Source organism: Carcharhinus amblyrhynchos, chromosome 9 (assembly GCF_965287045.1).
Source record: "Carcharhinus amblyrhynchos chromosome 9, sCarAmb.v2.hapA, whole genome shotgun sequence".
NCBI classification, from domain to species: Eukaryota; Metazoa; Chordata; class Chondrichthyes; order Carcharhiniformes; family Carcharhinidae; genus Carcharhinus; species Carcharhinus amblyrhynchos.
Window position 1 is genome coordinate 11,759,492 of NC_137332.1, and position 144,179 is coordinate 11,903,670.

At 44.6% G+C, this 144,179-nt stretch overlaps 1 protein-coding gene and 1 pseudogene across 2 annotated transcripts; both read right to left on the reverse strand.

Annotated features, from left to right (window-relative positions):
• Positions 1–21,241: 21,241 nt before the first annotated feature.
• Positions 21,242–119,908, reverse strand: LOC145347587 (calcium-activated chloride channel regulator 3A-1-like; annotated as a pseudogene). Its single transcript, XR_013887833.1, has 14 exons — positions 119,613–119,908; positions 119,276–119,419; positions 111,119–111,269; positions 109,603–109,708; positions 106,161–106,326; positions 103,409–103,630; positions 100,793–101,017; positions 100,524–100,701; positions 99,118–99,224; positions 73,500–73,721; positions 37,903–38,164; positions 34,970–35,137; positions 24,759–24,986; positions 21,242–23,006 (listed from the first exon to the last, which is right to left on the reverse strand). The product of XR_013887833.1 is annotated as a calcium-activated chloride channel regulator 3A-1-like (transcript).
• LOC145348215 (calcium-activated chloride channel regulator 3A-1-like) lies at positions 42,481–53,132 on the reverse strand. The gene is made up of 5 exons (XM_080196423.1): positions 53,123–53,132; positions 52,780–52,886; positions 52,470–52,691; positions 45,509–45,770; positions 42,481–42,809 (listed from the first exon to the last, which is right to left on the reverse strand). The coding sequence occupies exons 1-5, from the start codon at positions 53,130–53,132 to the stop codon at positions 42,481–42,483; spliced, it is 930 nt and encodes a 309-aa protein (XP_080052549.1).
• Positions 119,909–144,179: the final 24,271 nt, after the last annotated feature.

Here is a 144,179-nt window from a genome sequence, read left to right on the forward strand (position 1 = left end):
ACTCCCCACCCCACTTTGTTGTAAAAAATCAACAAAGAGGATCTATCTGCCTGATAAGAAATGGAACCATACTGGTTGGCCGTAGCTACTGCATTCGGCAGTTTAATATTACCTATCCCAGTCAGAAAGAAAAAAAGATTTCTTGTTCCACTACACAAACTGGGATGTTCATACAGAACACCTTCCTCTTATCAAAGGAATAGAACATAGAACACTACAGCACAAACAGGCCCTTTGGCCCACAAGTTGCACTGATCGTATCCCTACCTACCAGGCCTATCTATAACCCTCAATCCCATTAAATCCCATGTACTCATCCAGAAGTCTCTTAAAAGACCCCAACGAGTTTTAAAAGACTTCTGGATGAGTACATGGGATCTAATGGGATTGGAAGTTACAGATAGTTCTATGGCTTGGTAGGTATGGATGTGATCGGCGCAACTTGTGGGCCGAAGGGCCTGTTTGCGCTGTAGTGTTCTACGTTCTGTGTTAACTTGTGCTGATATCAGCACATTTTCCCTATTCTGAACTGTCACCCTGGCCTTGTAAATAACAAACTCTTGCTCGAGTAAACCGGGCTAGACGGTATTCGGCTGATGCAGTCCTTGTTTGAAAGAGATAACATTCACTTTATGGGCAAGGCAGCGTCCCAAGACATATAGGAACGGTTGCTATCTCACACTCGAACAATGATAGACGTGTAGTTTTGATGGTAACCAAGTTGGGTTTCGATATACTTGTAGTTTTACTCACATACTGTCTCTGTATTTACTTCTGCTGTTGCTAAGCACGTGGTCTGGGTGAAGTTATACTGTGTGTACGTGACTAACTCATTTCTGCAAAAAAGAGAATAAAAGAAGGGACTGCCCCCCCCGTTCGGGGAGTATCACTCGGTGAAGTTCAGCACACTGTGCTGAGTTAGTAAAGCGATCTTCTAGAAGCTTATACTTGCATGAAAATAAAGGATTAGGGTTTCTTATTCAGATCAGTATCTTGCTCTTGCATCAAGTACGTAAGGGTCTCTGAAAAACAAACCTGACGGGAAGGGGGATCTAAAACAAGGGTCACAGTCTCAGGCCATTTGGGACAGAGATGGGAAGTCATTTCTTCACTCAGAGGATAGTGAAACTTTGAAATTATCTACCTCGGAAGGCTGTAGAGGCCAAATCACTGAATATATTTGAGAAGTATTTAGATGACTACTTGAATCACTCAGCGTACAAAGTTATGGACCAAGTGCTGGAAAATTAGGATAGAAAGGTTTTTGATGGCTAATACAAACATGATGGGCTGAAGGGTCTCTTTCTTTGAGGTAAAACTTGAGCCCTTGTGTTAATGTTTGGGAACTCAGCACTTCTACACTATGTATGTGGAATAAACAATAGTGCCCGTATTTTTTTTACATGAAAAGAAGGGTGTTTGGATAAATACTTTTGTACCCTGTGGCTTGACATATTCATGTGACCTCTGATGCCTTGTTGGGTAATTGCAGGCATTTGGGCAGTAGCCATTTGTCACACCACATGGAACTTTGCTCAAAAATCCATCCTGTATTTAAATAATACAATTTCCAGCGCTAACCGCTTCCCACAAATGTACTGTTGGACTCCGAGAGAGGTTGAACTTGGAACTATTGCTCAATATTTGCCAGTTTCAACATGAAAATCCATTTGAACTCGAACTACCATGAATTATAAACAAATGTTCCTGGAATAATTCCACCCAAGAGACAAGGAGTGGTCTTTTCAAGACAATTGAGTCAACTGTTTCTTTCTATCCCCATCAGAGTTAATGCCCTGACCAATAAGATTTATACACAATAGACAGTGATTACCAGAACAGTGTCAGCTAAAAATTATTCTTCTCTCTTCACAGACTGCATTGGACATTTGAAAGAAAGATGTGGGGTGGGATTCTCCGTGGCCGCTCCACTGAAAGTAAGAATGGGGAATTTGATATTGCAACTAAAACTCTATTTACATTCAGCAACACTGGAGAATCGCAGCTACAAACAAGGATGCATATTTTCGGCAGTGCATTTATATGATGCTTCTCACAACCACCAGACGTCTCAAAGTATTTTACAGCTAAGTATTTACTTTTGGAAGTGGAATCACACTGGTAGCGGGAGGCACATGGCACATCTGTGCACACTCCCATCAACAACAATGTGATAATAGCTACTTAACCTGTACATTTTATGATGTTGATTAAGGGATAAAAAGTGACCGTGACGCCAGGGTTAACGTTCCGATCCTCCGTCAAAACAGTGACAGGAATTGTTTACATTCACACAAGCAAACAGACAGAGACTCGGCTTAAGACACACAAACACACATAATCGTACATAAACTCAAACACACACAAGCACACAGAGACATAAACACACACAAACTTACACAAACACACATAAACACACATGAACACATACATAAATACACGCAAACACACATAAACACATAAACATACACAAACACACATAAACACCCATGAACACATACATAAACACACACACACAAACACACATAAACATACACAAACACACATGAACACATACATAAACACACACACAAACAAGCATAAATACACACAAACATCCGCAAACACACATCTACACACACAAACATGCACAAACACGCACAAACATACAAACACGCACACACGCACACACACTCAGGATCTTCCTCCCCCAGCTCATCCATCAATACCCCAATCACACCCCCCTCATGCTCTCCTGCAAGAAGTCCCCTAATCTCCCATCTCTGGGAACCTAAAATTGACTTGGACTTTATGTCCCGACACTTCATCCCAGGCATGTTGCTGCAGTGCCTCTTCCAGCCACTGCAGCGCTGTGCCTGGATGGGCTGGATGACATTAAGTCAATCAGATTGGCCGGCAGCTTTACAAAGTGGGATTTCTATCCATTTGAGGATGGATTTTGATTTTTTGATTTGATTTATTATTGCCACATGTATTAACATACAGTGAAAAGTATTGTTTCTTGCGTGCTTTATAGACAAAACATACTGATCATAGAGAAGGAAATGAGAGAGTGCAGAATGTAGTGTTACCGTCATAGCTTGGGTGTAGAGAAAGATCAATTGAATGCAAGGTCAATCCATTCAGAAATCTGACAGCAGCAGGGAAGAAGATGTTCTTGAATTAGTTGGTACATGACCTCAGATTTTTGTAAATTTTTCCCAAAGGAAGAAGATGGAAGAGAGAATGTCCAGGGTGCGTGGGATCCTTAATTATGCTGGCTGCTTTGCCGAGGCAGCTGGAAATGTAGACAGAGTCAATGGATAGGAGGCTGGTTTGCGTGATGGATTAGGCAATATTCACGACCTTTATTAGTTCCTTGTGGTCTTGGGCAGAGCAGGAGCCATACCAAGGTGTGATACAACCAGAAAGAATACTTTATATGGTCCATCTGTAAAAGTTAGTGAGTGTCGTAGCTGACATGCCAAATTTCCTTAGTCTTCTGAAAAAGTAGAGGCGTTAATGGGCTTTCTTAACGATATGTCAATATGGGGGGTGCCAGGACAGGATGTTGGTGGTCTGGACACCTAAAAACCTGAAGCTCTCAACCCTTTCTACTTCATCCCCATTGATGTAAACAGGTGCATGTTCTCTTCTATGCTTCCTGAAGTCAATGACAATCTCCTTCATTTTGTTGACATTGAGGGAGAGATTATTATTGCCACACCAGTTCATCAGTTTCTCTATCTCATTCCTATACTCTATCTTGTCATTGTTTGAGATCCGACCCACTACAGTGGTGTCGTCAACAAACTTGAAAATCTAATTGGAGAGGAATTTGACTGCACAGTCACAGGTGTACAACGACTATAGTAGGGGGCTGAGAACACAGCCTTGTGGGGCACCGGTATTGAGGATTATTGTGGAGGAGGTGTTGTTGCCTATCCTTACTGATTGTGATCTGTGAGTTAGGACGCTCAGGATCCAGTCACAGAGGGAGTCATACCTGTGGCCAATCAACACTCAAACATCATAAAATGTCAGCGGGCTTATTGGAGTCCCCAACATGCAAAAAATTCAAGCCAATATTGATGGAAAAAGAAAAGATGATGGAGTCCTCGAAATGGCATCTGGATTGATGTCTCAGCACTGATCTGTTACACAATTGATGACTCTTGTGCTGCTTTTCATGTAGACGGGAGGAATATCTGCATGGTCGCTTGTTGCTTAAGATTAAATCTCATGGGATCCAGGATGAGGTATCTAAATGGATACAAAATTGGCTTCTTGACAGAAGCCAGAGGGTGGTTGCAGAGGGTTGTTTTTCAAACTGGAGACATGTGACCAGCGGTGTGCCTCAGGGATCGGTTCTGGGTCCACTGTTACTTGTCATTTCTATTAATGATTTGGATGAGAATATAGGAGGCATGGTTAGAAAGTTTTCAGATGACACCAAGATTGGGGGCATAGTGGACATTGAAGAAAGTTATCTCGGATTGCAACAGGACCTTGATCAATTGGACCAGTGGGCTGATGAATAGCAGATGGGGTTTAATTTAGATAAATGAGAGATGGTAGATTTGCTAGATTGAACCAGGGGACTTACTCAGTTAATGACAGGGTGTTGGGGAGATTTACAGAACAAAGAGATCTAGGAGTACATGTTCATAGCTCCTTGAAAGTGGAGTCACAGGTGGGCAGAATGGTGAAGAAGGTGAGTGAGTGGTGAGTGGTGAACATGCTTCGTTTCATTGGTCTGAACATTGAATACAGGAGTTGGGACGTCATGTTGAAATTGTACAAGACATTGGTAAGACCACACTTGGAATACTGAGTACAGTTCTGATCACCCTATTGTAGAAAGGATATTATTAAACTAGAAAGAGTGCAGAAAAGAGTTACTAGGATGCTACCAGGACTTGATCATTTGAGTTATAAGGAGAGGCTGGATAGACTGGGACTTTTTTCTCTGAAGTATAGAAGGCTGAGGGGTGAACTCATAGAGGTCTATAAAATAATGAATGGCAGAGATCAGCTGAATAGTTAATTTATTTTCCCAAAGGTGGGGGAACCTAAAACTAGAAGGCATAGGTTTAAAGTGAGAGGGGAGAGATACAAAACAAGCTGCCAGAGGTAGTAGTAGAGGCAAGTACAATTTTGTCTTTTAGAAAGCATTTAGACAATTATATAGGTAAGATGGGTATACAAGGATATGGGCCAAATGTGGGCGATTGGGATTAGCTTAGGGATTTGAAAATAAAGCACAGCATGGACAAGTTGGGCCAAAGATCCTGTTTCCATGCTGTAAACCTCTATGACTCTAACTTTTCTCTCCAAGCTCATAGCAACTTTGGAGCAGTTTGGATTCAGTTCTGTCTCTGGACTGCAAGGAGGCTGCTGTCTTCTTTTCACAGGGCAGCTGGTCCTTCTCTTCCCAAAGTGAAACCAAAACCAACCTGTAAACACCATTTCTCCAAGCATGCCCTTTCCAGAGCCATGAACCACCATGGGACCTCCTTTAGTCCATCAAGGTCAAGAGGTTTCCAGCCTCTTAAAAACTATTTAATGACCTTTTCCTTTGAATGGGTATCAAAAGCAATCGGAGTTCTTGCATTAACCCTTTGAGGAAACAAAGGACAAAGGAAGTTACAGCATAGAAACAGGCCCACCAGTCCTCCAAGCCTGCACCAACCATGTTGCCCGACTGAACTAAAACCCCCTATCCTTCTGGAGACCATATCCCTCTATTCCCATCTTACTCATGTACTTGTCCAGACACCCCTTAAAACTCAGTATCGTGTCTGCTTCCACTACCCCCTCCAGCAGCACGTTCCAGGCGCCCTCCACTCTCTGTGTAAAATACCTGCCTCGTACATCTCATTTAAACCTTTTCCCTCACACCTTAAACCTGTGCCCCCTAGTAATTGACTTTTCCACCCTGGGAAAAAGCTTTTGACTATTCACTCTGTCCATGTCCCTCATAATCTTGTAGACTTCTATCAGGTCTCCCCTCAACCTCCCTCATTCCAGTGAGAACAAACCAAGCTTCTCCAACCTCTCCTCATAGCTAATGCCCTCCATACCAGGCAACATCCTGGTAAATCTTTTCTGTACCCTCTCTAAAACCTCCACATCCTTCTGGTAGTGTGGTGACTAGAATTGAACACTATACTCCAAGTGTGGTCTAACTAAGGTTCTATAAAGCTGCAACATGACTTGCCAATTTTTAAACTCAATGCCCCAGCCGATGAAGGCAAGCATGCCGTATGCCTTCTTTTCTACCTTCTCCATCTGCTTTGCCACTTTCAGTGACGTGTACCTGTACACCCAGATCCCTCTGCCTATCAATACTCTTAAGGGTTCTGCCATTTACTGTATATTTCCTATCTTTATTCGACTTCACATTTGTCCGGAAACAGGCACCAAATCTTTTAGCCCTGTTGTAGCCCTGGGATTGGTGGTAATTTAGGTACTTGGATCAGGAATTGGTTAGCAGATAGGAGACAGAGGGTGGTGGTTGATGGTAATTATTCATCATGGAGTTCGGTTACGAGTGGTGTGCCTCAGGGATCTGTTTTGGGGCCACTGCTGTTCGTAATCTTTATTAATGATCTGGATGAGGGTATAGTTGGGTGGATTAGTAAGTTTGCTGATGACACCAAAGTCGGAGGTGTGGTAGATTGTGAGGAAGGGTGTCGAAGTTTGCAGGGTGACTTGGACAGGTTGCAGAGCTGGGCCGCGAGGTGGCGGATGGAGTTTAATGCGGAGAAGTGTGAGGTAATCCATTTCGGTAGGAATAACAGATGTGTTGAGTATAGGGCTAACGGGAGGACTTTGAATAGAGTGGAGGAGCAGAGGGATCTAGGTGTATGTGTACATAGATCCCTGAAAGTTGGGAATCAAGTAGATAAGGTTGTTAAGAAGGCATACGGTGTCTTGGCGTTTATTGGTAGGGGGATTGAATTTAGGAGTCGCAGCGTCATGTTGCAACTGTACACAACTCTGGTGCGGCCGCACTTGGAGTACTGTGTGCAGTTCTGGTCCCCACATTACAGGAAGGATGTGGAGGCTTTGGAGAGGGTGCAGAGGAGGTTTACCAGGATGTTGCCTGGTATGCAGGGGAGGTCCTATGAGGAGAGACTGAGGGATTTGGGGTTGTTTTCACTGGAAAGAAGGCAGCTAAGAGGGGATCTTATAGAAACATATAAGATGATTAGAGGTTTAGATAGGGTGGATGGTGATAGCCTGTTTCCTCGGATGGAGAAATCTAGCACGAGGGGGCATGGCTTTAAATTAAGGGGGGGTAGTTATAGGACGGATGTCAGGGGTAGGTTCTTTACCCAGAGGGTGGTGAGGGACTGGAATGCCCTGCCTGCTGCAGTTGTAAATGCGCCTAGTTTGGGGGCGTTTAAGAGATTGGTGGATAGGTTTATGGACGAAAAAGGAGTGGTTTAGATTAGTGGGTCAATGTTTTTTTTTAAAAATAAGACTGGTCGGCGCAACATTGTGGGCCGAAGGGCCTGTTCCGCGCTGTAATGTTCTATGTTCTATGTTCTATGTTGCGGTAGGTTTTCCCGTGGCAGATGTGGCAATCCATTCAAATTATCATAGAATCATAGAATCCCGACAGTGCAGAAGGTCATTCAGCCCATCAAGTCTGCACCAACCACAATCCCACTCAGGCCCTATTCCCAGGCCCTATTACCCTTCTAATCCCCCAACACTAGGGTAAATGTAGCACGGCCAATCAACCTAACTCGCATATCTTTGGAGTGTGGGAGTAAACCGGAGCACCTGGAGGTAGCCCACGCAGACACAGGGAGAATGTGCAAACTCAACACAGACAGCGCCCAAGCCCCGAATCGAACTTGATTCTCCGGTTCTAACCATTGTGCCACCGTGCCACCCCGTTGACTTCTGGACTGACAAATCCTGCCGGTGGGAGGGTCAGAATATCTCACCCAGTGTTTTTGAAGATATTAATCCTTCCAGAATGTTCTTTGTCCTTGAACATGACCTATTTTCTGTGATGGACACTTCCAACAGCAAATAGGGAGGGGGAAGTGTTGCAGTTGGGTGGGGTTGGGGTGCCACCAGGTGGCACGGCAGCACAGTGGTTAGCACTGCTGCCTCACAGTGCCAGGGACCTGGGTTTAATTCCTGGCTTGGGTAACTGTCTGTGCGGAGCCTGCACATATACTCCTTGTCTGTATGGGTTTTCTCCGGGTGTTCCGGTTTCCTCCCACAGTTGGGAAGGCGTGCTGGTTAGGTGCATTGGCCCGAAGAGGAAACAAAGTGTGACGGAAAGGGGAATTTCAGAATAACTTTATTGCAGTGTTAATGTAAACCTACTTGTGACTAATAATAAATAAACTAAAATATGGGGGATGGGGGAGGGGTTGGTGGCGAGTGCAGGGTGGACAATGGTGGTGTGATGTTCATGGCATTAGGGTGGTATCCTCTAAAGTCCAGAGGAAAGTGAGTTCAAATCCAGCCCAGCCTCTGGGGCATGGAAATGGCATGAATGACTCTGGGATTGCAAGCTGAAATGCCAATTCTCAGGGTAAAAAGTAAATTCTGCAATAACTACAAGAGAAAACAAAAAACAAAACAAAAGTGAATACATTTGGGCAACATCCTAATGAAAAGAAGCTTTATTTATTTCATCACATTTTTATGTTAAAACATGTTCTGTTAGGATAAACCCAATTAACTGCTGACCATTTGGATTTTCATTTTATCTGAGACACGCCATTATATCCGTGGGAGTTTTTAGTGAATTCTTTGTATTATTACCTTAAATCCATGGATTAAATTCCGCCTGTGCAAGTGTCTGCCTCGTTTCCCTGAAATTAATCATTTAATGATATTCCGGGCAAGTGTTTGCACTGACCTGAAAACTGAGATCCAGATTTGAACTCCTTTACTCCGACGAATAAAGTCAAACAACAAAAAAGGATGTTCTTTTTGGCACTCCTTTGGCGCTAACCACCTTAGCCAAAGAGCTTTGGCAAAGGGTCATCTGGACTCGAAATGTCAGCTCATTTCTGTCCTTACAGGTGATGCTTCACCTGCTCAGGTTTTCCAGTGTTTTCTATTTTTGTTTCGGATTCCAGCATCCGCAGTAATTTGCTTTTATAAGGATCAGAATGGAGTTAGCAGCAGAGTACTGACAATTTAACATTAAAAATGGGGGTTGATAGCTATTGCAAATTATTTGCTTAATCTTGTTTTTAAATTGGTCTCACTAAAACCAGAAGATCTTCAAATTTGACAGGGAATTCTGCATGGATTTGTTGTAATGCACAATGTCATTTGTTATCATTATCACAGAGTCAATAGAGGGTTAGGGTTAGGATTGCAGCACTGTGGGTGGCACTGTGGCACAGTGGTTAGCACTGCTGCCTCACAGCGCCAAGGATCTGTGTTCAATTCCAGCTTTGGGTCACTGTCTGTGTAGAATTTGCACGTTCTCCCCATGTCTGTGCGGGTTTCCTCTGCGTGCTCCAGGTTCTGGTTGTCTGAAATGATTTGATTAAATCAAGAAGCTGAATTTACACATTGGAGCTGGACTGCGGAAGCCAGGACAGTATCCAAATCACCCAAGTGAGAAACGGGCACTAATTTAGCTGACATGGTGACAATTATGGGCTTCTTCCAGCTTGAGAGAGCAGCATGATGCAGTGAAGGGTAAGTAAGCGAGAGGGCATTTCAAAAATTGAAATTAAAACCAGAAAAAACACCAGACCGCTCAGGGGAAAGATTTCCTCTATAGTGTCTTTTGGCTGCATCCACACCCAGAGAGGGGCTGTGGTCTTTCCTGGAGCACTATGGGCTCTTCTCCAGGGAGTTGAACTGCTCTTTATCCCAGCTGGCCATGTGTTAAAACTCATAATAACAGAGGCAATGATGCTGTGGTATTCTTGCTGGAATAATAATCCAGTGACGTCAGGGCAAGTTCTGGGGACCCGGGTTCGAATCCCACACGACAGATGGTGAAATTCAAATTCAATAAAAATCTGGAATTAAAAGTCTAATGATGACAATGAAACCATCATCAATTGTTGTAAAAAGCCACCTGGTTCACTAATGTCCTTTAGGGAAGGAAATCTGCCGTCCTTACTTAGTGTGGCCTATATGTGACTCCACACCCACAGCAACATGGTTGACTCTTAAAATGCCCTCCGAAATGGCTGAGTGAGTAACTTAGTTCAAGGGTAATTAGAGATGGGCAATAAATCTGGCCCAGCCAGCAAAGCCCTGATCCAATAAACAAATAGGGAAAAGAAACTAATGACCTGCCCACCTCTTGAGACCGAGTACCAAAATCAGCCTCCATTTAACTGGTTGGCACCAGGAAAGTTCTTGGGAAACTGGCATGTCAGTCAGTCTGGCATTTTTATGAGCTCCGTCTGCCTCCATCCCAACATAGGCAGGCACTGGAAATCCTTTGCAAAATTAGTCATTTGCATTGACTTGAATAAAGAGAAGAAAGGGTTGTTCTGATTTCCCTGGCCCCATTAATAATGTTAAAAAAAGGAAGTCGGACACTGTCTGGTGCTGAGTTCTCTTCTCATAGTTGATTTGGACAGTTTTGTCTTCACCAACCAACCTGTTGCTGATGCATCTGTCCATGATAGTATTGGTAAGAGTGACCATTTGTATAGCACGCAAGAAACAATACTTTTTACTGTATGTTAATACATGTGACATTAATAAATCAAATCAAATCCTTCCTCAGAAAAGGAGACCAAAACTGCGCACAATACTCTCGGTGTGGCCTCACCAAGGCCCTGTATAATTGGAAAAACATATCCCTGCTCCTCTACTCGAAACCTCTCCCAATGAAGGCCAATATGCCATTTGCCTTCTTTACTGCTGCACCTGCATGCTTACCTTCAGTGACTGATGCACAAGGACACCCAGATCCTACTGCACACTCCCCTCTCCCAATTTACAGCCATTCAGGTAGTAAATTGCCTTCTAGTTTTCACTTCCAAAGTGAATAACCTCACACTTATCCAAATTATATTGCATCTGGTATTCATTAGCCCACTCACCCAACCTGTCCAGATCATTCTGAAGGATCTCTGCATCCTCCTCACAGTTCACCCTCCCGCCAAACTTAGCATCATCTGCAAACAATACAGCATAGTGGCTAATTTGATTTGCCCAATCTATGTGCAGATTAAAATCACCCATGATCACTGATATTCCCTTATCACATGTATCACTAATTTCATGTTTAATGCCATTCCTTACATCACCACTGCGGTTTGGGGGTCTATATATGACACCCACTAATGCTTTTCCCCCTTGCTATTTCTCAAATCTGCCCATACAGACTCTGCATTGTCAGACTAATATCCTTTCTCACTATTGTGTTAATTTCCTCTTTGACCAGCAGTGCCACTCCACCACATTTTCCTTTATGCCTGTCCTTCCTAAATGTTGAATACCTTGGACATTTAATTCCCATCCCTGGTCACCCTGTAGCCATGTCTCTGTAATCTCAATTATATTGTACCTGTTTACCTCTATCTGCACAGTTAATTCATCTGATTCATCACAAATGCCTCACGCGTTAAGGCACACAGCGTTTACGCTTGTCTTTTTAACATTGTTTGTCTTGCTCCCAATATTTTTCTCAATAGCCTGTTTGAACTTTGTGACATGTTACATTAATGTGTCTCTCCTTTACAGAAACAAATTCAAACTTCTCTTCCCAGTCTGTGTGCTTGAAGCAAAAGATATTTACATTTGGAAATTTACTATCTGAGTCAGACGTCCCAAACAGCTCCCGCCAACCAGCTGTGTCCTGACACTCCTGCCTCCCAGTGGTAGCAGATACAAGCTGCAGTTTAAAGTCACTTGCTCTCCAACTGTTACATTCTGTGTTCCGCATGATGTATGTATTTCACGTTGGGTGAAGTGTAGCAGAGGCCCTCCACTGGTACTGCACTGCTGTCTCACTGTACCAGGGACCTGGGTTTGATTCCAGCCCTGGGTGACTGTCTCTGTGGAATTCAATGTGGAGATGCTGGCGTTGGACTGGGATAAAACAGAAAGAAATCCCACAATGCCAGTTTAAAGCCCAAACAGGTTTATTTGTAGCAAAAGCCGCAAGCTTTTGGGACAGCCTGTCCCTTCATCAAGTGGCTGGGAGAACTCCCAGCCGAGGAACCGAGGAATCACTTCCTCCTACAGTATTTGAGCCACAGTGTTCGCTGAAGAGTTCCATGTGGGAAAGGCTTCTACCAATCTTTTTCCATTCTTCCTTTACCTGAATCCATCTCATGGTCAATTGCTAGTAAGTATTTTTTGTTCTCCATGAACTTCAAGGTGTTTCAGGCAAAAATGTCCTATATTTAACTCTTCCTCTCTGGCCATAGTCATAAGACTATAAGACAAAGGAGTAGAATTAGGCCACTCAACTCATCGAGTCTGCTCTGCCATTCACTTTTGGCTGATATTTTTCTCATCTCCCATTCTCCTGCCTTTTTCTCATAATCCCCGATCCTCTTATTAATCAAGAATCTATCTCTCTCTGTTTTAAAGACACTCAACGACTGACCTCCACAGCCTTCTGTGGCAAAGAGTTCCACAAATTCACCACTCTCTGGCTGAAGAAATTCCTCCTCATCACTGTTTCAAAGGATCTCCTTTTGGTCTGAGGTTGTGTCCTTAAGATTCTTAAGATTCTCTTAAGGTTAGTTTCCCTATTGTCTCGATTTTTCGAAAGCAAAGTTTTTTCTTATAGCTTGGACCATATTACCCATTTCATGTCAACGGGGTCTCTGATTCTAGGGCCAGAATTTTCCCAGAATGTTTCTCGGTGTCAAAATAACGAAGATGATGGAGTGATCCACGCCGATCTCTCAGGCACGTTTGCCAACATGGTCTTTCGGCACCAAAAGAGCCTCCACGTGAAACATGTTGTCATGGAGGCTTCAGGTGCATGACTCACCCCAAGCGGCCACAGCTGTTGCCTCACGGCACCATAGACCCAGGTTCAATTCCTGGCTTGGGTCATTGTCTGTGCAAAGTCTGCATGTTCTCTCCGTGTTTGTGTGGGTTCCCTCCTGTTGCTCCGGTTTCCTCCCACTGTCTAAAAGACGTGCTGGTTGCCATGCTAAATTCTCCCTCGTGTACCTGAGTAAAGTTTATTAGTCACAAATAAGGCTTACATTAACACTGCAATGAAGCTACTGTGAAATTTCCCTAGTCACCACACTCCGGCACCTGTTTGGGTCAATACACCTAACCAGCACGTCTTTCAGACTGTGGAAGGAAACCAGAGCCCCCCCACATGAATACTGGGAGAACATGCAGACTCCACACAGGAAGTGACCCAAGCCAGGAATCGAACCCAGGTCCTTGGCGCTGTAACGCAGCAGTGCTTACCACTGTGCTACCGTGCCATCTACCTGAACAGGTGCTGGAGTGTGGCGACTTGGGGACTTTCACAGTAACTTCATTGCAGTGTTATTCATTGCAGTTTTTTTCCAAGATGGCGCCAGAGCAAGGAGACTTCTTGCAAGATGTGCCCAGCATACCTTCTAATTCTATCTTTTACTCTCGTTCTATGCTTCTAAAACTTTACTCTAACTCTTTTAAACTCTCTAACAATGCTTTAATTCAATCTCTTGCATTAAGTTAATCTTTCTCTACACTCCAGCTATGACTGTAACACTATGAGCGAAATTTTACCGGCACGTCCGTCCCAGAATCAGGGTGGACGAGGCATGCATAACGGTAATCTCCATTGGCCTCGGGCGGGGGAAGTGGTAATATTCTGGCATACATTCTGTACTGTCTCCTTTCCTTCTCTATGAACGGTATGCTTTTGTCTGTATAGCACAAGAAACAATACTTTTCATTGTATATTAATACATGTGACAATAATAAATTAGATCAAATTGAATTAAAATCATGCAAGCCTACTTGTGACCCTAATAAATAAACTTTAAACAGTACGCCATTGGACAGGGCGACCTTCATTTAAATGCTCGTGATGCACTCATTGGGAGAAGTCCATCACAACAACATCAAAACGGGTGAGGGAATCTATATCATTTACGAAAGGGACTTTCGAAAGCACCTAACAGTGCTGTTAGGGAGGGAATTTCAGGATTTTCACCTAGGAATATTGAAGGAACTTCGATACATTTCCAAGTCAGAATGCTGTCTAACTTGGAGGAGAGGTGGTGGTGTTATCATGTATGTGCTGCCCTTATCCTTCTAGGTGAAAGAGGTTGTGGTCGTTAGAAGGTGTTATAGAGTCATAGAGGTTTACAGCATGAAAACAGGCCCTTTGGCCCAACTTGTCCGTGCCTCCCTTTTCTAGTCATTGCAGTTTTAAATTGCAGTGTTGTTGAAGGAACCTTGGTGAGTTGCTGATGTGTATCTTATAGACACTTTGAATGGCCTCTGTCTGTGTTGTATGATTCTGTGTCGAGGAGGGGCGGGATTAACCTAGAAATCAGCAGGGATACTGTGGTGTGACTGATAATCTGAGAAGTCTTGTTACTGTAATTTTGTTCTTTGTTGTTATTTAAATAAAAATGTATCCATGTGAAATGTTAACTCTACATAATGACATCATTTTAAACCACCTTATTTTGAAATAATTCATACATTTGTGGGCTATTTATGTAACCTGTGGAAACAAATCAGATATAAATTAATGTGATATAAATGCCCTTGTGGGAAATATTTAGGTTATATTTAATAGATAAGAGATCTTCTGTCATTATTGTCCTTTCACCATCCTGTGTCGTGGTTCCCCAAGACGACAACTTATTTAACCCGATTGAAACAGAGAGTCTGAGTTGTAATCTTCCAAGCAGTAGACTTTATTTTCCAGTACAAGAGAATAAAGCCGGGAGGTCCGGAACACTCCACAGAGCCCTCGGCTTACAGTCTTTTTATGCACATTTCAGCTCCATATCTCAAGATTCTTATCTCGCTTTTACAATGCGACCTCGTTTAGCCACCATTGTTTCTGTACTGACCCCTTATTTACCTTGCTTGAGATTGGTCACCCATTGTTACGTCTCTTTTCCTCTCGAAACCATGGTGGTTACATCCTTTGCCCTTATCTTTACGACTCTGCTTGTACAACAATAGTGGTTTAGCTGACTTAGGCCGAATGTGAAGAAAAACATGCTCACTTTATTCTTTCCTGCTTGTTACGATCATATATTAAGCTGGACAGCTGTATAGTACCCATTGTCTCCCCAAGTGACTGCTGTTTGCATTTGCTAATAAGTAACTGCTATACTACTTCTCCGGGTCTCCTGCTCTGATCACATTTGTTACACTTGATTATATTAGGTTACTTACTTATCAACTATACTTGATTACCCATCCCAATTCTACTTCAAGGAAGACACTCTAATACTATCCGTGATTCCATACTTCATACCCAGTTTAGGTACAATTATTCAGTACAAATTCTCTGAGTACAAACATGCTTACATACTGAGTACAAATTTCCTTACACCTGCCACTCTGTGGGTGGAATTTAACAGTTTCACTCCTCTCAAAACTGTAAAATTCCACCTGAGGTCAATGGAACTTCCCATGGTTCACCCCTCACTGACTTCAATTCCCGTGGAGGCAGGGGGGTGGGGTAAAATTCCAGCCTATGTCTCTCCTGGGCCTTTAAATATTTTCTTATTGACTGGGCTCTCAATCTTCTAACCCGTCCACCCAAGGTTCAGCCTCCATTTCCACATTTATTTTAAAGTTTAATGTTGATTTATTAGTGTCACAAGTAGGCTTATATTAACACTACAATGAAGTTACTGTGAAATTCCCCTAGTTGCCACACTCCGGTGCCTGTTGGGGTACACTGAGGGAGAATTTAGCCTGGCCAATGCATCTAACCAGCACGTCTTTCAGGCTATGGGAGGAAACCGGAGCATCCGGAGGAAGCCCACATAGACACAGGAGAATGTGCAGACTCCACACAGACAGTGACCCATGCCAGGAATTGAACCCGGGTCGCTGCCACTGTGCAGCCGCAGTGCTAACCACTGTCCTACTGAGCCACCCCATTTCTATTTTTTTAAATCATGCTCTCTGCAGCTCACAGTCTTAGCTGATGCCATTGTTGCTAGACTGTCTACAAGGATCCCTTTTATTGCTCTTTTATTGCTTATTTTATGGCTTAAATTGGGTTTATTTACTTTTTCTTTAGGATCTTTTAGGACTCTGCATTATTAGCAGGAAAACTGTCTGGCAGGTCAGGTGACAGGGGCTCTTCTGGTTTCAGTTTTGAGCTGCTGTTTAGTTTAGTTTTAGAAGAGGCATCAAGCTCAAGCTCTCTCTCTCTCTCTCCCTGGTTTTGGAAATTCTGCTGGTTAGCTGAAAGCGATGCATCTTGCCTTCCTGGAGAAGGCCAACATGCCATTTGCCTATTTACTGTCTGCTGCAACTGCATGCTTACCTTCAGTGGCTGGTGTACGAGGACACCCAGGTCTCATTGTACATTCCCCCCTCATAATTTAGGGTCATTCAGAAAGTAATCATAAGAACATAAGAACATAAGAAATAGGAGCAGGAGTAGGCCATCTAGCCCTTCGAGCCTGCCCCGCCATTCAATAAGATCATGGCTGATCTGTCGTGTCTCAGTTCCACATTCCCGCCCTCTCCCCATAACCCTTAATCCCCTCTCTTATCAAAAACCCATCAACCCGCGCCTTAAAAATATTTAGCGAGGCAGCCTCCACCACTTCAACGGGCAGAGAATTCCAGAGATTCACCACCCTTTGAGTGAAGAAGTTCCTCCTCAACTCCGTTCTAAACCGCCCCCCTTTTATCTTGAGGCTGTGCCCCCTAGTCCTACTGTCTTTTTTGAGCGGGAAGAGTCTTTCCACCTCTATCCTATCCATCCCATTCATCATCTTATACGTCGCAATGAGATCTCCCCTCATTCTTCTAAACTCTAACGAGTACAAGCCCAGTTAATCTACTTTCCCGTTTTTGCTACCAAAGTGAATAGCCTCACATTTACCCAAATTATGCAGCATTCATTCATTCACCATTCATTTGCACACTCACTCAATTTGTTCACATCATATGAAGCTTCTCTGCATCCCCCTCATAGCTCACTCTCCCACCCAATTTTGTGTCATCTGCAAATTTGAAGACATTACATTCAAATTTCCCTCATCTAAATGATTAATATATAATGAATAACTGGGGTGCCAGCACCGATCCTTGTGGTATCTCACTAGTCACTACCTACCATTTGGAAAAAGACCAATTTATTCCTATTCTTTGTTTCCTGTCTGCCAACCAGTTTTCTGTCCGTCTCAATAGACTACCCCAAACCCCAGGCACTTTAAAGCTAATCTCTTAAGTGGAATTTTATCGAAAGCCTTCTGAAAGTCGGAGGCAGAGAGTGGAGGTCAACGGGTGCTATTCAGATTGGCGGATGGTGACTAGTGGAGTGCCCCAGGGGTCGGTGCTGGGGCCTCAGCTATTTACCATTTATATAGATGATCTGGAGGAGGGAACCGAGTGTATGGTGTCGAAATTTGCTAATGACACCAAGATTGGGGGAACGGCAAATTGTGCGGAGGTTGTGGAGAGTCTGCAGAAGGATCTAGATAGGCTGGGCGAATGGGCCAGGAACTGGCAAATGGAATTTAATGTTGGCAAGTGTGAGGTGGTCCACTTTGGTAGGAAGAATGGTAGGAAGGACTATTACTTACGTGGCGAAAAACTGCAGCAGGCGACGGTGCAGAGGGACCTCGGGGTCCTTGTGCATGAGTCGCAAAAACCCAGCTTGCAGGTGCAGCAGGTGGTCAGGAAGGCGAATGGGATGCTGGCCTTCGTAGCGAGGGGGATTGAATATAAAAGTAGGGAGGTCTTGCTGCAGCTGTATAGGGCATTGGTGAGGCCGCAGCTGGAGTACTGTGTGCAGTTTTGGGCGCCACACCTGCGCAAAGATATTTTGGCCTTGGAGGGAGTGCAGAGGAGGTTTACTAGGCTGATGCCGGAGTTGAGGGGGTTGAGCTATGAGGAGAGGTTGAATAAACTAGGCTTGTACTCGTTAGAGTTTAGAAGAATGAGGGGAGATCTCATTGAGACGTATAAGATGATGAATGGGATGGATAGGATAGAGGTGGAGAGACTCTTCCCGCTCAAAAAAGACAGTAGGACTAGGGGGCACAGCCTCAAGATAAAGGGGGGGGGGGCGGTTTAGAACGGAGTTGAGGAGGAACTTCTTCACTCAAAGGGTGGTGAATCTCTGGAATTCTCTGCCCGTTGAAGTGGTGGAGGCTGCCTCGCTAAATATTTTTAAGACGCGGGTTGATGGGTTTTTGATAAGAGAGGGGATTAAGGGTAATGGGGAGAGGGCGGGAAAGTGGAACTGAGCCACGACAGATCAGCCATGATCTTATTGAATGGCGGGGCAGGCTCGAAGGGCTGGATGGCCTACTCCTGCTCCTATTTCTTATGTTCTTATGTTATGTCAAACAAATCCACTGGCTCCCCCTCATCAACTCTACTAGTTACATCCTCCCTCTACTGGTTACATTCTACTAGTTAGTGTCTGTCAGTCAATGAAAACAGTATACTCTGGTTACAAGAGATATTGTTTATTAAAGCAAAGCAACAGAAATAACATCAAAAATAGTCAATTGCACCGAATCCTTCTTAGTAAGAACAACAAAAATTGCCAAAATCCATAAAAATGCGATAAATAAATCAGAAGGAAATCAAAGCTCGGGTATTCTGGAATGTGCTTGTGATATTACAGGAGTTTTAAGTCCATGCAGTTTCCCAACTCTCCCAAGCCAATGGAAACCCTAGAAAATGGTGTAAATATCGGGGAAAACCTATAGATTTTCATCCCCACCCCTGAACACTAAGTTTTAATTTGTATGAAGTGTAATCTGAGTATTTGAATTATCAACATTAGTAACTGCATGCTGCACATCCAATCCTACTGCAAATTGTCAAAGATAAAGGTTGATGAATGAGATGAAAGAATAATTGTTAAGAGGGCAGCTGTCTGGAGGGGTTTTAGAAACATAGAAATTAGAAGCGGGAGTAGGCTATTTGGCTCTCCCAGCTTGCTCTGTCATTCATCTTGATCATGGTTAATTATCAAATTCAACGTCCTGATTCCCCCCATATCCCTTAATCCTTTTAGCCCCAGGAGCTATATCTAATTTCTTCTAGAAATCAGACAACGTTCTGGACTCAACAATATTCTGTGGTAGCAAATTCCACACATTCATCACCCTCTGGATAAAGAAATTTCTCCTCACCTCAGTTCTAAAAGGTGCAGCTGTGGTGCAAGGATAAGGTTACCCCTTATCCTCAAACTATGACTCCTAGTTTTGGACTCTCCCACCATTGGGAACAGTCTTTCTGAATCTGACTCTGTTAGAATTTTATAAATTTCTATGAGATTCCCTGGTTTCAATATGTAAATTAGCTTTGAAGCAGGGTAAACGAGTTCTTAAGTGCAATAGAGAACCATAGAGTACAGAATTTAGGTGTTAAAACTGCAGAAGAGATTAGCTCAAAGTGGATCTTTAAGAATACAATTAAAGTAAATTTATTTATTAATTTTTATTTATTAATTACAAGTAAGGCTTACGTTAACACTGCAATGAAGTTACTGCAAAATTTCACACTTTTATGCTTGAAAAGATTGGTTAGGGCAAGATTAGGGCCAGTCAGGGACAGTCGTGGGAAGTTGTGCGTGGAGCCTGAAGAGATAGGAGAGGCACTAAATGAATATTTTTCATCAGTATTCACGCAGGAAAAAGTCAATGTAGTCGAGGAGAATACTGAGATAGGCTTTTAGACTAGATGGGATTGAGGTACATAAGGAGAAGCTGTTAGCAATTCTTGAGAGTATGAAAATAGGTAAGTCCCCTGGGCCAGATGGGATTTACCCGAGGATTCTCTGGGAGGCTGGGGAGGAGATTTCAGAACCTTTGGCTTTGATCTTCATGTCGTCATTGGCTATAGTTATAGTGCCAGAATACTAGAGGATAGCAAATGTTGTTCAAGGAGGGGAGTAGAGACCATCCTGGGAATTATAGACCAGTGAGACTTACTTCTGTTGTGGGCAAAGTTTTGGAAAGAATTATAAGAGATAGGATTTATAATCATCTAGAGAGAAATAAATTGATTAGGGATAGTCACCACAGTTTTGTGAAGGGTAGGTCGTGCCTCACAAACCTTATCGAGTTCTTTGAAAAGGTGACCAAAGAGGTGGGTAAGGGTGAGGCAGTTGATGTGGTGTATATGGATTTTAGCAAAGCATTTGATAAGGTTCCCCGTGGTAGGCTACTGCAGAAGATACAGATGCATGGGATTGAGGGTGATTTAGCAGTTTGGATCGGGAATTGGCTAGCTGATAGAAGACAGAGGGTGGTGGTTGATGGGAAATATTTAACCTGGAGTTCAGTTACAAGTGGTGTGCCTCAGGGATCTGTTTTGGGGCCACTGCTGTTTGTCATTTTCATAAATGACCTAGATGAGGGTGTAGAAGGATGGGTTAGTAAATTTGCTGACGACACCAAAGTCGGAGGAGTTGTAGACAGTGAGGATGGATGTTACAGTTTGCAGAGGGACATAGATAAGCTGCAGAGCTGGGCTGAGAGGTGGCAAATGGAGTTTAATACAGAAAAGTGTGAGATGATTCACTTTGGTAAGAGTAACAGGAGTACAGAATATAGGGCTAATGGAACGACTCTTAGTAGTGTTGACGAGCAGAGAGATCTTGGGGTACATGTGCATAGCTCCCTGAAAGTTGGCACCCAGGTTGATAAGGTTGTTAAGAAGGCATACGGTATGTTAGCTTTTATTGGTAGAGGGATTGTATTTTGGAGCCATGAGAGCATGTTGCAACTGTATAAAACTCTGGTGCGGCCGCACTTGGAGTATTGCGCACAGTTCTGGTCGCCGCATTATAAGAAAGATGTGGAGGCATTGGAAAGGGTGCAGGGGGGGTTTACCAGGATGTTGCCTGGTATGGTGGGAAGGTCTGATAAGGAAAGGCTGAGGGACTTGAGGTTATTTTCATTAGAAAGAAGAAGGTTAAGAGGTGACCTAATTGAGGCATACAAGATAACCAGCGGTTTAGATAGGGTGGACAGTGAGAGCCTTTTTCCTCGGATGGTGATGGCTAACACGAGGGGACATAGCTTTAAATTGAGGGGTGGTAATTATAGGACGGATGTCAGAGGTAGGTTCTTTACTCAGAGGGTAGTAAGGGCATGGAATGCCCTGCCTGCAGCAGTTGTGGACTTGCCAACTTTAAGGGCATTCAAATGGTCAGTGGATAGGCATATGAATAACATTGGATTAGTTTAGGTTAGAGGGTCATTAGATTCATTCTACTGGTCGGCGCAACATCGAGGGCCGATGGTCTGTACTCAGCTGTAATGGTCTATGTTCTAGAAGCCTGGTTTCAAATGTGAAGTTATACGAATGACATAATGGCATGATGGGAAAATTGGTCAACTATTTGGTACAAAATAAGGAAAACTGACTTTGCATAACCTAAGACATGAATAAGACCGGAGAAGGTCAAGACCTGATAAGGCTGACTCCGCATAACCTAGGGCTGTATGAGTACGACAAGATAAGGACAGGGATGAAGGAGTCACTGACCTTCTGTTCTATCAAAGGACAAGATAAAGGTATGAATGATGAGACAAAGAGTTCAAGGAGATCAGCAGGTTGTACCATGATTTATGACATTGCTTATGACGCTACTACTAATCAAATTTCTGAATAAGCTCTGCTCACGCAAACTGATAATGATTATGTATAAATACTGAACTGATTCGTTCTGTAAGCGCAGACTTGAGATGGAATTAGCAAGTCGTAGCAACAGCTCTCCAAACTCAAGTTACTGCCAATACTGCATGCAGTCTTTCGTAAATAAAGACTAGTTATTTGGCTGGAACAAATTTTGTTGGGTCTTTCTATCACAGTCGAGAAGCAGGAAAATTTCTTCTTTGACACAAAGGCAAGCATTGAGGGAGAAGGATATCAAAAGGAAAATATGGTATATCAGTAGTGCTTAGCTCTGCACTGACAGGAGAGGTGAAGAGGAGAAAGAGAAGCAGCTGGAAAACACTCATGATCATAGCCATGCTGAGCTGGGAAGAGGAACTCTCCCAGAAAACAGAATTCAAGGCTACAAGCTGCTGATCTGAAAACCTCAAAGAAAAACTTTGCTAAATCAAAGAGAGGCTTCCTAAACTTAAAGGTAACTCGAGGTTGGTAACTATTTGTTGGATTTTGCTCATCCAGTTATACTGTATGGGATGTTGTTTTGGGACGCAAGTCATTTCTGAAATGTAGATAGATGGGAATTGGGTTAATTCCAGAGTATATCGTGTATGTTTGGCCAATATTATAGTTAAGTAGATCTCGGTCGTGCATTGTGAACTTTCTTATTGTGTGTTTTTACACGTTAGTTTATATTCTTTTACTTGAATGGGCACAACAAGACTGGACCCTTCCTGTCCGGCTTGCATGTATTTCTTCACATTACATCAAATTGAAAAAATACACTCTAAAGAAGCCAATGTTCCAAGTTACCCTTATGGGTTGTGGGATGTCCTTACATTTAAAATCAGCGGGGCTCTTAACAAAGGACATTACTCTGGTACATAAGTTTGAGGTTTTTTTCTCTGCATCACATAATTAATAATCCCAATGATCAAACACACAAGGATTGTGACAACTATTACTCTGCAAACTATTATTGCCTTTTGGGTGCGCGTTCTACGGTACATAGACAGAAATCCTGGCTATGTTAGACACTGCAGACGACTGATTGATCTTATCATATGCACAAAGAGCAAAGTAGATAGTTGTCCCATTCTGTAGTTCTGTATTTTCAGGAACAAATGTAACATTTTCCCTCAAGCCAAATGGTTGTGGGTTCATGTTGGTCAAATTAACCAGTGTGGCTGTTGAGAAGTTGTCCCGTAGCTGTAGGAGGTTGTCACTCATTCTCATCTCATAGCGAGAAGCTAAGAAACAAAGAAATAAAGTAAGTTAGAAGGAAATTAACTCATTCACATAGGATCATAAAAACATAGGGGATCTTCAACTTTATAGATCGGATAGTATCTACTCCACCTGTGAATGCTGCTTGAATAAAGTTGAAAATATGACAGGAACAAAGGCTGTTTGGTCCATGGAGCCTGTTCTACCATTCAAACAAATCGTGGCTAATCATCTATCTCTTCGCCTTTTTCCCCATACCCTTTGATATATTTAGTATCCAGAAGTCAATTGATTTCTGTCTTTAACATGCTCAATGATTGAGCTTTCACTGCCCCCTTGGGTTGTGAATTCCAAAGATGCACCACTCTTTGAGTGAAGAAATTCCTCCTCATTTCAGACGAGAGATGTAGGGCAGAATCCTCTGGGGGTGACGGGGGTCTTGGCCACTTGCTGGAGAGCTACATCTTGTTCAACTCAGCGAGGGATTTCCCCTGGATTCAATGACCCCAGGTCTTGAAGTGACACTTTGATCCGTTACTCAGACTGTCCTTTATTGTAAGTGATTTGAAGATTAGACAATGTATTGTGGTCCTGCCTCCTCAGTGGATAGCAATGTGCATTGGTGCTATGTGATGAAGAGCATTGATGCTCCATTGATGTCCTGATCTGCATTTATCCCTCCTCACCACCAAGACTGGTGCTCGAATTCACTGCTCTTTATCAGGCAATGCCACATACATCAGAATTCATACATTATATTGTATTCCTCAAAACAGAACATGAAGCCATTGGTCTATTTAATAACATGATGTGGGCATTTCTCCCATCTGGCTGCGCTGATTTTTGAGCACAGTGGCTGGGAGATTTAAGTGGGTCCAGATTAGCACAATCTGCGCAGGGATCCAGCCAACGCTGGAAATAGGCGCGGAGTTGCATTACATATACAGGGCTTCATTTCCATGTATTTTAAATTTCATTAGCGGACCCAGGACTAAGATCTCCGGGCCTGTGAGCCTCTCTGGCCCTGCCAGGATTATTTCACTCCAGAGGGGTTTACAGTAGCTCCCCACTTGCTAGAGGCCTGACCCTGCTGGAAAGAAGGGAGGAGAAATCAGGGCACACCCCCCCCAGAGGGTTGGGCGGTGGGCAATGCCCCTTGGGCATTGGCATCTTAGCAGTGCAAGCCTGGATGCCTGGTACTACTCAAGGGGCAAAGTACAAATTGCCACCTTGGCACTGCCCATCGGACATGGGGCAGCGCCAAGGGGACGGGGCCTAATAGGGGCAGGAACCTGATAAGGTGGGCTCTGGCGGGGGGTGGGGGGGGGGTCCCGCTGCCCTTTTGCAGTCGGGATTGGTGGTGCAGGGAAGGATTGCAGCGATTGGCCTGGCTGTCAGGGTGGGTTGGGCACCTTGATGGGGTTGGGTTGGCACTACGGCGGGGGGGGGGGACACATCGGAACTGCTGGTCGGGGGAAATTAGGGGGGCGCGGAAGAACACTGCTGTGGCGGGGGGTGGTGATAGATGGAGGGGGGGCTGCAAGGCTGAACCCGAGAATGGTTGGGGGTCCAGCGATAGGCCCGGGTCGGGGAAGGGAAGGGGTGGAAGGGCCAACGATGCTGGGTCACAGGGCGGGCCAGCGATCAGGAGGCTGGAAGATGAGGGCCACTGCAGGTGTGCTGATCTCAGCGCTGACAGATTGGCGCGTACGCAGTGGTCCGCTCAGCGCTATGCAACTTACCTTTATTAGCAACTTAAATTCAGCAACAATTACCTGCTCCCTGATCATAATCTTCTCCTGGCGCCGTCCACTCCAGCTCAATTTCATTTTTGACTATTGTTGCTTGAAGGTCTGTGATTTTACACGGTGGTAAGTCAACAGGAGGTGTTCCTACAGGAACTGAAATTGTTCTTCCTGACTTCACCCTGCTGAAATCTCCACAATCAGTCTCAAGATCTTCCATGTTGACTGGAGGCCATGGTGGATTTGTTTGAATATTGCCTACATGAAAAGGAAGACGTGTCTCTCTTAGACCCAGATTACATTGACTCAACTGGCAATACCCTTCAACAAAAAGACTTGATCTACCAGACTTGCCTGCAATTTCCCCCAGGACAACCTTTGGCTTTAGCAAACAATGTAAGGCTAAGAAAGGTATATTTTAATGAAGCCAAACTGTTTGAGGATCAGGCATTAAGAATGGGAGAGAGTCAAATGAATATATAAATTAGGAGCATGAGTAGGTCAGTCAAGTCTGTGCCACTATTCAATAAGGTCATGTGGCTGATTTGTTTACGAGCTCAATTCCACATTCCCGCCTACCCTCAATAACCTTTCAGCCCCGATAACCTTTCACCCTCTTGCTTATTGAGAATCAATCTATCTCTGACTTAAGAATATCGAAAACCTTGCTTGCACCACATTTTGAGGAAGAGAGTTCCAGAGACCCACAACCCTCAGGTAAGTATTTCTCTTCTTCTCTGTCCTAAATGGGGAGTCACTTATTCTTAAACAATGTCCTCTACTTCTAGATTGTCTCATAAGAAAAACCATCCTCTCCATACCAATCCTGTCAAAGCCCTTCAGGATCTTAAATGTTTCAATCAAATCATTTCTTATTCTTCTAAACTCCAGCTGAACAAGCCTTGTCTGTCCAGACTCTCCTGATGGGACAATCTGCCCATTCCCAGGATTAGAATTTCCAAAGATACATAACCCTGTCAATAAGGAAATTTCTCCGAACTTCAGTCCAAATTGGCCAGTGCCTTATCCTGAATTGATGACCTGTACTTTCCGACATTTCAGCCAGCAGCTAACCTAGCAAGGAGCATGTTTTCACAAATAGTTTTCTACCTAAAAAGTTTTATCTAACTATTCCATTCAAGGTCTCCTCTCTCTCTGGAATTTATGACCATGAATATTTTGCTGCTTTGACATCTAATTCTTTATAAAAGGAACAGTATATTTGAACCTCCCAGACAGTTCCAGCTGGTGGATGCAGAAAGCTCTTATGAGACAAATTATTTTTATGGTACAATAAATGTTTAGAGTGGATTATGTCCATTCTTAACATTTAGGAACCTGATACCAAATATGACATTACAAAAGAACAAAGAAAATTACAGCACAGGAACAGGCCCTTCGGCCCTCCAAGCCTGCACCAGTCATGCTGCCCAACTGAAATAAAACCCCCTCCCTTCTGGGGACCGTATGCGTCTATTCCAAACCTGTTCATGTACTTGTCCAGGTGTCCCTTAAAACTCATTATTGTATCTGCTTCCACTACCTCCCCCAGCATCGAGTTCCAGGCATCCACCACCCTCTGTTTAAAAACCTGGCATTGTACATCGCCTTTAAACCTTGCCCCTCGCACCTTAAACCTATGCTCCCTAGTAATTGACTCTTCCACCCTGGGAGAAAGCTTCTGACTATCCACTCTGTCCATGCCCCTCATAATCTTGTAGACTTCTATCAACCTCCGTCATTCCAGTGAGAACAAATCAAGTTTCTCCAGCCTCTGCTCATAGCTAATGCCCTCCATGCCAGGCAACATCCTGGTAAATCTTTTCTGTACCTTCTGCGCAGTTCAGAATTTGTTGGAAAAGAATGATATCTCTTTCCAAGGATCAACATATATAGATCATAAAATAGAATATGCTAGCTGGCATTATATAGAATTAATTAATATGGGGTTAGAGTTGTTGGGCAGAGCCATAGAGATGATAGGGGTCTTAGCTCCTTGCTGGAGAACTGCTGAGGTTCCTGCGTCTTCTCTTTTTGAGGAGGCCCAACAAATCTTGTGCCACCCAGGCATGTAAATGGTCAGCAACAGTGGACATCTCCCACCCCCCAGATCAAAGGCCCTGATGTCACAGGACCCACCCTGATAGCTGCTGGCCAGTCAGAGGCTGGCTGCTCTTCTAAGCTCAGCAGTGCCACTGGGAGGCAGTGGCTGCTGCCTATAAGACAATCAGCCAAGGCATAGATCAAGGAGGGACACAGACATAGGGATTTGATATGATTTGATTTGATTTATTATTATCACATGTATTAGTATACAGTGAAATGTATTGTTTGTTGCGTGCTATACAAAGGGGTGGCACAGTAGTTAACACTGCTGCCTCACAGTGCCAGGGACCCGGGTTCGATTCTGGGTGACTGTGTGGAGTTTGCACGTTCTCCTTGTGTCCGCGTGTGTTTCCTCTGGGTGCTCAGGTTTCCTCTCACAATCCAAAAATGTGCAGGTAAGATTGACTGGCAAAGAACAAAGAACAGTACAGCACAGAACAGGCCCTTCGGCCCACCAAGCCTGCACTGATCGTGCTGTCCTACCTTGACCAACTGCCTGTATTCCTCTATACCCAGTCTGTTCATGTGTCTATCCAGATAAGTTTTAAATGTTGCTAACATGTCTGCCTCAACCACCTCACTTGGCAGTGCATTCCAGGCTCCCACCACACTCTGTGTAAAAAACTTTCCCCACACATCTCTACTGAACCTTTCCCCCCTTACCTTGAACTTGTGCCCCCTTGCAATTGTCATTTCTGTCCTGGGAAAAAGCTGCCAGCTGTTCAGCTTCTCTATGTCCCCCACAATTTTATAAACTTCTATCAGGTCACCCCTTAGCCTTCATTTTTCCAATGAGAACAATCCCAGTTTATTCAATCCCTCCTCAGAGCTAATACCCTTCATACCAGGCAACCACCAACGCCTCTGCTTTCTCAGAAGACTGAGGAAATTTGGCATGTCAGCTACAATTCTAACCAACTTTTATAGATGCACCACAGAAAGAATTCTTTCTGGTTGTATCACAGCTTGGTATGGCTCCTGCTCTGCCCAAGACCGCAAGAAACTACAAAAGGTCGTGAATGTAGCCGAATCCATCACGCAAATCAGCCTCCCATTTATTGACTCTGTCTACACTTCCCAATACTTTGGCAAAGCAGCCAGAATAATTAAGGACCCCATGCACCCTGGACATTTTCTCTTCCACTTTCTTCCTTTGGGAAAAAGATAGAAAAGTCTGAGGTCACGTACTAACTGACTCAAAAACATCTTCTTCCCTGCTGCTGTCAGACTTTTGAATGGACTTACTTTGCATTAAGTTGGTCTTTCTCTACACCCTAGCTATAATTGTAACACTACATTCTGCAATATCTCATTTGCTTCTATATGAATGGTATGTTTTCTCTATAGCGCACAAGAAACAATACTGTTCACACTATGTTAATACGTGTGACATGTTAATACATGTGGCACGGTAGCACAGTGGTTAGCACTGCTACTTCACAGCTCCAGGGACCTGGGTTCGATTCCTGACTTGGGTCACTGTCTGTGTGGAGTTTGCACATTCTCTTCTTGTCTGCGTGGGTTTCCTCAGAGTGCTGTGGCTTCCTCCCACAGTCCAAAGATGTGCAGGTTAGGTTGATGAGCCATGCTAAAATTGCCCCTTAGTGTCCTGAGATGTGTAGGTTAGAGGGAATAGTGGGTAAAATGTGTAGGGGTAGGGCCTGGGTGGGATTGTGTTCGGTGCAGACTCAATGGACTAGGTGGCCTCTTTCTGCACTGTACGGTTTCTATGATTTCTATGTGACAATAATAAATCAAATCAAAATCCTGGTCAACTTTTGCTGCACTCCCTCCAAAGCCTTCACATCCTTCTGGTAGTATGGTGACCAGAATTGGACACAGTATTCCAAATGTGGCTTAACCAACACTTTATATAAATGTAACATAATTTGCCAACTTTTATACTCGATGCCCCATCCGATGAAGTCAAGCATGCCATATGTTTTCTTCACCACCTTTTCCACCTGTGCTGCCACTTTTCAGGATCTGTGGTCCTGTATTCCCAGATCTCTCTGTGTGTCTATGCTCCTGATGGTTCTGCCATTTATTTTATAGCTCCCACCTGAATTGGATCCACTAAAATGCATCACCTCGCATTTGTCCGGATTAAATTCCATCTGCCATTTCTCCACCCAATTTTCCAGCATATCTATATCCTGCTTTATTCTCTGACAATCTTCATCACTATCTGCAACTCCATCAATCTTAGTATCACCCACAAACTTGCTAATCAGGCCAGCTACATTTTCTTCCAAACAACAGAGCTCCCAGCACCGATCCTTGCGGAATACTGCTGGTTACAGACATCCATTCCACCGCCCCTCTCTGTCTTCAATGGCCGAGTCAGTTCTAAATCTAACTAGTTCACCCCTGATCCTGTGTGATTTGACCTTTTGCACCAGTCTGCCATGAGGGATCTTGTCAAATGCCTTACTAAAGTCCATGTAGACAACATCCACAGCCCAAAGTGAGGTGTGGCAACAATAATCTCTCCCTCAATGTCAACAAAAAAAAAGAGATTGTCATTGACTTCAGGGAGTGTAAAGGAGAATATATCCTCGTCTACGTCAACGGAGATGAAGTGGAAAGAGTCGAGAGTTTCAAGGTTTTCGGTATCGAGATCACCAACAACCTCTCCTGGTACCCCCATGCCAACACTATAGTTAAGAAAGCCACCAACGCCTCTACTTTCTCAGAAGACTAGGAAGTTTGGTGTGTCAGCTGCGACTCTCACCAGCTTTTATAGATGCACCATAGAAAGCATTCTTCCTGGTTGTATCGCAGCTTGGTATGGCTCCTGCTCTGCCCAAGACTGCAAGGAACTACAAAAGCTTGTAAATGTAGTCCAATCCATCACACAAACCAGCCTCCCATCCATTGGTTCCGTCTAAACTTCCCGCTGCTTTGGCAAAGCAGCCAGCATAATTAAGTACCCCATGGACCCCAGACATTCTCTCTTCCACCTTCTTCCATCGGGAAAAGATACAAAAGTGTGAGGTCACGTACCAACCGACTCAAGAACAGCTTCTCTGCTGCTGTCAGGCTTTTGAATGGATCTACCCCGCATTAAGCTGATCTTTCTCTACACCCTAGCTACGATTGGAACTGTCTCGTTTCCTTCTCTATGAACGGTATGCTTTGTCTGTGTCGCGCTGAAGAAATAATACTTTTCACTGAATGTTAAGACATGTGACAATAAATCAAATCAAAAATCAAATAAATAATTTTTGTCACTTCCTCAAAAATCTCAAATTAGTGAGACATGACCTCCCTCATACAAAACCATAATTAGCCTATAATTAGCCAGATTATCCTTGCTGCCTTTCTTAAATAACAGGACAACACTGGCTATCCTCCAATTCTCTGGGACCTCACCTAATATATGTATAAAATGCCTTGGGATTCTCCTTAATCCTGCCTCCCTCAGAATTTATGTGACCCCTTTCTGAAATTATGTCCTACTTTCCTTGTATTCTTCAAGTGGTTTATCTAGTTTTAGTTGCCTGGACCTTATGTATGCATCCCTTTTCTTTTTAGATCATAGATCATAGAACACTACAGTGCAGAAAGAAGCCCTTTGGCCCATCGAGTCTGCACCGAACACAGTCCACCCAGGCCCTAACCCCACATATTATACCCACTAATCCCTCTAACCTACGCATCCCTAGACACTAAGGGGCAATTTCTTAGCATGGCCAATCAACCTAACCCACACATCTTTGTACTGTGGGAGGAAACCAGAATACCTGGAAGAAACCCACGCAGACACGAAGAGAATGTGCAAACTCCACACAGACAGTGACCCAAGCCAGGAATTGAACCCAGGACCCTGGAGCTGTGAAGCAGCAGTGCTAACCACTGCGCTACCGTGCCACCCATGACTGGGCTCACAATTTCTTTGGTCATCCATGGTTCTTACAAACTGCCTTTCTTGCCCTTACTTTTTACAGGCCATGATAAAATTGCCCCTTAGTGTCAGGTGGACTAGCAGGGTAAATATGTGGGGTTACAGGGTTAGGGCCTGGGTGGGATTGTTGTCGGTGCGGGTTTGATAGGTTGCATGGCCTTCTATTGCACTGTAGAGATTGTAAAGCATACCATACATAGAGAAGGAAAGGAAAGTTTGTGGAACATAGTGTTATGGCCATAGATAGGGTGCAGAGAAAGATCAACTTAATATGAGGTAGGTCCATTCAAAAGTCTGACCGCAGCAGGGAATATGCTGTTCTTGAGTAGGTTGGTACGTGTCCTCAGACCATTGTATAATTTCCCTGACGGAAGAAGGTGGAAGAGGGAAGGTCTGGGGTGCATGGGGTCTTTGATTATGCTGACTGTTTTTCTGAGGCAGCAGGAAATGTAGACAGCGTCAATGGGTGAGAGGCTGGTTTGAGTGATAGAGTGGGCGGTTTTGGACGGAGCAGGCACCATACCAAGTTGTAATACATCCAGAAAGAATGCTTTCTATGGTGCATCTGTAAAAGTGGGTGAGAGTTGTAGCAGACACACCAAATTTCCTTAGCCTCCTGAGAAAGTGGACGTATCGGTGGGCTTTCTTAACTATAGCATCGGCATAGAGGGACCAGGACAGGTTGTTGGTGATCTGGACACCGAGAAACTTAAAGCTCCCGACCCTTTGTACTTTGTTTCTGTCAATGTAGACAGAGGCATATTCTCCTTTATGCTTCCTGAAGTCGATGACAATCTCCTTCATTTTGTTGACAATGAGAGAGAGATTATTGTCACCGGACCAGTTCACCAGATTCTCAGTCTCATTCCTGTACTCCATCTCGTCATTGTTTGAGGTCCGACCCACAATCTGAAAATCCGGTTGGAGAGGAATTTGGGATGTTTGGAAGGGAGTGGCAGGCTGTGGGTCTCAGGAAGGGGGTGATGGGGATTAGTAGCAAGGGCAGGTTGTGGTTGTAACCGGACACCCCATTTCCCGATGCTTGATCCCTTGATTGTGTACTATGTGCCTTTGAAAGAGGGAAAAGGTCTTAACATGTGCATATTTGTATATGCTCAGGAAGTGGACAATGCTGACTGGCTTTCGAGATATCAGATAGTGACAGATTCCTATTATTGAGAAAGAAACACATACCAGGACAGGGCGCACGGTGGCACAGTGGTTAGCACTGTTGCCGCCCAACATCAGGAACCAAGGTTCGACTCCAGCCTCGGATCACTGTCTATGTGGGGTTTGCATGTTCTCCCTGTGTCTGTGTCGGTTTCCTCTGGGTGCTCCAGTTTCCTCTTTGTTGTGCCGAACATGATGCCAAATTAAATTAATCCCTTCTGCCTGCCCTTGGTCCATATCCCTCTATTTATTGCATATTCATGTGCTTCTCTAAAAGCCCCTTAAACACCCCTATCGTATCTCCCTCCACCACCACCCCGGCAGCACATTCCAGGCACCTACCACTCTCTGTGTTAAAAACTTGGCCCTCACATCTCCTTTGAACTTTCCCCCCTCACCTTAAATGCCTGCCCCTTAGTATTTGACATTTTAATTCTAGGAAATAGATTCTGACTGTCAATCCTATCTGTGCCTCTCGTAATTTTATAGATTTCTATCAGGTCTCCCCTCAGCCTTCTCTGCTCCAGAGAAAACAACCCAGTTTGTCCAGCCTCTCCTTATAACTCTTACCCTCAAATCCAGGCAGCATCCTAGTAAACCCCTTTACACCCTCTCCAAAGCCTCGACATCCTTCCTGTAATATGGCAATCAGAATTGAATGCAGTACTCTAAGTGCGGCTCAACCAAAGCTTTATAAAGCTGAACATGACATCCTGGTGCTTGTACTCAATGCCCTGACTCTATCTACTTGTGTGGCCACTTTTCAGGGACTTTAAAGTTAACATTTATTTAGAAATGTCACAAGTAGGCTTGCATTACACTGCAATGAAGTTACAGTGAAATTCCTCACACTCCAGACCCTGTTTGGGGTATGCTGAGGGAGAATTTAACATGGCCAATATATCTAACCAGCACATCTTTTGGACTCTGGGAGGAAACTTGAGCACTCGGAGGAAACCCACACAGACACGGGGAGAATGTGCAGACTCCACACAGACAGTGACCCAAGGCTGGTATCGAGCCCAGGCCTCCTGCGTTGTGAGGCACAGTGCTACCACTGTGTCACCATGCCACCCTAGATTCAACTCCATCTTCTATTTTTCAGCCCATATCTGCTACTGGTCTATATCCCCCTGTATCCTTTGACAACTATCCACAGCTCCACCTATCTTTGTGTTGTCTGCAAACTTACTAACCCACCCATCTACGTTTTTATCCAAGTCATTTATATATATCACAAACAACAGAAGTTCCAGCACAGATCTCTGGAACAACACTAATCACGGACCTCCAGCCAGAAAAACACTCTTCCACCACTACTCTCTGACTTCCATGGGCAAGCCAGTTCTGAATGCAAGCAGCCAAGTCACTGTGGATCCCACGCATCTTAATCTTCTGGATGAACCTACCATGAGGGACCTGGTTGAAAGCCTTACTAAAGCTGTGTAGACAACATCCACTGATCCACCCTCATTGACAACCTTTGTAACCTCTCAAAAAAAATCGATCAAGTTAGTAAGACCCCCGCACAAAGTCATGCTGACTTTCCCTAATTAGGCCATGCTTTTCCAAATGCGAGTAAATCCTAACCCTAAGAATCCTCTCCAATAACGTCCCAACCACCAATGTGAGAATCATCGGTCTATAATTTCCTGGATTATCCCTTTCTCCTCAACACCACTCCTTTCTTGAACAGAAGAACAACATTAGCTGCTCACCAGTTCTCCATTGGATAGCAAGGTTACAAAGATCATTGTCAGGGTCCCAGCAATCTCCTCTCTTTTACCTCTACCTGGGATAGATCCCATCGGACCCTAGGAACTTATGCTCTTCAAGAAACTTAACACCAATTCTTTCTTGATCTCCAAATGCTTTGGTATATTAGTATGCTCCGCATTTGGAGTACTGCGTCCAGTTCTGGTCGCCTTACTACCGGAAAGACGTGGAGACTCTGGAGAGAGTGCAGAAGAGGTTTACCAGGATGCTGCCTGGTATGGAAGGACTGAGTTATGAGGAAAGATTGAGCAAATTGGGGCTGTTTTCCCTTGAAAGATGGTGACTGAGGGGAGATCTAATAGAGGTATATAAGATTATGAAGGGTATAGATAGAGTAAACAGGGGTAAGCTTTTTCCTATGTTAGAAACGCACAGTACGAGGGGCCACGGTCTTAGGGTGAGGGGGGCGAGGTATAACACGGGTGTTAGAGGGAGATTTTTCACACAGAGGGTAGTGGTGGATGGAATGCTCTGCCAAGCAAGGTGGTGGAGGCAGGCATGCTGGAGTTGTTTAAGAGTTACTTAGGCAGGCACATGAGTGGGTTGGAGATGGAGGGATATAGGAGATTGTTTTAAATAAGGTTCAGTAGCCTTGGGACGTCCCTGGTAATGTATAAGGATGTGGAATGATACTAATGTTTTTCTCTTTTAATTCACAGGTTTTTAAGTCAGTCCGCCTTGTTGTCCAATGAGGGGCATACATATGATGGGTCGTACAAGGGCTGTTCTTGGATGTTTGAGAATAGCCTAGTACTTCATGTCGTTAGTGTACTGTTAAACTGGACCAGATGCTGGGCAATACGACAGCTCAGTGAATATTACTGTTTGCTGTGCAGACACATGGATTTGGGCCAGTGTCTGTGGGAGTTTGCGCATTCTCCCCGTGCTTGCATGGGAGCAACCGGGTGCTCCGGTTTCCTCCCACACCCCAAAGATGTACTATTAGTCTGATTGGAGGTAATAAATTATCCCTAAATGAGTTTTCCCTCAATGTGGAATGCCATAAGCGTAGATAAGGGTCATGGGTGGAGGGGGGACTGGTAATGTTAAAATGGCAGCGTGGGCTTGTTGGGCCGAAGGGCCTGTTTCCTGGGCTGTTTTTGTTCTTTGTTCTTTGTACTAATCTTACTATCCTTCATGTCCTTCTCCTTGGTGAATATTGACACAATTTACTTATTGAGGATCTCAGCCACCTCCTCTGCCTCCAAGCACAATTTCCCTCCTTGTATGGTCCTTCCCTCTCCCAAGTTATCCTGTTGTTTTTTTTTAATGTATTTCTTACCATTTTCCGTGTATCCTGGTATGTCAAAGGCATGTGCTCCTGTTCGGATTGCCATCTTTGTAACCCCTTCCTTTCCTTCAACACGTACTTTAAAGTTGCATCTTCCACTTCCAGAAAAATTATGGAAGTATTTGGTGTAGATACCATCATTCTTGACAATATCAGCACCTGAATGGCAAGAAAGGGTCAACAACTCTACACTGAGAGGAGCAGGGAAAAATAATGATACTCTACTTGGGTTAGCACTTCTTAAATCCTTCAACATAAAGGCACTGACTCTCATTATATAATTAAGTGCAAGATAAAATGATTGGGGGGGGAACTAATTTCAAATCTTAAAATGTATTTCATCGATGAATTGCCATAAATGTAATTCATTGATCCTGTACACGTTGTCACATCATTTATTGATTAAAAAAATAAGAATCTTGAGTGTAAAAATTGAGCTGTGTCGTTGTTTGGGCAGAGTGGTCACAATTTGTGACCTTCTCATGCCAGGTCTGGTGCTGGTAGGTAACACATGAATCTCACACTGCCACCTCATTACAGACAGACTATAGGGCCAAGTGCCTAATATACTCGGGCTGCCTCTAGGTTCAGCAGGGCGCCAGACAGTTCCATAGCCATCTTCTCTTAAAGGAAGTCTGTCCCTCTGGGTATAAAAGTAGGTCACTTATCAGGCAACCGGTGGATGTGGTGTTTTTAGATTTCCAGAAGGTGTTCAATAAGGTGCCTCACAAAAGGTTGCTGCAAAAGATTAAGGTACATGGAGTTGGGGGTAAAGTGTTAGCATGGATTGAGGATTGACTATCTAACAGGAAGCAGAAAGTTGGAATAAATAGGTGCTTTTGCAGTTGGCAGTTGGTGACTGGTGGTGTGCCGCAGGGATCGGTGCTGGGGCCTCAACTGTTTACCATTTACATAGACAATCTGGAGGAGGGGCCCGAGTGTAGGGTAACAAAGTTTGCTCATGTCACAAAGATAAGTGGGAAAGCGAATTGTGTGGAGAACGCGGAAAGTCTTCAGAGAGATTTGGATAGGCTAAGTGAGTGGGCGAGGATCTGGCAGATGGAGTATAACGTTGGCAAGTGTGAGGATATCCACTTTGAAGGAATAATAGTAAAATGCACTATTATTTAAATGGTGAAAAATTACAACATGCTACTGTGCAGAGGGACCTGGGGGTCCTTGTGCATGAATTGCAAAAACTCAGTTTGCAAGTGCAGCAGGTGATCAAGAAGGCAAATGGAATGTTGGCCTTTATCGCGAGGGGGATAGAATATAAAAGCAGGGACGTCTTGTTGCAATTGTACAAGGTAATGATGAGGCCGCAACTACAGTATTATGTGCAATTTTGTTCCCCTTATTTGCGAAAGGATATATTGGCCTTGGAGGGAGTGCACAGCAGGTTCACCAGGTTAATACCAGAGATGAGAGGGTTAGCTTATGAGGAGAGATTGAGTAGATTGGGCCTGTACTCATTGAAGTTTAGAAAGCTGAGGGGAGATCTTATAGAGACATATAGGATAATGAAGGGGCTAGACAGGGTAGAAGTAGAGAGACTACTTCCACTTAGAAAGGAAACAAGAACTAGAGGGCACAGCCTCAAAATAAGGGGGAGTCAATTTAGAACAGAGTTGAGGAGGAACTTCTTCTCTCAGAGGGTGGTGAATTTTTGGAATTCTCTGCCCATTGAGGCAGTGGAGGCTACCTTGATAAATGTGTTTAAGTTACAGGCAGATAGATTTCTGATCAATAAGGGAATTAAGGGTTATGGGGAGCAGGCGGGTAAGTGGAACTGAACCACTATCAGATCAACCATGATCTTACTGAATGACGGGGCAGGCTCGAGGGGCTAGATGGCCTACTCCTGCTCCTATTTCTTATGTTCTTTGTGGTTATGCTTGTCAGAGAACATTTGCTAAGGAGAATTTGCCGAGAGAGATTATGAGTTAGTACCTAGCTTGCACAGGGGATTTAGCATTTGTGTCAGACATTGCCAGTCAATGCGTAATTATCAGAGTTTGAGGATTGTTGTAAGAATTCAGAAATGACTAACATAATTGTCCCATGTTTGTGGTTTCCTGTAAGAATCAATTTGTTGATAAGAAACCAGTTTTAGGGTTAAAGTAATTAGCTTAAGAACAGTTTTTATCAGGAAGCTGCTTTCAACTAGAGAGAAAGAGAGAAAAGCACTCAGTGAGTGGGTAGAAATCACGGAATAGCCCGTTTCTGTACTGTGTATCTCTATGATTGCATGACTTTATACAGTTACAGCAGTTAAGGTAGACTGGGAAATTAGGGCTGAATCTTTAATGCTGCAAAGGGATTTTGCATATACATTAGATCAACAGATCTCCCCATGGGCTACGTGGAGTATGAGCATCCTTGTTGAGCAGGTGGAGGCTCAGATGGAGAAGTGGTCAGTGGGGGTTTACACCCCTGCTTAACCCAGACTGTTGTTGTAAGTTCCGAGGTGTAGACTATCTACCTGTAAGCCGCAGGTGTGACCATTCTCTTTGGTGAACAATAAAAGATGTTTGGTGATGGGAAACTGGACTTTGGCTCAATTACTGCAATTAGTCAACCTGATTCTAAATTAAAATCTTGAAGCACATTGGGATTCAAGAGACCAGGGTCAAGGAAAGAAGAAGCTCCAGAATGTCTGACGAATCACGGCCACGCTTTAACTACTGAAATGTTGAGTATTAAATTGATACAATAAACCTTGTTAGTTTGCATTCAGTATTAGTGATTGAATAAGGTTATTCCCTAACAAGAATTTTCTTACTCTGGTGTTTCGTATCGAGTCCAAATCACTTGTTTGGCAAAATGGCTTCTGTAATGGAAGCTAAACTTGAATATATCCACATTTCAAATATCTACAATTTAAATACACATTCAATTTCACAGAGTCATATTATGGATCTTACCTAAGCCATCATCAAAAAGGTTCTGCTCAACTGGGGTACCAGTGGGGCATTCAATAATGGCTGTCACATTTGCAAATACGACTGGTAAATATCCCTGACTGACTTCTGCATAGATTGTTCTTCCACCGAATGAATCCTTTTCGCTGATTTCCACATTGACTGTTACTGGAGGAATGTCCTCATCTGCTGCTCGGGATGTTACTGTGATAGTTATAACCTGTTTGGTTCCAGGATTATAGATGCTGTACTTCCAACGTCCTGTCTGGGAAACAAATGTTAATTTTTAATTGTAGGACAGATACCAGTTCCCTCAATATCTCAATGTTTGTCTTAAATTTATATCTGGATTATCAGCTAAAATTTATTGTCCATCCCTAGATGTCCTTAAGGAGGTGGTAGTCAGCTGCCTTCTTGAACTGCTGCAGTTCCTGTAGTGAAGGTACACCCAACAGTGCTGCTTGGTGGAGAATGTGAGGATTTTGACCGAGCGACAATATATTGTCATGCCAGCATTGTGTGAGGCAATACCCTGAGTGATATTATCTTTAGACTATTAATCCAGAAGCTCAGCTAATGTTCTGGGGACCCGGGTTTGAATCCTACCACAGCAGATGGTGGAACTTGAATTCAATAAAAAAAATCTAGAATTAAGAACCTACTGTTGACAATGTTGATTGTCGGATAAACCAATCTGGTTCACTAATGTTCTTTAGGGAAGGAAACCTGCTGTCCTACCCGGTCTGGCCTACATGTGACTTTAAGCCACAGCAATACGGTTGACTCTCAACTGCCCTTGGGCAACTAGGGATAGGCAATAAATGTCAGCAAACCAGTGACGCCCATGTCCCACAAATGAATAAAAAAAAACTTTGGAGGGAACTTGTTCTGAAGACATCCTTGCAGCCTCATTCATTCCAAGCAGCAGAGCTCTTGGGTTTGGGAGGAGGTGCCCCTGTGGCCTGGTTGAGTCGCTGTAAGTGCTTCCTGAAGTTGTTCAGTCTGGGCCCAGAAACTCCTCAATTCAGTTTCTGGTTTGTACCTACTGAGGCGATATGAGCTATGGCAGTGGAGAGACAATACATCTGGCCTCAGTGTCACTTATTGAAGAAGCAAAAAGTGGCCGGGGCACCTGCTCATGATCAACACTAAGGCAGAAAGCACGATACATAGTGCAGATGTGAGTGGAATGTAGCAGAGTCATTGATTGATTAATTGAGTGAAAAAGACTGTAACAGATGGAGTTCAACATGGGGAAATGTGCAGTCCTCCACACTTAGTTTATTATTCATTAGTCACAAGTAGGCTTACATTTACACTGTAATGAAGTGAAAATACCCCAGTTGCCACACTCCAGTGCCTGTTCGGGTACACTGAGGGAGAATTTAACATGGCGCACTATGTGCACTTATCCAGCACATCTTTCAGACTGTGGGAGGAAATGGGAGCACCCAAAGGAAGCCCATGCAGACACGAGGAGAATGTGCAAACTCCACACTGACAATAACTCAAGCCAGGAATCAAACCTGGGTCCCTGGCACTGTGAGGCAGCAGTGCTAAGCACTGTGTCATCGTGCTGCCCAGACCCAAGAAAGAAAGACCAGAGTATTTGCAAGAAATTGGGAACTGTGAATCCATCTAGAATTCATCGTCCATCTTTAGACGTCCTTTAGGAGGTGGCGGTGAGTTGCCGTCTTGAACTGCTGCAGTTCCTGTCGTGAAGGTACACCCACAGTGCTGCTAGGTGGGGAGTGTGAGGATTTTGACCAAGCACAGGAATGATGATATATTGTCATGCCAGCATTGTGTGTGACTTCATGGGAACTTGCTGCTGAAGTCATCTTTGCATAAACAAAAATGGAAACTAAATAATAATTTAGAGGACTGTTAGCCTTCATTTCAAATGGATGCTAGCCTACAGTTATATAGAACTCTGGGTTGATCACCTCTGGCGTACTTTGTTTGGTTCTGGGCATCATACATCAGGAGGATATAGTGGTCTTGGTGATGGTACAGCACAGATTCTCTGTAATATTTCTGCAGCTTAAAGGATTAACATATGAGGAAGCGCTGCACAGATTAAGGCGGTATTCACTTGAGCATAGAAGAGGAAAGGTGATCTAACTGGGAGGTTTAAGATTAAAGGATTTGATAACGTGGATAGACTATTTCCTCCATTGGGAATTCGAGAACAAAGGCGCATGGCCTTAAAATGAGAGTTCAGCCATAAAGGGGTGAAACCCCTTATACACACAAGTAGCCACTGGCATTTGGAGTTTTCTGGAGCCAGGAGAGAAAGGAAACATTCAAAACTAAGATCGATTAGTTTTTGAAGGCAAAACATTTCAGGGATATGGAACTAAGTTGAGGAAGTGGAGTTAAGATGCAAATCAGCCATAGTCTAATTAAATGACACAACAGGTTTAAGGGGCTAACTGTCTTTGTCTTTCTCATTTGCTATCTAGACGTCATTGCTAGAAATGTGTGAATGCAGAAGTCAGGTGAACTCAGGATTGGACTTAACTGTGGTGTCTCCGTGGGTTAAGTTCCAAGGCTGTCATTCAGATTGAATGAATGTTTCCCAATGCCCAGCTTTCTCACCAATTCATGCAAACGGCACCATACAGAAATCATACATTTCACACCATGGAAACAGCTAGGAAAAGAACCCATTGGCTTCTTTTCATTTGCATGGTGTACTCAGCTGGCCAATGATAGACAGCATGTGAAAGATTGTTATATGGAATGGGAACTCGCCTGAATTACAGATGGATGGCAGCAAGCAAGCAGAACTTAGACAAAACTACCAGACAAAAAAGGATTTCTTTGTGAGGAAAGACACTGCAGATTGTGAAGCATAAAAGATATGTTTTGATCCATACCTGGGCAGTGCCGTTAATCTTAAGTTGGGCTGTACGTAGAGTTTGATCGAACACAAAAGAAGGTTCCTGGTAAATGTGTCCACTGGGATCTTGTACAAATACCTCTGGCATCTCCTTTTCCCATGTCATGACAAAGAATGTGTTGTTCCCAACAGTTTTATCGATAGAAACGTCACCAGCCAAACAACCACCTTTATCAACCAATTTCCCAGAGTTTTCAAGCTGAAATCAAGCAAATAGAATTATTATATTTTACTGTCAAGTCAGCACAGGAATAATTGGATCGTCACTTTCCGAGAGTAATCCAACCTGAATTGACTGTTGACTAATATCACCATTTCTTGATGCTAATCCATTAAAGGCATCGATTAATCCATTTGCATTCACGTTATCAGTGGCTGAAAAATGTGAACCTTCTAAAGAATGATAAGAGAAAACTACATCACAAACATTGATAAAACACATTCCAATTCAGATCTAAGTTAAAACAGGGATTTCTGCAATGTGACAGAAACTGTCCAATGAAAAAGTTGTCAATAAATGTATTAAGAAGTTTAGCCTCAATTTTAATGCAGGCTGTTCAGCGTGAACGATAGATGTGGGGTGAGGGAGAAGGTGTTAAAATGGCCTGGTTATCCAGTTCGCACACCGCCTGTCATATTTACAGGTAGCTTGGAGATTCAAATGTGACAGGTCAGAAATATGGAAACACATAATGGTTTTCAAAAAAATTTAGCCAAGAAGGCATACTGCACGCTTGCCGTCATCAGCTAGGGCATTGAGTTTAAAAATTGGCAAGTCATGTTGCAACTTTCTCGAACCTTGGTTAGGCTGCACTTGGAATATAGCGTTCAATTCAGGTTGCCCACATTACCAGAAGACGTGGAGAGTTTGGAGAGGGTACAGAAAAGATTTACCAGGATGTTGCCTGGTATGGAGGGCATTATCTATGGGGAGAGGTTGGATTAACTTGGTTTGTTCTCACTGGAACGACAGAGGTTGAGAGGCGACCTGATAGAAGTCTACAAGATTATTAGGAGCATGGACAGGGTTGATTGTCAGAAGCTTTTCTAAGGATGGAAGAGTCAACTACTAGGGGGCCTGGGTTTAATTTGCAAGGGGCAAGTCTTAAAAGAGATGGACGAGGCAAGTTTTATTTTACACAGAGGGTGATGGGTGTCTGGAGCTCGCTGCCAGGGGAAGTAGAGGAACGAGGTACAATAGTGAGTTTTAAGGGGCATCTGGACAAATAGATGAATAGGATGGGAATAGAGGATATGGATCCCAGAAGGATAGGGAGTTTCAGTTCAGTCAGGCAGCTTGGTCGGTGCAGGCTTGGAGGGCCAAAGGGCCTGTTCCTGTGCTGTAATTTTCTTTATTCTTCATCGCACTATTTTTCAATTTTGTGATGTTGCTGATGATGAATTAAAAATGCACTGGGTATAATTTCCTTTCTGTTAGCTGTGTTTGTGGCTAAAATAAGGCAGCACCAGGACGTGAAACAGGAAAACAACCCCACCAGTTTCCCATCGGAAATAATTGGAATGCAAACACCTGGAATTCCCATATCCACTATTTGAAATGAGACATGAGCCAAATTATTTTAAACCTCTTCATGCCTCCACCACAATTCATGGGAGAAGAATTTAAAACAAAGATACTCTCATGTTGTTCCCCTGACGCACAATAATAGGGCTTTTCAGCATTTATTACCTTTTAAATTTGATAGCTGTTCTAATTCTGCAGCCGCACTTGGTCCTAATGCTATAGTGTGAATAACTGCGCCACTCTGTTCAACCTCCGCAAAGCAATTCTTTATTCCACTGCCATCCCCAACAGTCAGCAGAACAACTTTCTTACCATTTTCCGTGTATCCTGGTATGTCAAAGGCATGTGTTCCTGTTCGGATTGCCATCTTTGTAGCCCCTTCCTTTCCTTCGACACGTACTTTAAAGTTGCATCTTCCACTTCCAGAAAAATTATGGAAGTATTTGGTGTAGATACCATCATTCTTGACAATATCAGCACCTGAGTGGCAAGAAAGGGTCAACATCTCGACACTGAGAAGGGCAGGGAAAAATAATGATACTCTACTTGGGTTAGCACTTCTTAAATCCTTCAACGTAAAGGCACTGACTCTCACTATCTAATGAAGTGAAAAATAAAATGATCAAGGAAGGACTAATTTCAAATCTTAAAATGTATTTCATCAATGAATTGCCATGAATATAATTCATTGATCCTGTACACGTTGTCGCATCATTTATTGATAAAAAATAAGAATTTTGAGTCTAAAAATTGAGTCGTGTCGTTTTTTGGGCAGAGTGGTCACAATTTGTGACCTTCTCATGCCAGGTCTGGTGCTGGTAGGTAACACATGAATCTCACACTGCCACTTCGTTACAGACAGACTATAAGGCCGAGTGCCTAATATACTGCGGGCTGCCTCTAGGTTCAGCAGGGTGCCAGGCAGTGCCATAGCCATCTTCTCTTCTCAAAAGAAGTCTGTCCCTCTGGGTATAAAAGTAGGTCACTTATCAGGCAACCGGTGGATGTGGTGTTTTTAGATTTCCAGAAGGTGTTCGATAAGGTGCCTCACAAAAGGTTGCTGCAAAAGATTAAGGTACACGGAGTTGGGAGTAAAGCATTAGTGTGGATTGAGGATTGGCTATCTAACAGGAAGCAGAAAGTTGGAATAAATAGGTGCTTTACCCATTGGCAGTTGGCGACTAGTGGTGTGCTGCAGGGATCGGTGCTGGGGCCTCAACTGTTTACCATTTACATAGACAATCTGGAGGAGGGGACCGAGTGTAAGGTAACAAAGTTTGCTCATGACACAAAGAAAAGTGGGAAAGCGAATTGCATGGAGGATGCGGAAAGTCTGCAGAGAGATTTGGATAGACTGAGTGAGTGGGCGAGGATCTGGCAGATGGAGTATAACGCTGGCAAGCGTGAGGTCATCCACTTTGGAAGGAATAATAGTAAAATGGACTATTATTTAAATGGTGAAAAATTACATCAAGAGGGACCTGGGGTCCTTGTGCATGAATTGCAAAAACTCAGTTTGCAGGTGCAGCAGGTGATCAAGAAGGCAAATGGAATGTTGGCCTTTATCGCGAGCGGGATGGAGTATAAAAGAAGGGAGGTCTTGCTGCAACTGTACAAGGCACTGGTGAGGCCGCAACTAGAGCAATTTTGCTCCCCTTATTTGCGAAAGGATATATTGGTCTTGGAGGGAGTGCAGTGAAGGTTCACCAGGCTGATACCGGAGATAAGGAGATTAGCTTATGAGGAGAGATTGAGTAGATTGGTGTTTAGCAGGCTGAGGGGAGATGTTATAGAGACATATAAGATAATGAAGGGGCTAGACAGGGTAGAGACAGAGAGATTATTTCCACTTAGAAAGGAAACAAGAACTAGAGGGCACAGTCTCAAAATAAGGTGGAGTCAATTTAGACCAGAGTTGAGAAGGAACTTCTTCTCTCAGAGGGTGCTGAATCTTTGGAATTCTCTGCCCAGTGGAGGCTACCTCGTTAAATGCATTTAAGTCACAGGTAGATAGGTTTCTGATCAATAAGGGAATTAAGAGCTATGGGGAGCAGGCAAGTAAGTGGAACAGAGCCACTATCAGATCAGCCATGATCTTATTGCATGGCGGGGCAGGCTCGAGGGGCTAGATGGCCTACTCCTGCTCCTATTTATTATGCTCTTATGTTCTTTGTTTTTACACTTGTCAGAGAACACTTGCTAAAGAGAATTTGCCTAGAGAGATTACGAGTTAGTGCCTAGCTTGCACTAGGGATTTAGCATCTGTGTAAGACATTGCCAGTCTATGTGTATTTATCAGAGTTTGGGGATTGTAAGGATTCAGAAATGGCTTTGACGTTTGTGGGCTCCTGTAAGAATCAATTTGTTGATAAGAAACCAGTTTTAGGGTTAAAGTACTTGGTTTGTTAGGAAGCTGCTTTCCACTAGAGAGAAAGAGAGAGAAAAACACTGAGTCAGTGGCTAGAAATCACGGAACAGCCCATTTCTGTGCTGTATATCTCTATGATTGTATGACTTTATACAGTTACAGCAGTTAAGGTAGACTGGGAAATTAGGGCTGAATCTTTAATGCTGCAAAGGGATTTTGCATATACATTAGATCAATAGATCTCCCCATGGGCTACATGGAGTACAAGCTTCCTTGTTGAGCAGGTGGAGGATCAGATGGAAAAGTGGTCAGTGAGGGTTTTCAACCCTGCTTAACCCAGACTGTTGTTGTAAGTTCCAAGGTGTTGTCTATCTACCTGTAAGCCGCAGGTGTGGCCATTCTCTTTGGTGAACGACAACAGGTGTTTGGTGATGGGAAACTGGAGTTTGGCTCAATTACTGCAATTAGTCAACCTGATTCTAAATTAAAATCTTGAAGCACATTGGGATTCAAGAGACCACGGTCAAGGAACTAAAAGAATGTCTGACGAATCACGGCCACGCTTTAACTACTGAAATGTTGAGTATTAAATTGATACAATAAACCTTGTTAGTTTGCATTCAGTATTAGTGATTGAATAAGGTTATTCCCTATCAAGTATTTTCTTACTCTGGTGTTTCGTATCGAGTCCAAATCACTTGTTTGGCAAAATGTTTTATGTAATGGAAGCTAAAATTGAATATATCCACATTTCAAATATCTACAATTTAAATACACATTCAATTTCACAGAGTCATATTATGGATCTTACCTAAGCCATCATCAAAAAGGTTCTGCTCAACTGGGGTACCAGTGGGACATTCAATAATGGCTGTCACATTTGCAAATACGACTGGTAAATATCCCTGACTGACTTCTGCATAGATTGTTCTTCCACCGAATGAATCCTTTTCGCTGATTTCCACATTGACTATTACTGGAGGAACGTTCTCATCTGCTGCTCGGGATGTTACTGTGATAGTTATAACCTGTTTGGTTCCAGGATTACAGATGCTGTACTTCCAAAGTCCTGTCTGGGAAACAAATGTTAATTTTTAATTGTAGGACAGATACCAGTTCCCTCAATATCTCAACGTTTGTCTTAAATTTATATCTGGATTATCAGCTAAAATTTATTGTCCATCCCTAGATGTCCTTAAGGTGATGGTAGTCAGCTGCCTTTTGAACTGCTGCAGTTCCTGTAGTGAAGGTACACCCACAGTGCTGCTAGGCGCAGAATGTGAGGATTTTGACCAAGTGACAATATATTGTCGTGCCAGCATTGTGTGAGGCGATGGCCTGAGTGGTATTATCGTTAGACTATTAATCCAGAAGCTCAGCTAATGTTCTGGGGACCCGGGTTTGAATCCTGCCACAGCAGATGGTGGAACTTGAATTCAACAAAAAATCTAGAATTAAGAACCTACTGTTGACCATGTTGATTGTCAGAAAAACCCATCTGGTTCACTAATGTTCTTTAGGGAAGGAAATCTGCTGTCCTACCCGGTCTGGCCTACATGTGACTTTAAGCCACATCAATATGGTTGACTCTCAACTGCCCTTGGGCAACTAGGGATAGGCAATAAATGTTGGCAAACCAGTGATGCCCATGTCCCACAAATGAATTAAAAAAAACTTTGGAGGGAACTTGTTCTGAAGGCATCCTTGCAGCCTCATTCATTCCAAGCAGCAGAGCTCTTGGGTTTGGGAGGAGGTGCCCCTGTGGCCTGGTTGAGTCGCTGTAAGTGCTTCCTGAAGTTGTTCAGTCTGGGCCCAGAAACTCCTCAATTCAGTTTCTGGTTTGTACCTACTGAGGTGATATGAGCTATGGCAGTGGAGAGACAATACATCTGGCCTCAGTGTCACTTATTGAAGAAGCAAAAAGTGGCCGGGGCACCTGCTCATGATCAACACTAAGGCAGAAAGCACGATAAATAGTGCAGATGTGAGTGGAATGTAGCAGAGTCATTGATAGATTAATTGAGTGAAAACGACTGTAACAGATGGAGTTCAACATGGGGAAATGTGCAGTCCTCCACACTTAGTTTATTATTTATTAGTCACACGTAGGCTTACATTTACACTGTAATGAAGTGAAAATCCCCCAGTCGCCACACTCCAGTGCCTGTTCGGGTACACTGAAGGAGAATTTAGCATGGAGCACTACGTGCACTTATCCAGCACATCTTTCAGACTGTGGGAGGAAACCGGAGCACCCAAAGGAAGCCCATACAGACATAAGGAGAATGTGCAAACTCCACACAGACAATATCAAACCCGGGTCCCTGGCGCTGTGAGGCAGCAGTGCTAACCGCTGTGTCATCATGCCGCCCATACCCAAGAAAGAAAGACCAGAGTATTTGCAAGAAATAGGGAACTCTGAATCCATCTAGAATTCATTGTCCATCCCTAGATGTCCTTAAGGAGGTGGAACTTCTTCTTGAACTGCTGCAGTTCCTGTCGTGAAGGTACACCCACAGTGCTGCTAGGTGGGGAGTGTGAGGATTTTGACCAAGTACAGGAATGATGATATATTGTCATGCCAGCATTGTGTGTGACTTCATGGGAACTTGCTGCTGAAGTCATCCTTGCATAAAAAAATGAATGGAGGCCAAGTAATAATTTAAAGGACTGTTAGCATTCATTTCAAATGGATGCTAGGCTACAGTTATATAGAACTCTGGGTTGATCACATCTGGAGTACTGGGCATCATACATCAGGAGGATATAGTGGTCTTGGTGATGGTACAGCACAGATTCTCTGTAATATTTCTGCAGCTTAAAGGATTAACATATGAGGAAGGGTTGTATAGATTAAGGCGGTATTCACTTGAGCATAGAAGAGTAAAGGTGATCTAATTGGGAGGTTTAAGATTAAAGGATTTGATAACGTGGATAGACTATTTCCTCCATTGGGAATTCGAGAACAAAGGCGCATGGCCTTTAAATGAGAGATCAGCCATAAAGAGGTGAAACCCCTTATACACACAAGCAGTCACTGGCATTTGGAGTTTTCTGGAGCCAGGAGAGAAAGGAAACATTCAAAACTAAGATCAATTGGTTTTTGAAGGCAAAAAATTTCAGGGATATGGAACTAAGATGAGGAAGTGGAGTTAAGATGCAAGTCAGCCATAGTCTAATTAAATGGCACAACAGGTTTAAGGGGCTAACAGGGAGAACAAGGAGATAATGGCTGGGAACCATGAGCAGGAGGAGGTCTCAAGGGCTGAAGAGAAGGGAGGATGGACGACTGTTAGGAGGGGAAAGAGGAAGAATAAGAGTAGTCAGGGTCCCCCGGCCTCCCCGGAGGCCCCCCAAGGTTCGTCGGCAGGGGCACAGAAAAATAGGAAGGAAGGGGAGACTGACTTAGAGGGACGGAAGGGGGCTGGTAAGGTGATAGTGGTAGGGGATGGGAGGGTCCGAGGGATTGATAGGAGGTTCTGTGGGCAGGGGCGCGACTCCAGGATGGTGGTCTGCCTCCCTGGAGCAGGGGTAAAGGATATAATGGAAAGGGTAGAGGGAATTTTGAAAGGGGAGGGGACCCAGGCAGAGGTCATAGTACACGTAGGGGAGGGGGACATAGGAAGGAGGAGTAGGGGAGAGGTCCGTAGGCAATTTAGGGAGTTGGGGGCCAAACTAAAGAGCAGGACCTCCAGGGTGGCACTGTCTGGGTTACTGCCCAGTACGAGCAGGGCTAAGAATGACGAGATCATGCAGTTGAATGCATGGTTGAGGGACTGGTGTAGGGTAGAGGGGTTTACTTTTGTGGATCACTGGGAGGTGTTTAGGAGAGAAAGGCAATTGTACAGGAGGGGTGGGGAGGATTTGAACGGGAGGGGGACTAGTGTCTTAGCAGGGAGGTTAGCTGGGGTGTTCAGGAATGATTTAAACTAATAGGGAGGGGGGGGTGGGGAGGTGGCTGGGAGAGAGTCGGGTGAAAGGAAAATTATCAGGGAGAAGGAGGTTCCGAGGGACACTCGTGGGTTGAACTGTGTCTGTTTCAATGCTAGGAGTGTGGCAGGGAAAACGGATGAGCTTAGGGCCTTGATGTTTGTGAAGCAGTTAGATGTGGTGGCTGTAACGGAGACGTGGTTACGGGAAGGGCAGGACTGGCAGCTGAATGTTCCTGGGTACAAGTGTTTTAGGTGTGACAGAGGAGGGTTGAAGAGAGGTGGAGGGGTGGCACTGTTAGTCAAGGAAAACATCACAGTAGTGCAGAGGGAGGACGATATGGAAGAGATAGGGATTGAGTCAGTGTGGGTGGAGTTGAGGAATAAAAAGGGAGAGATCACATTGCTAGGGGTGTACTATAGGCCACCCAACAGCCCAAAGTCAGTGGAGGAAGGCATTTGCAGGGGCATTTTGGACAGGTGCAGGAAGAATAGAGTGGTTGTAGTGGGTGATTTTAATTTTCCCGGAGTGAATTGGAGGGGGCCTAGAGCTGGGGGTACGGAGGGAGAGGAGTTTGTGAAATGTGTTATGGAAGGGTCGCTAGAACAGTATGTAACTAGCCCGACTAGGGGAGGGGCTATACTGGATTTAGTGTTGGGAAACGAGCCGGGGCAGGTGGTTGAGGTTGAGGTAGGCGAACATGTGGCGAACAGTGACCACAAGTCCGTCTACTTTAGGATAACAATGGAAAGGGATGAGTGCCGTCCGAACGGGAGTGTGCTGAACTGGGGAAAGGCGAGCTATGGCAGGATTAGGAGGGAGCTGCAGCAAACTGACTGGGAGGGACTGTTAGCTGGCAAGTCCACGGTTGGCAAGTGGGATGCTTTTAGGGACAAAGTGAAATGGTTGCAGGGGAGGTATGTTCTGGTTAAGCGAAAGGATGGGAAAGGTAGGATTAGAGAGCCGTGGATTACGGGGGATATTGAAGACTTGGTCAGGAAGAAGAGGGAGGTGTATGTTAGGTCAAAACAAATGGGTACGGAGAGTGCGCTGGAGGAATATAGAGAGAGTAGGAGGGAGCTAAAAAGGGGAATTAGAAGGGCGAAGAGAGAGCATGAGATGGCTTTGGCTGGTGGGATTAAGGAAAATCCTAAGGCATTTTATTCCTATATTAGAGGCAAGAGAGTAGTTAGAGGGAAAATTGGTCCTCTTAGGGACAAGAGTGGAGAGTTGTGTATTGAGTCGGAGGGAATGGGGGAGCTCCTGAATGAATACTTTGCGTCGGTATTCACGAAGGAGAGGGGTTCGGAATCGTGCGGTCTCTTGGAGGGAGCGGAGGTTCAGTTGCAGGATATAGTTATTACGAGAGAGGAAGTGCTAGGGCTGTTAGGTAGCGTAAGGACGGATAAAGCTCCGGGGCCTGATGGTATTTATCCCAGGCTGCTTAGGGAGGCGAAAGATGAAATTGCTGGGCCTCTGGCGCACATCTTTGTCTCTTCTTTGGACACAGGTGAGGTCCCAGAAGACTGGAGGGTAGCAAATGTGGTCCCGTTGTTCAAAAAAGGTAGTAGGGATAACCCTGGGAATTATAGACCGGTGAGTTTGACGTCGGTGGTAGGGAAGTTAATGGAAAAATACTTAGGGGTAGGATGTATGAGCGTTTGGAACGTTGCGATCTGATTAGGGATACGCAACATGGCTTTGTTAGAGGGAGGTCTTGCCTTACGAATCTGGTGGAATTCTTTGAGGAGGTGACAAAAACGGTTGACGATGGGAGAGCCGTTGATGTCATCTATATGGATTTCAGTAAGGCGTTTGACAAAGTCCCTCACGGTAGGCTGGTAGAAAAGGTTAAGGCGCATGGGATACGAGGCCAGGTAGCTAGGTGGATTGAGAACTGGCTGGGAAATAGGAGACAGAGGGTAGTTGTGGAGGGGACCTTGTCGGGCTGGAGGCCAGTGACCAGTGGTGTGCCGCAGGGCTCAGTACTGGGACCTCTCCTCTTTGTAGTCGACATAAATGACTTGGAAGAGGGCGTAGGTGGTGTGATCAGTAAGTTTGCTGATGACACCAAGATGGCAGGGTTGGCGGGTACGGAACTGGATTGTCAGGTGATACAACAGGATATAGATAGGTTGGTGCAGTGGGCAGATAGGTGGCAGATGGCATTTAATCCTGACAAATGCGAGGTGATGTATTTTGGACGGAATAATGCAGAGAGGAGCTATGTGATAAAAGGTAGGCCGATTAGGAGTATAGACATACAGAGGGACCTGGGAGTGCAGGTTCACAAATCCATGAAGGTTGCGTCACAGGTGGAGAAGGTTGTTAGGAAGGCTTATGGGATGTTAGCCTTTATAGGAAGGGGCTTAGAGTATAAAAGCTGCTGTCTAATGCTTCAGTTGTACAGAGCGTTGGTTAGACCGCATTTGGAGTACTGCGTCCAGTTCTGGTCACCTTACTACCGGAAGGACGTGGAGTCTCTGGAAAGGGTGCAGAGGAGGTTTACCAGGATGTTGCCTGGCATGGGGGGACTGGGTTACGAGGAGAGGTTGAAGAAACTGGGACTATTCTCCTTGGAAAGACGGAGATTGAGAGGGGACATGATAGAAGTATATAAGATACTGAAGGGAATAGATAGAGTTAATAGTGAGAGACTGCTCCCTAGACTGGGTACGAACACGAGAGGTCATCATTTAAGGGTGAGGGGGGGAGAGGTATAATTTGGAGGTGAGAAGAAGGTTCTTTACGCAGAGAGTTGTGGGGGTCTGGAACGCGCTACCGAGTAGGGTGGTGGAGGCAGGAACGTTGGACTCGTTTAAGATGCAGTTAGATAGGCACATGAGTGAAACGAGAATGGAGGGATATGGTAGGGGCTATTAAATAGGGTTAAACCTCGGGAGACACCGGAAGGGCAGGCTGTAAGATTAATATTTTTGTCTTTATTCCACAGGTGGAGGTCCACCTCGTGTCAAGCGAGGGGCATGCACACGGCGGGTCGTGCGTGGGCTGCTCTTGGAAGTCCAGGAGTGGCCTAGTACTTCATGTCGGTGTGTGTGCTTGATCCTGGACCGGTAGACGGGCGCCGCAACAGCTCAGTGACTAGCACTGCTGGCTGTGCAGACACATGGATTTGGGCCTGTGTCTGTGGGAGTTTGCGCATTCTCCCTGTGGTTGCGTGGGTTTCCTCCGGGCGCTCCAGTTTCCTCCCACACCCCAAAGATGTGCTCTTAGGCTAATCGGTTTTTACCAAATTGACACTATTTCCTCCCTGAATCTGACTGAGTAGGGTTCCATTCGTAGACATGCAGGGTAGAATAGGTGTAGGGTGATGCGGCGGCGCGGGCTCGTTGGGCCGAAGGGCCTGTTTCCCGTGCTGGGTTGTTCTTTGTTAACTGTCTTTGTCTTTCTCATTTGCTATCTAGACATCATTGTTAGAAATGTGTGAATGCAGGAGTCAGGTGAACTCAGGATTGGACTTAACTGTGGTGTCTCCGTGGGTTAAGTTCCAAGGCTATCATTCAGATTGAATGAATGTTTCCCAATGCCCAGCTTTCACACCAATTCATGCAAACGGCACCATACAGAAATCATACATTTCACACCATGGAAACAGCTAGGAAAAGAACCCATTGGCTTCTTTTCATTTGCGTCGTGTACTCAGCTGGCCAATGATACAGAGCATGGGAAAGATTGTTATATGGAATGGGAACTCACCTGAATTACAGATGGATGGCAGCAAGCAAGCAGAACTTAGGCAAAATTACCAGACAAAAAAGGATTTCTTTGTGAGGAAAGACACTGCAGATTGTGAAGCATAAAAGATACGTTTTGATCCATACCTGGGCAGTGCCGTTAATCTTAAGTTGGGCTGTACGTAGAGTTTGATCTAACACAAAAGAAGGTTCCTGGTAAATGTGTCCACTGGGATCTTGTACAAATACCTCTGGCATCTCCTTCTCCCATGTCATGACAAAGAATGTGTTGTTCCCAACAGTTTTATCGATAGAAGCGTCACCAAGCAAACAACCACCTTTATCAACCAATTTCCCAGAGTTTTCAAGCTGAAATCAAGCAAATAGAAATTATTATATTTTACTGTCAAGTCAGCACAGGAATAATTGAATAGTCACTTTCCGAGAGTAATCCAACCTGAATTGACTGTTGACTAATATCACCATTTCCTGATGCTAATCCATTAAAGGCATCGATTAACCCACTTGTATTCACGTTATCAGTGGCTGAAAATTGTGAACCTCCTAAAGAATGGTAAGAGAAAAATACATCATAAACAATGATAAAACACATTCCAATTCAGATCCATGTTAAAAAAGGGATTTCTGCAATGTGACAGAAACTGTCCAATGAAAAAAAGTTGTCAATAAAAGTATTAAGAATTTTAGCCTCGATTTTAATGCAGGCTGTTCAGTGTGAACGATAGATGTGGGGGTGAGGGAGAAGGTGTTAAAATAGCCTGGTTATCCAGTGTGCACACCGTCTGTCATATTTACAGAAGGCTTGGAGATTCAAATGTGACAGGTCAGAAATATGGAAACATATAATGGTTTTCAAAAAAATTTAGCCAAGAAGGCATACTGCACGCTTGCCGTCATCAGCTAGGGCATTGAGTTTAAAAATTGGCAGGTCATGTTGCAACTTTCTCGAACCTTGGTTAGGCTGCACTTGGAATATAGTGTTCAATTCAGGTTGCCCACATTACCAGAAGACGTGGAGAGTTTGGAGAGGGTACAGAAAAGATTTACCAGGATGTTGCCTGGTATGGAGGGCATTATCTATGGGGAGAGGTTGGATTAACTTGGTTTGTTCTCACTGGAACAACAGAGGTTGAGGGGCGTCCTGATAGAAGTCTATAAGATTATGAGGAACATGGACAGAGCTGATAGTCAGAAGCTTTTCTCAGGGTGGAAGAGTCAATTACTAGTGGGCCTGGGTTTAATTTGCAAGGGGCAAGGCTTAAAGGAGATGTACGAGGCAAGTTTTATTTTACACAGAGGGTGATGGGTGTCTGGAGCTCGCTGCCAGGCAAGTAGTGGAAGGAGGTACAATAGTGAGTTTTAAGGGGCATCTGGACAAATAGATGAATAGGATGGGAATAGAGGATATGGATCCCAGAAGGATAGGGAGTTTCAGTTCAGTCAGGCAGCTTAGTCGGCGCAGGCTCGGAGGGCCAAAGGGCCTGTTCCTGTGCTGTAATTTTCTTTATTCTTTATCGCACTATTTTTCAATTTTGTGATGTTGCTGATGATGAATTAAAAATGCACTGGGTATAATTTCCTTTCTGTTAGCTGTGTTTGTGGCTAAAATAAGGCAGCACCAGGACGTGAAACAGGAAAACAACCCCACCAGTTTCCCATCGGAAATAATTGGAATGCAAACACCTGGAATTCCCATATCCACTATTTGAAATGAGACATGAGCCAAATTATTTTAAACCTCTTCATGCCTCCACCACAATTCATGGGAGAAGAATTTAAAACAAAGATACTCTCATGTTGTTCCCCTGACGCACAATAATAGGGCTTTTCAGCATTTATTACCTTTTAAATTTGATAGCTGTTCTAATTCTGCAGCGCACTTGGTCCTAATGCTATTGTGTGGATAACTGCGCCACTCTGTTCAACCTCCGCAAAGCAATTCTTTATTCCACTGCCGTCCCCAACAGTCAGCAGAACAACTTTCTTACCATTTTCCGTGTATCCTGGTATGTCAAAGGCATGTGTTCCTGTTCGGATTGCCATCTTTGTAGCCCCTTCCTTTCCTTCGACACGTACTTTAAAGTTGCATCTTCCACTTCCAGAAAAATTATGGAAGTATTTGGTGTAGATACCATCATTCTTGACAATATCAGCACCTGAATGGCAAGGAAGGGTCAACATCTCGACACTGAGAGGGGCAGGGAAAAATAATGATACTCTACTTGGGTTAGCACTTCTTAAATCCTTCAACATAAAGGCACTGACTCTCACTATCTAATGAAGTGAAAAATAAAATGATCAAGGAAGGACTAATTTCAAATCTTAAAATGTATTTCATCAATGAATTGCCATGAATATAATTCATTGATCCTGTACACGTTGTCGCATCATTTATTGATAAAAAATAAGAATTTTGAGTCTAAAAATTGAGTCGTGTCGTTTTTTGGGCAGAGTGGTCACAATTTGTGACCTTCTCATGCCAGGTCTGGTGCTGGTAGGTAACACATGAATCTCACACTGCCACTTCGTTACAGACAGACTATAGGGCCGAGTGCCTAATATACTGCGGGCTGCCTCTAGGTTCAGCAGGGTGCCAGGCAGTGCCATAGCCATCTTCTCTTCTCAAAAGAAGTCTGTCCCTCTGGGTATAAAAGTAGGTCACTTATCAGGCAACCGGTGGATGTGGTGTTTTTAGATTTCCAGAAGGTGTTCGATAAGGTGCCTCACAAAAGGTTGCTGCAAAAGATTAAGGTACACGGAGTTGGGAGTGAAGTGTTAGTGTGGATTGAGGATTGGCTATCTAACAGGAAGCAGAAAGTTGGAATAAATAGGTGCTTTACCCATTGGCAGTTGGCGACTAGTGGTGTGCCGCAGGGATCGGTGCTGGGGCCTCAACTGTTTACCATTTACATAGACAATCTGGAGGAGGGGACCGAGTGTAAGGTAACAAAGTTTGCTCATGACACAAAGAAAAGTGGGAAAGCGAATTGCATGGAGGATGCGGAAAGTCTGCAGAGAGATTTGGATAGACTGAGTGAGTGGGCGAGGATCTGGCAGATGGAGTATAACGCTGGCAAGCGTGAGGTCATCCACTTTGGAAGGAATAATAGTAAAATGGACTATTATTTAAATGGTGAAAAATTACATCAAGAGGGACCTGGGGTCCTTGTGCATGAATTGCAAAAACTCAGTTTGCAGGTGCAGCAGGTGATCAAGAAGGCAAATGGAATGTTGGCCTTTATCGCGAGCGGGATGGAGTATAAAAGAAGGGAGGTCTTGCTGCAACTGTACAAGGCACTGGTGAGGCCGCAACTAGAGCAATTTTGCTCCCCTTATTTGCGAAAGGATATATTGGTCTTGGAGGGAGTGCAGTGAAGGTTCACCAGGCTGATACCGGAGATAAGGAGATTAGCTTATGAGGAGAGATTGAGTAGATTGGTGTTTAGCAGGCTGAGGGGAGATGTTATAGAGACATATAAGATAATGAAGGGGCTAGACAGGGTAGAGACAGAGAGATTATTTCCACTTAGAAAGGAAACAAGAACTAGAGGGCACAGTCTCAAAATAAGGTGGAGTCAATTTAGACCAGAGTTGAGAAGGAACTTCTTCTCTCAGAGGGTGCTGAATCTTTGGAATTCTCTGCCCAGTGGAGGCTACCTCGTTAAATGCATTTAAGTCACAGGTAGATAGGTTTCTGATCAATAAGGGAATTAAGAGCTATGGGGAGCAGGCAAGTAAGTGGAACAGAGCCACTATCAGATCAGCCATGATCTTATTGCATGGCGGGGCAGGCTCGAGGGGCTAGATGGCCTACTCCTGCTCCTATTTATTATGCTCTTATGTTCTTTGTTTTTACACTTGTCAGAGAACACTTGCTAAAGAGAATTTGCCTAGAGAGATTACGAGTTAGTGCCTAGCTTGCACTAGGGATTTAGCATCTGTGTAAGACATTGCCAGTCTATGTGTATTTATCAGAGTTTGGGGATTGTAAGGATTCAGAAATGGCTTTGACGTTTGTGGGCTCCTGTAAGAATCAATTTGTTGATAAGAAACCAGTTTTAGGGTTAAAGTACTTGGTTTGTTAGGAAGCTGCTTTCCACTAGAGAGAAAGAGAGAGAAAAACACTGAGTCAGTGGCTAGAAATCACGGAACAGCCCATTTCTGTGCTGTATATCTCTATGATTGTATGACTTTATACAGTTACAGCAGTTAAGGTAGACTGGGAAATTAGGGCTGAATCTTTAATGCTGCAAAGGGATTTTGCATATACATTAGATCAATAGATCTCCCCATGGGCTACATGGAGTACAAGCTTCCTTGTTGAGCAGGTGGAGGATCAGATGGAAAAGTGGTCAGTGAGGGTTTTCAACCCTGCTTAACCCAGACTGTTGTTGTAAGTTCCAAGGTGTTGTCTATCTACCTGTAAGCCGCAGGTGTGGCCATTCTCTTTGGTGAACGACAACAGGTGTTTGGTGATGGGAAACTGGAGTTTGGCTCAATTACTGCAATTAGTCAACCTGATTCTAAATTAAAATCTTGAAGCACATTGGGATTCAAGAGACCAGGGTCAAGGAACTAAAAGAATGTCCGACGATTCACGGCCATGCTTTAACTACTGAAATGTTGAGCATTAAATTGATACAATAAACCTTGTTAGTTTGCATTCAGTATTAGTGATTGAATAAGGTTATTCCCTAACAAGAATTTTCTTACTCTGGTGTTTCGTATCGAGTCCAAATCACTTGTTTGGCAAAATGTTTTATGTAATGGAAGCTAAAATTGAATATATCCACATTTCAAATATCTACAATTTAAATACACATTCAATTTCACAGAGTCATATTATGGATCTTACCTAAGCCATCATCAAAAAGGTTCTGCTCAACTGGGGTACCAGTGGGACATTCAATAATGGCTGTCACATTTGCAAATACGACTGGTAAATATCCCTGACTGACTTCTGCATAGATTGTTCTTCCATCGAATGAATCCTTTTCGCTGATTTCCACATTGACTATTACTGGAGGAACGTTCTCATCTGCTGCTCGGGATGTTACTGTGATAGTTATAACCTGTTCGGTTCCAGAATTACAGATGCTGTACTTCCAAAGTCCTGTCTGGGAAACAAATGTTAATTTTTAATTGTGGGACAGATACCAGTTCCCTCAATATCTCAATGTTTGTCTTAAATTTATATCTGGATTATCAGCTAAAATTTATTGTCCATCCCTAGATGTCCTTAAGGTGATGGTAGTCAGCTGCGTTTTGAACTGCTGCAGTTCCTGTAGTGAAGGTACACCCACAGTGCTGCTAGGTGGAAAATGTGAGGATTTTGACCAAGTGACGATATATTGTCATGCCAGCATTGTGTGAGGCAATGGCCTGAGTGGTATTATCGTTAGACTATTAATCCAGAAGCTCAGTTAATGTTCTGGGGACCCGGGTTTGAATCCTACCACAGCAGATGGTGGAACTTGAATTCAACAAAAAATCTAGAATTAAGAACCTACTGTTGACCATGTTGATTGTCAGAAAAACCCATCTGGTTCACTAATGTTCTTTAGGGAAGGAAATCTGCTGTCCTACCCGGTCTGGCCTACATGTGACTTTAAGCCACATCAATATGGTTGACACTCAACTGCCCTTGGGCAACTAGGGATAGGCAATAAATGTTGGCAAACCAGTGACGCCCATGTCCCACAAATGAATAAAAAAAGACTTTGGAGGGAACTTGTTCTGAAGGCATCCTTGCAGCCTCATTCATTCCAAGCAGCAGAGCTCTTGGGTTTGGGAGGAGGTGCCCCTGTGGCCTGGTTGAGTCGCTGTAAGTGCTTCCTGAAGTTGTTCAGTCTGGGCCCAGAAACTCCTCAATTCAGTTTCTGGTTTGTACCTACTGAGGTGATATGAGCTATGGCAGTGGAGAGACAATACAACTGGCCTCAGTGTCACTTATTGAAGAAGCAAAAAGTGGCCGGGACACCTGCTCATGATCAACACTAAGGCAGAAAGCACGATAAATAGTGCAGATGTGAGTGGAATGTAGCAGAGTCATTGATAGATTAATTGAGTGAAAACGACTGTAACAGATGGAGTTCAACATGGGGAAATGTGCAGTCCTCCACACTTAGTTTATTATTTATTAGTCACACGTAGGCTTACATTTACACTGTAATGAAGTGAAAATCCCCCAGTCGCCACACTCCAGTGCCTGTTCGGGTACACTGAGGGAGAATTTAGCATGGAGCACTACGTGCACTTATCCAGCATATCTTTCAGACTGTGGGAGGAAACCTCAGCACCCAAAGGAAGCCCATACAGACATAAGGAGAATGTGCAAACTCCACACAGACAATATCAAACCTGGGTCCCTGGCGCTGTGAGGCAGCAGTGCTAACCGCTGTGTCATCATGCCGCCCATACCCAAGAAAGAAAGACCAGAGTATTTGCAAGAAATAGGGAACTCTGAATCCATCTAGAATTCATTGTCCATCCCTAGATGTCCTTAAGGAGGTGGAACTTCTTCTTGAACTGCTGCAGTTCCTGTCGTGAAGGTACACCCACAGTGCTGCTAGGTGGGGAGTGTGAGGATTTTGACCAAGTACAGGAATGATGATATATTGTCATGCCAGCATTGTGTGTGACTTCATGGGAACTTGCTGCTGAAGTCATCCTTGCATAAAAAAATGAATGGAGGCCAAGTAATAATTTAAAGGACTGTTAGCATTCATTTCAAATGGATGCTAGGCTACAGTTATATAGAACTCTGGGTTGATCACATCTGGAGTACTGGGCATCATACATCAGGAGGATATAGTGGTCTTGGTGATGGTACAGCACAGATTCTCTGTAATATTTCTGCAGCTTAAAGGATTAACATATGAGGAAGGGTTGTATAGATTAAGGCGGTATTCACTTGAGCAAAGAAGAGTAAAGGTGATCTAATTGGGAGGTTTAAGATTAAAGGATTTGATAACGTGGATAGACTATTTCCTCCATTGGGAATTCGAGAACAAAGGCGCATGGCCTTTAAATGAGAGATCAGCCATAAAGAGGTGAAACCCCTTATACACACAAGCAGTCACTGGCATTTGGAGTTTTCTGGAGCCAGGAGAGAAAGGAAACTTTCAAAACTAAGATCGATTGGTTTTTGAAGGCAAAAAATTTCAGGGATATGGAACTAAGATGAGGAAGTGGAGTTAAGATGCAAGTCAGCCATAGTCTAATTAAATGGCACAACAGGTTTAAGGGGCTAACAGGGAGAACAAGGAGATAATGGCTGGGAACCATGAGCAGGAGGAGGTCTCAAGGGCTGAAGAGAAGGGAGGATGGACGACTGTTAGGAGGGGAAAGAGGAAGAATAAGAGTAGTCAGGGTCCCCCGGCCTCCCCGGAGGCCCCCCAAGGTTCGTCGGCAGGGGCACAGAAAAATAGGAAGGAAGGGGAGACTGACTTAGAGGGACGGAAGGGGGCTGGTAAGGTGATAGTGGTAGGGGATGGGAGGGTCCGAGGGATTGATAGGAGGTTCTGTGGGCAGGGGCGCGACTCCAGGATGGTGGTCTGCTTCCCTGGAGCAGGGGTAAAAGATATAATGGAAAGGGTAGAGGGAATTTTGAAAGGGGAGGGGACCCAGGCAGAGGTCATAGTACACGTAGGGGAGGGGGACATAGGAAGGAGGAGTAGGGGAGAGGTCCGTAGGCAATTTAGGGAGTTGGGGGCCAAACTAAAGAGCAGGACCTCCAGGGTGGCACTGTCTGGGTTACTGCCCAGTACGAGCAGGGCTAGGAATGACGAGATCATGCAGTTGAATGCATGGTTGAGGGACTGGTGTAGGGTAGAGGGGTTTACTTTTGTGGATCACTGGGAGGTGTTTAGGAGAGAAAGGCAATTGTACAGGAGGGGTGGGGAGGATTTGAACGGGAGGGGGACTAGTGTCTTAGCGGGGAGGTTAGCTGGGGTGTTCAGGAATGATTTAAACTAATAGGGAGGGGGGGGTGGGGAGGTGGCAGGGAGAGAGTCGGGTGAAAGGAAAATTATCAGGGAGAAGGAGGTTCCGAGGGACACTCGTGGGTTGAACTGTGTCTGTTTCAATGCTAGGAGTGTGGCAGGGAAAACGGATGAGCTTAGGGCCTTGATGTTTGTGAAGCAGTTAGATGTGGTGGCTGTAACGGAGACGTGGTTACGGGAAGGGCAGGACTGGCAGCTGAATGTTCCTGGGTACAAGTGTTTTAGGTGTGACAGAGGAGGGTTGAAGAAAGGTGGAGGGGTGGCACTGTTAGAACATAAGAACATAAGAACATAAGAAATAGGAGCAGGAGTAGGCCATCTGGCCCTTCGAGCCTGCCCCGCCATTCAATAAGATCATGGCTGATCTGTCGTGGCTCAGTTCCACTTTCCCGCCCTCTCCCCATAACCCTTAATCCCCTCTCTTATCAAAAACCCATCAACCCGCTTCTTAAAAATATTTAGCGAGGCAGCCTCCACCACTTCAACGGGCAGAGAATTCCAGAGATTCACCACCCTTTGAGTGAAGAAGTTCCTCCTCAACTCCGTTCTGAACCTCCCCCCCTTTATCTTGAGGCTGTGCCCCCTAGTCCTACTGTCTTTTTTGAGCGGGAAGAGTCTTTCCACCTCTATCCTATCCATCCCATTCATCATCTTATACGTCTCAATGAGATCTCCCCTCATTCTTCTAAACTCTAACGAGTGCAAGCCTAGTTTATTCAGCCGCTCCTCATAGCTCAACCCCCTCAACTCCGGTATCAGCCTAGTAAACCTCCTCTGCACTCCCTCCAGGGCCAAAATATCCTTGCGCAGGTGCGGCGCCCAAAACTGCACACAGTACTCCAGCTGCGGCCTCACCAATGCCCTATACAGCTGCAGCAAGACCTCCCTACTTTTATATTCAATCCCCCTCGCTATGAAGGCCAGCATCCCATTCGCCTTCCTGACCACCTGCTGCACCTGCAGGCTGGGTTTTTGCGACTCATGCACAAGGACCCCGAGGTCCCTCTGCACCGTCGCCTGCTGCAGTTTTTCGCCACGTAAGTAATAGTCCTTCCTACCATTCTTCCTACCAAAGTGGACCACCTCACACTTGCCAACATTAAATTCCATTTGCCATTTCCTGGCCCATTCGCCCAGCCTATCTAGATCCTTCTGCAGACAGTTAGTCAAGGAAAACATCACAGTAGTGCAGAGGGAGGACGATATGGAAGAGATAGGGATTGAGTCAGTGTGGGTGGAGTTGAGGAATAAAAAGGGAGAGATCACATTGCTAGGGGTGTACTATAGGCCACCCAACAGCCCAAAGTCAGTGGAGGAAGGCATTTGCAGGGGCATTTTGGACAGGTGCAGGAAGAATAGAGTGGTTGTAGTGGGTGATTTTAATTTTCCCGGAGTGAATTGGAGGGGGCCTAGAGCTGGGGGTACGGAGGGAGAGGAGTTTGTGAAATGTGTTATGGAAGGGTCGCTAGAACAGTATGTAACTAGCCCGACTAGGGGAGGGGCTATACTGGATTTAGTGTTGGGAAACGAGCCGGGGCAGGTGGTTGAGGTTGAGGTAGGCGAACATGTGGCGAACAGTGACCACAAGTCCGTCTACTTTAGGATAACAATGGAAAGGGATGAGTGCCGTCCGAACGGGAGTGTGCTGAACTGGGGAAAGGCGAGCTATGGCAGGATTAGGAGGGAGCTGCAGCAAACTGACTGGGAGGGACTGTTAGCTGGCAAGTCCACGGTTGGCAAGTGGGATGCTTTTAGGGTCAAAGTGAAATGGTTGCAGGGGAGGTATGTTCTGGTTAAGCGAAAGGATGGGAAAGGTAGGATTAGAGAGCCGTGGATTACGGGGGATATTGAAGACTTGGTCAGGAAGAAGAGGGAGGTGTATGTTAGGTCAAAACAAATGGGTACGGAGAGTGCGCTGGAGGAATATAGAGAGAGTAGGAGGGAGCTAAAAAGGGGAATTAGAAGGGCGAAGAGAGAGCATGAGATGGCTTTGGCTGGTGGGATTAAGGAAAATCCTAAGGCATTTTATTCCTATATTAGAGGCAAGAGAGTAGTTAGAGGGAAAATTGGTCCTCTTAGGGACAAGAGTGGAGAGTTGTGTATTGAGTCGGAGGGAATGGGGGAGCTCCTGAATGAATACTTTGCGTCGGTATTCACGAAGGAGAGGGGTTCGGAATCGTGCGGTCTCTTGGAGGGAGCGGAGGTTCAGTTGCAGGATATAGTTATTACGAGAGAGGAAGTGCTAGGGCTGTTAGGTAGCGTAAGGACGGATAAAGCTCCGGGGCCTGATGGTATTTATCCCAGGCTGCTTAGGGAGGCGAAAGATGAAATTGCTGGGCCTCTGGCGCACATCTTTGTCTCTTCTTTGGACACAGGTGAGGTCCCAGAAGACTGGAGGGTAGCAAATGTGGTCCCGTTGTTCAAAAAAGGTAGTAGGGATAACCCTGGGAATTATAGACCGGTGAGTTTGACGTCGGTGGTAGGGAAGTTAATGGAAAAATACTTAGGGGTAGGATGTATGAGCATTTGGAACGTTGCGATCTGATTAGGGATACGCAACATGGCTTTGTTAGAGGGAGGTCTTGCCTTACGAATCTGGTGGAATTCTTTGAGGAGGTGACAAAAACGGTTGACGATGGGAGAGCCGTTGATGTCATCTATATGGATTTCAGTAAGGCGTTTGACAAAGTCCCTCACGGTAGGCTGGTAGAAAAGGTTAAGGCGCATGGGATACGAGGCCAGGTAGCTAGGTGGATTGAGAACTGGCTGGGAAATAGGAGACAGAGGGTAGTTGTGGAGGGGACCTTGTCGGGCTGGAGGCCAGTGACCAGTGGTGTGCCGCAGGGCTCAGTACTGGGACCTCTCCTCTTTGTAGTCGACATAAATGACTTGGAAGAGGGCGTAGGTGGTGTGATCAGTAAGTTTGCTGATGACACCAAGATGGCAGGGTTGGCGGGTACGGAACTGGATTGTCAGGTGATACAACAGGATATAGATAGGTTGGTGCAGTGGGCAGATAGGTGGCAGATGGCATTTAATCCTGACAAATGCGAGGTGATGTATTTTGGACGGAATAATGCAGAGAGGAGCTATGTGATAAAAGGTAGGCCGATTAGGAGTATAGACATACAGAGGGACCTGGGAGTGCAGGTTCACAAATCCATGAAGGTTGCGTCACAGGTGGAGAAGGTTGTTAGGAAGGCTTATGGGATGTTAGCCTTTATAGGAAGGGGCTTAGAGTATAAAAGCTGCTGTCTAATGCTTCAGTTGTACAGAGCGTTGGTTAGACCGCATTTGGAGTACTGCGTCCAGTTCTGGTCACCTTACTACCGGAAGGACATGGAGTCTCTGGAAAGGGTGCAGAGGAGGTTTACCAGGATGTTGCCTGGCATGGGGGGACTGGGTTACGAGGAGAGGTTGAAGAAACTGGGACTATTCTCCTTGGAAAGACGGAGATTGAGAGGGGACATGATAGAAGTATATAAGATACTGAAGGGAATAGATAGAGTTAATAGTGAGAGACTGCTCCCTAGACTGGGTACGAACACGAGAGGTCATCATTTAAGGGTGAGGGGGGGAGAGGTATAATTTGGAGGTGAGAAGAAGGTTCTTTACGCAGAGAGTTGTGGGGGTCTGGAACGCGCTACCGAGTAGGGTGGTGGAGGCAGGAACGTTGGACTCGTTTAAGATGCAGTTAGATAGGCACATGAGTGAAACGAGAATGGAGGGATATGGTAGGGGCTATTAAATAGGGTTAAACCTCGGGAGACACCGGAAGGGCAGGCTGTAAGATTAATATTTTTGTCTTTATTCCACAGGTGGAGGTCCACCTCGTGTCAAGCGAGGGGCATGCACACGGCGGGTCGTGCGTGGGCTGCTCTTGGAAGTCCAGGAGTGGCCTAGTACTTCATGTCGGTGTGTGTGCTTGATCCTGGACCGGTAGACGGGCGCCGCAACAGCTCAGTGACTAGCACTGCTGGCTGTGCAGACACATGGATTTGGGCCTGTGTCTGTGGGAGTTTGCGCATTCTCCCTGTGGTTGCGTGGGTTTCCTCCGGGCGCTCCAGTTTCCTCCCACACCCCAAAGATGTGCTCTTAGGCTAATCGGTTTTTACCAAATTGACACTATTTCCTCCCTGAATCTGACTGAGTAGGGTTCCATTCGTAGACATGCAGGGTAGAATAGGTGTAGGGTGATGCGGCGGCGCGGGCTCGTTGGGCCGAAGGGCCTGTTTCCCGTGCTGGGTTGTTCTTTGTTAACTGTCTTTGTCTTTCTCATTTGCTATCTAGACATCATTGTTAGAAATGTGTGAATGCAGGAGTCAGGTGAACTCAGGATTGGACTTAACTGTGGTGTCTCCGTGGGTTAAGTTCCAAGGCTATCATTCAGATTGAATGAATGTTTCCCAATGCCCAGCTTTCTCACCAATTCATGCAAACGGCACCATACAGAAATCATACATTTCACACCATGGAAACAGCTAGGAAAAGAACCCATTGGCTTCTTTTCATTTGCGTCATGTACTCAGCTGGCCAATGATACAGAGCATGGGAAAGATTGTTATATGGAATGGGAACTCACCTGAATTACAGATGGATGGCAGCAAGCAAGCAGAACTTAGGCAAAATTACCAGACAAAAAAGGATTTCTTTGTGAGGAAAGACACTGCAGATTGTGAAGCATAAAAGATACGTTTTGATCCATACCTGGGCAGTGCCGTTAATCTTAAGTTGGGCTGTACGTAGAGTTTGATCTAACACAAAAGAAGGTTCCTGGTAAATGTGTCCACTGGGATCTTGTACAAATACCTCTGGCATCTCCTTCTCCCATGTCATGACAAAGAATGTGTCGTTCCCAACAGTTTTATTGATAGAAGTGTCACCAAGCAAACAACCACCTTTATCAACCAATTTCCCAGAGTTTTCAAGCTGAAATCAAGCAAATAGAAATTATTATATTTTACTGTCAAGTCAGCACAGGAATAATTGAATAGTCACTTTCCGAGAGTAATCCAACCTGAATTGACTGTTGACTAATATCACCATTTCCTGATGCTAATCCATTAAAGGCATCGATTAACCCACTTGTATTCACGTTATCAGTGGCTGAAAATTGTGAACCTCCTAAAGAATGGTAAGAGAAAAATACATCATAAACAATGATAAAACATATTCCAATTCAGATCCACGTTAAAAAAGGGATTTCTGCAATGTGACAGAAACTGTCCAATGAAAAAAAGTTGTCAATAAAAGTATTAAGAATTTTAGCCTCGATTTTAATGCAGGCTGTTCAGCGTGAACGATAGATGTGGGGGTGAGGGAGAAGGTGTTAAAATAGCCTGGTTATCCAGTGTGCACACCGCCTGTCATATTTACAGAAGGCTTGGAGATTCAAATGTGACAGGTCAGAAATATGGAAACATATAATGGTTTTCAAAAAAATTTAGCCAAGAAGGCATACTGCACGCTGTCATCATCAGCTAGGGCATTGAGTTTAAAAATTGGCAAGTCATGTTGCAACTTTCTCGAACCTTGGTTAGGCTGCACTTGGAATATCGTGTTCAATTCAGGTTGCCCACATTACCAGAAGATGTGGAGAGTTTGGAGAGGGTACAGAAAAGATTTACCAGGATGTTGCCTGGTATGGAGGGCATTATCTATGGGGAGAGGTTGGATTAACTTGGTTTGTTCTCACTGGAACAACAGAGGTTGAGGGGCGTCCTGATAGAAGTCTGTAAGATTATGAGGAACATGGACAGAGCTGATAGTCAGAAGCTTTTCTCAGGGTGGAAGAGTCAATTACTAGTGGGCCTGGGTTTAATTTGCAAGGGGCAAGGCTTAAAGGAGATGTACGAGGCAAGTTTTATTTTACACAGAGGGTGATGGGTGTCTGGAGCTCGCTGCCAGGGGAAGTAGTGGAAGGAGGTACAATAGTGAGTTTTAAGGGGCATCTGGACAAATAGATGAATAGGATGGGAATAGAGGATATGGATCCCAGAAGGATAGGGAGTTTCAGTTCAGTCAGGCAGCTTAGTCGGCGCAGGCTTGGAGGGCCAAAGGGCCTGTTCCTGTGCTGTAATTTTCTTTATTCTTTATCGCACTATTTTTCAATTTTGTGATGTTGCTGATGATGAATTAAAAATGCACTGGGTATAATTTCCTTTCTGTTAGCTGTGTTTGTGGCTAAAATAAGGCAGCACCAGGACGTGAAACAGGAAAACAACCCCACCAGTTTCCCATCGGAAATAATTGGAATGCAAACACCTGGAATTCCCATATCCACTATTTGAAATGAGACATGAGCCAAATTATTTTAAACCTCTTCATGCCTCCACCACAATTAATGGGAGAAGAATTTAAAACAAAGATACTCTCATGTTGTTCCCCTGACGCACAATAATAGGGCTTTTCAGCATTTATTACCTTTTAAATTTGATAGCTGTTCTAATTCTGCAGCCGCACTTGGTCCTATTGCAATAGTGTGGATAACTGCACCACTCTGTTCAACCTCCTCAAAGCAATTCTTTATTCCACTGCCGTCCCCAACAGCCAGCAGAACAACTTTCTTACCATTTTCCGTGTATCCTGGTATGTCAAAGGCATGTGTTCCTGTTCGGATTGCCATCTTTGTATCCCCTTCCTTTCCCTCGACACGTACTTTAAAGTTGCATCTTCCACTTCCAGAAAAATTATGGAAGTATTTGGTGTAGATACCATCATTCTTGACAATATCAGCACCTGAATGGCAAGGAAGGGTCAACATCTCGACACTGAGAAGGGCAGGGAAAAATAATGATACTCTACTTGGGTTAGCACTTCTTAAATCCTTCAACGTAAAGGCACTGACTCTCACTATCTAATTAAGTGAAAAATAAAATGATCAAGGAAGGACTAATTTCAAATCTTAAAATGTATTTCATCAATGAATTGCCATGAATATAATTCATTGATCCTGTACACGTTGTCGCATCATTTATTGATAAAAAATAAGAATTTTGAGTCTAAAAATTGAGTCGTGTCGTTTTTTGGGCAGAGTGGTCACAATTTGTGACCTTCTCATGCCAGGTCTGGTGCTGGTAGGTAACACATGAATCTCACACTGCCACTTCGTTACAGACAGACTATAAGGCCGAGTGCCTAATATACTGCGGGCTGCCTCTAGGTTCAGCAGGGTGCCAGGCAGTGCCATAGCCATCTTCCCTTCTCAAAAGAAGTCTGTCCCTCTGGGTATAAAAGTAGGTCACTTATCAGGCAACCGGTGGATGTGGTGTTTTTAGATTTCCAGAAGGTGTTCGATAAGGTGCCTCACAAAAGGTTGCTGCAAAAGATTAAGGTACACGGAGTTGGGAGTAAAGCATTAGTGTGGATTGAGGATTGGCTATCTAACAGGAAGCAGAAAGTTGGAATAAATAGGTGCTTTACCCATTGGCAGTTGGCGACTAGTGGTGTGCCGCAGGGATCGGTGCTGGGGCCTCAACTGTTTACCATTTACATAGACAATCTGGAGGAGGGGACCGAGTGTAAGGTAACAAAGTTTGCTCATGACACAAAGAAAAGTGGGAAAGCGAATTGCATGGAGGATGCGGAAAGTCTGCAGAGAGATTTGGAAAGACTGAGTGAGTGGGTGAGGATCTGGCAGATGGAGTATAACGCTGGCAAGCGTGAGGTCATCCACTTTGGAAGGAATAATAGTAAAATGGACTATTATTTAAATGGTGAAAAATTACATCAAGAGGGACCTGGGGTCCTTGTGCATGAATTGCAAAAACTCAGTTTGCAGGTGCAGCAGGTGATCAAGAAGGCAAATGGAATGTTGGCCTTTATCGCGAGCGGGATGGAATATAAAAGAAGGGAGGTCTTGCTGCAATTGTACAAGGCACTGGTGAGGCCGCAACTAGAGCAATTTTGCTCCCCTTATTTGCGAAAGGATATATTGGCCTTGGAGGGAGTGCAGAGAAGGTTCACCAGGTTAATACCGGAGATAAGGAGATTAGCTTATGAGGAGAGATTGAGTAGATTGGTGTTTAGCAGGCTGAGGGGAGATGTTATAGAGACATATAAGATAATGAAGGGGCTAGACAGGGTAGAGACAGAGAGATTATTTCCACTTAGAAAGGAAACAAGAACTAGAGGGCACAGTCTCAAAATAAGGGGGAGTCAATTTAGACCAGAGTTGAGAAGGAACTTCTTCTCTCAGAGGGTGCTGAATCTTTGGAATTCTCTGCCCAGTGGAGGCTACCTCGTTAAATGCATTTAAGTCACAGGTAGATAGGTTTCTGATCAATAAGGGAATTAAGAGCTATGGGGAGCAGGCAAGTAAGTGGAACAGAGCCACTATCAGATCAGCCATGATCTTATTGAATGGCGGGGCAGGCTCGAGGGGCTAGATGGCCTACTCCTGCTCCTATTTCTTATGTTCTTATGTTCTTTGTGTTTACACTTGTCAGAGAACACTTGCTAAAGAGAATTTGCCTGGACAGATTACGAGTTAGTGCCAAGCTTGCACTAGGGATTTAGCATCTGTGTAAGACATTGCCAGTCTATGTGTATTTATCAGAATTTGGGGATTGTAAGGATTCAGAAATGGCTTTGATGTTTGTAGGTTCCTGTAAGAATCAATTTGTTGATAAGAAACCAGTTTTAGGGTTAAAGTACTTGGTTTGTTAGGAAGCTGCTTTCCATTAGAGAGAAAGAGAGAGAAAAACACTTAATGAGTGGCTGGAAATCATGGAATAGCCCGTTTCTGTGCTGTATATCTCTATGATTGCATGACTTTATACAGTTACAGCAGTTAAAGTAGACTGGGAAATTAGGGCTGAATCTTTAATGCTGCAAAGGGATTTTGCATATACATTAGATCGATAGATCACCCCGTGGGCTACGTGGAGTACAAGCTTCCTTGTTGAGCAGGTGGAGGCTCAGATGGAAAAGTGGTCAGTGGGGGTTTTCAACCCTGCTTCACCCAGACTGTTGTTGTAACATAAGAACATAAGAAATAGGAGCAGGAGTAGGCCATCTGGCCCTTCGAGCCTGCCCCGCCATTCAACAAGATCATGGCTGATCTGTCGCTGCTCAGTTCCACTTTCCCGCCCTCTCCCCATAACCCTTAATCCCCTCTCTTATCAAGAACCCATCAACCCGCTTCTTAAAAATATTTAGCGAGGCAGCCTCCACCACTTCAACGGGCAGAGAATTCCAGAGATTCACCACCCTTTGAGTGAAGAAGTTCTTCCTCAACTCCTTTCTAAACCGTCCCCCCTTTATCTTGAGGCTGTGCCCCCTAGTCCTACTATCCTTTCTGAGCGGAGAGAGTCTCTCCACCTCTATCCTATCCATCCCATTCATCATCTTATACGTCTCAATGAGATCTCCCCTCATTCTTCTAAACTCTAACGAGTACAAGCCTAGTTTATTCAGCCTCTCCTCATAGCTCAACCCCCTCAACTCCGGTATCAGCCTAGTAAACCTCCTCTGCACTCCCTCCAAGGCCAAAATATCCTTGCACAGGTGCGGCGCCCAAAACTGCACACAGTACTCCAGCTGCGTCCTCACCAATGCCCTATACAGCTGCAGCAAGACCTCCCTACTTTTATATTCAATCCCCCTCGCTATGAAGGCCAGCATCCCATTCGCCTTCCTGACCACCTGCTGCACCTGCAGGCTAAGTAATAGTCCTTCCTACCATTCTTCCTACCAAAGTGGACCACCTCACACTTGCCAACATTAAATTCCATTTGCCATTTCCTGGCCCATTCGCCCAGCCTATCTAGATCCTTCTGCAGACTCTCCACATCCTCCGCACAATTTGCCTTTCCCCCAATCTTGGTGTCATCAGCAAATTTTGACACCCTACACTCGGTTCCCTCCTCCAGATCATCTATATAAATGGTAAATAGCTGAGGCCCCAGCACCGACCCCTGGGGCACCCCACTAGTCACCAACCGCCAATCCGAATAGCACCCATTGACCCCCACTCTCTGCCTCCTATTTGACAACCAATCCTCTATCCACGCTAACACCCTACCCCCAACTCCATGTCCCTTGACCTTCTGCAGTAATCTCTTGTGAGGTACCTTGTCAAACGCCCTCTGAAAATCCAGAAAGACCACATCCACCGGCTCTCCTCTATCCACCGCCCTAGGCACATCCTCATAGAACTCCAGTAAATTTGTCAGACACGACTTCCCTTTAATGAAACCGTGTTGCGTCTGCCCTATCAAGCAATTCCCTTCAAGATGCCTCGCTATTTCCTCCTTAATGACGGCTTCTAACATTTTACCTACCACAGACGTTAAACTAACCGGCCTATAATTCCCCGCCTTTTGCCTGGCACCCTTCTTAAACAACGGCGTAACATTAGCCGTTTTCCAATCTTCCGGCACTTCCCCGGAATCCAGCAAAGTCCGAGGTGTAGACTATCTACCTGTAAGCCGCAGGTGTGACCATTCTCTTTGGTGAACAATAAAAGATGTTTGGTGATGGGAAACTGGAGTCTGGCTCAATTACTGCAATTAGTCAACCTGATTCTAAATTAAAATCTTGAAGAACATCGGGATTCGAGAGACCAGGGTCAAGGAACTAAAAGCTCCAGAATGTCTGACGATTCACGGCCATGCTTTAACTACTGAAATGTTGAGTATTAAATTGATACAATAAACCTTGTTAGTTTGCATTCAGTATTAGTGATTGAATAAGGTTATTCCCTAACAAGAATTTTCTTACTCTGGTGTTTCGTATCGAGTCCAAATCACTTGTTTGGCAAAACGTTTTATGTAATGGAAGCTAAAATTGAATATATCCACATTTCAAATATCTACTATTAAATACACATTCAATTTCACAGAGTCATATTATGGATCTTACCTAAGCCATCATCAAAAAGGTTCTGCTCAACTGGGGTACCAGTGGGACATTCAATAATGACTGTTACATTTGCAAATACGACTGGTAAATATCCCTGACTGACTTCTGCATAGATTGTTCTTCCACCGAATGAATCCTTTTCGCTGATTTCCACATTGACTATTACTGGAGGAACATTCTCATCTGCTGCTCGGGATGTTACTGTGATAGTTATAACCTGTTTGGTTCCAGGATTACAGATGCTGTACTTCCAACGTCCTGTCTGGGAAACAAATGTTAATTTTTAATTGTAGGACAGATACCAGTTCCCTCAATATCTCAATGTTTGTCTTAAATTTATATCTGGATTATCAGCTAAAATTTATTGTCCATCCCTAGATGTCCTTAAGGAGGTAGTAGCGAGCTGCCTTCTGAACTGCTGCAGTTCCTGTAGTGAAGGTACACCCAACAGTGCTGCTCGGTGGAGAATGTGAGGATTTTGACCGAGTGACGATATATTGTCATGCCAGCATTGTGTGAGGCGATGGCCTGAGTGATATTATCGTTAGACTATTAATCCAGAAGCTCAGCTAATGTTCTGGGGACCCGGGTTTGAATCCTACCACAGCAGATGGTGGAACTTGAATTCAATAAAAAAAATCTAGAATTAAGAACCTACTGTTAACAATGTTGATTGTTGGATAAACCCATCTGGTTCACTAATGTTCTTTAGGGAAGGAAATCTGCTGTCCTACCCGGTCTGGCCTACATGTGACTTTAAGCCACATCAATATGGTTGACTCTCAACTGCCCTTGGGCAACTAGGGATAGGCAATAAATGTTGGCAAACCAGTGACGCCCATGTCCCACAAATGAATAAAAAATTTAGCATGGCGCACTATGTGCACTTATCCAGCACATCTTTCAGACTGTGGGAGGAAACCGGACCACCCAAAGGAAGCCCATGCAGACATGAGGAGAATGTGCAAACTCCACACAGACAATAACTCAAGCCAGGAATCAAACCCGGGTCCCTGGCGCTGTGAGGCAGCAGTGCTAAGCGCTGTGTCATCATGCCGCCCATACCCAAGAAAGAAAGACCAGAGTATTTGCAAGAAATAGGGAACTCTGAATCCATCTAGAATTCATTGTCCATCCATAGATGTCCTTAAGGAGGTGGAACTTCTTCTTGAACTGCTGCAGTTCCTGTAGTGAAGGTACACCCACAGCGCTGCTAGGTGGAGACCGTGAGGATTTTGACCAAGCCCAGGAATGATGATATATTGTCATGCCAGCATTGTGTGTGACTTCATGGGAACTTGCTGCTGAAGTCATCCTTGCATAAACAAAAATGGAAACTAAATAATAATTTAAAGGACTGTTAGCCTTCATTTCAAATGGATGCTAGGCTACAGTTATATAGAATTCTGGGTTGACCACAGAATTACACATTCTCTGTAATGTTTCTGTAGCTAAAAGGATTAACATATGAGGAAGGGTTGCACAGATTAAGGCGGTATTCCCTTGGGCATAGAAGAGGAAAGGTGATCTAATTGGGAGGTTTAAGATTAAAGGATTTGATAACGTGGATAGACTATTTCCTCCATTGGGAATTCGAGAACAAAGGAGCATGGCCTTTAAATGAGAGATCAGCCATAAAGGGGTGAAACCCCTTATACACACAAGCAGTCACTGGAATCGGGAGTTTTCTGGAGCCAGGAGAGAAAGGTAACTTTCAAAACTAAGATCGATTAGTTTTTGAAGGCAAAACATTTCAGGGATATGGAACTGAGTTGAGGAAGTGGAGTTAAGCTGCAAATCAGCCATAGTCTAATTAAATGGCACAACAGGTTTAAGGAGCTAACTGTCTTTATCTTTCTCATCTGCTATCTAGACATCATTGTTAGAAATGTGAGAATGTAGAAGTCAGGTGAACTCAGGATTGGACTTAACTGTGGTGTCTCCGTGGGTTAAGTTCCAAGGCTGTCATACAGATTGAATGAATGTTTCCCAATGCCCAGCTTTCTCACCAATTCATGCAAACGGCACCATACAGAAATCATACATTTCACGCCATGGAAACAGCTAGGAAAAGAACCCATTGGCTTCTTTTCATTTGCGTGGTGTACTCAGCTGGCCAATGATAGACAGCATGTGAAAGATTCTTATATGGAATGGGAACTCACCTGAATTACAGATGGATGGCAGCAAGCAAGCAGAACTTAGACAAAACTACCAGACAAAAAAGAATTTCTTTGTGAGGAAAGACACTGCAGATTGTGAAGCATAAAAGATACGTTTTGATCCATACCTGGGCAGTGCCGTTAATCTTAAGTCGGGCTGTACGTAGAGTTTGATCTAACACAAAAGAAGGTTCCTGGTAAATGTGTCCAATGGGATCTTGTACAAATACCTCTGGCATCTCCTTTTCCCATGTCATGACAAAGAATGTGTCGTTCCCAACAGTTTTATCGATAGAAGCGTCACCAGTCAAACAACCACCTTTATCAACCGATTTCCCAGAGTTTTCAAGCTGAAATCAAGCAAATAGAATTATTGTATTTTACTGTCAAGTCGGCACAGGAATAATTGGAAAGTCACTTTCCGAGAGTAATCCAACCTGAATTGACTGTTGACTAATATCACCATTTCCTGATGCTAATCCATTAAAGGCATCGATTAACCCACTTGTATTCACGTTATCAGTGGCTGAAAATTGTGAACCTCCTAAAGAATGGTAAGAGAAAAATATATCATAAACAATGATAAAACATATTCCAATTCAGATCCACGTTAAAAAAGGGATTTCTGCAATTTGACAGAAACTGTCCAATGAAAAAAAGTTGTCAATAAAAGTATTAAGAATTTTAGCCTCGATTTTAATGCAGGCTGTTCAGCGTGAACGATAGATGTGGGGGTGAGGGAGAAGGTGTTAAAATAGCCTGGTTATCCAGTGTGCACACCGCCTGTCATATTTACAGAAGGCTTGGAGATTCAAATGTGACAGGTCAGAAATATGGAAACATATAATGGTTTTCAAAAAAATTTAGCCAAGAAGGCATACTGCACGCTGTCATCATCAGCTAGGGCATTGAGTTTAAAAATTGGCAGGTCATGTTGCAACTTTCTCGAACCTTGGTTAGGCTGCACTTGGAATATCGTGTTCAATTCAGGTTGCCCACATTACCAGAAGATGTGGAGAGTTTGGAGAGGGTACAGAAAAGATTTACCAGGATGTTGCCTGGTATGGAGGGCATTATCTATGGGGAGAGGTTGGATTAACTTGGTTTGTTCTCACTGGAACGACAGAGGTTGAGGGGCGACCTGATAGAAGTCTATAAGATTATGAGGAGCATGGACAGAGCTGATAGTCAGAAGCTTTTCTCAGGGTGGAAGAGTCAATTACTAGTGGGCCTGGGTTTAATTTGCAAGGGGCAAGGCTTAAAAGAGATGGGCGAGGCAAGTTTTATTTTACACAGAGGGTGATGGGTGTCTGGAGCTCGCTGCCAGGGGAAGTAGAGGAACAAGGTACAATAGTGAGTTTTAAGGGACATCTGGACAAACAGATGAATAGGATGGGAATAGAGGATATGGATCCCAGAAGGATAGGGAGTTTCAGTTCAGTCAGGCAGCTTAGTCGGCGCAGGCTCGGAGGGCCAAAGGGCCTGTTCCTGTGCTGTAATTTTCTTTATTCTTCATCGCACTATTTTTCAATTTTGTGATGTTGCTGATGATGAATTAAAAATGCACTGGGTATAATTTCCTTTCTGTTAGCTGTGTTTGTGGCTAAAATAAGGCAGCACCAGGACCTGAAACAGGAAAACAAGCCCACCAATTTCCTATCGGAAATAATTGGAATGCAAACACCTGGAATTCCCTTATCCACCATTGAATTGAGACATGAGCCAAATTATTTTAAACCTCTTCATGCCTCCACCACAATTCATGGGAGAAGAATTTAAAACAAAGATACTCTCATGTTGTTCCCCTGACGCACAATAATAGGGCTTTTCAGCATTTATTACCTTTTAAATTTGATAGCTGTTCTAATTCTGCAGCGCACTTGGTCCTATTGCAATAGTGTGGATAACTGCGCCACTCTGTTCAACCTCCGCAAAGCAATTCTTTATTCCACTGCCGTCCCCAACAGCCAGCAGAACAACTTTCTTACCATTTTCCGTGTATCCTGGTATGTCAAAGGCATGTGTTCCTGTTCGGATTGCCATCTTTGTAGCCCCTTCCTTTCCTTCGACACGTACTTTAAAGTTGCATCTTCCACTTCCAGAAAAATTATGGAAGTATTTGGTGTAGATACCATCATTCTTGACAATATCAGCACCTGAATGGCAAGAAAGGGTCAACATCTCAACACTGAGAGGGGCAGGGAAAAATAATGATACTCTACTTGGGTTAGCACTTCTTAAATCCTTCAACGTAAAGGCACTGACTCTCACTATCTAATGAAGTGAAAAATAAAATGATCAAGGAAGGACTAATTTCAAATCTTAAAATGTATTTCATCAATGAATTGCCATGAATATAATTCATTGATCCTGTACACGTTGTCGCATCATTTATTGATAAAAAATAAGAATTTTGAGTCTAAAAATTGAGTCGTGTCGTTTTTTGGGCAGAGTGGTCACAATTTGTGACCTTCTCATGCCAGGTCTGGTGCCAGTAGGTAACACATGAATCTCACACTGCCACCTCATTACAGACAGACTATAAGGCCGAGTGCCTAATATACTGCGGGCTGCCTCTAGGTTCAGCAGGGTGCCAGGCAGTGCCATAGCCATCTTCTCTTCTCAAAAGAAGTCTGTCCCTCTGGGTATAAAAGTAGGTCACTTATCAGGCAACCGGTGGATGTGGTGTTTTTAGATTTCCAGAAGGTGTTCGATAAGGTGCCTCACAAAAGGTTGCTGCAAAAGATTAAGGTACACGGAGTTGGGAGTAAAGCATTAGTGTGGATTGAGGATTGGCTATCTAACAGGAAGCAGAAAGTTGGAATAAATAGGCGCTTTACCCATTGGCAGTTGGCGACTAGTGGTGTGCCGCAGGGATCAGTGCTGGGGCCTCAACTGTTTACCATTTACATAGACAATCTGGAGGAGGGGACCGAGTGTAAGGTAACAAAGTTTGCTCATGACACAAAGAAAAGTGGGAAAGCGAATTGCATGGAGGATGCGGAAAGTCTGCAGAGAGATTTGGATAGACTGAGTGAGTGGGCGAGGATCTGGCAGATGGAGTATAACGCTGGCAAGCGTGAGGTCATCCACTTTGGAAGGAATAATAGTAAAATGGACTATTATTTAAATGGTGAAAAATTACATCAAGAGGGACCTGGGGTCCTTGTGCATGAATTGCAAAAACTCAGTTTGCAGGTGCAGCAGGTGATCAAGAAGGCAAATGGAATGTTAACATAAGAACATAAGAAATAGGAGCAGGAGTAGGCCATCTAGCCCTTCGAGCCTGCCCCGCCATTCAATAAGATCATAGCTGATCTGTTGTGGCTCAGTTCCACTTTCCCGCCCTCTCCCCATAACCCTTAATCCCCTCTCTTATCAAGAACCCATCAACCCGCTTCTTAAAAATATTTAGCGAGGCAGCCTCCACCACTTCAACGGGCAGAGAATTCCAGAGATTCACCACCCTTTGAGTGAAGAAGTTCCTCCTCAACTCCGTTCTAAACCGCCTCCCCTTTATCTTGAGGCTGTGCCCCCTAGTCCTACTGTCTTTTTTGAGCGGGAAGAGTCTCTCCACCTCTATCCTATCCATCCCATTCATCATCTTATACGTCTCAATGAGATCTCCCCTCATTCTTCTAAACTCTAACGAGTACAAGCCTAGTTTATTCAGCCTCTCCTCATAGCTCAATCCCCTCAACTCCGGTATCAGCCTAGTAAACCTCCTCTGCACTCCCTCCAGGGCCAAAATATCCTTGCGCAGGTGCGGCGCCCAAAACTGCACACAGTACTCCAGCTGCGGCCTCACCAATGCCCTATACAGCTGCAGCAAGACCTCCCTACTTTTATATTCAATCCCCCTCGCTATGAAGGCCAGCATCCCATTCGCCTTCCTGACCACCTGCTGCACCTGCAAGCTGGGTTTTTGCGACTCATGCACAAGGACCCCGAGGTCCCTCTGCACCGTCGCCTGCTGCAGTTTTTCGCCACGTAAGTAATAGTCCTTCCTACCATTCTTCCTACCAAAGTGGACCACCTCACACTTGCCAACATTAAATTCCATTTGCCATTTCCTGGCCCATTCGCCCAGCCTATCTAGATCCTTCTGCAGACTCTCCACACCCTCCGCACAATTTGCCTTTCCCCCAATCTTGGTGTCATCAGCAAATTTCGACACCCTGCACTCGGTTCCCTCCTCCAGATCATCTATATAAATGGTAAATAGCTGAGGCCCCAGCACCGACCCCTGGGGCACCCCACTAGTCACCAACCGCCAATCCGAATAGCACCCATTGACCCCCACTCTCTGCCTCCTATTTGACAACCAATCCTCTATCCACGCTAACACCCTACCCCCAACTCCATGTCCCCTGACCTTCTGCAATAACCTCTTGTGAGGTACCTTGTCAAACGCCTTCTGAAAATCCAGAAAGACCACATCCACTGGCTCTCCTCTATCCACTGCCCTTGACACGTCCTCATAGAACTCCAGTAAATTTGTCAGACACGACTTCCCTTTAATGAAACCGTGTTGTGTCCGCCCTATCAAGCAATTCCCTTCAAGATGCCTCGCAATTTCCTCCTTAATGACGGATTCTAACATTTTACCTACCACAGACGTTAAACTAACCGGCCTATAATTCCCCGCCTTTTGCCTGGCACCCTTCTTAAACAACGGTGTAACATTAGCCGTTTTCCAATCTTCCGGCACTTCCCCGGAATCCAGCGACGTCTGGAAAATAACCACCAAGGCATCCACTATCACCTCCGCCATTTCTTTCAGAACCCTCGGATGCATTCCATCCGGTCCTGGGGACTTGTCCACAATCAGCCCCTCCAGTCTGTCGAGCACCACCTCTCTAGTAACAGTAATGTCATTAAGACCCTCCATTCCTACCACCTTTCCATCGCTAACACCCGGCAAATTATTCACGTCCTCCTCCGTGAAGACAGAAACAAAAAAGTTATTCAAGACCTTAGCCATATCCCCATCCCCTACCACTAGCTCCCCTTTCTCATCCTCTGAAGGACCAACGTTCACCCTAGCCAGCCTCTTCCTTTTTATATATTTATAAAAACTCTTGCTATCCTTTTTTATATTAAGTGCTAGCCCAGCCTCATAGCTTCTCCTACCCTCCTTTATCAACTTCTTTGTCAATCTTTGTTGACATTTAAACCTTTCCCAATCCTCTTCTCGCCCACTACTCTTAGCTACTCTAAATTCCTCCGCTTTTAATTTAACACTTTCCTTCACCTCCTTCGTTATCCACGGCTTATTACCTCTCTTCCTACTGTCCTTTTTAACCATCGGAATAAATTTCTGCTGAGCACCAAGAAAGATCTCCTTAAAGATCCTCCACTGCTCCTCAGCAGACCTACCTTCCAACGCACTCCCCCAGTCCACATTCGCCAATTCTTCTCTCATCCTACCATACTCCCCTCTATTCAAACAAAGGACGCGTGTCCGGGAACCCACTTTCTCCTCCTCCATCTGCACCAGAAACTCCACCATACAATGATCACTCTCTCCAAGAGGATCCTTCACCGCAAGGTCCCTAATTCTACCCGCCTCATTACATAGCACCAGATCCAAGATAGCTCGCTCCCTCGTCGGCTCCAACACACACTGTTCAAGGAAATTATCCCGGCAGCATTCCAGGAACTCCTCCTCGAGCCCACCTCGTCCAACATGGGTCGACCAATCAATATGCAGATTGAAATCTCCCATAACTACTGCCGTCCCATTCCTGCACGCCGCACTTATTTGCGCGTTAACAGCCCGCCCCACCTCCAGATCATTATTCGGGGGCCTATAGACGACACCCACCAGCGTCTTCCTCCCTTTGCTGTTCCTAATCTCCACCCACAACGATTCCACTTTCTGCTCTTTGGCTCCGATATCATCCCTTGCTACCACCTTGATACTATCCTTAATCAGCAGAGCTACGCCACCCCCTCTTTCCTCCTGCCTATCCTTCCTAAACACTTGATAGCCCTGTACATTCATCTCCCAGTCCCTGTCACCTTGCAGCCACGTCTCTGTAATGGCCACCAGATCATATCCATTTGTGTCGATCTGCGCCACCAGCTCATCCACTTTATTCCGAATGCTTCGTGCATTCAGATAAAGCGCTTTCATCCCAGCCTTCACCTGGACCCTATTTGCCGTAACGCCACCAATTGGGACATCCTCGGCCTCTTCCCTTACCTGTACCCTATCCTTAACTTTAGACCTCGTAGCGTCACCTACCCTCGCACCCTCCCCCCCCCTAATTAGTTTAAAGCCTTTATCGCGAGCGGGATGGAGTATAAAAGCAGGGAGGTCTTGCTGCAACTGTACAAGGTACTGGTGAGGCCGCAACTAGAGCAATTTTGGTCCCCTTATTTGCGAAAGGATATATTGGTCTTGGAGGGAGTGCAGTGAAGGTTCACCAGGTTAATACCGGAGATAAGGAGATTAGCTTATGAGGAGAGATTGAGTAGATTGGTGTTTAGCAGGCTGAGGGGAGATCTTATAGAGACATATAAGATAATGAAGGGGCTAGACAGGGTAGAGACAGAGAGATTATTTCCACTTAGAAAGGAAACAAGAACTAGAGGGCACAGTCTCAAAATAAGGTGGAGTCAATTTAGACCAGAGTTGAGAAGGAACTTCTTCTCTCAGAGGGTGCTGAATCTTTGGAATTCTCTGCCCAGTGGAGGCTACCTCGTTAAATGCATTTAAGTCACAGGTAGATAGGTTTCTGATCAATAAGGGAATTAAGAGCTATGGGGAGCAGGCAAGTAAGTGGAACAGAGCCACTATCAGATCAGCCATGATCTTATTGCATGGCGGGGCAGGCTCGAGGGGCTAGATGGCCTACTCCTGCTCCTATTTATTATGCTCTTATGTTCTTTGTGTTTACACTTGTCAGAGAACACTTGCTAAAGAGAATTTGCCTAGAGAGATTACGAGTTAGTGCCTAGCTTGCACTAGGGATTTAGCATCTGTGTAAGACATTGCCAGTCTATGTGTATTTACAAGAGTTTGGGGATTGTAAGGATTCAGAAATGGCTTTGACGTTTGTGGGCTCCTGTAAGAATCAATTTGTTGATAAGAAACCAGTTTTAGGGTTAAAGTACTTGGTTTGTTAGGAAGCTGCTTTCCATTAGAGAGAAAGAGAGAGAAAAACACTGAGTCAGTGGCTAGAAATCACGGAACAGCCCATTTCTGTGCTGTATATCTCTATGATTATATGACTTTATACAGTTACAGCAGTTAAGGTAGACTGGGAAATTAGGGCTGAATCTTTAATGCTGCAAAGGGATTTTGCATATACATTAGATCAATAGATCTCCCCATGGGCTACATGGAGTACAAGCTTCCTTGTTGAGCAGGTGGAGGATCAGATGGAAAAGTGGTCAGTGAGGGTTTTCAACCCTGCTTAACCCAGACTGTTGTTGTAAGTTCCAAGGTGTTGTCTATCTACCTGTAAGCCGCAGGTGTGGCCATTCTCTTTGGTGAACGACAACAGGTGTTTGGTGATGGGAAACTGGAGTTTGGCTCAATTACTGCAATTAGTCAACCTGATTCTAAATTAAAATCTTGAAGCACATTGGGATTCAAGAGACCAGGGTCAAGGAACTAAAAGAATGTCCGACGATTCACGGCCATGCTTTAACTACTGAAATGTTGAGCATTAAATTGATACAATAAACCTTGTTAGTTTGCATTCAGTATTAGTGATTGAATAAGGTTATTCCCTAACAAGAATTTTCTTACTCTGGTGTTTCGTATCGAGTCCAAATCACTTGTTTGGCAAAATGTTTTATGTAATGGAAGCTAAAATTGAATATATCCACATTTCAAATATCTACAATTTAAATACACATTCAATTTCACAGAGTCATATTATGGATCTTACCTAAGCCATCATCAAAAAGGTTCTGCTCAACTGGGGTACCAGTGGGACATTCAATAATGGCTGTCACATTTGCAAATACGACTGGTAAATATCCCTGACTGACTTCTGCATAGATTGTTCTTCCATCGAATGAATCCTTTTCGCTGATTTCCACATTGACTATTACTGGAGGAACGTTCTCATCTGCTGCTCGGGATGTTACTGTGATAGTTATAACCTGTTCGGTTCCAGAATTACAGATGCTGTACTTCCAAAGTCCTGTCTGGGAAACAAATGTTAATTTTTAATTGTGGGACAGATACCAGTTCCCTCAATATCTCAATGTTTGTCTTAAATTTATATCTGGATTATCAGCTAAAATTTATTGTCCATCCCTAGATGTCCTTAAGGTGATGGTAGTCAGCTGCGTTTTGAACTGCTGCAGTTCCTGTAGTGAAGGTACACCCACAGTGCTGCTAGGTGGAAAATGTGAGGATTTTGACCAAGTGACGATATATTGTCATGCCAGCATTGTGTGAGGCAATGGCCTGAGTGGTATTATCGTTAGACTATTAATCCAGAAGCTCAGTTAATGTTCTGGGGACCCGGGTTTGAATCCTACCACAGCAGATGGTGGAACTTGAATTCAACAAAAAATCTAGAATTAAGAACCTACTGTTGACCATGTTGATTGTCAGAAAAACCCATCTGGTTCACTAATGTTCTTTAGGGAAGGAAATCTGCTGTCCTACCCGGTCTGGCCTACATGTGACTTTAAGCCACATCAATATGGTTGACACTCAACTGCCCTTGGGCAACTAGGGATAGGCAATAAATGTTGGCAAACCAGTGACGCCCATGTCCCACAAATGAATAAAAAAAGACTTTGGAGGGAACTTGTTCTGAAGGCATCCTTGCAGCCTCATTCATTCCAAGCAGCAGAGCTCTTGGGTTTGGGAGGAGGTGCCCCTGTGGCCTGGTTGAGTCGCTGTAAGTGCTTCCTGAAGTTGTTCAGTCTGGGCCCAGAAACTCCTCAATTCAGTTTCTGGTTTGTACCTACTGAGGTGATATGAGCTATGGCAGTGGAGAGACAATACAACTGGCCTCAGTGTCACTTATTGAAGAAGCAAAAAGTGGCCGGGACACCTGCTCATGATCAACACTAAGGCAGAAAGCACGATAAATAGTGCAGATGTGAGTGGAATGTAGCAGAGTCATTGATAGATTAATTGAGTGAAAACGACTGTAACAGATGGAGTTCAACATGGGGAAATGTGCAGTCCTCCACACTTAGTTTATTATTTATTAGTCACACGTAGGCTTACATTTACACTGTAATGAAGTGAAAATCCCCCAGTCGCCACACTCCAGTGCCTGTTCGGGTACACTGAGGGAGAATTTAGCATGGAGCACTACGTGCACTTATCCAGCATATCTTTCAGACTGTGGGAGGAAACCTCAGCACCCAAAGGAAGCCCATACAGACATAAGGAGAATGTGCAAACTCCACACAGACAATATCAAACCTGGGTCCCTGGCGCTGTGAGGCAGCAGTGCTAACCGCTGTGTCATCATGCCGCCCATACCCAAGAAAGAAAGACCAGAGTATTTGCAAGAAATAGGGAACTCTGAATCCATCTAGAATTCATTGTCCATCCCTAGATGTCCTTAAGGAGGTGGAACTTCTTCTTGAACTGCTGCAGTTCCTGTCGTGAAGGTACACCCACAGTGCTGCTAGGTGGGGAGTGTGAGGATTTTGACCAAGTACAGGAATGATGATATATTGTCATGCCAGCATTGTGTGTGACTTCATGGGAACTTGCTGCTGAAGTCATCCTTGCATAAAAAAATGAATGGAGGCCAAGTAATAATTTAAAGGACTGTTAGCATTCATTTCAAATGGATGCTAGGCTACAGTTATATAGAACTCTGGGTTGATCACATCTGGAGTACTGGGCATCATACATCAGGAGGATATAGTGGTCTTGGTGATGGTACAGCACAGATTCTCTGTAATATTTCTGCAGCTTAAAGGATTAACATATGAGGAAGGGTTGTATAGATTAAGGCGGTATTCACTTGAGCAAAGAAGAGTAAAGGTGATCTAATTGGGAGGTTTAAGATTAAAGGATTTGATAACGTGGATAGACTATTTCCTCCATTGGGAATTCGAGAACAAAGGCGCATGGCCTTTAAATGAGAGATCAGCCATAAAGAGGTGAAACCCCTTATACACACAAGCAGTCACTGGCATTTGGAGTTTTCTGGAGCCAGGAGAGAAAGGAAACTTTCAAAACTAAGATCGATTGGTTTTTGAAGGCAAAAAATTTCAGGGATATGGAACTAAGATGAGGAAGTGGAGTTAAGATGCAAGTCAGCCATAGTCTAATTAAATGGCACAACAGGTTTAAGGGGCTAACAGGGAGAACAAGGAGATAATGGCTGGGAACCATGAGCAGGAGGAGGTCTCAAGGGCTGAAGAGAAGGGAGGATGGACGACTGTTAGGAGGGGAAAGAGGAAGAATAAGAGTAGTCAGGGTCCCCCGGCCTCCCCGGAGGCCCCCCAAGGTTCGTCGGCAGGGGCACAGAAAAATAGGAAGGAAGGGGAGACTGACTTAGAGGGACGGAAGGGGGCTGGTAAGGTGATAGTGGTAGGGGATGGGAGGGTCCGAGGGATTGATAGGAGGTTCTGTGGGCAGGGGCGCGACTCCAGGATGGTGGTCTGCTTCCCTGGAGCAGGGGTAAAAGATATAATGGAAAGGGTAGAGGGAATTTTGAAAGGGGAGGGGACCCAGGCAGAGGTCATAGTACACGTAGGGGAGGGGGACATAGGAAGGAGGAGTAGGGGAGAGGTCCGTAGGCAATTTAGGGAGTTGGGGGCCAAACTAAAGAGCAGGACCTCCAGGGTGGCACTGTCTGGGTTACTGCCCAGTACGAGCAGGGCTAGGAATGACGAGATCATGCAGTTGAATGCATGGTTGAGGGACTGGTGTAGGGTAGAGGGGTTTACTTTTGTGGATCACTGGGAGGTGTTTAGGAGAGAAAGGCAATTGTACAGGAGGGGTGGGGAGGATTTGAACGGGAGGGGGACTAGTGTCTTAGCGGGGAGGTTAGCTGGGGTGTTCAGGAATGATTTAAACTAATAGGGAGGGGGGGGTGGGGAGGTGGCAGGGAGAGAGTCGGGTGAAAGGAAAATTATCAGGGAGAAGGAGGTTCCGAGGGACACTCGTGGGTTGAACTGTGTCTGTTTCAATGCTAGGAGTGTGGCAGGGAAAACGGATGAGCTTAGGGCCTTGATGTTTGTGAAGCAGTTAGATGTGGTGGCTGTAACGGAGACGTGGTTACGGGAAGGGCAGGACTGGCAGCTGAATGTTCCTGGGTACAAGTGTTTTAGGTGTGACAGAGGAGGGTTGAAGAAAGGTGGAGGGGTGGCACTGTTAGAACATAAGAACATAAGAACATAAGAAATAGGAGCAGGAGTAGGCCATCTGGCCCTTCGAGCCTGCCCCGCCATTCAATAAGATCATGGCTGATCTGTCGTGGCTCAGTTCCACTTTCCCGCCCTCTCCCCATAACCCTTAATCCCCTCTCTTATCAAAAACCCATCAACCCGCTTCTTAAAAATATTTAGCGAGGCAGCCTCCACCACTTCAACGGGCAGAGAATTCCAGAGATTCACCACCCTTTGAGTGAAGAAGTTCCTCCTCAACTCCGTTCTGAACCTCCCCCCCTTTATCTTGAGGCTGTGCCCCCTAGTCCTACTGTCTTTTTTGAGCGGGAAGAGTCTTTCCACCTCTATCCTATCCATCCCATTCATCATCTTATACGTCTCAATGAGATCTCCCCTCATTCTTCTAAACTCTAACGAGTGCAAGCCTAGTTTATTCAGCCGCTCCTCATAGCTCAACCCCCTCAACTCCGGTATCAGCCTAGTAAACCTCCTCTGCACTCCCTCCAGGGCCAAAATATCCTTGCGCAGGTGCGGCGCCCAAAACTGCACACAGTACTCCAGCTGCGGCCTCACCAATGCCCTATACAGCTGCAGCAAGACCTCCCTACTTTTATATTCAATCCCCCTCGCTATGAAGGCCAGCATCCCATTCGCCTTCCTGACCACCTGCTGCACCTGCAGGCTGGGTTTTTGCGACTCATGCACAAGGACCCCGAGGTCCCTCTGCACCGTCGCCTGCTGCAGTTTTTCGCCACGTAAGTAATAGTCCTTCCTACCATTCTTCCTACCAAAGTGGACCACCTCACACTTGCCAACATTAAATTCCATTTGCCATTTCCTGGCCCATTCGCCCAGCCTATCTAGATCCTTCTGCAGACAGTTAGTCAAGGAAAACATCACAGTAGTGCAGAGGGAGGACGATATGGAAGAGATAGGGATTGAGTCAGTGTGGGTGGAGTTGAGGAATAAAAAGGGAGAGATCACATTGCTAGGGGTGTACTATAGGCCACCCAACAGCCCAAAGTCAGTGGAGGAAGGCATTTGCAGGGGCATTTTGGACAGGTGCAGGAAGAATAGAGTGGTTGTAGTGGGTGATTTTAATTTTCCCGGAGTGAATTGGAGGGGGCCTAGAGCTGGGGGTACGGAGGGAGAGGAGTTTGTGAAATGTGTTATGGAAGGGTCGCTAGAACAGTATGTAACTAGCCCGACTAGGGGAGGGGCTATACTGGATTTAGTGTTGGGAAACGAGCCGGGGCAGGTGGTTGAGGTTGAGGTAGGCGAACATGTGGCGAACAGTGACCACAAGTCCGTCTACTTTAGGATAACAATGGAAAGGGATGAGTGCCGTCCGAACGGGAGTGTGCTGAACTGGGGAAAGGCGAGCTATGGCAGGATTAGGAGGGAGCTGCAGCAAACTGACTGGGAGGGACTGTTAGCTGGCAAGTCCACGGTTGGCAAGTGGGATGCTTTTAGGGTCAAAGTGAAATGGTTGCAGGGGAGGTATGTTCTGGTTAAGCGAAAGGATGGGAAAGGTAGGATTAGAGAGCCGTGGATTACGGGGGATATTGAAGACTTGGTCAGGAAGAAGAGGGAGGTGTATGTTAGGTCAAAACAAATGGGTACGGAGAGTGCGCTGGAGGAATATAGAGAGAGTAGGAGGGAGCTAAAAAGGGGAATTAGAAGGGCGAAGAGAGAGCATGAGATGGCTTTGGCTGGTGGGATTAAGGAAAATCCTAAGGCATTTTATTCCTATATTAGAGGCAAGAGAGTAGTTAGAGGGAAAATTGGTCCTCTTAGGGACAAGAGTGGAGAGTTGTGTATTGAGTCGGAGGGAATGGGGGAGCTCCTGAATGAATACTTTGCGTCGGTATTCACGAAGGAGAGGGGTTCGGAATCGTGCGGTCTCTTGGAGGGAGCGGAGGTTCAGTTGCAGGATATAGTTATTACGAGAGAGGAAGTGCTAGGGCTGTTAGGTAGCGTAAGGACGGATAAAGCTCCGGGGCCTGATGGTATTTATCCCAGGCTGCTTAGGGAGGCGAAAGATGAAATTGCTGGGCCTCTGGCGCACATCTTTGTCTCTTCTTTGGACACAGGTGAGGTCCCAGAAGACTGGAGGGTAGCAAATGTGGTCCCGTTGTTCAAAAAAGGTAGTAGGGATAACCCTGGGAATTATAGACCGGTGAGTTTGACGTCGGTGGTAGGGAAGTTAATGGAAAAATACTTAGGGGTAGGATGTATGAGCATTTGGAACGTTGCGATCTGATTAGGGATACGCAACATGGCTTTGTTAGAGGGAGGTCTTGCCTTACGAATCTGGTGGAATTCTTTGAGGAGGTGACAAAAACGGTTGACGATGGGAGAGCCGTTGATGTCATCTATATGGATTTCAGTAAGGCGTTTGACAAAGTCCCTCACGGTAGGCTGGTAGAAAAGGTTAAGGCGCATGGGATACGAGGCCAGGTAGCTAGGTGGATTGAGAACTGGCTGGGAAATAGGAGACAGAGGGTAGTTGTGGAGGGGACCTTGTCGGGCTGGAGGCCAGTGACCAGTGGTGTGCCGCAGGGCTCAGTACTGGGACCTCTCCTCTTTGTAGTCGACATAAATGACTTGGAAGAGGGCGTAGGTGGTGTGATCAGTAAGTTTGCTGATGACACCAAGATGGCAGGGTTGGCGGGTACGGAACTGGATTGTCAGGTGATACAACAGGATATAGATAGGTTGGTGCAGTGGGCAGATAGGTGGCAGATGGCATTTAATCCTGACAAATGCGAGGTGATGTATTTTGGACGGAATAATGCAGAGAGGAGCTATGTGATAAAAGGTAGGCCGATTAGGAGTATAGACATACAGAGGGACCTGGGAGTGCAGGTTCACAAATCCATGAAGGTTGCGTCACAGGTGGAGAAGGTTGTTAGGAAGGCTTATGGGATGTTAGCCTTTATAGGAAGGGGCTTAGAGTATAAAAGCTGCTGTCTAATGCTTCAGTTGTACAGAGCGTTGGTTAGACCGCATTTGGAGTACTGCGTCCAGTTCTGGTCACCTTACTACCGGAAGGACATGGAGTCTCTGGAAAGGGTGCAGAGGAGGTTTACCAGGATGTTGCCTGGCATGGGGGGACTGGGTTACGAGGAGAGGTTGAAGAAACTGGGACTATTCTCCTTGGAAAGACGGAGATTGAGAGGGGACATGATAGAAGTATATAAGATACTGAAGGGAATAGATAGAGTTAATAGTGAGAGACTGCTCCCTAGACTGGGTACGAACACGAGAGGTCATCATTTAAGGGTGAGGGGGGGAGAGGTATAATTTGGAGGTGAGAAGAAGGTTCTTTACGCAGAGAGTTGTGGGGGTCTGGAACGCGCTACCGAGTAGGGTGGTGGAGGCAGGAACGTTGGACTCGTTTAAGATGCAGTTAGATAGGCACATGAGTGAAACGAGAATGGAGGGATATGGTAGGGGCTATTAAATAGGGTTAAACCTCGGGAGACACCGGAAGGGCAGGCTGTAAGATTAATATTTTTGTCTTTATTCCACAGGTGGAGGTCCACCTCGTGTCAAGCGAGGGGCATGCACACGGCGGGTCGTGCGTGGGCTGCTCTTGGAAGTCCAGGAGTGGCCTAGTACTTCATGTCGGTGTGTGTGCTTGATCCTGGACCGGTAGACGGGCGCCGCAACAGCTCAGTGACTAGCACTGCTGGCTGTGCAGACACATGGATTTGGGCCTGTGTCTGTGGGAGTTTGCGCATTCTCCCTGTGGTTGCGTGGGTTTCCTCCGGGCGCTCCAGTTTCCTCCCACACCCCAAAGATGTGCTCTTAGGCTAATCGGTTTTTACCAAATTGACACTATTTCCTCCCTGAATCTGACTGAGTAGGGTTCCATTCGTAGACATGCAGGGTAGAATAGGTGTAGGGTGATGCGGCGGCGCGGGCTCGTTGGGCCGAAGGGCCTGTTTCCCGTGCTGGGTTGTTCTTTGTTAACTGTCTTTGTCTTTCTCATTTGCTATCTAGACATCATTGTTAGAAATGTGTGAATGCAGGAGTCAGGTGAACTCAGGATTGGACTTAACTGTGGTGTCTCCGTGGGTTAAGTTCCAAGGCTATCATTCAGATTGAATGAATGTTTCCCAATGCCCAGCTTTCTCACCAATTCATGCAAACGGCACCATACAGAAATCATACATTTCACACCATGGAAACAGCTAGGAAAAGAACCCATTGGCTTCTTTTCATTTGCGTCATGTACTCAGCTGGCCAATGATACAGAGCATGGGAAAGATTGTTATATGGAATGGGAACTCACCTGAATTACAGATGGATGGCAGCAAGCAAGCAGAACTTAGGCAAAATTACCAGACAAAAAAGGATTTCTTTGTGAGGAAAGACACTGCAGATTGTGAAGCATAAAAGATACGTTTTGATCCATACCTGGGCAGTGCCGTTAATCTTAAGTTGGGCTGTACGTAGAGTTTGATCTAACACAAAAGAAGGTTCCTGGTAAATGTGTCCACTGGGATCTTGTACAAATACCTCTGGCATCTCCTTCTCCCATGTCATGACAAAGAATGTGTCGTTCCCAACAGTTTTATTGATAGAAGTGTCACCAAGCAAACAACCACCTTTATCAACCAATTTCCCAGAGTTTTCAAGCTGAAATCAAGCAAATAGAAATTATTATATTTTACTGTCAAGTCAGCACAGGAATAATTGAATAGTCACTTTCCGAGAGTAATCCAACCTGAATTGACTGTTGACTAATATCACCATTTCCTGATGCTAATCCATTAAAGGCATCGATTAACCCACTTGTATTCACGTTATCAGTGGCTGAAAATTGTGAACCTCCTAAAGAATGGTAAGAGAAAAATACATCATAAACAATGATAAAACATATTCCAATTCAGATCCACGTTAAAAAAGGGATTTCTGCAATGTGACAGAAACTGTCCAATGAAAAAAAGTTGTCAATAAAAGTATTAAGAATTTTAGCCTCGATTTTAATGCAGGCTGTTCAGTGTGAACGATAGATGTGGGGGTGAGGGAGAAGGTGTTAAAATAGCCTGGTTATCCAGTGTGCACACCGTCTGTCATATTTACAGAAGGCTTGGAGATTCAAATGTGACAGGTCAGAAATATGGAAACATATAATGGTTTTCAAAAAAATTTAGCCAAAAAGGCATACTGCACGCTGTCATCATCAGCTAGGGCATTGAGTTTAAAAATTGGCAGGTCATGTTGCAACTTTCTTGAACCTTGGTTAGGCTGCACTTGGAATATCGTGTTCAATTCAGGTTGCCCACATTACCAGAAGATGTGGAGAGTTTGGAGAGGGTATAGAAAAGATTTACCAGGATGTTGCCTGGTATGGAGGGCATTATCTATGGGGAGAGGTTGGATTAACTTGGTTTGTTCTCACTGGAACGACAGAGGTTGAGGGGCGACCTGATAGAAGTCTGTAAGGTTATGAGGAGCATGGACAGAGCTGATAGTCAGAAGCTTTTCTCAGGGTGGAAGAGTCAATTACTAGTGGGCCTGGGTTTAATTTGCAAGGGGCAAGGCTTAAAGGAGATGCACGAGGCAAGTTTTATTTTACACAGAGGGTGATGGGTGTCTGGAGCTCGCTGCCAGGGGAAGTAGTGGAAGGAGGTACAATAGTGAGTTTTAAGGGGCATCTGGACAAATAGATGAATAGGATGGGAATAGAGGATATGGATCCCAGAAGGATAGGGAGTTTCAGTTCAGTCAGGCAGCTTGGTCGGTGCAGGCTCGGAGGGCCAAAGGGCCTGTTCCTGTGCTGTAATTTTCTTTATTCTTTATCGCACTATTTTTCAATTTTGTGATGTTGCTGATGATGAATTAAAAATGCACAGGGTATAATTTCCTTTCTGTTAGCTGTGTTTGTGGCTAAAATAAGGCAGCACCAGGACCTGAAACAGGAAAACAACCCCACCAATTTCCCATCGGAAATAATTGGAATGCAAACACCTGGAATTCCCATATAATATATCCACTATTTGAATTGAGACATGAGCCAAATTTTTTTAAACCTCTTCATGTCTCCACCACAATTAATGGGAGAAGAAGTTAAAACAAAGATACTCTCATGTTGTTCCCCTGATGCACAATAATAGGGCTTTTCAGCATTTATTACCTTTTAAATTTGATAGCTGTTCTAATTCTGCAGCGCACTTGGTCCTATTGCAATAGTGTGGATAACTGCACCACTCTGTTCAACCTCCTCAAAGCAATTCTTTATTCCACTGCCGTCCCCAACAGCCAGCAGAACAACTTTCTTACCATTTTCCGTGTATCCTGGTATGTCAAAGGCATGTGTTCCTGTTCGGATTGCCATCTTTGTAGCCCCTTCCTTTCCCTCGACACGTACTTTAAAGTTGCATCTTCCACTTCCAGAAAAATTATGGAAGTATTTGGTGTAGATACCATCATTCTTGACAATATCAGCACCTGAATGGCAAGAAAGGGTCAACATCTCAACACTGAGAAGGGCAGGGAAAAATAATGATACTCTACTTGGGTTAGCACTTCTTAAATCCTTCAACGTAAAGGCACTGACTCTCACTATCTAATTAAGTGAAAAATAAAATGATCAAGGAAGGACTAATTTCAAATCTTAAAATGTATTTCATCAATGAATTGCCATGAATATAATTCATTGATCCTGTACACGTTGTCGCATCATTTATTGATAAAAAATAAGAATTTTGAGTCTAAAAATTGAGCTGTGTCGTTTTTTGGGCAGAGTGATCACAATTTGTGACCTTCTCATGCCAGGTCTGGTGCCGGTAGGTAACACATGAATCTCACACTGCCACCTCATTACAGACAGACTATAGGGCCGAGTGCCTAATATACTGCGGGCTGCCTCTAGGTTCAGCAGGGCGCCAGACAGTTCCATAGCCATCTTCTCTTCTCAAAGGAAGTCTGTCCCTCTGGGTATAAAAGTAGGTCACTTATCAGGGAACCGGTGGATGTGGTGTTTTTAGATTTCCAGAAGGTGTTCGATAAGGTGCCTCACAAAAGGTTGCTGCAAAAGATTAAGGTACACGGAGTTGGGAGTGAAGCGTTAGTGTGGATTGAGGATTGGCTATCTAACAGGAAGCAGAAAGTTGGAATAAATAGGTACTTTACCCATTGGCAGTTGGCGACTAGTGGTGTGCCGCAGGGATCGGTGCTGGGGCCTCAACTGTTTACCATTTACATAGACAATCTGGAGGAGGGGACCGAGTGTAAGGTAACAAAGTTTGCTCATGACACAAAGATAAGTGGGAAAGCGAATTGCATGGAGGATGCGGAAAGTCTGCAGAGAGATTTGGATAGACTGAGTGAGTGGGCGAGGATCTGGCAGATGGAGTATAACGCTGGCAAGCGTGAGGTCATCCACTTTGGAAGGAATAATAGTAAAATGGACTATGATTTAAATGGTGAAAAATTACATCAAGAGGGACCTGGGGTCCTTGTGCATGAATTGCAAAAACTCAGTTTGCAGGTGCAGCAGGTGATCAAGAAGGCAAATGGAATGTTGGCCTTTATCGCGAGTGGGATGGAGTATAAAAGCAGGGAGGTCTTGCTGCAACTGTACAAGGTACTGGTGAGGCCGCAACTAGAGCAATTTTGGTCCCCTTATTTGCGAAAGGATATATTGGCCTTGGAGGGAGTGCAGTGAAGGTTCACCAGGTTAATACCGGAGATAAGGAGATTAGCTTATGAGGAGAGATTGAGTAGATTGGTGTTTAGCAGGCTGAGGGGAGATGTTATAGAGACATATAAGATAATGAAGGAGCTAGACAGGGTAGAGACAGAGAGATTATTTCCACTTTGAAAGGAAACAAGAACTAGAGGGCACAGCCTCAAAATAAGGGGGAGTCAATTTAGACCAGAGTTGAGAAGGAACTTCTTCTCTCAGAGGGTGCTGAATCTTTGGAATTCTCTGCCCAGTGGAGGCTACCTCGTTAAATGCATTTAAGTCACAGGTAGATAGGTTTCTGATCAATAAGGGAATTAAGAGCTATGGGGAACAGGCAAGTAAGTGGAACAGAGCCACTATCAGATCAGCCATGATCTTATTGAATGGCGGGGCAGGCTCGAGGGGCTAGATGGCCTACTCCTGCTCCTATTTCTTATGTTCTTATGTTCTTTGTGTTTACACTTGTCAGAGAACACTTGCTAAAGAGAATTTGCCTGGACAGATTACGAGTTAGTGCCAAGCTTGCACTAGGGATTTAGCATCTGTGTAAGACATTGCCAGTCTATGTGTATTTATCAGAATTTGGGGATTGTAAGGATTCAGAAATGGCTTTGATGTTTGTAGGTTCCTGTAAGAATCAATTTGTTGATAAGAAACCAGTTTTAGGGTTAAAGTACTTGGTTTGTTAGGAAGCTGCTTTCCATTAGAGAGAGAAAAACACTTAATGAGTGGCTGGAAATCATGGAATAGCCCGTTTCTGTGCTGTATATCTCTATGATTGCATGACTTTATACAGTTACAGCAGTTAAAGTAGACTGGGAAATTAGGGCTGAATCTTTAATGCTGCAAAGGGATTTTGCATATACATTAGATCAATAGATCACCCCGTGGGCTACGTGGAGTACAAGCTTCCTTGTTGAGCAGGTGGAGGCTCAGATGGAAAAGTGATCAGTGGGGGTTTTCAACCCTGCTTCACCCAGACTGTTGTTGTAACATAAGAACATAAGAAATAGGAGCAGGAGTAGGCCATCTGGCCCTTCGAGCCTGCCCCGCCATTCAACAAGATCATGGCTGATCTGTCGCTGCTCAGTTCCACTTTCCCGCCCTCTCCCCATAACCCTTAATCCCCTCTCTTATCAAGAACCCATCAACCCGCTTCTTAAAAATATTTAGCGAGGCAGCCTCCACCACTTCAACGGGCAGAGAATTCCAGAGATTCACCACCCTTTGAGTGAAGAAGTTCCTCCTCAACTCCTTTCTAAACCGCCCCCCCTTTATCTTGAGGCTGTGCCCCCTAGTCCTACTGTCCTTTCTGAGCGGGAAGAGTCTCTCCACCTCTATCCTATCCATCCCATTCATCATCTTATACGTCTCAATGAGATCTCCCCTCATTCTTCTAAACTCTAACGAGTACAAGCCTAGTTTATTCAGCCTCTCCTCATAGCTCAACCCCCTCAACTCCGGTATCAGCCTAGTAAACCTCCTCTGCACTCCCTCCAAGGCCAAAATATCCTTGCACAGGTGCGGCGCCCAAAACTGCACACAGTACTCCAGCTGCATCCTCACCAATGCCCTATACAGCTGCAGCAAGACCTCCCTACTTTTATATTCAATCCCCCTCGCTATGAAGGCCAGCATCCCATTCGCCTTCCTGACCACCTGCTGCACCTGCAAGCTAAGTAATAGTCCTTCCTACCATTCTTCCTACCAAAGTGGACCACCTCACACTTGCCAACACTAAATTCCATTTGCCATTTCCTGGCCCATTCGCCCAGCCTATCTCGATCCTTCTGCAGACTCTCCACACCCTCCGCACAATTTGCCTTTCCCCCAATCTTGGTGTCATCAGCAAATTTTGACACCCTACACTCGGTTCCCTCCTCCAGCTCCTTGTGCATGAGTCGCAAAAACCCAGCCTGCAGGTGCAGCAGGTGGTCAGGAAGGCGAATGGGATGCTGGCCTTCATAGCGAGGGGGATTGAATATAAAAGTAGGGAGGTCTTGCTGCAGCTGTATAGGGCATTGGTGAGGCCGCAGCTGGAGTACTGTGTGCAGTTTTGGGCGCCGCACCTGCGCAAGGATATTTTGGCCTTGGAGGGAGTGCAGAGGAGGTTTACTAGGCTGATACCGGAGTTGAGGGGGTTGAGCTATGAGGAGAGGCTGAATAAACTAGGCTTGTACTCGTTAGAGTTTAGAAGAATGAGGGGAGATCTCATTGAGACGTATAAGATGATGAATGGGATGGATAGGATAGAGGTGGAAAGACTCTTCCCGCTCAAAAAAGACAGTAGGACTAGGGGGCACAGCCTCAAGATAAAGGGGGGGCGGTTCAGAACGGAGTTGAGGAGGAACTTCTTCACTCAAAGGGTGGTGAATCTCTGGAATTCTCTGCCCGTTGAAGTGGTGGAGGCTGCCTCGCTAAATATTTTTAAGAAGCGGGTTGATGGGTTTTTGATAAGAGAGGGGATTAAGGGTTATGGGGAGAGGGCGGGAAAGTGGAACTGAGCCACGACAGATCAGCCACGACAGATCAGCCATGATCTTATTGAATGGCGGGGCGGGCTCGAGGGGCCAGATGGCCTACTCCTGCTCCTATTTCTTATGTTCTTATGTTCTTATGTAAATAGCTGAGGCCCCAGCACCGACCCCTGGGGCACCCCACTAGTCACCAACCGCCAATCCGAATAGCACCCATTGATCCCCACTCTCTGCCTCCTATTTGACAACCAATCCTCTATCCATGCTAACACCCTACCCCCAACTCCATGTCCCTTGACCTTCTGCAGTAATCTCTTGTGAGGTACCTTGTCAAACGCCTTCTGAAAATCCAGAAAGACCACATCCACCGGCTCTCCTCTATCCACTGCCCTAGACACATCCTCATAGAACTCCAGTAAATTTGTCAGACACGACTTCCCTTTAACGAAACCGTGTTGTGTCTGCCCTATCAAGCAATTCCCTTCAAGATGCCTCGCAATTTCCTCCTTAATGACAGATTCTAACATTTTACCTACCACAGACGTTAAACTAACCGGCCTATAATTCCCCGCCTTTTGCCTGGCACCCTTCTTAAACAACGGCGTAACATTAGCCGTTTTCCAATCTTCCGGCACTTCCCCGGAATCCAGCGACGTCCGAGGTGTAGACTATCTACCTGTAAGCCGCAGGTGTGACCATTCTCTTTGGTGAACAATAAAAGATGTTTGGTGATGGGAAACTGGAGTTTGGCTCAATTACTGCAATTAGTCAACCTGATTCTAAATTAAAATCTTGAAGAACATCGGGATTCAAGAGACCAGGGTCAAGGAACTAAAAGCTCCATAATGTCTGACGATTCACGGCCATGCTTTAACTACTGAAATGTTAAGTATTAAATTGATACAATAAACCTTGTTAGTTTGCATTCAGTATTAGTGATTGAATAAGGTTATTCCCTAACAAGACTTTTCTTACTCTGGTGTTTCGTATCGAGTCCAAATCACTTGTTTGGCAAAATGTTTTATGTAATGGAAGCTAAACTTGAATATATCCACATTTCAAATATCTACAATTTAAATACACATTCAATTTCACAGAGTCATATTATGGATCTTACCTAAGCCATCATCAAAAAGGTTCTGCTCAACTGGGGTACCAGTGGGACATTCAATAATGGCTGTCACATTTGCAAATACGACTGGTAAATATCCCTGACTGACTTCTGCATAGATTGTTCTTCCACCGAATGAATCCTTTTCGCTGATTTCCACATTGACTGTTACTGGAGGAACGTTCTCATCTGCTGCTCGGGATGTTACTGTGATAGTTATAACCTGTTCGGTTCCAGGATTACAGATGCTGTACTTCCAACGTCCTGTCTGGGAAACAAATGTTATTTTTTAATTATAGGACAGATACCAGTTCCCTCAATATCTCAATGTTTGTCTTAAATTTATATCTGGATTATCAGCTAAAATTTATTGTCCATCCCTAGATGTCCTTAAGGAGGTAGTAGCGAGCTGCCTTCTGAACTGCTGCAGTTCCTGTAGTGAAGGTACACCCAACAGTGCTGCTCGGTGGAGAATGTGAGGATTTTGACCGAGTGACGATATATTGTCATGCCAGCATTGTGTGAGGCGATGGCCTGAGTGATATTATCGTTAGACTATTAATCCAGAAGCTCAGCTAATGTTCTGGGGACCCGGGTTTGAATCCTACCACAGCAGATGGTGGAACTTGAATTAAATAAAAAAAATCTAGAATTAAGAACCTACTGTTGACAATGTTGATTGTCGGAAAAACTCATCTGGTTCACTAATGTTCTTTAGGGAAGGAAACCTGCTGTCCTACCCGGTCTGGCCTACATGTGACTTTAAGCCACATCAATACGGTTGACTCTCAACTGCCCTTGGGCAACTAGGGATAGGCAATAAATGTTGGCAAACCAGTGACGCCCATGTCCCACAAATGAATAAAAAAAAAGTTTGGAGGGAACTTGTTCTGAAGGCATCCTTGCAGCCTCATTCATTCCAAGCAGCAAAGCTCTTGGGTTTGGGAGGAGGTGCCCCTGTGGCCTGGTTGAGTCGCTGTAAGTGCTTCCTGAAATTGTTCAGTCTGGGCCCAGAAACTCCTCAATTCAGTTTCTGGTTTGTACCTACTGAGGCGATATGAGCTATGGCAGTGGAGAGACAATACATCTGGCCACAGTGTCACTTATTGAAGAAGCAAAAAGTGGCCGGGACACCTGCTCATGATCAACACAAAGGCAGAAAGCACGATAAATAGTGCAGATGCGAGTGGAAGGTAGCAGAGTCATTGATAGATTAATTGAGTGAAAAAGACTGTAACAGATGGAGTTCAACATGGGGAAATGTGCAGTCCTCCACACTTAGTTTATTATTCATTAGTCACAAGTAGGCTTACATTCACACTGTAAAGAAGTGAAAATCCCCCAGTCGCCACACTCCAGTGCCTGTTCGGGTACACTGAGGGAGAATTTAGCATGGCGCACTATGTGCACTTATCCAGCACGTCTTTCAGACTGTGGAAGGAAACGGGAGCACCCAAAGGAAGCCCATGCAGACACGAGGAGAATGTGCAAACTCCACACAGACAATAACTCAAGCCAGGAATCAAACCCGGGTCCCTGGCGCTGTGAGGCAGCAGTGCTAAGCGCTGTGTCATCATGCCGCCCATACCCAAGAAAGAAAGACCAGAGTATTTGCAAGAAATAGGGAACTCTGAATCCATCTAGACTTCATTGTCCATCCATAGATGTCCTTAAGGAGGTGGAACTTCTTCTTGAACTGCTGCAGTTCCTGTAGTGAAGGTACACCCACAGTGCTGCTAGGTGGAGACCGTGAGGATTTTGACCAAGCCCAGGAATGATGATATATTGTCATGCCAGCATTGTGTGTGACTTCATGGGAACTTGCTGCTGAAGTCATCCTTGCATAAACAAAAATGGAAACTAAATAATAATTTAAAGGACTGTTAGCCTTCATTTCAAATGGATGCTGGGCTACAGTTATATAGAATTCTGGGTTGACCACAGAATTACACATTCTCTGTAATGTTTCTGTAGCTAAAAGGATTAACATATGAGGAAGGGTTGCACAGATTAAGGCGGTATTCCCTTGGGCATAGAAGAGGAAAGGTGATCTAATTGGGAGGTTTAAGATTAAAGGATTTGATAACGTGGATAGACTATTTCCTCCATTGGGAATTCGAGAACAAAGGTGCATGGCCTTTAAATGAGAGATCAGCCATAAAGGGGTGAAACCCCTTATACACACAAGCAGTCACTGGAATCGGGAGTTTTCTGGAGCCAGGAGAGAAAGGTAACTTTCAAAACTAAGATCGATTAGTTTTTGAAGGCAAAACATTTCAGGGATATGGAACTGAGTTGAGGAAGTGGAGTTAAGCTGCAAATCAGCCATAGTCTAATTAAATGGCACAACAGGTTTAAGGGGCTAACTGTCTTTGTCTTTCTCATTTGCTATCTAGACATCATTGTTAGAAATGTGAGAATGTAGAAGTCAGGTGAACTCAGGATTGGACTTAACTGTGGTGTCTCCGTGGGTTAAGTTCCAAGGCTGTCATTCAGATTGAATGAATGTTTCCCAATGCCCAGCTTTCTCACCAATTCATGCAAACGGCACCATACAGAAATCATACATTTCAAACCATGGAAACAGCTAGGAAAAGAACCCACTGGCTTCTTTTCATTTGCATGGTGTACTCAGCTGGCCAATGATAGACAGCATGTGAAAGATTGTTATATGGAATGGGAACTCACCTGAATTACAGATGGATGGTAGCAAGCAAGCAGAACTTAGACAAAACTACCAGACAAAAAAGGATTTCTTTGTGAGGAAAGACACTGCAGATTGTGAAGCATAAAAGATACGTTTTGATCCATACCTGGGCAGTGCCGTTAATCTTAAGTCGGGCTGTACGTAGAGTTTGATCTAACACAAAAGAAGGTTCCTGGTAAATGTGTCCAATGGGATCTTGTACAAATACACCTGGCGTCTCCTTTTCCCATGTCATGACCAAAAATGTGTCATTCCCAACAGTTTTATCGATTGAAACGTTACCAGTCAAACAACCACCTTTATCAATCAATTTCCCAGAGTTTTCAAGCTGAAATCAAGCAAATAGAATTATTATATTTTACTGTCAAGTCAGCACAGGAATAATTGGATAGTCACTTTCCGAGAGTAATCCAACCTGAATTGACTGTTGACTAATATCACCATTTCCTGATACTAATCCATTAAAGGCATCGATTAATCCAATTGCATTCACGTTATCAGTGGCTGAAAACTGCAAACCTCCTAAAGAATGGTAAGAGAAAAATACATCATAAACATTGATAAAACACATTCCAATTCAGATTTAAGTTAAAAAAGGGATTCCTGCAATGTGACAGAAAGTCTCCAATGAAATAAGTTGTCAATAAAAGTATTAAGAATTTTAGCCTCAATTTTAATGCAGGCTGTTCAGCATGAACGATAGGTGTGGGGGTGAGGGAGAAGGTGTTAAAATAGCCTGGTTATCCAGTGTGCACACCGCCTGTCATATTTACAGAAGGCTTGGAGATTCAAATGAGACAGGTCAGAAATATGGCAACATATAATGGTTTTATCAAAAATATTTAGCCAAGAAGGCATACTGCACGCTGTCATCATCAGCTAGGGCATTGAGTTTAAAAATTGGCAAGTCATGTTGCAACTGTCTTGAACCTTGGTTAGGCTGCACTTGGAATATAGTGTTCAATTCAGGTTGCCCACATTACCAGAAGATGTGGAGAGTTTGGAGAGGGTACAGAAAAGATTTACCAGGATGTTGCCTGGTATGGAGGGCATTAGCTATGGGGAGAGGTTGGAGAAACTTGGTTTGTTCTCACTGGAACGACAGAGGTTGAGGGGTGACCTGATAGAAGTCTACAAGATTAGGAGGAGCATGGACAGAGTTGATTGTCAGAAGCTTTTCTCAGGGTGGAAGAGTCAATTACTAGGGGGCCTGGGTTTAATTTGCAAGGGGCAAGGCTTAAAGGAGATGCACGAGGCAAGTTTTATTTTACACAGAGGGTGATGGGTGTCTGGAGCTCGCTGCCAGGGGAAGTAGTGGAAGGAGGTACAATAGTGAGTTTTAAGGGGCATCTGGACAAATAGATGAATAGGATGGGAATAGAGGATATGGATCCCAGAAGGATAGGGAGTTTCAGTTCAGTCAGGCAGCTTGGTCGGTGCAGGCTTGGAGGGCCAAAGGGCCTGTTCCTGTGCTGTAATTTTCTTTATTCTTCATCACACTATTTTTCAATTTTGTGATGTTGCTGATGATGAATTAAAAATGCACTGGGTAAAATTTCCTTTCTGTTAGCTGTGTTTGTGGCTAAAATAAGGCAGCACCAGGACCTGAAACAGGAAAACAACCCCACCAATTTCCCATCGGAAATAATTGGAATGCAAACACTTGGAATTCCCTTATCCACTATTTGAAATGAGACCTGAGCCAAATTATTTTAAACCTCTTCATGCCTCCACCACAATTAATGGAGAAGAATTTAAAACAAAGATACTCTCATGTTGTTCTCCTGACGCACAATAATTGGGCCTTTCAGCATTTATCACCTGTTAAATTTGATAGCTGTTCTAATTCTGCAGCCGCGCTTGGTCCTAACGCTATTGTGTGGATAACTGCGCCACTTTGTTCAACCTCCGCAAAGCAATTCTTTATTCCACTGTCCTCCCCATCAGTCAGCAGAACAATTTCATCACCATGTGTGGCACCATCGTCGCCACGAAGCACCTGCAAAACAGTTGGTCATTGTCAACACGGGAATAATGTAATAACTGTCAATAAGGGGTTATTTAAATTTGTTGCGCTTTTCAGATGTTACCTCAAACCCAGACTGAACACCAGCACAGATATTTGTTCCACCAGTAGCTTCTCTAGGTAATAGTTGGACAAGTTCATTCCTCACATCATCATTATTAATCACTTTCAAACGTGTTTGAACATTTGCAGCACTGTTAAAAGTGACAATTCCAACTTGTGACTGGACTTCAATGATCTGCAGTAAGAATATCTCAGCTGCTTGGCGGAGTCTGATAATACGATTCTCCTATTTAATAAAAAGAAGACAATGTGCTCAGTAATTCATGTGACTTATTTATACATTGCATTTAAAAAAAAGAACAAAGAACAGGACAGCACAGGAACAGGCCCTTCGGCCCTCCAAGCCTGCACCGATCATGGTGCTTACCTAAACTAAAACCGTATGAACTTACGGAGTCCCTGTCTTTCCATTCCCATCCTACTCACATATTCATCCGGTTGCCCCTTAAATGCCACAATCACACCTGCTCCCCCTGTGTCCCAGACTTTCATCAACCTCTGTGTAAGAAACTTGCCTCACACATCTCCTCTAAACTTTTCCCCACACACCCTAAATTTATGTCCCCTAGTACTTGACTTTTCTACCCTAGAAAAGAGTATCTGACTATCCACTGTATCCGTGCCACAGAGCTTGTAAACCTCTCTCAGGTCACCCCTCAACCTCCATCGTTCCAGTGAGAACAAATCGAGTTTATCTAACCTCTCTGCATAGCCAATACCCTCAGACCAGGCAACATCCAGGTAAACCTCTTCTGTACCCTCTCCAAAGCATTCACATCCTTCTGGTAGTGTGGTGACCAGAATTGTACACAATATTCTAAATGAGGTCGAACTAAGGATATGTACGGCTGCAGTAGGACCTGCCACTTTTTATACTCAATGCCCCAACCACTGAAGGCAAGCATGCCATATGCCTTCTTGACTACCTTATCCACCTACGTTGCCACTTTCAGTGATTGGTGGACAAGTACCGCCAGACCTCCCTGCCTGTCAATAATCCTGAGGGTCCTACCATTTATTGTATAAATTCCAAAATACATTGCACCTTCCAAAATGCATTATCTCACACTTGTTCGGATTAAACTCCATCTGCCGATTCTCCACCCAAGTCTCCAACCAGTCTACATCTTGCTGTATCCTCTGCCGATCCTCTTCACTCTGCGCAACTCCACCAATTTTTGTGTCATCTGTAAATTTACTAATCAGACCAGCTACAATTTCCTCCAAATCATTTATATGTACAATGAACAACAAAGATCCTACAACTGATCCCTGTGGAACACCGCAAGTCACAGCCTTCCATTCAGAAAAGCACCCCTCTATTGCTACCCTCTATCTTATATGGCCAAGCCAGTTCTGTATCCATCTTGCCAGCTCTTCTCTGATCCCACGTGACTTCACCTTTCATACCAGTCTATCTTAGGTACCTTTTCAAAGGTTTTACTGAAGTCCATGTAAACAACATCACTGTCTTTCCCTCATCTATCGTTTTTATCACTTCCTCAAACAAATCAATCAAGTTAGTGAGGCACGGCCTCCCCTTCACAAAACCATGCTGTCTATCACTAATAAGTCCATTTGTTTCCAAATGTGAGTAAATGCTGTCCCAAAAATATCTTTCCAATAATTTCCCTACTGCTGACGTAAGGTTCACTGGCCGATAATTTCCTGGATTATCCCTGCTGCCCTTCTTAAACAATGGAACAACATTGGTTATCACCCAATCTCTGAAACTTCATCTGTCGCCGATGAGGATACAAAGATTTCTGTCAAAGGCTCAGCAATTTCCTCCCTTGCCTCCCTCAGTATTCTGGAGTAGATCCCATCAGGCCCTGGAGAATTACCTACTTTAATGCTTTTTAAGACACCCAATACCTCCTCCTTTTTGATATTGACATGACCTAGAATATCTACACACCCTACCCTAGGCTCCTCATCCATCGAGTCTCTCTCTTTGGTGAATACTGGGGCAAAGTATGCATTTAGTACCTCACCCATTTCTCCTGGTTCCATGCATAGATTCCCTCCACTACCCTTGAGTGCACCAACCTTTTCCTGGCTACCCTCTTGCTCTTTACAAATGTATAAAATGCCTTAGGACTTTTCTTAATCCTGTTTGCCAAGGACTTTTTGTGACCCCTTTTAGCCCTCCTAACTCCTTCCTTAAGTTCTTTCCTGTTTATATTCTTCAAGGGCTTCATCCGTCCTAAGCCTTTTAGACTTTGCGAATGCTTCCATTTTCTTTTTGACAAGGTTCATTAAATCCCTCATTATCCAGGGTTCCTGATACTTGCCACATTTATCCTTCATCCTCACAGCTACACAGAAGAGTTAAATTTAGTTCCAATTTCCACTGAAGAATGCAGCCGTTGATAATTGATTCTTATTTCTGCAAGCAGACTGGGACCGAATGGTCATTATTGTACTGGCTGCACTCAGGCAAGTGGGCAGAACTTCATCACACTCCTGATTTATGTCTGGGAGAGGATTTAGGAGCTGAGTCAGTCAGCACAATACTCAGATTCTGACCTCATTTAGCTTGTTGAAGCCACACATCAGCTTGGACTTGTGCCCAAATCAACAATTTCTGTGAAATAAACTTTGGGACAAGTCTTACCGATGTCATACTTCCAGAAGTATCAAGGACTAAGCAGAGCACACGGTCTTTGGCCTGTAGGATTGTAAATGTCGGTATTACTGAACCAGAGTGGGGTGGGCGATTGTTTCTGAAATCCTCTGACTTGCTGATCACATCCCAAGTGCTCCTGTAATCACACATTTTGTTCTGCATGTTTGGTGCATCAGGATTGTGAGTTTCATTGTCACAGAATTCAACCACCTGGATATTTAAATAAAAAGATGCCCTGCGTTAAAAGAGACTATAGGAGAAAAAGCTCTGACTAAAAACATTCAACAAATTCTACAAACTGTAAAAATCTCTGATACATTTGAATTTATGATCTTTTGACTCAGGATGATGGGTGCTGCCATTGAAGCAGGCGGACACAGAGGAGATGGGCCATTTTTAACCTCACCACCTGGAGAGTAAACTGTCATAACCATCACCTGCCCATTGTAAACCCTGTCGATTGGCATCGCATTGATTCCAATGGATATCGGGTGGATTCTCTATCAGGAAGGAATCTAAAATCCAGCTGTGCACCTGGGAACAATCCACCCTTAGCAGGTCTGGCCTACATGTGGCTCCAGACCCACAGCAGAGTTTAATGTGGGAAAGTGTGAAGTGCTACACTTTGGGAAATAGTTGATGCCAAAACATTGAATGTATTCAAGAGATGGCTGGATATAGCATTTGGGGCAAATGGGATCAAAGGTTATGGAGACAAAGCAGGCTATTGAGTCGGATGATCAGCCACGATAGTAATGAATGGTAGAGCAAGTTCAAAGGGCCAAATGGCCTCCTCCTGCTCCTATCTTCTATGTTTCTAAATCAAATGATAAGGGTAAGTACACAGTTAATGACAGGATCCTGAACAGCATCGTTGTATGGAGCGATCTTGGGGTTCAGGTCCATAGCTCCCTGAAAGTGGCCACACAAGGATGGGAGAGAAGGAATATGGCATGCTTGTCTTTACTGGTCAGAGCATTGCGTACAAGAGTCAAGATGTCATGTTGCAGTTTTATAAAATTTTGGTGAGGCTGAAGTTAGAGTATTGTGGTCAATTCTGGTCGCCACATTACAGGAACAATGTGGAGGCTTTGGAGAAGATGTAAAAGACGTTTTCCAGGATGCTGCCTGGATTAGAGGGTATGGGCTATAAGGAGAGGCTGGACAAACTAGGGTTGTTTTCTCTGGACCGGCGGAGGCTGAGGAGAGACCTGATAGAAATCTATAAAAATATGAGAGGCATTGATATGGGAATCTTCTTCCCAAAGTGGAAATATCTAATAAGCAATTAAGGTGAGAGAGGGAAAGTTCAAAAGAGATGTGAGAGGCCAGTTTATTGCACAGAGACTGGTAGGTGTCTGGAATGTGTTGCCAAGGATATTGGTGCAGGCAGATACGATAGAGTTGTTTAAGTGGCATTTAGATAAGCACTGGAATATACAATGAATAGAGGGATACGGACCAAGGGCAGGCAGGAGTGATTAGTTTAATTTGGCATCATGTTCGGCACAACATCGTGGGCCAAGGGGCCTGTTCCTGTGTTGTACTGTTCTATGTTCATGTTCTAATTCTTAATGCCCCTTTGAGGCAGGGATTTTCCAATGTTCCTCCAATGGATTCCAGTCACTCACAATCTGCAGAGATTTTGGTTGGTGCAATGAGAATGGATTTTTTAGTTGAGGGGGTTGGTAATTTGTCTGCTCACCAACCCCCCTCCTCCAGCCCCACAATCCTGCAACCCCTCATTAGATCCACCCCACAGTTGAACACAGCCAGACAAATGGAAATTGTTCCATGATACTTCTGACTTTTGTAGGTGATGGAGGGGCTTTGGGGAATCGAAAGGTTAGACTACCCAGCAAAAGCAAAACACTGCACTAGCTGCTGGAAATCTGAGGTAAAATAGAAAATGCTGGAGCTGTGCAGTGAGAAATTGTATTAAGGTTTCAGGTCAATGACCTTCATCAGTTCTGAGACTATCCAACCTCTTCCAGCTGCAGCACTTACGTGACTGGACCACTTAGGTTTCTGGACAGTGACCCAGGTTCGATTCTTACCTTACCCAAGGTGCCAGTCTTACAACCTAGCAAAGCCCACTGGGAATTCTGACACTGCCAGCCTGGCACCCTGTCTATGTCAAAGGGCTGGAGCTAAGGGGAGGAATGTGGCCTAAGGAGGTGGGGCCTAAAGGGAGGTAGCACATGAGAGCTGCGTACTGTGCAGTTGGGGATCACCGAAGTCGTAATCGACAGCAGGGCTGCAATCCGCGGGAGGCCGCAAATTGGGGGGGGTAGCGGAGATTAGGGGAGTGGGATAGATAATGCCAAGTGAAGAGGAGGAGTGGGGGGAATGATAATCTCCCAATGCATTATACACTCTTGTACATAGTGCATTGAGAGATCAGGGTGCTTGTGCAATAGTGCCCTCCAGCAGTCTGCAGCCAGCTTCCCGGCGTGAATAGACCCTGTCCACTCCTCCCACTGGTGAGAATCACATTTTGCTCATTTGTTTTTCTAAGTGTCATAAGGTTTGATTTTTTTCCCCTCACTGAAACAATGGGCCTGAAACTCTCCCATTTTATGCTCATTTGGCACTCACAATTTGTTCAGTAAGATTGCCTCCACAATCTTTCAAGCCATTTTGGGATCTTCCCATCCAGTTATCATATCAATTGGAATTGCAAGGGCAAGGATAAGCTTGCTGGAACAAAGTGTTATTTGAGAAAGTATCTGTTACTTACATTTGACAGTCCAGTTGTGTACATTATTGAGGAGGATGAAGTCTGCATTTTGTTTGGGTAGAATTTACAATTGCCCTTTGGTAACCTTGATTTGGAGTCAATGTCACATGATCGACAGGATTTCTCACCACACTCAGCAATCCTGCCTTTTATCTCCTTTGAACATCTGAAACCAAAATAATCAAAGGAAATTCTATGATTTTGCGTAACATTTCTAGAATGAGAAATCATTTAATAAAATAGAAAGAGAGGCCGGGATTTTACACCGAGACCAGGAATTCACACCCATTGTCAACAGATCTTTTGCTGATCCATCTCATTTTCCACCCTGTCTGCAATGGTTCCTGTGGGAATCAGAAAATCCTAGCCAAAGAAAATAGGAGGCCATTTGGTCCATCATGCTCTTGCTGGGTAAAGAAAGAGTTAATCCTCGTTTGGGTCCCTCTTTCTTTTTATTTATTAATTCATGGGATGCGGGTGTCATTGGCTAAACCAGCATTTATTGCCCATCCCTAATTGCTCTTGAGAAGTTGGTGGTGCATTGCCTTCGTGAATTGCTGCGGTATAGGTACACACATAGTGCTGTTAGGCAGCGAGTTGCAGGTCCTTGGCTCAGCAACAGTGAAGGAACAACCAATATAATTCCAAGTGAGAATGGCATGTGAATTGAAGGGGAATTTCCATGGATTTGCTATCCTTATCCTTTTAGATGGCAGCAGTTGTGAGTTTAAAAGGTGCTGCCTAGGGGGTCTTAGAATGATCCTTAGGTGCATTTTGTACACACTGCTGCCATTATGCATCCTAGCCTCTGACCTGCATTTTATTTTTATTCATTCATGGCATGTAGGTGCAAATGGCCAGCATTTGTTACCTATCTCCACTTGGGCTGAATGAAGTGGCTCGCTCAGCCATTTTAGAGGACAATTAAGAGTCAACCACCTTGCTGTGGGTCTGAACTCATGTCTGGGCCTGTTAGTAAATTTCCTGTATTAAGGGACATTAGAGAACCAGATGGTATTTTACGATTGATGGTCACGATTACCGAGGTTAGGCTAGGAATTCTGCAGTGATTGGGATGTTCGCTGATGACTACACAATGTTCAGCATTATTTATAATTCCTCTCTGACTGAAGAAATACATGTCAAAATATAGCAAGACCTGGGCTGACAAGTGGCGAGTAACGTCATACCACACCATTGTCAGGCAATGACCATCTCCAGCAAGAGAGGATCTAGCCATCACCGTTGATAATCAATGGTATTACTATCACTGAATGTGACGCAGTGGCACAGTGGTAAGCCCTGCTGCCTCACAGCACCAGGGGCCTGGGTTCCTTTCCTGACTTGGATGACTGGAAGAACATAAGAACATAAGAAATAGGAGCAGGAGTAGGCCGTCTAGCCCTTCAAGCTTGCCCCGCCATTCAATAAGATCGTGGCTGATCTGAAGCGGATCAGTTCCACTTGTCCGCGTGCTCCCCATAACCCTTAATTCCACTGGGTGGAGTTTGTATGTTCTCCCCCTGTCTGTGTGGGTTCCCTCCAGGAGCTCCAGTTTCTCCCCACAGTCCAAAAGATGTGCTGATTAGGTGCACTGGCTGTGCTAAATTCTCCTTCAGTGTATCCAAACAAGTGCCGGAATGTGGAGACTAGTGGATTTTCACAGTAACTTCATTGCAGTGTTAATGTAAGCCTACTTGCGACACTAATAAATAAATCTTTGATTTATTATTGTAACATGTATTGGTATACAGTGAAAAGTATTGTTTGTTGCACGCTATACACATAAAGCATACCAAAGGTACATAGAAGAGAAGGAAAGCAGAGGGTGCAGAATGTAGTGTTACACTCATAGCTAGGGTGCAGAGAAGTATTAAAAGCCTTGCTAAAATCTATGTAAACTATATCAATTGTGTTACCCCCATTGATCCTCCATCTTCTACCCCAAAAATTCAATCAAGGTAGACGGATATGGAGTTGCCAGTGTTGGATTGAGGTAGGCACAGTAAATCTTCTCACAACACCAGGTTAAAGTCCAACAGGTTTATTTAGTAGCACGAGCTTTCAGAGCATTTCCCCTTCATCGGGTGAATGAACCATTCAGTTCACAAACAGAGCATATATAGACACATACTCAATTACAAGGTAGTGGTTGGAATGCAAGTCTTAACAGGTAATCAAGTCTTTAAAGATGCCGACAATGTGAGTTGGGAGAGAGTTAAGCACAGGTTAAAGAGATGTGAATTGTCTCCAGACAGGAGAGTTAGTGAGATTTTGCAAGCCCAGATAAGTCATGGGGGCTACAGATAGTATGACATGAACCCGAGATCCCTATTGAGGCTGTCCTCAAGTGGAATTTGGCTATCAGTTTCTGCTCAGCGATTCTGCGTTGTCGCATATCGTGAAGGCCGCCTTGAAGAATGTTTACCCGAAGATCAGAGGCTGAATGCCCTTGACTGCTGAAGTGTTCCCCGACTGAAGGGAACACTCCTGCCTGGTGATTGTTGAGCGGTGTCTATTCATCCCTTGTTGTAGCGTCTGCATGGTCTTGCCAATGTACCACACCTCCGGACATCTTTTTCTGCAGCGTATCAGGTGGACAACATTGGCCGAGTTGTAAGAGTATGTACCGTGTACCTGGTGGGTGGTGTTCTCATGTGTAATGATGGCATCCGTGTCGATGATGCACATCTTGCAGAGGTTGCTGTGGCAGGTTGTGTGGTGTCGTGGTCACTGTCCCCCTGAAGGCTGGGTAGTTTGCCATGTACAATGGTCTGTTTGAGGTTGCGTGGTTATTTGAGGGCAAGTAGTGGAGATGTGGGAATGGATGGACACAATGTTCCATTCACAAATCCATGTTGACAGTTCTTAATTAATTTTTTAAATGACAATATTTGCAGCCCCACAATCATTTTTCAATAATTTGCCCACCAGCAAAATTACATTTGTTGGGCAGAATATTGCACAACCCTCACCCCCCTCCCTGCCCGATCCCATCCCTCACCAGCCCCCAGTGGGTTCTGAGACAAGGGGAATGCAAAATTAAATGGATGGGATTCCCCCTGTGATCTTGTCCACCCAAACCCAGACGCAACTTCACACCTGGACAGCTGGCCCCTCCAGTGGGAAATCTGCCCATTTATCTATAAGGCCCTTAACTGGCCATTTAATAGCCTTTTCCATTTGTAGGCTGATGAAAGTGGGGGCAGGTGGTGTGGGAAAGTGGCTTTGTACCTTTTCCCCATCTCAGCTGGGAAGTGGGGGTGTCCCAGTCTGAAGGTCCCTTCATTGTTGGATTGCCCTTCCCATCAGGACGTTGGAGCTCCAGCACTGTATATCCCCAGACTACCCCACAACGCTGCAGTGATCCCCCTCGTGACCCCACAGAAATCCCAAAGGACATTTATCAGTGATCAAAATCATACAGTTACAATTGTCCTACCTTGTTGCTTCATACGTGCCGTTAGATAAATAGAAAGGGTTCTGATTGTTATATTCATCAAAAACTCCCCACCGAAGATGAGCCCATTCATGAACAAAAACTCTCTCTGTAGAAACAGAAGCACTTTTGTTTAAAATGAGACCTTTGCTGTCACTTTCACTAAGATAAAAATGGAATTGATCATCGGAATGTTTAAATATTGGTGTTTAACTCTCTTGTATGTAAAATGCACTCAGTGGCTTCAAGTTACTTTGTGGCTTCACAAAAAAACTCATTCTTCTGTTCCTCCATGTTAGTGCTGGAACTGATTTCTATCACAATGTTTCTGAGTATGGGATAGAATTACTCTGTTAAAGGGTTTCATGGATGTGGTGCTCGATTGAACTGACGGGAACGGAGCTAATAAAAAATATATTGCTCTGTTTGTAATATTGCTAAATTGTCCCTTGATGTCAAGGGGATTAATCGGGTAAATACGTGGGGTTATGGGGATAAGGCTCGGATGGGATTGTTGTCGGTACAGGCTCGATGGGCCAAATGGCCTCCTTCTGCACTGTAGGGATTCTATGATTCTACTGTTGGAAATAGAAATTGCCTTGCATTTATGAGACACTTATTTTTACCAAGGCTGAACTTTGCCCAGGTCTTGCTGTATATGGACACAACTATTTGAGGAATGTTGTGTAATCATCAGCAAACATGTCCATTTCTGAGCTAATGATGGAAGGAAGGTCATTGATAAAACAGCTGGAGGTGATTGGGCCTCAGACACTACCTTGAAGAGTACCTGCGGGTACTGAGATGATTGACCTCCAATAATCACAATTATCTTCCTTTGTGCCAAGTATGGCCCGATAAGTGGAGAGTTTTCCCACATATTCCCAATGACTCCAGTTTTACCAGGGCTCCTTGATGCCATATACAGTAAAATGTTGATGTCAAGGGCAGTCACTCTCCCATATTCTATTTGTCCTGTACTTTATGGATGGTACATAGCTGGGCAAGTTTCCACATTACCAGGTAGATGCCAGCATTGTGCTGATTGTTCATTGGGAGTGGTGTTTTACCATGTAGAGTCCTGTTGTATTGGAACAGCTTGGCTAGGGCATGGCTAGTCCTGGAGTACAAGGCTTCAGTTGTATTGCTGGAATGTTGTCAGGGCCAATGGCTTTTGCAGTTCTGTCAGCCATTTCTTCATATCATGTGGAGTGAATCAAATTGGCCGAAGACTGGTATCTATGATGCTGGGAATCTCTGGAGGAGTCTGAGATGGATCATCCACTCAACACTTCTGCCTGAAAATAGTTAATTAAATTGAAATTCCATGAGCTGCTGTGGTAGGATTTGAACCTGTGTCACCAGAGCAATAGCCTAGGCCTCTGGGTCATTAGCAAGCCACATTGCCAGTACCCCACTACAATCTCCCCATCCCTCTCTCTATCTCTCTCACTAATTGAGCAAAATTTAATCCTCAAAGTACAACAATAATGGTATTAATTTTCTTTAGGTTATTTACCTTTTGGGCCATAAGCTGCAGTCAGACTGTTGTTTAGTATAAATTTTGGGGTGAAGTGAATGTATCGGCCCTTCTCACCACATCCACCATACTGGAGAGTGTACGGGTCATCTCCATATTTAAGGTATGGTTCAGCAATGATCACATCAGCCTAGGGAAAGATAAATAAATGTTTTTGTGAGAGAATCATTGCACAAGCTCACACACACATACACGCAAACTCCAGCACAGACACACACACACACACACACACACACACACACACACATTCCCAACAAAGGTTTCGAGCGGTCTGGCTTCCAAAAGCTCTCTGACTCAGATCGTAGGTTGGGGGGAAGGAGTGAGGTGGGCCGGATCATTTATCATTCTCTGGTGGGAGGGAGGAGGAGGTGGGTCAGCTGTGTCTCTGGTAGGGGATGGAGGGAGACCTCATCATTCTCGAGTGGGGGGAGGGTAGCGGGGAGGGGGGGGAGCGGAGGGGGGGACCCGATCATTCCCTGGTGAGAAGGCAGGCCAGATGGTTTTCTGGTTGGGGGGACTGCAACCAGTCCGCTGCCACTCTGCGGGCAATTGGTGGGGGGGAAACAGGGCAAAGGGTTGCGATCAGTCTGGTAGCCAGGTGGCGGGGGGGGGGATCAGGGGGAAAGTAATGTTGTGGGGTTGGGGCAATGTCAGTGGGGGCCATCGCTCTCAGGCCGCTTTAATCCACTTTTTGCGGCCCAGGAGCGATGAGACAGGGGCGCATTTTTCAAATTTTTTCTCACTGTGCTTGCGCAGTTCAGCGATTTGGGTGCGATAAGCCCCGCCCATAGCATGATTCAGATTTGTGATTGTTTTTTCAGGCTGAGTGCATCTGAGGGCGCCTGAAAACAGATTTCCAGATCGGATCTTAATTGCACCCAGATTCAGCACTTAGAATAAAAATCGCAAAATTGGGCTCTAAGTGCTGAATCTGGGTGTGATTCAGATCCAACCTGGAAATCTGTCCTCAGGCGCCCCCATACACATTTAGGCTGAAAAAAAATCAGGAGTCTGAATCGCGCTGTGTGTGGGGCTTATTGCCCCCAAATCACCGAACTGCACATGTGCAGTGAGAAAACTATTTGAAAAACGTACCCTTGTCACATCGCTCCTGACCGCAAAAAGCGAATAAATCGACCTGGGAGCGATGGCCCCCACTGACACTGCCCCACCCCTACAACATAATTGCCCCCTTATCTACCCACCTCCACCTCACTACCCAGACCAATTGCAACCCTCTGTACCACAACCCCCCCCCCCGAAAACAGAAGGCTGTTCCCACCGATCGCCCACAGAGTGGCAGCGGATCCCGTCTGCCCGCCCCCCTCCAGAGAGCGATCTAGCCTCCCCACCATCCCCCCCACCCCCAACCAGAGAACAACCTGGCCTCCTTCCTCCACCGGAGAATGATCAGGCCTCCTTCTTCTCCACCCCCCTCTCCAGTGATAGATGTGATCCACCTCCCTCCCTCCCCCACACCACCAATCTGACCAGAAGCTCTGCACTTACCTCTTAGAAGCTGGAGCACCCGAAACAGACCTTTGCCGAGCATGTCAGCTTCGCACCAAATCTGGATGGGCGATCGTGATGGGGAAATGCTAGTAAAATTGGGGGGGCAGCCCATTAATTCAATTTAAATGCATTTAAATCGCCATTGCGCGGTTCGGATCACGGCCATTTTTGGGTCTTGGTAAAGTGGGCATCTGTGCGGATGTGGGCGCGGAACGTGTTAATCACCTCACGCCCAACTTTATCAAGTTTTGCACCTGTTAATGGTAAAATCAGGTACACAGAGTCATAGAGGTTTACAGCATGGAAACAGGCCCTTCAGCCCAACTTTTCCATGCTGCCCTTTTTTTTAAACCCCAAAGCTAGTCCCAGTTGCCTGCATTTGGCCCATATCCCTCCATATCCATGTTACCCATTAGCCTCACAACACCACACTAAAGTCCAATGTGTTTATTTGGTAGCACAAGCTTTCGGGGCATTGACCCTTCATCAGGTGAGTGTAGGGCCAATGCTCCAAAAAGGGCAATGCTCCAAAAGCTCGTGTTACCAAATAAACCTGTTGGTCTTTAACCTGGTGTTGTGAGACTACTTACTGCGCCTACTCCAGTCCAACACTGGTAACTCCACATCATCTTACCCATGTAACTAACTAAATGCTTTTTGAAAATCAAAATTGTACCCGCCTCTACTGCTACATCTGGCAGCTTGTTCCAGACACTCACTACTCTCTGTGTCAAAAAATTGCCACCTGGACACTTTTGTATCTCTCCCTTCTCACTTTAAACCTATACCCTCCAGTTTTAGACTCCCCTACCTTTGAGAAAAGATATTGACTATCTAGCTGATCTATGCTCCTCATTATTTCATAGACCTCTACAAGATCACCCTCCAGCTTTCTACACACCAGAGAAAAATGTCCCAATCTATCCAACTTCTCCTTATAACTCAAACCATCAAGTCCCGGTAGCTTCCTACTAAATCTTTTCTGCTCTCTTTCTAGTTTAATAGTATCTTTTCTACAATAGGGTCATCAGAACTGTACACAGTATTCCAAGTGTGGCCTTACCAATGTCTTGTATAATTTCACCAAGACATCCCAACTCCCGTATTCAATATTCTGACCAATGAAACCAAGCATGCTGAGTGCCTTCTTCACCACTCTGTCCACCTGTGACTCCAATTTCAAGGAGCTATGAACAGATACCCCTAGATTTCTTTGCTCTCCCCAGTGCCCTACCATTAACTGAGTAAATCCGGCCCTGGTTCAATCTACCAAAATGTATCACCTCTCATTTATCTAAATTAAACTCCTTCTGCCATTCATCAGCCCACTGGCCCAATTGATCAAGATCCTGTTGCAATCCGAGATAACCTTCTTCATTGTCCACTATGCCACCAATTTTGGTATCATCTGCAAACTTACTAACCATGTCTCCTATACTCTCATCCAAATCATTAATATAAATGACAAATAACGGTGGACCTAGCACTGATCCCTGAGGCACACTGCTGGTCACAGGCCTCCAGTTTGAAAAACAACCATCTACAACACCCTCTGGCTTCTGTCATCAAGCCAATTTTATGTACATTTAGCTACCTCACATGGATCCCGTGAGGTTTAACCTTATGCAACAACCTACCATGTGGTACCTTGTCAAAGGCATTGCTGAAGTCCACATAAACATCAATTGAGTACTTATCCAGTCAGCAGCTATTGTGTTGTGTAATCATAGTTGCCTGACTGGACATGATTCATAGACTGAGAGCTGTGTACAAAATTGCCTGTGATTGGGAACGAAGGAGGAGGCCATTCAGCCCACTGAATCCCTGTTAGTTCTTTCGAGCAACTCACCTCACCTCAACACCCACACTGCCATTTTCCCTGTAGTTCTGCAAATTGTTTTCCTTTAAATAATTCTCTTTTGAAAGCTGTGCTTGAATCTGCCTTCACCCAAACCTCAAGCAGCCCATTGCAGAACTGAATCACTCACTACAGAAAAGATTTTCCTTGTGGTGCTGTTGCTTCTTGAGCTGTGATAATATCAATTGCATTACCATTATCACAGCTAAAGAAGCAAGGAAAATCTTTTCTGTAATAAGTGATTCGGTTCTGTGGTTTGCTTTATGTTTAAAAATTCAGCTTTTTTCTGCGGTCAGTCAGTATGTCTGGTAGGATGCAGCTCAGATACTGGGAGAGCAGGATAAGTATTCATTTTAGTCATGTGGTTTACTTTGGCTGGAGTTTATGGATTTTTGTTTATAGATGGATATTTCCCCTGAAGCTTTTGATGAGGTTAATTGAAAGGGTCATGAGTTATCCATCAGATGTTGCTGTGCTGATGGGACGAGCTAATTCTGTGGCAGTGAAAAAATTAAGTTGCATTGATAGGACAGCTGAAGTTAAAGGCATGTGTAGACTGTCCCTGAGAATTCACGCGCTCTCCACAAAATCTCTCTCTGAAAGCTTTAAGACTGACAACACGATTTATAGCAAGCATGCCTGGATTTGCTAACTGTATTTATTTGTAAGTGTTTTTGAACCATGCATGAATGTGACTTATTTGGAACTGGAACAGTCAAAGCTAGAAACTAAATTTGCTTCCTTTCATTTTGTTGAAGCCCACACTGCACTCACACAAAAGTGCTTTAAGCAGGGATTACTGTAGTGGTGCTAGAGAACATGAATACAGGTTGATAACGCCCTGTGCAAGCCCCTGGTGTCTCTCACATCTCTGCTCGCCAAGGTTCATTGCAGCATCCTACATTCATCCTGGCTGCGTACAGAGCAGAGACTGGGCCCAAACACCAGTGGAATTATGTTCTCTACAATCCAACAACTCCATTACTTACTTCCTTTCTCACTGAAGTAGGGAGTGGTGTGGGGGGGTGGGGGGGTGGGGGGGCGTTGGTGACAGGAATTTAAAGAGTAATTTTAACAAACTCTTCCCGGCACAGAACCTTGTCCTCAGGGAGCACAGCAGGATTCCAGGCATTCAGTCCACACAATTAACTATCCATGTTAAAAATTGTCTGTCTACTACTCTAATATAAACAAATAAATTTATGGTATTGGCCTCAAATACCACCTTGGGATGCTTAGTACGTGCTCCTGCTGGGTGTGTTTTTGGCCCCAAAATAGTGGGGTGGGGGAGAGGAGAGGGGGGGATGGCATTAAAATTGGGAATCCACTTGCCATATTTCAATAGATAATCAAGGGTTAATTAGACTTTTTACCAAGCCAGTTGATTCTGATCAACTGGCCCAATTTTTAATATCAATTCTTCAAAGGAGAGGAAGAAAAGGTGGGTGGGGGGATTCTATCTTCAGGGGTTGTCTATACGGATTGGTGGGGGCGGGGGGGTGGGGGGGGGGTGGCAGACCTCTCCTTTTTTCCTACCCGCTGGCAGCTTTAAACCGACAACACCATCTCTAACCAGACAAACCCTTCTGTGTCTGGGATCCACTGGGTCTTCTTCCTCCTCCTCCTCGTGCATTCCTGGCAGAGCCCATTAATGCAATCCTGGTGCTGTGGGGACTGATCAACCCAGAACTCTCAAATGTACGATCCAAGGGGAGCTTTATAGCTGCAGGGCAGGTTGACGTGATGTGGCTTGGCTTCTAACCATTCTTTGGCCAAAGATGTTTCTCCTGAATTCCTGACTGGATTTATTACTGACTATTTGATATTTCCTTTTGTATTGGAGGGTAGGCCTTGTGGCACAGCGGTCGTGGCCCTACCTCTAATCAGAAGCTCTGGGTTCAAGTCCCATCTCAGGACTTAATGAGCACAGAACTTGCTTTCATGATGTGGCAAAACAGATTGTTTATCAGCCTATAAATCCTAATGGCAGGTGGTAAGAGTGGGAGGGCTTCCTGGTCAACCATACTGCAGGTGTCCAGATCACCAACAACCTGTCCCCCCATGCCGTCACTATATTAGGAAAGCCCACCAGTGTCTCTACTTTCTCAAAAGACAAAAGGAAATTTGGCAAGTCAGCTGTGACTGTAACAAACTTTCACAAATGCACCATAGAAAGCATTCTTTCTAGTTGTATCACAGCTTGGTATGGCTCCTGCTCTGCCAAGACCACAAAAATGTACAAAATGTCATGAATGTAGCCCAATCCATTAGAAAAACTAGCCTCCCATCCATTGATTCTGTCCACATTTCCAGCTGCCTCGGCAAAGCAGCCATTTCCTTCTCTATGAATGATATGCTTTGTTTGTGTAGCATGCAAGAAACAATACTTTTCACTGTATACTAATACACGCGACAATAATAAGCCAAATCAAAAAAAAATACAAAAGTCTGAGGTAACGTGCCAACCGACTCAAGAATAGCTTCTTCCCTGCTGCCATCAGATTTTTGAATGGACCTACCTTGCATTAAGTTGACCTTTCTCTACTCTACCTATGAATGTAACACTACATTGTACACTCTCTTGTTTCCTTCTCTATGAACAGAATGCTTTATTTCTACAGCGCACAAGGAACAATACATTTCACTGTATGTTAATGTGTGTGACAATAATAAATCAAATTAAATCAAGGAGGCAACGGCAAACACTGCAGTACACAAGCGTAATGATGGTGCAATCCAATGGGAGCCTAGGGTTGGCAATGTCCTTTTCAGGCAATGGTACCTGGAGGACGAGGAGAGGTTTTGCAAAGCCCTGCACAAATGGAAAAGGTTCTTTAATTTAACTGGATGGCACACCAGTTGCAAAAGAGCCAGGATTTCTCCAATCTCGCTGGCAGCTGGGATTCTCTGGACCCTGAACAAGATCGGAGAACCCAGGCCAGGATCTCAGATCAAATACTTCACCCTGACGCTGTGCTGTTCAAAACAGAATAGTTATTTTCCTTCTCAGAAAATGGATAATCTCACTTTCTGTGCGTCTGTGGGAATAATACTGTGTTACATAAATGGATCTGTTTAATTTTACTTTTGGATCTCAAACAAGTGGCACCATGCATTTCGGAATTGGAGAAAGCCATTCGCTCTGGAAGGATTGTAGCTAATCTGTACATTAACTTTGTCTACATGCTTGGATTCTATAATCTGTAATACCCATGCTTGAGATAAACAGACCAATCTCAATTTCAGAATTTTCACTCAGCCCACAGCCTGGGGATTCCATATTATACATTCCATATTATACATGCCATATTATACTACTTTCAAAATTAAACACTTCCACTTTTCTCTTTTCCAACTATTACATATGTTTAAACAAAAAGACAACACTCGAAATAACCACACACCAGCAGTTTAAAATTTATTTATTAGTGTCAGGAAGCTTATGTTAACACTGCAATGAAGTTACTGTGAAAATCTCCTAGTCACCACACTCCGACACCTGTTTGGGTACACTGAGGGAGAATTTAGCATGGCCAATGCACCTAACCAGCATGTCTTTGGACTGTGGGAGAAAACCAGAGCACCTGGAGGAAACGCACGCAGACCCAGGAAGAACATGCAAACTCTGCAATGTGACCCAAACTGGGATTTGAACCACGATCCTTGGCGCTGTGAGGCAGCAGTGCTAACCACCCCAAAAAAATTTCACAAATTTGCATGTCATCCTTGTGCACAGAGGCAAGGTGTCACAATGGCTCACACTGCTGCCTCATAGCGCCAGCGACCCAGGTTCAATTCTGACATCAGGTCATTGTCTGTGTGGAGTTTGCACATTCTTCGCGTGTCTGCATTGGTTTCCTCTGGGTGCTCCAGTTACCTTCCACAATCCAAAGATGTGTGGGTTAGGTTGCTTGGACATGCTAGATTGATCCTAGTGTCAGGGGGATTAACAGGGTAATATGTGGGGTCTGGGCATAGAGCATAGGTGGGATTGTGGTCTGTGCAGACTTGATGGGCCAAATGGCCTCTTTCTACACTGTAGGGATTCTATAATTCTAATTAGAGTAAAGCTAATCAGAGTGAAGTTTATTTTCCATCCACACAGGCTGCCCCTTCCAGCTCAACCCATCTGTAATCCAAAGCTTTCAAATGGGCAAGAGAGAAAAACCCAACACTCAGGTACAATATTCCCAATAACTAACACATCATTTTCATGATAAAATGGGTAGAGTTGTGGAACTCACTCCTCAAAAGCACCATCAGAAATTCTCCAATAACATGTGATAACACTTTCTGACACCACTGATTGTTCATTGCAAAGTATTTTCTTTGCCATGAAATTCACATAAAATGTAATATACAATTCAAAATTTAGAAGTTTTAGTGCAATCTGTATAAATTAGCTTTGTACATACAATATATACTTCTTTTAGAATTTGTAACGTAGAAAATACATAATTTCATACATATCATTTGCTTTTCCTTGCTATTGAATTACCCCCTGACTTGTTGTGGGAGAGAAGCCGTTAAGTAATTGCTAATCTTCAGGCGAAGTACACAGTTTATTGAAAGTCTGCTGCCAGACTTCGCTGAAAATTCCCTCGGAGCTGCACCCCTTTCCTTCTCCGCCGCTGAAACTTTGTCAGAAATTGGGCGCAAATCCGCCCCCACCCCGTGCCCAGTGCTGAAGGGGGTTTGAGAAATTCTCGGGGTTGCAGAGGGAGTAGCTGAAAGACATTTCTCACATTTCGCCACTCACTTCTTACCTTCTCGTAGGATTCAGTCCTGGATCTGTGAACCGAGCTGGAACTAACTGACCAATTTTTAGGCAGCAGGATTTTCACATCTGAAAAATAAACTTGTTGCTTGGTCGCTTGGTGGAGGTAGGAAGAAGCAGCAGTCACTATTTCCTGTAAAGCAAAGACAAATTTCAAATCAATACCATATTTCATTAATCGAGTAAAGACAGGGAAGAGAATATAACATGTTCCTCTAACTCTCCCTCTCCTCACCAAATCCTGAATTCTAAAAATAACATACAACATCAAACAGTCACAAAGCAAGAGCTATTAGTTCTCTTGGGACAACACATCAATGCCTCACCTTAATATTTTCAATAAGGTTGTCATCACGTTGGACTCTGGGGTTAATAGCAATTACTATGTCTCTATATCCATTATTCTCCAGCCTTGCTCCAGAAGAATTTATAACATAATCACACACAATGCAGCTGAGCACAAAGGCGAAGGTTTCTTGGAACCTCATTGTTGCACCCCGACTGCACCAATATCTTCCTACGCTGTAACTTGTCCAATTAATATATACTGAGTGATCTCATGATTTGGCAATAACATTGGGATACTGCGTGAGCTGGAACTGAATGGATAGTTAAAACAAATGATGTGGAGATGCCGGCATTGGACTGGGGTAAACACGGTAAGAAGTCTCACAACACCAGGTTAAAGTCCAACAGGTTTATTTGGTGGCACAAGCCACTAGCTTTCAGAGCACTGCCGCTTCATCAGGTAAACAGTAAGAAGTCTCGCAACACCAGGTTAAAGTCCAACAGGTTTATTTGGTGGCACAAGCCACTCGCTTTCAGAGCACTGCCGATTCATCAGGTAAAGATTACCAAATAAACCTGTAGGACTCTAACCTGGTGTTGCGAGACTTCTTACTGTAATTAAAAGAGCGCCAGTGGGTGTGGGGGAAACGGATACAAATCATTGAAAATTTAGCATTTAACCTCGACTGCCAGATACTTCCAATAGCTGCTCCCATGGGAAATCCCCCACACCAATGACAGAATTATGAGATTGCCACAGAGATTAACAAGAGTCCTGAACAAATAAAGAGTAGCAACTCTATGATCACTGATGGAATGTGATAGGTTGCACTCTAGACCTCACTGCAGAGCAGAACAATTATACTTCCATGAAATCTGAAGACTCAGAATGAACTCTCCACTGATAGGAACATAAGAATTAGAAGCAGAAGTAGGCAAATTCAGCCCTTTGAGCCTGCTCTGCCATTCCATCAGATCATGGCTGATCTCTCTCAGGTCTCAAATCCACCTCCCCAACTTTTCCCCATATCCCCTTACCCCTTTTTAAAATTTGAAATCTATCTAGCTTCTTCTTGAAACCATTTATCGATTCAGATGCCACCACGCCATGAGGCAGAGATTTCCATAAATACACTACCATCTGCAGGTAGTAGTTCCTCTTCATCATAGTTTTAAATCTATCGCATCTCAACCTATAGCTGTGACTTCTTGTTCTAGATTGCCCCATAACAGGAAACATTTGGTCTATGTTTTATACAAAAAAAAACAAAGAACAAAGAACAACCCAGCACGGGAAACAGGCCCTTCGGCCCAACGAGCCCGCGCCGCCGCATCACCCTACACCTATTCTACCCTGCATGTCTACGAATAGAACCCTACTCAGTCAGATTCAGGGAGGAAATAGTGTCAATTTGGTAGAAACCGATTAGCCTAAGAGCACATCTTTGGGGTGTGGGAGGAAACCGGAGCGCCCGGAGGAAACCCACGCAACCACAGGGAGAATGCGCAAACTCCCACAGACACAGGCCCAAATCCATGAATCTGCACAGCTAGCAGTGCTAGTCACTGAGCTGTTGCGGCGCCCGTCTACCGGTCCAGGATCAAGCACACACACCGACATGAAGTACTAGGCCACTCCCGGACTTCCAAGAGCAGCCCACGCACAACCCGCCGTGTGCATGCCCCTCGCTTGACACGAGGCGGACCTCCACCTGTGGAATAAAGACAAAAAATATTAATCATACAGCCTGCCCTTCCGGTGTCTCCCGAGGTTTAACCCTATTTAATAGCCCCTACCATATCCCTCCATTCTCGTTTCACTCATGTGCCTATCTAACTGCATCTTAAACGAGTCCAACGTTCCTGCCTCCACCACCCTACTCGGTAGCGCGTTCCAGACCCCCACAACTCTCTGCGTAAAGAACCTTCTTCTCACCTCCAAATTATACCTCCCCCCCCTCACCCTTAAATGATGACCTCTCGTGTTCGTACCCAGTCTAGGGAGCAGTCTCTCACTATTAACTCTATCTATTCCCTTCAGTATCTTATATACTTCTATCATGTCCCCTCTCAATCTCCGTCTTTCCAAGGAGAATAGCCCCAGTTTCTTCAACCTCTCCTCGTAACCCAGCCCCTCCATGTCAGGCAACATCCTGGTAAACCTCCTCTGCACCCTTTCCAGAGACTCCACGTCCTTCCGGTAGTAAGGTGGCCAGAACTGGACGCAGTACTCCAAATGCGGTCTAACCAACGTTCTGTATAACTGAAGCATTAGACTGCAGCTTTTATACTCTAAGCCCCTTCCTATAAAGGCTAACATCCCATAAGCCTTCCTAACAACGTTCTCCACTTGTGACGCAACCTTCTTGGATTTGTGAACCTGCACTCCCAGGTCCCTCTGTATGTCTATACTCCTAATTGGCCTACCTTTTATCACATAGCTCCTCTCTGCATTATTCCGTCCAAAATGCATCACCTCGCATTTGTCAGGATTAAATGCCATCTGCCACCTATCTGCCCACTGCACCAACCTATCTATATCCTGTTGTATCACCTCACAATCCAGTTCCGTACCCGCCAACCCTGCCATCTTGGTGTCATCAGCAAACTTACTGATCACACCACCTACGCCCTCTTCCAAGTCATTTATGTAGACTACAAAGAGGAGAGGTCCCAGTACTGAGCCCTAATCTGGTGGAATTCTTTGAGGAGGTGACAAAAATGGTTGACGATGGGAGAGCCGTTGATGTCATCTATATGGATTTCAGTAAGGCGTTTGACAAAGTCCCTCACGGTAGGCTGGTAGAAAAGGTTAAGGCGCATGGGATACGAGGCCAGGTAGCTAGGTGGATTGAGAACTGGCTGGGAAATAGGAGACAGAGGGTAGTTGTGGAGGGGACCTTGTTGGGCTGGAGGCCAGTGACCAGTGGTGTGCCGCAGGGCTCAGTACTGGGACCTCTCCTCTTTGTAGTCTACATAAATGACTTGGAAGAGGGCGTAGGTGGTGTGATCAGCAAGTTTGCTGATGACACCAAGATGGCAGGGTTGGCGGGTACGGAACTGGGTTGTCAGGTGGTGCAACAGGATATAGATAGGTTGGTGCAGTGGGCAGATAGGTGGCAGATGGATGCTACCTAAAAGCCCTAGCACTTCCTCTCTCGTAATAACTATATCCTGCAACTGAACCTCCGCTCCCTCCAAGAGACCGCACGATTCCGAATAGCTCGAACAGATCCCGTCTCATCCTTCTAAACTCCAGCGGGTAGAAGCCCAAACTGTTTAATCTCTCCTCATACATCAGCCCTTTCATCCCCGGAATCATCTGGTGAACCTTCTCTGAACTGCCTCCAATGCCACCACATCCTTCCTCAAAAAGAGACTCTCCCCAAGTTGAAATTTTACAACTGGGGCAGAGTTAGGATTCCTTAATCTTGGTGGCCATGGTCATTTTCAAGAATAGGAATTGGACAGAGATTTGACCCTCTGCCATCTTGGGAAAAGAAAATCAATTTCAAGATGGCATTACATTACATCTGAAAAATTGTAAGGAGAGTTAACCATTTACGAACACAGTTGACCTGATTTTGCATCTGCCTGTGTTGGTTACAGCTGTAGGAATAATTATGTAAATTTTGAGCTTAAACTGGAGAGATTGTAAGAAAGTATAAAAGTCTTAATTTAGTAGGGATATTTAAAAGTGATAAAAATAAGTCTTATTTTGGATTAATCTGGATCAGACTTTTTGTTAAATTCAAAAATGTATTCTTGATAGAACTGATGGTGAAAAGATAAATGGAAAGAATTACTCCGGAGTATTTAAGTGATGATGTCAATCTGAGTGAATTTATTCTGCTTCTGCTGAAACAAGCAGAGAATTAACCCATTTTCGCTGGAAAGAAGGCGGCTAAGAGGGGACCTTATTGAAACATATAAGATGATTAGAGGTTTAGACAGGGTAGATAGTGATAGCCTTTTTCCTAGGATGGAGAAAGCTAGCACGAGGGGGCACGACTTTAAATTAAGGGGGGTAGTTATAGGACTGATGTCAGGGGTAGGTTCTTTACCCAGAGGGTGGTGAGGGACTGGAATGCCCTGCCAGCTGCAGCTGTAAATGCGCCTAGTTTGGGGGCGTTTAAGAGATCTGTGGATAGGTTTATGGACGAAATGGGATTGGTTTAGATTAGTGGGTTAGTGTTTTTTTTTAAAAAGCTGGTCGGCGCAACATCGTGGGCCGAAGGGCCTGTTCTGCGCTGTAATGTTCTATGTTCTATGTTCATTCTGTCCCAGGCAGGATGGTTCTTTGTGTTGTAAGACTTGCAGTAATTTTAAGACAAAAATGTAACAGAAAGGGGAGTGAATGTTTAGTGGGGAGTTACATAAGGTAGAATGGGAGTGCGTGTTCAATGATGGGAATTATTATACTGCCATAATGCATTTAATTAAAATGTGTGATATGGATATGCAAAGTAGTGAAACGACCACAAAACTGGAGTAGTATTTCTGAACACAAAGCACACCCTATTGTAAATTTTGAATTTGGGAAGGTTGAAAACTATATTAGATGCCAGACAGGCTAAAAGGCAGAGCTCACCTATAACACCAAATTGACAGGTTAATATAATTATGGATGAGGGAAATAATTCAGTGGAATAAATGAGAAAAGAAAATGAACAGGGTAATAAAATAAATGTTATAGAGGAGCTGGTACCAAACAGAGGACAACAGAATCAAAAGTGGGATTTATTGGATACAAAGGAGACATTTAAAGGGATTCTAGGAAGTAGAATGCCGTTTAAGTGATAGCTATAGATGAAGGGACAAAGTTTCCTTCAAAGAAAGAAGAGATAAGATAGACACTAATGGGCATTGAAAGCCCACAAACTGTTTACTCAGTTTGGGACAATTCTGACATAAGAAAATGTGCTGTGAGCAAGTTATCTTAATAAAATGATGTTATTTAAGACAAGAACAAACAATCAAAACAAGTCCTGGCCTGGGATCAAATTGAAAGGTTTGATTTCTGTTTCAAAGATGTTATTAGATTATAGAATTTGGGAAAAAAAGATTGTACAAGAGGCTTTTCACCAGAAAGGAGTTAAATCGTGCCTTGAAGACTTCTTAGCTATTGTAGGAAGTTTTTGGAAGATTATGTCTGTGATGGAGAAAAAATCATAAAGTTGGATACCTGGCATAAAATAGCTGCCCAGCACATGAAGGGTTAAAAGACATTAAGCAGGCACTGACTTTTAATACAGACAGCTACTTGAAATTTAAATGTACAGGACAGACAGTTATTTGAATTAAACATACAGGGAACAAATACTGCAGGAAGCCAGTCACCTTACAGATGAAGACAGTCCTGGGACAATGGGGTCTGATAGAGAGATTAGCCGCAAATAGGAATGGGAATATCTAAGTGCAGGAAAACCAATTACTGTATGAATAGGTCAATAGGTCATTGATAAAGAGGAAATGTATCCATTCATAGAACAATGCGATATTAAAATGCTCATGTCTGTAGCTATCTATAACGTTGTGTTAAATAATCGTTCATCTTCTTGATCACAACAATGTGTTAATGACATCCAGTCCATCTATTGTGTAAGAACATAAGAACATAAGAAATAGGAGCAGGAGTAGGCCATCTAGCCCTTCGAGCCTGCCCCGCCATTCAATAAGATCATGGCTGATCTGTCGTGGCTCAGTTCCACTTTCCCGCCCTCTCCCCATAACCCTTAATCCCCTCTCTTATCAAGAACCCATCAACCCGCTTCTTAAAAATATTTAGCGAGGCAGCCTCCACCACTTCAACGGGCAGAGAATTCCAGAGATTCACCACCCTTTGAGTGAAGAAGTTCCTCCTCAACTCCGTTCTAAACCGCCTCCCCTTTATCTTGAGGCTGTGCCCCCTAGTCCTACTGTCTTTTTTGAGCGGGAAGAGTCTCTCCACCTCTATCCTATCCATCCCATTCATCATCTTATACGTCTCAATGAGATCTCCCCTCATTCTTCTAAACTCTAACGAGTACAAGCCTAGTTTATTCAGCCTCTCCTCATAGCTCAATCCCCTCAACTCCGGTATCAGCCTAGTAAACCTCCTCTGCACTCCCTCCAAGGCCAAAATATCCTTGCGCAGGTGCGGCGCCCAAAACTGCACACAGTACTCCAGCTGCGGCCTCACCAATGCCCTATACAGCTGCAGCAAGACCTCCCTACTTTTATATTCAATCCCCCTCGCTATGAAGGCCAGCATCCCATTCGCCTTCCTGACCACCTGCTGCACCTGCAAGCTGGGTTTTTGCGACTCATGCACAAGGACCCCGAGGTCCCTCTGCACCGTCGCCTGCTGCAGTTTTTCGCCACGTAAGTAATAGTCCTTCCTACCATTATTCCTACCAAAGTGGACCACCTCACACTTGCCAACATATAAAGATGGAGTGCTCCTATTGTATCATTGAGAGAAGGTAGGTGCCGAGTACTGCAGAGTGCCTTTTCTCCACAAAGCTTCATTAAATTGTTCGTCGGAGTAAGCAGAGAGGAGCGACTTGTGGCGGGAGTGTGAAGGGTAAGCAATTGACTATTTTTCTTAGTTTTTCGCGGGGTTTCCTTTTTTTTACAAGTTTCTTTAAGGGTAAAGTGGAAGTAGGCCGAGGGGTGACCTGGAAAGAGTTTGTTAGCGCACAAGGTTTAAAAAGCCAGCTGCACTGTACAGCAGGCAGCGTAGTTATCGAGCAGCGGAGTGAGCAGGTAGCAGAGTGAGATCTGAAAGGCTTTGGCTCAGCGGGCTTACACAGTAAGGAGTCTGACAACACCAGGTTTAAGTCCAACCGATTTATTTGATTGTAAACTCACAAGCTTTTGGGGTTTGCCCCTTCGTCAGGTGAATGGAGAGTTCTGGCCTCAGACAGAGCATATAACAGCACAGGCAGTTTACAGATTACTGATTAGATTGCATTCTAATCTGGTGTTGTCAGACTTCTTACTGTGTTTACCCTAGTCCAACATCGGCATCTCCACGTCAACGGGATTAGGGAGAAATGGGTGAGGCAGGGTAGGTTTAATTTTTAGTTTCTTTTCCTGTGGAATTTGAAGAAAAGGGGAAATATGAGTGTGAGGCCGGTTTGTTGTTCTCAGTATCGGATGTGGAAGGTCCTGGAGTCTCCTGGCCTCCCAGATGTCCATATCTGCGTCGGGTGCGTCAAGCTGCAGCTCCTAAGGGACCGTGTTAGGGAACTGGAGCTGCAGCTCGATGACCTTCGTCTGGCCAGGGAGAACGAGGAGGTGATAGAAAGGAGTTACAGGCAGGTGGTCAGACCGGGGCCACAGGAGGCAGGCAAGTGGGTCACGGACAAGGAGGGAAAAGGTCAGGTGCTGGAGCGTACCCCAGTGGATGTGCCCCTTAACAATAAGTACTCCTGTTTGAGTACTGTTGTGGGGGACAGCCTACCTGGTGGAAGAAGCAGTGGCCGTGCCTCCAGCGTGGAGTCTGGCCCTGTAGCTCAGAAGGGTAAAGAAAGGAGGAGGAAAGCAGTAGTGATAGGGGGACCCGACAGTGAGGGGGTCGGACAGGCAATTTTGTGGAAGCAGTCGAGAAAATTGGATATTAGTTTGCTTCCCTGGTGCCGGGATCCGGGATGCTTCTGATCACATCCGAGATATCCTGAAGTGGGAGGGAGAGGAGCCAGATGTCATGGTACATACTGGTACCACTGACGTAGGTAGGAAAAGGGAAGGGGGCCATGAAAAGTGAATATAGGGAGTTAGGTAGAGAGTTGAGAAAAAGGACTGCAAAGGTAGTAATCTCGGGATTGCTCCTATGCCACGAGACAGTGAGAGTAGGAATGGAAGGAGGCGGAGGGTAAATGTGTGGCTGAGGGATTGGAGCAGAGGACAGGGATTCAGGTTTCTGGATTATTGGGACCTCTTTAGGGGCAGGTGTGACCTGTACAAAAAGGACAGGTTGCACTTGAATCCCAGGGGGACCAATATCCTGGCGGGGAGGTTTGCTAAGGCTACTGGGGAGAGTTTAAACTAGAATGGTTGGGGGGTGGGAATCTAAGTGAAGTGACTGGGAGAGAGGAGGTTAGCTCACAAATAGAGAAAGCTTGTCGACAGTGTGAGAGGGAGGATAGGCAGGTGATGGAGAAGGGGAGCCCTCAGACCGAAGGAGTGTTGTGAACAAAGTGGATGAGCTTAGAACGTGGATCACTACTTGGAAATGTGATGTGGTGGCCATTACAGAGACTTGGATGACTCAGGGACAGGACTGGATACTTCAAGTGCCGGGTTTCAAATGTTTCAGAAGGGACAGGGAGGGAGGAAGGCAAAAGAGGTGGGGGAGTGGCACTGTTGATCAGAGATAGTGTCATGGCTGTAAAAAAGATGGACACCATGGAGGGATTGTCTACGGGGTCTCTGAGGGTGGAGGGTCGGAATAGAAAGAGGTCATTAACTTTGCTGGGTGTTTTCTGTAGGCCGCCCAATAGTAACAGGGATATTGGGGAACAGACAGGGAAACAGATCCTGGAAAGATAGAATAACAACAGAGTTGTTGTGATAGGAGATTTTAATTTCCCAAATATCAATTGGAATCTCCCTAAAGTAAGGGGTTTAGATGGGGAGGAGTTTGTTAGGTGTGTTCAGGAAGGTCTCCTGACACAGTATGTGGATAAGCCTACAAGAGGAAAGGCTGTACTTGATTTGAAATTGGGAAATGAACCTGGACAGGTATCTGATCTCTCAGTGGGAGAGCATTTTGGGGATAGTGATCATAACTCTATCTCCTTTACATTAGCATTGGAGAGAGATAGGATCAGACAAGCTAGGAAAGTGTTTGATTGGAGTAAGGGGAATTATGAGGCTACCAGGCAGGAAATTAGAGGCATAAATTGGAAAGAGGTTTTCTCAGGGAAATGTACAGAAGAAATGTGGCAAATTTTCTAGGAATATTTGTCTGGAGTTCTGTACAGCAATGTTCCAATGAGACAGGGAAGTTATGGTAGGTTAAAGGAACCATGCTGCACGAAAGCTGTAATGAATTTAGTCAAGAAGAAAAGAAAAGCTTACAAAAGGTTCAGGGAGCTAGGTAATGCTAGAGATCTAGAAGAGTTTACAGATCGTAGGAAGGAACTTAAGAAGGAAATTAGGGGATCCAATGGGTCATGAGAAGTCTTTGGCAGGCAGGATTAAGGAAAACCCCAAGGCATTCTACAAGTATGTGAAGAGCAAGAGGATAAGACATGAAGGAATAGGACCTATCAAGTATGACGGTAGGAAAGTTTGTGTACTACTGATAGAAATTGCAGAGGTACTCAATGAATACTTTACTTCAGTATTCACTGTGGAAAAGGATCTTGGTGGTTCTAGTGCAGACTTGCAGCAAACTGAAAAGCTTGAGCATGTAGACATTAAGAAAGAGGATGTGTTGGAGCTTTTGAAAAGCATCAAGTTAGGTAAGTTGCCAGGACCAGATGGGATGTACCCCAGGTTACTGTGGGAGGTGAGGGAAGAGATTGCTGAGCCTCTGGTGATGATCTTTGCATCATCAATGGAGATGGGAGAGATTCCGGAGGATTGGAGGATTGCGGATGTGATTCCTTTATTCAAGAAAGGGAGAAGAGATAGCCTAGGAAATTATAGACCAGTGAGTCTAACCTCAGTAGTTGGTAAGATGATGGAGAAGATCCTGAGAGGCAGGATTTATGAACATTTGGAGAGGTATAGTATGATCAAGAATAGTCAGCACGGCTTTGTCAAAGGCAGGTCATGCCTCACTGAATTTTTTGAGAATGTGTCTAAACACATTGATAAAGTGTTATAGACGTGGTTTATATGGACTTCAACATGGTGTTTGATAAGGTGCCTCATGCAAGGCTTATTGAGAAAGTGAGGGGGCATGGGATCCAAGGGGACATTGCTTTGTGGATTCAGAACTGGCTTGCCCACAGAAGGCAAAGAGTGGCTATAGATGGGTCATATTCTGCATAGAGGTTGGTCACTAGTGGAGTGCCCCAGGGATCTGTTCTGGGACCCTTGCTGTTTGAGATATTTAGAAATAACCTGGATGAGGAAGTGGAGGGATGGGTTGATAAGTTTCCTGATGACACAAAGGTTGGAGGTGTTGTGGATAGTGTGGAGGGATGTCAGAAGTTGCAGTGAGACAATGATAAGAAGCAAGACTGGGCAGAGAAGTCGTAGATGAACTTCAACCCAGATAAGTGTGTGGTGGTTCATTTTGGCAGGTCAAATAGGATGACAGATTATAATATTAAGGGTAAGACTCTTGGCAGTGTGGAAGATCAGAAGGATCTTGGGGTCTGGGTTCATAGGGCGCTCAAATCAGCTTCGCAGGTAGAGGATGTGGTTAAGAAGGCATATGGTGATCTGGCCTTCATCAATCGAGGAATTGAGTTTAAGAGTCGGGAAATAATGCTGCAGCTGTATAAGACCCTGGTCAGACCCCACCTGGAGTACTGTGCTCAGTTCTGGTTGCCTCATTACAGAAAGGATGTGGAAGCCATAGAAAGGGTGCAGCGGAGATTTACAAGGATGTTGTCTGGATTGGTTGGCATGCCTTATGAGGATAGGTTGAGAGAGCTCAGTCTTTTCTCCTTGGAAAGACGAAGGATGAAGGGTGACCTGATAGAGGTGTATAAGATGATGAGAGGTATTGATCGAGTTGATTCTCAGAGGCTTTTTCCCAGGGCTGAAATGGTCGCTACGAGAGGACACAGGTTTAGGGTGCGATGGAGTAGGTACAGAGGAGATGTCAAGGGTAAGTTTTTCACTCAGAGAGTGGTGGGTGTGTGGAATAGGTTGCTGGCAGTGTTGGTGGAGGCAGATTCGGTAGGGTCTTTTTTAGGAGACTTTTGGATAAGTACATAGAATTTAGTAAGATAGAAGGTTATAGGTATGCCTAGTAAGTAGGGACATGTTCGGTGCAACTTGTGAGTCGAAGGGCCTGTTTGTGCTGTAGTTTTTCTATGTTTCTAAACAAAACTGTATTGTTGCACCCCCAGTCTGACTCTGAAGTGGTAATTTCCCACAACAATGCCCAATTGGTTAAGCCCTTCCAGGATTTGATAAAGAGAGGAAGGGCCTGTCAGGAATAGATAGAAGGGGCACTGCTTTTCCTATGAATATGAAGGTTGGGATTGGGGAAGGAGAAAAATGCCCCAGTGACAACAGTTTCCCAGCTAATTCCAGCCTACTGGACGGGAAGATAGCATACAATAGCACCTATTTTGTCTGTGGAGATAACGCCTATCCTTGGCTTCCCTGGGACTGGTCCAGATCTGGCTATCTCACGTAAGCGGTCCCCTATGTCAGACATTATGACTCCCTGCATCTCCACCCAAGATATGCCTGTTAAGATGTAAACAGGCCATCACCGAAGCTCAACGGTTTTGGATGATCGCCTTTCCTTCCTATGAGATGACAAAGGCAGCCAAGCTGCTGACCAATGTGGCATCAGCTCTTGAGTAAATAGCTAATGTTACTGCGGATGGATTAGAGGCTGTGAGCACGACTATCTCTGAAGCTTCAGCTGAAGCCGCAGCTATATGGAGGGTGGCACTCCAAAATCGAATGGCTTCAGATTACTTGTTGGCAGCAACAGGAGGCATCTGTGCCCTAATAGGCTCTGAGTGCTTTACATACATTCCAGACTCCTCTGGCAATATCACTGATTTAGCTGAACATCTTAAAAAGACCACTAACAAAATTAGGGCTGAAGGGCAACACTTTAAGAATTATTGCTCAGTGTTTGCCAATTTCAACATGAAAATCCATTTGAACTGTAAATACCAGGAATTGTAAGCAAATATTTCTGGAACAAATCCACCCAATACACAAGGGGTATTGGGTGGATTTGGACTTTTTAAGACCAAATGTGCCAATTGTTTCTGCTGGTGACCTCTTTGTAACCTCTTTGGAGATGTGGGAGGGATGCTTATGCATATGGGAGTCATGATCCTGGTAGTTTGCTTACTGCTAGGCTTATTGAAGGGTGTCTGCCAGTGCCTAGCATATCATAGAGCACAAGTTCCCCTCTAAAGAGGTTAGTGTTTAATGGAATGATAAAAAGAGGAAATGAGATATTAAGGGGATCCCATGAATCTCCGATGATCTTGGCCATTTGTAAAAAAGGTTTTGCAAGCTGAGATCCTGGAAAAGTGCCAACACAGCTGGTTGCTGTAAGATAAAGTGAAGGGTCTCCTTAGCTTGAAAGCTGTGGTTAACTGCATCTTGTTTGAAACAATTTGTGCTGATATCAGCACATTTTCCCTATTCTGAACTGTCACCCTGGCCTTGTAAATAACAAACTCTTGCTCGAGTAAACCGGGCTAGACGGTATTCGGCTGATGCAGTCCTTGTTTGAAAGAGATAACATTCACTTTATGGGCAAGGCAGCGTCCCAAGACATATAGGAACGGTTGCTATCTCACACTCGAACAATGGTAGACGTGTAGTTTTGATGGTAACCAAGTTGGGTTTCGATATATTTGTAGTTTTACTCACATACTGTCTCTGTATTTACTTCTGCTGTTGCTAAGCACGTGGTCTGGGTGAAGTTATACTGTGTGTACATGACTAACTCATTTCTGCAAAAAAGAGAATAAAAGAAGGGACTGCCCCCCCCGTTCGGGGAGTATCACTCGGTGAAGTTCAGCACACTGTGCTGAGTTAGTAAAGCGATCTTCTAGAAGCTTGTACTTGCATGAAAATAAAGGATTAGGGTTTCTTATTCAGATCAGTATCTTGCTTTTGCATCAAGTACGTAAGGGTCTCTGAAAAACAAACCTGACGGGAAGGGGGATCTAAAACAAGGGTCACGGTCTCAGGCCATTTGGGACAGAGATGGGAAGTCATTTCTTCACTCAGAGGATAGTGAAACTTTGAAATTATCTACCTCAGAAGGCTGTAGAGGCCAAATCACTGAATATATTTGAGAAGTATTTAGATGACTACTTGAATCACTCAGCGTACAAAGTTATGGACCAAGTGCTGGAAAATTAGGATAGAAAGGTTTTTGATGGCTGATACAAACATGATGGGCTGAAGGGTCTCTTTCTTTGAGGTAAAACTTGAGCCCTTGTGTTAATGTTTGGGAACTCAGCACTTCTACACTCTGTATGTGGAATAAACAATAGTGCCCGTATTTTTTTTACGTGAAAAGAAGGGTGTTTGGGTAAATACTTTTGCACCCTGTGGCTTGACATATTCATGTGACCTCTGATGCCTTGTTGGGTAATTGCAGGCATTTGGGCAGTAGCCATTTGTCACACCACATGGAACTTTGCTCAAAAATCCATCCTGCATTTAAATAATACAATTTCCAGCGCTAACCACTTCCCACAAATGTACTGTTGGACTCCGAGAGAGGCAGTTTCAACATGGAAATCCATTTGAACTCTAATTACCATGAATTATAAACTAATGTTCCTGGAATAATTCCACCCAAGAGACAAGGAGTGGTCTTTTCAAGACAAATGAGTCAACTGTTCTTTCTATCCCCATCAGAGTTAATGCCCTGACCAATAAGATTTATACACAATAGACAGTGATTACCAGAACAGTGTCAGCTAAAAATTATTATTCTCTCTTCACAGACTGCATTGGACATTTGAAAGAAAGATGTGGGGTGGGATTCTCCGTGGCCGCTCCACTGAAAGTAAAAATGGGGAATTTGATATTGCAACTAAAACTCTATTTACATTCAGCAAAACTGGAGAATCGCAGCTACAAGCAAGGATGCAAATTTTCGGCAGTGCATTTATATGATGCTTCTCACAACCACCAAACGTCTCAAAGTATTTTACAGCTAAGTATTTACTTTTGGAAGTGGAATCACACTGGTAGCGGGAGGCACATGGCACATCTGTGCACACTCCCATCAACAACAATGTGATAATAGCCACTTAACCTGTACATTTTATGATGTTGATTAAGGGATAAACAGTGACCGTGATGCCAGGGTTAACGTTCCGATCCTCCGTCAAAACAATGACAGGAATTGTTTACATTCACACAAGCAAACAGACAGAGACTCGGCTTAAGACACACAAACACACATAATCGTACATAAACTCAAACACACACAAGCACACAGAGACATAAACACACACAAACTTACACAAACACACATAAACACACATGAACACATACATAAATACACGCAAACACACACAAACTTACACAAACACACATAAACACACATAAACACATACATAAACACACACAAACACACATAAACACACATAAACATACACAAACATCCATGAACACATACATAAACACACACATAAACACACATAAACATACACAAACACACATGAACACATACATAAACACACACACAAACAAGCATAAATACACACAAACATCCGCAAACACACATCTACACACACAAACATACACAAACACACACACACACACACACACACACACACGCACACTCAGGATCTTCCTCCCCCAGTCCATCCACCAATACCCCAATCACACCCCCCTCATGCTCTCCTGCAAGGAGTCCCCTAACCTCCCATCTCTGGGAACCTAAAATTGACTTGTACTTTATGTCCCGACACTTCATCCCAGGCATGTTGCTGCAGTGCCTCTTCCAGCCACTGCAGCGCTGTGCCTGGATGGGCTGGATGACATTAAGCCAATCAGATTGGCCAGCAGCTTTGCAAAGTGGGATTTCTATCCATTTGAGGATGGATTTTGATTTTTTGATTTGATTTATTATTGCCACATGTATTAACATACAGTGAAAAGTATTGTTTCTTGCATGCTTTATAGACAAAACATACTGTTCATAGAGAAGGAAACGAGAGAGTGCAGAATGTAGTGTTACCGTCATAGCTTGGGTGTAGAGAAAGATCAGTTGAATGCAAGGTCAATCCATTCAGAAATCTGACAGCAGCAGGGAAGAAGATGTTCTTGAATTAGTTGGTACATGACCTCAGATTTTTGTAAATTTTTCCCAAAGGAAGAAGATGGAAGAGAGAATGTCCAGGGTGCGTGGGATCCTTAATTATGCTGGCTGCTTTGCCGAGGCAGCTGGAAATGTAGACAGAGTCAATGGATAGGAGGCTGGTTTGCGTGATGGATTAGGCAACATTCAAAACCTTTATTAGTTCCTTGCAGTCTTGGGCAGAGCAGGAGCCATACCAAGGTGTGATACAACCAGAAAGAATACTTTATATGGTCCATCTGTAAAAGTTAGTGAGAGTCGTAGCTGACATGCCAAATTTCATTAGTCTAAAAGTAGAGGCGTTAATGGGCTTTCTTTACGATATGTCAGTATGGGGGGTGCCAGGACAGGGTGTTGGTGGTCTGGACACCTAAAAACCTGAAGCTCTCAACACTTTCTACTACTCGACAGACTGGAGGGGCTGATTGTGGACAAGTCCCCAGGACCGGATGGAATGCATCCGAGGGTTCTGAAAGAAATGGCGGAGGTGATAGTGGATGCCTTGGTGGTTATTTTCCAGACGTCGCTGGATTCCGGGGAAGTGCCGGAAGATTGGAAAACGGCTAATGTTACGCCGTTGTTTAAGAAGGGTGCCAGGCAAAAGGCGGGGAATTATAGGCCGGTTAGTTTAACGTCTGTTGTAGGTAAAATGTTAGAATCCGTCATCAAGGAGGAAATAGCGAGGCATCTTGAGAGGAATTGCTTGGTAGGGCAGACGCAGCACGATTTCGTTAAAGGGAAGTCGTGTCTGACAAATTTACTGAAGTTCTATGAGGATGTGTCTAGGGCGGTGGATAGAGGAGAGCCGGTGGATGTGGTCTTTCTTGATTTTCAGAAGGCTATTGACAAGGAACCTCACAAGAGGTTATTGCAGAAGGTCGAGGGACATGGAGTTGGGGGTAGGGTGTTAGCGTGGATAGAGGATTGGTTGTCAAATAGGAGGCAGAGAGTGGGGGTCAATGGGTGCTATTTGGATTGGCGGATGGTGACTAGTGGAGTGCCCCAGGGGTCGGTGCTGGGGCCTCAGCTATTTACCATTTATATAGATGACCTGGAGGAGGGAACCGAGTGTAGGGTGTCGAAATTTGCTGATGACACCAAGATTGGTGGAACGGCAAATTGTGCGGAGGGTGGGGAGAGTCTACAGAAGGATCTAGATAAGCTGGGCGAATGGGCCAGGAAATGGCAAATGGAATTTAATGTTGGCAAGTGCGAGGTGGTCCACTTTGGTAGGAATAATGGTAGGAAGGATTATTACTTATGTGGCGAAAAACTGCAGCAGGCGACGGTGCAGAGGGACCTCGGGGTCCTTGTGCACGAGTCGCAAAAACCCAGCCTGCAGGTGCAGCAGGTGGTCAGGAAGGCGAATGGGATGCTGGCCTTCATAGCGAGGGGGATTGAATATAAAAGTAGGGAGGTCTTGCTGCAGCTGTATAGGGCATTGGTGAGGCCGCAGCTGGAGTACTGTGTGCAGTTTTGGGCGCCGTACTTACGCAAGGATATTTTGGCCTTGGAGGGAGTGCAGAGGAGGTTTACTAGGCTGATGCCAGAGTTGAGGGGGTTGAACTATGAGGAGAAGCTGAATAAATTAGGCTTGTACTCGTTAGAGTTTAGAAGAATGAGGGGAGATCTCATTGAGACGTATAAGATGATGAATGGGATGGATAGGATAGAGGTGGAGAGACTCTTCCCGCTCAGAAAGGATACTAGGACTAGGGGGCACAGCCTCAAGATAAAGGGGGGGAGCGGTTTAGAACGGAATTGAGGAGGAACTTCTTCACTCAAAGGGTGGTGAATCTCTGGAATTCTCTGCCCGTTGAAGTGGTGGAGGCTGCCTCGCTAAATATTTTTAAGACGCGGGTTGATGGGTTTTTGATAAGAGAGGGGATTAAGGGTCATGGGGAGAGGGCGGGAAAGTGGAACTGAGCCACGTCAGATCAGCCATGATCTTATTGAATGGCGGGGCAGGCTCGAAGGGCTAGATGGCCTACTCCTGCTCCTATTTCTTATGTTCTTATGTTCTTATCCCCATTGATGTAAACAGGTGCATGTTCTCTTCTATGCTTCCTGAAGTCAATGACAATCTCCTTCATTTTGTTGACATTGAGGGAGAGATTATTATTGCCACACCAGTTCATCAGTTTCTCTATCTCATTCCTATACTCTATCTTGTCATTGTTTGAGATCCGACCCACTACAGTGGTGTCGTCAACAAACTTGAAAATCTAATTGGAGAGGAATTTGACTGCACAGTCACAGGTGTACAATGACTATAGTAGGGGGCTGAGAACACAGCCTTGTGGGGCACCGGTATTGAGGATTATTGTGGAGGAGGTATTGGTGACTAGTGGGGTGCCCCAGGGGTCGGTGCTGGGGCCTCAGCTATTTACCATTTATATAGATGATCTGGAGGAGGGAACCGAGTGTATGGTGTCGAAATTTGCTGATGACACCAAGATTGGGGGAAAGGCAAATTGTGCGGAGGGTGTGGAGAGTCTGCAGAAGGATCTAGATAGGCTGGGCGAATGGGCCAGGAAATGGCAAATGGAATTTAATGTTGGCAAGTGTGAGGTGGTCCACTTTGGTAGGAAGAATGGTAGGAAGGACTATTACTTACGTGGCGAAAAACTGCAGCAGGCGACGGTGCAGAGGGACCTCGGGGTCCTTGTGCATGAGTCGCAAAAACCCAGCTTGCAGGTGCAGCAGGTGGTCAGGAAGGCGAATGGGATGCTGGCCTTCATAGCGAGGGGGATTGAATATAAAAGTAGGGAGGTCTTGCTGCAGCTGTATAGGGCATTGGTGAGGCCGCAGCTGGAGTACTGTGTGCAGTTTTGGGCGCCGCACCTGCGCAAGGATATTTTGGCCCTGGAGGGAGTGCAGAGGAGGTTTACTAGGCTGATACCGGAGTTGAGGGGATTGAGCTATGAGGAGAGGCTGAATAAACTAGGCTTGTACTCGTTAGAGTTTAGAAGAATGAGGGGAGATCTCATTGAGACGTGTAAGATGATGAATGGGATGGATAGGATAGAGGTGGAGAGACTCTTCCCGCTCAAAAAAGACAGTAGGACTAGGGGGCACAGCCTCAAGATAAAGGGGAGGCGGTTTAGAACGGAGTTGAGGAGGAACTTCTTCACTCAAAGGGTGGTGAATCTCTGGAATTCTCTGCCCGTTGAAGTGGTGGAGGCTGCCTCGCTAAATATTTTTAAGAAGCGGGTTGATGGGTTCTTGATAAGAGAGGGGATTAAGGGTTATGGGGAGAGGGCGGGAAAGTGGAACTGAGCCACAACAGATCAGCCATGATCTTATTGAATGGCGGGGCAGGCTCGAAGGGCTAGATGGCCTACTCCTGCTCCTATTTCTTATGTTCTTATGTTCTTATTGTTGCCTATCCTTACTGATTGTGATCTGTGAGTTAGGAAGTTCGGGATCCAGTCACAGAGGGAGTCATACCTGTGGCCAATCAACACTCAAACATCATAAAATGTCAGCGGGCTTATTGGAGTCCCCAACATGCGAAAAATTCAAGCCAATATTGATGGAAAAAGAAAAGATGATGGAGTCCTCGAAATGGCATCTGGGTTGATGTCTCAGCACTGACCTGTTACACAATTGATGACTCTTGTGCTGCTTTTCATGTAGACGGGAGGAATATCTGCATGGTCGCTTGTTGCTTAAGATTAAATCTCATGGGATCCAGGATGAGGTTTCTAAATGGATACAAAATTGGCTTCTTGACAGAAGCCAGAGGGTGGTTGCAGAGGGTTGTTTTTCAAACTGGAGGCATGTGACCAGCGGTGTGCCTCAGGGATCGGTTCTGGGTCCACTGTTACTTGTCATTTCTATTAATGATTTGGATGAGAATATAGGAGGCATGGTTAGAAAGTTTTCAGATGACACCAAGATTGGGGGCATAGTGGACATTGAAGAAAGTTATCTCGGATTGCAACAGGACCTTGATCAATTGGACCAGTGGGCTGATGAATAGCAGATGGAGTTTAATTTAGATAAATGAGAGATGGTAGATTTGCTAGATTGAACCAGGGGACTTACTCAGTTAATGATAGGGTGTTGGGGAGATTTACAGAACAAAGAGATCTAGGAGTACATGTTCATAGCTCCTTGAAAGTGGAGTCACAGGTGGGCAGAGTGATGAAGAAGGTGAGTGAGTGGTGAGTGGCAAACACAAAGAAAGTTACAGCATAGAAACAGGCCCATCGGCCCTCCAAGCCTGCACCGACCATGTTACCCAACTGAGCTAAAACCCCCTACCCTTCCGGGGGCTGTATCCCTCTGTTCCCATCCTATTCATGTATTTGTCCAGGCACCCTTTAAAACTCATTAGCATATCTGCTTCCACTACCTCCTCTGGCAGCGCGTTCCAGGCACCCTCCACTCTCTGTGTAAAATACCTGCCTCGTACATCTCATTTAAACCTTTTCCCTCACACCTTAAACCTGTGCCCCCTAGTAATTGACTTTTCCACCCTGGGAAAAAGCTTTTGACTATTCACTCTGTCCATGTCCCTCATAATCTTGTAGACTTCTATCAGGTCTCCCCTCAACCTCCCTCGTTCCAGTGAGGACAAACTAAGCTTCTCCAACCTCTCCTCATAGCTAATGCCCTCCATACCAGGCAACATCTTGGTAAATCTTTTCTGTACCCTCTCTAAAACCTCCACATCCTTCTGGTAGTGTGGTGACTAGAATTGAACACTATACTCCAAGTGTGGTCTAACTAAGGTTCTATAAAGCTGCAACATGACTTGCCAATTTTTAAACTCAATGCCCCAGCCGATGAAGGCAAGCATGCCGTATGCCTTCTTTTCTACCTTCTCCATCTGCTTTGCCACTTTCAGTGACGTGTACCTGTACACCCAGATCCCTCTGCCTATCAATACTCTTAAGGGTTCTGCCATTTACTGTATATTTCCTATCTTTATTCGACTTCACATTTGTCCGGAAACAGGCACCGAATCTTTTAGCCCCGTTGCGGTAGGTTTTCCCGTGGCAGATGTGGCAATCCATTCAAATTATCATAGAATCATAGAATCCGGACTGTGCAGAAGGTCATTCAGCCCATCAAGTCTGCACCAACCACAATCCCACTCAGGCCCTATTCCCAGGCCCTATTACCCTTCTAATCCCCCAACACTAGGGTAAATGTAGCACGGCCAATCAACCTAACTCGCATATCTTTGGAGTGTGGGAGTAAACCGGAGCACCTGGAGGTAGCCCACGCAGACACGGGGAGAATGTGCAAACTCAACACAGACAGTGACCCAATCCGAGAATCAAACTCGATTCTCTGGTTCTGACCACTGTGCCACCGTGCCACCCCGTTGACTTCCTGGACTGACAGATCCTGCCAGTGGGAGGGTCAGAATATCTCACCCAGTGTCTTTTAAAACATTAATCCTTCCAGAATGTTCTTTGCCCTTGAACATGACCTATTTTCTGTGACGGACTCTTCCAACAGCAAATAGGGAGGGAGAACCATATGTATTCAATTGTTCGGCCATTTCTTTGTCCTCTATTATACATTCCCCTATTTCTGTCTGTAAGGGACCTACACTTGACTTCGCCAACCTCTTTCTCTTCATGTATCAATAGAAACTCTTATTGTCAGTCTTTATGTCCCCTACAAGTTTACTTTATATTGTATTTTCCCTTTTTTGGCCCTTCTTTGCTGAATTCTAAACTGTTCCCAATCCTCAGACCTATTATGTTTCTTGGCCAATCTGTATGCTTCTTCCTTAGATCGGACCGCTCTCTAATTTCCTTTGTAAGCCATGGATTGGCCCTCTTACCCACTTGCTTTTGTGCCAGACTGGAATAAACAGTTGCTGCAGTTCCCCTATGCATTCCTTGAATGTTTGCCATTGCCTACCCACTGTCATCCCTTTCAGTAACTCTCCCCAATCTATCAAGGCTAACTCATGCCTCATAGCCTCATAGTTTCCTTTATTAAGATTCAGTACCCAAGTCTCTGAATCAACTACTTCACTCTCCATCTTGATAAAAAATTCTACCATGTTATGGTCACTCATCCCCAAGGGATCTCGTACAGATAGATTGGCAATGATTCCCTTCTCATTACACATTATCCAGTCTAAGATGGCCTGATCTTTTCACACAGAGGGTAGTGGGGGTATGGAATGCTATGCCAAGCAAGGTGGTGGAGGCAGGCACGCTGGATTTCTTTAAGAGTTACTTAGACAGGCACATGTGTGGTTTGGAGATGGGAGGATATAGGAGATTGTTTTAAATAAGGTTCATTAGCATTGGGACGTCCCTGGTAATGTATAAGGATGAGGAATGATACTAATGTTTCTCTCTTTTAATTCACAGGTTTTAAGTCGGTCCGCCTTGTTGTCCAACGAGGGGCATACATGTGATGGGTCATACTAGGGCTGCTCTTGGATGTTCGAGAGTAGCCTAGTGCCTCATATCGTTAGTGTGCACTTAAACTGGACCAGATGCTGGGCAACATGACAGCTCAGTGACTATCACTGTTTGCTGTGCAGACACATGGATTTGGGCCAGTGTCTGTGGGAGTTTGCGCATTCTCCCCGTGCTTGCGTGGGTTTCCTCCGGGTGCTCCGGTTTCCCCCCACACCCCAAAGATGTGCTATTAGGCTGATTGGAAGTAATAAATTGTCCCTAAATTAGTTTCCCTCAATGTGTAATTCCATAATCATAGATAAGGGTCATGGGTGGAGGGGGGACTGGTAATGTTAAAATTGCGGCACGGGCTCGTTGGGCCGAAGGGCCTGTTTCCCGGGCTGTTTTTGTTCTTTGTATTCTGGATCCCGGCACCAGGGAGGGAAACCACCATTAGAGACTCCTGTCTGCCTCCGCAAAATCGCCTGTCCAATCCCCTCACTGTAAAGCCCCCAATTAATACTGCCTTCCTCCTCCTTTCCTTAGCCCTCTGAGTTACAGGGCCAGACTCTGCTCCAGAGACACGGCCACTGCTGGTTCCCCCAGGTGAGCTGTTCCCCCCAGCAGTACTCAGACAGTAGTACTTATTGTGAGGGGGCATATCCAATGGGATGCTCTCTATCGCCCGAGCTTTCCCTTTCCTGACCATTACCCACTTGTCTGCCTCTCTGACCACCTGTCGGTAGCTCCTGTCTATCACCTCCTCATTTTCTCTAACCAGACAAAGATCCTCGAGCTGCAGGTCTAGTTCTCTAACACGGTCCCTTAGGAACCGCAGCTCAACACACCCAGCACACCTCACGCTCATAATTTCCCTTTTTTAAGGAATACAGAAAAAAGTAATCAAGGATTAAACTTACCCTGCCTCGCCCTTTTTGCCTAAGCCCAATGAGCCAAAGCCCTTTAGCTCTCACTCTGCTCTCGGCTCACTCCGCACCTTCTCTCAACACTGCCCGCTATATAGAGTGGCCTGCTCTTTAAACCTCAAAAAACCTCCTTAAACCTTTAAACTTATCCCCCTCATAGCTCACCCTGCCACCAAGTTATGTGTCATCTGCAAATTTGAAAATATTACAATCAAATTTCCCCCATCTAAATAATTAATATATATAATGAATAGTTGGGGTCCCAGCACCGATCCTTGTGGTATCTCACTAGTCACTACCTACCACTTGGAAGAAGACTCATTTATTCCTCTTCTTTGTTTTCTGTCTGTCTCAATAGACTACCCCAAACCCCAGGCACTTAAAAGCTAATCTCTTAAGTGGAATTTTAGCAAAAACCTTCTGAAAGTCCAAACAAATCCACTGGCTCCCCCTCATCAACTCTACTAGTTACATCCTCCCTCTACTGGTTACATCCTACTAGTCAGTATCAGTCGCTCAATGAAAACAGTATACTCTGGTTACAAGAGATATTGTTTATTAAAGCAAAGCAACAAAAATAACATCAAAAATAGTCAATTGCACAAAATCCTTCTTAGTAAGAACAATGAAAATTGCCAAAATCCATAAAAATGAGATAGATAAATCAGGGGGAAATCAAAGCTCGGGTATTCTGGAATGTGCTTGTGATATTACAGGAGTTTTAAGCCCATGCAGTTTCCCAACTCTCCCAAGCCAATGAAAACCCTAGAAAATGGTGTAACTATCGGGGAAAACCTGTAGATTTTCATCCCCACCCCTGAACACTAAGTTTTAATTTGTATGAAGTGTAATCTGAGTATTTGAATTATCAACATTAGTAACTGCATGCTGCACATCCAATCCTACTGCAAGTTGTCAAAGATAAAGGTTAGAACATAGAACATAGAACACTACAGCACAAACAGGCCCTTCGGCCCATGAGTTGCGTCGATCACATCAACACCTACCAATCCATAGACCTATCTATAACCTCCAATCCCATTAAATCCCATATACTCATCCAGAAGTCTTTTAAAAGACCCCAGCGAGTTCGCCTCCACCACCACTGACGGCAGCCGATTCCATTCACTCACCACCCTCTGAGTGAAAAACTTACCCCTAACATCACTTCTGTACTTGCCTCCCCGCACCTTAAATCTGTGTCCTCTCGTAGCCACCATTTCAACCCGGGGAAATAGCCTCTGAGAATCCACCCTATCTATTCCTCTCAACATTTTATAAACTTCTATCAGGTCGCCTCTCAACCTTCATCTCTCCAGGGAAAAGAGTCCCAGCTCCCTCAACCTATCTTCATAAGGCATGCCTCCCAATCCAGGCAACATCCTTGTAAATCTCCTCTGTACCCTTTCAATAGCTTCTACGTCCTTCCTATGGTGAGGCGACCAGAACTGCGCACAGTACTCCAAATGAGGCCTGACAAGGGTCTTATAAAGTTGCAGCATTACCTCCCGATTCCTAAACTCAATCCCTCGATTAATGAAGGCCAGTACACCATACGCCTTCTTGACCACTTGATAAATGAGATGAAAGAATAATTGTTAAGAGGACAGCTGTCTGGAGGGGTTTTAGAAACATAGAAATTAGAAGCGGGAGTAGGCTATTTGGCTCTCCCAGCTTGCTCTGTCATTCATTTTGATCATGGTTAATTATCAAATTCAATGTCCTGATTCCCCCCGTATCCCTTAATCCTTTTAGCCCCAGGAGCTATATCTAATTTCTTGTTGAAATCAGACAATGTTTTGACCTCAACTATATTCTGTGGTGGTGAATTCCACACATTCACCACCCTCTGGGTGAAGAAATTTCTCCTCGCCTCAATCCTAAAATGTTTACCCCTTATCCTCAAACTATGACCTCTGGTTTTGGACTCTCCCACCATTGGGAACAGTCTTTCTGAATCTGACTCTGTTAGAATTTTATAAATTTCTTTGAGATTCCCTCTCACTCTTCTAAACTCCAATTAATATAATCCTGGTTTTGATGTGCAAATTAGGTACTTAAGTGCAACAGAGCAATAGAGTACAGAATTTAGGTGTAAAAACTGCAGAACAGACTAGCTCAAAGTGGATATTTAAGAATACAATTAAAGTCAAGTTTATTTATTAATTACAAGTAAGGCTTACATTGACACTGCAATGAAGTTAGTGAAAAATTCACACTTATATGCTAGAAGCCTGGTTTCAAATGTGAAGTTGTACAAATGAAATAGTGGCATGATAGGAAAATTGGTCAACAATTTGGTACAAAATAAGGAAAACTGACTCT

Bases quoted from the DNA above. Each gene is read 5' to 3' on its own strand.
- LOC145348215 (XM_080196423.1), bottom strand. The intron at 45,771-52,469 runs GTATGGATCAAA...TTTGTTTCCCAG, and splicing joins AGATTAACGGCACTGCCCAG to ACAGGACTTTGGAAGTACAG. The intron at 42,810-45,508 runs GTAAGATCCATA...CTTGCCACTCAG, and splicing joins CCTTTTTGATGATGGCTTAG to GTGCTGATATTGTCAAGAAT.